This window comes from Rhipicephalus microplus, chromosome 6, assembly GCF_043290135.1.
Source record: "Rhipicephalus microplus isolate Deutch F79 chromosome 6, USDA_Rmic, whole genome shotgun sequence".
Classification (NCBI taxonomy): domain Eukaryota; kingdom Metazoa; phylum Arthropoda; class Arachnida; order Ixodida; family Ixodidae; genus Rhipicephalus; species Rhipicephalus microplus.
In genome coordinates this window covers 117,381,106-117,525,284 of record NC_134705.1, presented here as the reverse complement: position 1 = coordinate 117,525,284, position 144,179 = coordinate 117,381,106, and the positions used below count along the sequence as shown (strand labels likewise).

General features: G+C 46.5%; 2 protein-coding genes across 2 annotated transcripts; one reads left to right on the top strand and one right to left on the bottom strand.

Moving 5' to 3' along the window:
* Positions 1-63,601: 63,601 nt before the first annotated feature.
* Positions 63,602-125,755, bottom strand: LOC142765447 (protein Skeletor, isoforms B/C-like). The gene is made up of 10 exons (XM_075866479.1): positions 125,626-125,755; positions 121,236-121,370; positions 117,707-117,779; positions 113,802-113,904; positions 99,131-99,299; positions 97,514-97,586; positions 94,160-94,425; positions 91,502-91,579; positions 88,039-88,090; positions 63,602-63,905 (listed from the first exon to the last, which is right to left on the bottom strand). Exons 1-9 carry the CDS (start codon positions 125,675-125,677, stop codon positions 88,062-88,064), a joined length of 978 nt encoding a protein of 325 aa, XP_075722594.1. The 5' UTR covers positions 125,678-125,755; the 3' UTR covers positions 63,602-63,905; positions 88,039-88,061.
* Positions 125,756-126,980: 1,225 nt separating this feature from the next.
* LOC142765997 (isocitrate dehydrogenase [NADP] cytoplasmic-like) lies at positions 126,981-136,857 on the top strand. The gene is made up of 3 exons (XM_075867807.1): positions 126,981-127,094; positions 134,252-134,556; positions 136,245-136,857. The coding sequence occupies exons 1-3, from the start codon at positions 126,981-126,983 to the stop codon at positions 136,855-136,857; spliced, it is 1,032 nt and encodes a 343-aa protein (XP_075723922.1).
* The last annotated feature ends 7,322 nt before the right edge of the window (positions 136,858-144,179 follow it).

Genomic DNA, 144,179 nt, shown 5'->3' with positions numbered 1-144,179 from the left:
GAAAGTCCCACCCGAGGATAACGTCATGCGAGCACACCGAAAGGACGATGAACTCGACAACGTACACAGAGCCTTCGATGAATATGCGGGCCATACAGGTGCCGAGAGGTCGAACTGGTTGTTTGCTAGGCGTACGAAGCGATAGTCCAGAGAGTGGCGTGGTCACTTTGCGTAGGAAGTGGCAGAGCTGCGCGGCCATAACAGAAGCGGCAGCACCTGTGTCGACGAGGGAAAAGGTAAAAATACCATCGACAGATATGGCGACGACGTTAGCAGGTGAAGTGTGAGGGCTTGTGCGTTTCGACGACAGCGCAGATCTTGCCCCTGGAACTGTGGCGTTCAGTTTTCCCGGTTGGAAGAAGCGGGTCGGGGACGCATTGGGGAGAGTGATGGCCTGCGGGGAGACGAGGAGCGGGGACAGTGAGTCGGAGATGGGGGCTGGGTTGGCTGAGACTTGGGAACATTAGTGTAGCCATACTGCGGTAAGGGATAGGGAGCAGGTAGGTGCATTGGCTGTGGGTCATACGGGAACGGCCGAGTAGCGTCGTGGAGTGGTTGGAAGCGACGGCGACAATATAGTGCCGCGCATCCTGGAGTACCGCAGGCGAAGCAAATCAACCAATTGTTAGAAGTTCGCCAGGAATTACTGACTCGCGGTGCGGGCCAATGTTTTGAAAGAGGGGTGGAGTGGGGAGAAGTGAAGACTTGGGCAGGAAATGCTGCTGGCGGGGTCTGCTGCGTACCTCCTGGGCATACGTAATAGGCATGGCTACGGGCTGCATAGCAGGCGCATGCTGAGCAGGCATGGCCACAGGATGCTGGTGGGCAGTGACGGGAACAACCTGAGCTACCTCTTCGGCAACAACGTCGTGGAGTGGTGAGGGCAGACGAGAGGATGGCGGCTGCTGCATGAAGGGAATCAACGACTGTTGCCGAGCTACTTCTTCACACACAAAGTCTTTTATCTCTTTCAGAGTTGGTGAGTGATCGGGAACAGAAGTAAGACTGGAGAGCGTGTCGGCGTGTGAGGAAAATGGCCGAGTCAGGGCGCGCTGCTTCCTCAACTCGTCGAAATTTGGACACAAAGTGACAAGTTGCGCAACGGTGGCAGGTTTACGGGCCAGGAGCATCTGAAATGCGCCATCATTTATCCAGTTGAGGATGCGCTGAATCTTCTCCGACTCGGGCAAGGTGGTGTTCACATGGTTGCAAAGACCAATAATGTCTTCAATGTAGCTGGTGAACGATTCCGTTGGCTTCTGTGCGCGAGTCCGCAAGTGTTGTTCGATTCTGGACTTGCGGACAGCGGGTCGGCCGCCAAAAACGTCAGCAAACGACGTTTTGAAGATGGACCACGTCGTAATGTCGTTTTTGTGGTTATACCACATTTCGGCCACGTCAACGAGGTAAAAGATGACGTTAGTCAACTTGTCCACGTCATCCCACTTGTTTTTTGCACTCAGCGGCTTGTAGTTATGGAGCCAGTCTTCCGCGTCGGTCTCATCAGCTCCGCTGAAGACCTTCGGCTCTCGCAAGCGGAGGACGCTGGGGTTGCTGGAGGATGGAGTGGAAGAGCCAAGTTGTGCGTTGTTGGTAGCCATGATGGGAGGTCGCGTTCGCTGCGCAGATCCAGGTTTAGGCGATGGCGAATGGCAGCACCCAAGTTCAATTGGCGGGGAATGTCAGCACCCTCCACCAATTGAAAAGGGGTTTATTGGCGTGGTTTGCGACCGTGGCCCTAAAATGGAAACACGATCGGTACAGAGCAACGGTCAAGCATATGCCGGTGACAATCAGCACGAGGCGAGCGAGAGAAGCCCAGGACCCAGTACCCAAGCGGGCGCGCTTTTGCTTGCTAACGATGCGTTTTCTTCTTCACAATATATATATATATATATATATATATATATATATATATATATATATATATATATATATATATATATATATATATAGAAAGAGAGAGAGAGAGAGACTCTATTACGCTTCAAGCCACCTTACCTTGACAATCCCAAAAGATTTTGAACGCCTTTTATTTAGACAAATAAGCTTCTACTTCTGTAAATGATTTTGAAGGGAAGTACCAGAGTACAAACACATAACTTCTGAGGTGGTAGTTAAATGTTAATGACTTCATTGTTATGTGGTGGTGACGCCTATAGCGAATTACTCATTGAGAGAATGCCCTACAGAAAAAAATGGTTTATAGATATGTGGGGCTTAACATCCCGAAACCACCATATTCGTATGAGAGACGCCGTAGTGGGGAGCTCCGGAAGTTTGGACCACCTGGGGTTCTTTAGCGGGCACCCAAATCTGAGCGCACAGGCCTACAGCCCTTCAGACAAGGCCCCGCGCAAGAAAATGCAGTGAGATGATAGGGGAGTTTTCGAAACAGCAAGTTTTTTAGGGCGCTTAAATCTCCTATATAATCTTGTTGGGACCTTAGACATGACTTATTGATTTTTAATGGCGGTCCTTGTGTGGCCAGCAGACACTCTGTAGTAACAATTATAAGTGATGCATTAACTTCAGTGTAACTTGAGCAGCTTTTGTTTGACAATAGCATTTGCTTCAGGTCCAAGTCGTTTTAGACAATCGACGTAGACGTTCTCTAATAGTAGCTGGGAACACCAGATAGGCTGCTCTCCAACGGGGTGCACCGGCGGAAATACACTGCGATTGACTGTCAATGCGTGGGCTTATGTGTTTAAGGGGCATTATTCTGAGACAAGCATTAGAGACCTACTAGGGTTAGGTCTCCCCACAGCTCCTTCAGAAAAAAAAGTCACAAATTAGCCGCAAAGGCGAATCAATAAACGCGATAGCAACGAATTGGAAGGTCACGCGCTGAATGGAAAGCAAATCGAAAGGTGCCCCGTGTTTCTCCCACACAAAATATGCACGAAACGTACTAACAGGTACAAATGCACGCGAATAAGCGTCTCAGTTTTTACTTCGATGTGTCTGAAAAGCGAGCGCCTTTCGCAAACGGAGAGTGTAATGATTGCAGTGATTTTTAATTGTGCTCTCAGTAAGTACAACAGAATCGTTCCAGTTATGGCCCGAGGCCAGCCAAGACGCATGACTCTTCCCTCCTTCCCACTGCGAGAGAAGGGCGTGCGAGGGAGCGTCGCCTCCCTCCTCTGAGCGGGACTAAGTAAGCGTGGAGGATTAGAACGCACGCCGACGCGCGATGTGGTGACGTACGCTCATTGCGCCACCTTGCTGGTAATACTGAAAACACAATTACCCCAGATATGCCCGTCAGCGGCGGTAAGTGGTAGATATAAATAGCTTGCCGTTTGAACGGTGGGGAACGCGCTTCTCAGTGGCGCAGTAGTTAAAGCCTTTCACTCTCGATTCAGAGGACCCAAGTTCAACTCCATGCGCTGAAGTCTTTGTTTCGTACATTTTCTTTCTTGCAATTCCAATATATAGATACGTATAAATTTATGTTGAGTGACGGTGGCGCCAACGCTTACGCTGGCGATTAAATCCCGCCGAGAGGGTCCATATAATTGCTATCGCAATTAAAAAAAACGCCAATGCTACAGTCGCAGTCACGTTCCGAATGTACACTGACGAATGAGGCGAGTGGTGCTTATATTATTAAGTGGAACTACAATGGTGTGATCGCATAGGCCTTCCAATGAACGTGCATACACAGCATGTTGCAGGCCCGATCTGGCTAGCTAGCTGCTCTCGCTGAAACTACCCAGCCACCTAACTCTAGCATATTGTACCGAGGTATCACAAGTGTTGTTTCAACTTAGAGCGGTGCTTCTTTGTTCTAAGGAGACTGAGCACGCACACGTATGTATGCGCATGAGGGAACCGCGTAGAGGAAGGCGCCCACCTATGTGTCGAGAGGTTGTGTTCCTATTCTTGAAGAGCGTCGTAGACAGTCTACGCAGTCAGTCTAGAAGACAGCACCGAGCCCACGTTGTCCGAGATATAAAACACGTCTAGACAGATTCTACGCAATAAGGCGCCACCTAGCGTTGAAAAGAGAAAGCTAAATTGTGAGTTAAAGTCTAAGAAAAAATAACTGTACTCGCATTGAGTGTCTGGAGAAGCGTTTGTTTGTGTGCAGACGGCCATTCCGGCGAGATCCGAGCTATCCGCTACAACCCGAGTAATTTGCTCAGCCACCATCGCAGAGGAAGGAAAGGTAGGAGAGGCCCTGACGTCACTCGTTGTGAAGCCGCGGTGGAGCCGGAAGTCAGCCATATTGACTGGGCAAATTCTCCTCTCTTGTTTACATTCGATATGTAAAGCAGAAGGCACGGCTCTCTTTCCGGCTCGGAAAGCCCGTGAGCTGCGCAGAGCGCGTGTCGTGACGATTCGAAACTAATGAAACGGGGCTCAACACTCTGGGCCAGTGCAACGCCTTCGGCGAAATCATTTCGTCACAGTATTAACAGCGAGTAACAGCTCACCAAAAACGAAGCAAGTACAAGAGAAAACTGCACTAGATGCATCGACAACGGCGAGTGTTTTCACGTAATTAATTCAGAAACTCTACAGACAACATGATCAGTCGTGCGCCTTCTACTGTTGCAATCCGCCACGTGCCGACGCAGCGTCCGGCCACTGTGTCCGTGTTCCGCGTGAAACTCACCGGCGTCAGCCATCTGCGACCGTGGTGACTTTGAGCACAGTGCAAGTGACACTTGAACGCGGTTGCTGTTACGTGTAGATTACATGCAATGCTTGGGGAGAGTATACGAAGCGGAAGGGAAAAGGTGTTTTAATACGCACATGCAAGTTGTTACTGTACACACACAACATGAAACTACATATGTGCACATGGTACTCATTGCGTCTTGCTGGGCTCAACAGCGTCGTCTGTTGTCACAAGCAGGAGCACTGCCCAACCGTCGCTGACCTGCAAGGCATTGGTCGTCTTTCCGCTTCGTCATGGTGCCCAACGCAATTTCGCTGAACACTAATTGCTTCATCCGCGTCATCCGCCACACGACATATGAATATGCACTCGTTCTACGAACTGTTAAAACCCCGTGATGGACAAGAGGATTTGTAAACGTTGCTAAGTGTACAGTAACTCCCAGGAGAACACTGCGTAAACAATAACGTGGCGCAGTGCACGGATATTGTCCGCCACGGCTCAGCACGAGACCTGGGGAGGCACACAAGCCACCGCCAGCCACGGCCGCTTACTGCTAGACCAGCTCCAATCGTCACCCCCGGAAGCTTTTCAGGCCTGCGCGTCACGTGACGTGACGTCGACGACGTCACATCGCGCCGGCCGGCCGGCCGCCCTTCGCTGGGTGGCTGCGCCAGCCGCGAGCGCCCTTCACGCCTACCGACTCGGGCGAGGTTCCTTGACACCATGTCCGCACGATTTATCAAGGTATCCATTGATTGTATGGTTTAACGCGCCGACGCAACGCAGGCGATGAAGCGCGCCGTAGGGGAGAGCTCAGGATCAAGTTTTACTACCTGGGAATCTTTATTGTGTGCCGAAATCTCGTACACACGGGCGTTTTTGCTTTTCGCCTCCATCAGAAATGCGGCCGCCGCAGCCGGGTATCGAAACTGCGCCCTAGTGCTCAGCAGCGCTACGCCTTAGCCACTGAGCCACCGTTGCGGGGGAACTTATCAAGGTATCAAGAAATAATGAATATCGTGAATGGAATAATGCGTATTTATTTATCACAGACAGACGCCGTCTGTACAAATATCACAGTGCACATTGTTCTCGGTCCAGGCAGACGACAGGCAACACAAGATGTTGCCCTTAATGCTGAAAATATGCCAAAAGTACAAAACACAATATCTTGCCACATAAAACTCAGAAAACAAAACAGATTGTAACAGCAAAAGCATCCCCGAGCTTTGGAACAGAAAAAGCACACTTTCATTTAAATTGTAGGTTAGAGGAAAACATACCATTCGTTTATCATAGTAGCAGTAGCAACACAAGGTATCAGGTTCAAACACTTGCCAAAAAATACAATACAAAAGAACACTGGTGACTAAATTGTGGTCCACAGCATGATAAATGACATAAAGAAAAGTAATTGTACTGCCACAGGTAGGTGCATGTCCTAGGGAAAAAATCAAACAAAAATCTAAGAAAAAAACAAATCACAGTGCACAACATGTCTGTACACAGAGTGCACAAGGAAAGTGTACACAGCTTAGGTACCAAAACGGACTGTACAACTGCTACAGTGGGCACCGAGGCAGTTCGAGTTGCCCTAAGACTTAGGTGCCAAGCGTCAGGTGAGCCCTGGATAAAAAGTTATAACATATCCACGGAGTGAATGATGAGAGGGGCGAATCGTCTTTCTGTCTGTCTGTCTGTCTGTCTGTTTGTCTGTCTGGCTGTCTGTCCATTCTTTCATCCGTCCGCCCGTCTTTCTTTCTATCCATCCGCCTGTCCATCCATCCGTCCGTCTGTCTGTCTGTCTGTCTGTCTGTCTGTCTGTCTGTCTGTCTGTCTGTCTGTCTGTCTCTCTGTCTGTCTGTCTGTCTGTCTGTCTGTCTGTTTGTCTGTCTGTCTGTCGAAAGAACTCGAACGATGCGCGCGCCATCTTGTGAATACTTCGTGCACAAGAAATGGCTACGGCAGACAAGCCTTACGCCTTATGAAGCTTCACCCCGAAAAAATGCTTCTTCCTTTTATAGTGTTGCAACGGTTTTCTACACAGGCGTAGCTCTGCTGATCGCTGGTGTCCGTGGTACCAGGACCGGGCTCAGCTTTTATTTTTCTGTTTGTGTATCAGCTTACTGCGAAATTTCATATAACATTTTGTTGAAAATTATCACAATCTACCATTTTTTTCATACAGACACCGCCTTCGACTGAAAAACCTCCTCCACCTCCTCCTTCGAACTCAAGCAAATCAACTACAACTGAAAAGACCACACCATCTAAGATTGCATCAACTAAGACTGGATCAACTAAGACCGGATCAACTAAGACTAGAAAAACTACGACCACGAGTAAGTAGTGCTCACTCTTAACAAGCAGATAAACGGCTAAGATAAAAAATAAAGGCTAAAGGAGGTCAATAAAAATAGGGCAGAGCATATTCAGCAACTATTATCAAATAACTAATGGTAGTTTGTCTCTATCTCTCAAGATGAAGATATGTGACAACCGAGTGTTGCCCCTACTTACCTGCGTTGCAGAAACCTTGTGGATTACAACGTCGTTTGTACTCAAATTGAGGACAACGTAGCGAGCAATGGCATGAGAAATGATAGGTCTAACTTGAAAAGAGAAGTGGAGTGCGGAGTCAGCCAAAGTTCAAATGAGAGTTATGCACACCTCAGTTTAAATTAAGCAGAAGAAATAGACGTGGGCCGAGCACGCAGCATGTAAGAAAGGCAGCAGCTGCTCTTTAAAGAGGACATGAAGTCCTCCTCGAGCCTGTTGAAGTAACAAATTCGTTGGAAGGCAGGCATGGCTATGAACTGCTTAGCCAAATATTGCAGTCATCAGCGCTGCGTAAAGGTTACAAGCGGAGCGTAAAGTTGCTGTTTTGTCAGTCAAGCAACTCGCAAGCAGAAGCGGCCTGCGTCGGCGTTTTCGAGGTTAGAGAGGGGGGAGCATTGGAGCGGAGAGAAGGGTTAGAAGACGCGCATGCACTGCGAAGGTGGTCACGCTGCACACGAGATTCAGCTCGGCGCTAAGGTGCTTGGCATCTAAATCCGTCACTAATATCGGCGTTGTGATATTTCAAAGCCTTGTGTGACTTTCAGCGCAGCTCTGACATGTCTGTCTAAATGCTGCTATAATTTCTCCTAACTCTCTGACTGCTCTGACCTATCTATTGTCTAAACTGCTCTGACCTTCATTTTGCCACCTTATGGACCACTTTTCATTTTAAATAATAGTGTTTAGTAAAAGTGATCAGAAAAATTCGCCATTATAGCCACAGAATCACCATATACACGGAATTGTCCTTGCGTTAGTTCCGTCATATTCATTCCTTTCCCAACAATATTTCTTTTGCTCCATCTTCAGCGAAAGGCTTATTCTTGTATTATTGAAATCAGAGTGAATTGTCGATTGTTTACGCGCATGCAGCGACGACTCCTCCTCCACCACTGATGTGCTCGGTCAGCGAAACGGCCACTCATCAGACCATGTACCCGGGTGACGGCATTTGCGACATCCTCATGTACACCGACGTGCGACTCCTGAATCAGACGTTTGAAGAGCCGATCGTGCCCGCCTCTTATCAACTGTTTCTCGAGCTCTCTGCTAAGACATATAAGAAAACGACGTGTGGCATATCACTAGACGTACGGTAAGTGCGGCGACTGGCGCTAGCGAAAACCGAAAACTGGAGGCCGCGAGGAGTGTTTGTTCAAAACCTTTAGGTAGAGGCAATGCTTTGTCGTTTATTTATTCATTTTTTTTCATTCCAGTGAAGGTTGTTATGAGTGAACAAATACAGTAGATTTCAGAACGTAGTTGTCCGCCACCACCAGTGTTCTTAACCATCAACACGCGAAATAAAAAAAAAATGGCCGGTGATCTCCGCGCTTCGCTGCAAAAGTCCTCCATATAGACAAATTCCACGGGACTTACGTCACGAAAATTGCTGGCGCTGTCTTGGTAGACAAAAGGTGCTCAGCCTACCACAGTTTCTGCTGGGTTTGCAATAGTGTATACAGTGTTCTCAGTCATAAAACGAGAAAAAAATTGTCAGCATATCCACGGAGTGAATGATGAAGAGTGGGGCGAAGCATTCGTCCGTTCATTTGTTCTTGCTTCCATCCATCCATGCGTCCGTCTGTGTGACCGTCCATGCGTCCATCCGCCCGTCGGTGCGTGCCTCTGTTCGTACGTACATCCCTGTGGTTGTCCATGCATCCGCCCCTGCGCCCGTTCATGCGTCCATCCATGCATCTGTCTGTGTGTCTGTTTGCCCATCTATTTAACACTCCATGTACCAGCATCTCGCATCTTTTCATCATATATTCCCCATATAGAAGCACCGCCATCCAGAGGACATGCCAAGGACTAAACGAGAGGTGGCACACGCACACTTTCTTACGGCTTGCACTTCGGGTCTACTCCCCACCTTTAACCACCTCGAGTTCATGGTATATACTAGTTAATTGTATTCAAGGCTTTACGGCTCAACGCTCGCTAAACCTTTCTAAAACTAAGGAGGTTACACCCAGCGAGTATAACGTAGCAACCCTTTCTTGTCAGATAGTGTTCAATGTACATGCCCATGGCTGCTAATGGGGATCGCAGCGTGCGCGTTAAATAAACGCCGCATGCTCCTGTCTCTCATTCCCCATTAGGAGCTTTTGGCATGTACATTGAGCACTATTTTCATTGTTCAACAACGCACAGAAGAAATTTCTCAACGGCACCACCTTGGAGGTCAAAATGTTATACTTGTAACACACTACAACGGCTACGAGAGACGAACGGGAGCTTCGCCCCTAAAATGGTATGCCGACAAACTGCATCGCGGTTGGATGTGAGTCGCGTCTCACAACTTAGTTTTGTTTGTTGGCGCACATCTCAGCCCTCACAGCTTATGGCTTTCACAACGCTTATGGAGTCTCACATCGTCGTTTTGTTGGCGCACATCGCAGCCCTCAGCGCTTATAGCGGAAGTTACGTGTGGACGTCGCTATAATTTTAGCCATAATGTTGACATCAGCCTGCCTGTGTTTACAAACATGGAATGGGTCTATACGATAATCTTTTGTCTGGAGGCACTGCGTGGAATATGGACACCACAGGATAAGTAATCGAGTTACAAGATGTTATATTGCGCGTTACAAAAGCAATATACGAACCAGGCGCCGCACAATATTTATTGCGCAACCTGAGAGAGACTGAGGGCTTTCCACTCTTGCACCGATAAAACCAGCACTTACCGCCATTTATGTAGAGGAAGTATGCTGAAATATAACTTGTAGCTCATTACAAGGGAGTTTTCGAATAGTACCCCAAAAGTTTAGAGCCCCAATGCTCTTCGATTATGCACGCTGTGCGTCAAGCAGGAACGAAGAGTTTTCGAGCGGGGTCTGCGGCGCTTAGGATATTCACCCATTTCTTGGTCACATCACTTCAGTAAGTACTGTCTCGTTTGTCTGGAGCAAATCTTGTAGGGCAGGCTTTGGGGTTCCCGCAAAATTCGAAGAACAGCTTCCCCAAACCAAACCCCAGCGAGGTTTGGATTTCACGCATGCGCAGAAGCCTTGGCTCTATTTTTATGAAGTCCGTATTCAAATACTCTCTATTGACGAGAGTTATTTGCCTTGCAAATGGCAGGTAGTGACTTGTTGGCAAGACTCGTGCACGTGCCATCGCCCGACCAAGTCATCTCTGGATTGGTAGAGCGAAAGGGTTAAAAGGACGAAGACATGCTCTCCATGCAGTAGATCAGTTGCTATACAGGTGCGCCTTAATGACTTCCGAAGAGGCGGGTTCAATTAACGGCTACTCTGGCCGAATTTCGCTAAAGGCGGAATCAGCTGACGCCCCGGCGCCTAGCTTTAAGAACGCGTTTATGAACGCAAGGCAGCCATAATAAATCTCGTGTTTGCTAGGTCATGTCAAAAAATAATGCTGCGTTGATTGCGCGACTGTAAAAAAAATAAACAATTGAGAAATGAAAGATTGTAGGTTCAACGATCATATCAGCTTTAGTAAACGTATTCACAGTGAAAAGTAATAGCCTAAATTCGCGATAACGAAATCTTTTGAATGTATGAATGAATGAACTTTAATAGGTCCCTTAAAGCGCAATTTAGCACGTTGCGGGCCGTCGCCACGTGGGAATAGAAAGACCAAGTCTCCATGCTGTGTCGCGGGCCCATTTGAATGCCGATAATTTTCATTCGAGTTCAGAGCTGGTAATACCACCCTTCTATTTGCGGCTGATAATATCACCCTCCTATTTAGACGGCGTGATGACTTCACTGCGTAGCGGGGGGGCACCACCTGAGCAAGTGTTATAAATTATCTATACGATTGCAGAAGGAATATGTGTTAGTTGGCTGTATTTAGGGATGAATCTTGTGTAATAGCGCGGGGTTAGGGTACGCCCTGACTTGAAGAAGCCCGAGTGTCAGAGCTAGAGGTCTGCTTAGTTTTCTAACGATGAAAAAAATATGTTGTGAGTCTATTGTAGCACACTATCTCCTATGCTTACGCCCATGAATGCAAAATTACTGTGATGGCTCTATTGAATGACACCTTATAATGCTCATGAATGGTAACAAAAGGGTAAAATTAAAAACTTTGGTGCTGCAGCAAGTTTAGAAGGGCCGTCGGTGCTCCAAAGAAATCAAACAAAATGTTTTGAAACTACAAGAGGCCTAGTTTGTTAAAGATGAGAAGTTCTAGTGCGAGGCTAAAAACATGACAAAAGCACAACAACAAAAGGCCTCCCGCATTGCGCCTATACCTATATCCGATACGATATCCGCTGGTTACACCTATACGATATCCGCTGGTAATAAATATATATAAACGTTTTCATGGTAACAACGAGACATAGTTATCAGGTACCTCATAATAGAAAACTCCAGATCAGCTGTCCTTGGTCATGCCCTGACATCGCACAGCACCCACACGCCCTTAGCACTTCGCCTCCACTGAAATACGCCCACCGTGGTGCCCAACTAGGTGAAACTCAGATTTTAGTGCACGTTAAAAAAACTCCAGGTGGTCGAAATTTTCGGAGAACTCCACTATGGCGTCTCTCATAATCAAAAGGTGGCTTTGGGGACGTTAAATCACACATAACAATCATATTGTTGGGACTTACGCTATTTAGCAATCATGTATAATTGTATTCAAATTGGGTAGAAGTTTTAAAAATTCACTTGCAGGGAGCGTGCTTCGCAAGCAATGGTTTAAATTTTCTTGAACGTTCTTGCATGATGGTGTGCTCTTCGAACAGCGAACGCATGCATCCCGTTTGTTCTTCCAGGTACATAAACGAAACGACTGATAAAGGCATGACGAGTGCGCTACAGTTCGTTCAAACGAAAAAGATCAAGCATTTTGGCATTCTGAAGATCTATGGAACCGACGCTGACCTCCAAAGCTATGGCCCAGCTCTGTTGAAGAAGACAACGGCGGTACAGTGATGTTAAATTTCCGTAATATTGTGGATGTAGCTGTCGTCGCAAAGAACATTATTGCATTGATTCAATCTTTCAACAACGCTGAACGATTAAAAGCTTTTTTTTTTGTTCAACCGCCATAAAAATAAATGCTCCTCCAAAGCTTCCTAATGAAAAAAAAAGAGTAATGAAGCAAGTATTGTAATCTTCGTCGAACTAAGCTTAGCGGTAGAGATCAATATGTTTGACAAAGTTACAAGCAGTATTTACGAGTGAGAATGGTCAATCTCTCACAGTTGGACGGCAGCACGTGCTCAGATAATCTTATAAGTACAGACTTGCACTTTTATGCGAATTCACTGCTTAGGCGAAGAAAAGAAGCGCATGCATACGTGGGAGAACGCGGCAATGAATCCAGAGGAAAGGATATGATGTACTAGAAATAGCAGTATAGTTTAGTCAGTTTTCAGAATTAGTTCAAATGTAATGAAGTGCATGAATGTTCGTTATTCAAGCTATAGCTGAACAAGTAACTGTAGTCATAAAATGGCACAAGCTTCCCCATTGGAAGGGGGGGGGGGGGTGTTATGCAGCAATAAGGCTCTTCTCTAAACAATGATAGGATAGGTTAGCCTGAATAAAGGTATGTGATATGATTACCCCACCCCCTCGGACAGTTAATCGCTGGTGCCTCCCCGCTGCCCCACCTTATTGAATACGCCTACGGTTGTAGGAAACTTAGAACCTTGGACAAACTGATCTTAAAACAAATGAACATATGGTGGTCCTCGCTCTTTATTACCGTATATTGTGCTATAAGCTTAGCAGATGGCACTCCAAATATGACTTCAGACTTGTTGAACAACAAAAGAAGTTTGTAGAGAGGTCAATGAAAACTTGCGAAAAGCAAAATTTTAGGTATGACCCTCATCAAACAAGTTCGCGCATGAAGATATATATTATATATTGGTAGATTTTGCGTAATACAATGAGAAATACTTTGTTACGTGAGAAGTGCTTTTGATTTCATTTATGTACGATGTTCTTGATGCCTCATTCTATTATTCCGCCTCATGAATCCTCTTCTGCATTCTCGCTGTAGCTTGAAAAGGAATGAACTCTAGAAGAAATAAAAATTAGCATCAATTTTCTTTCTTTTGCAGAAATTAAGATCTGTCATTCCAGCTTCGGAATATGGGAAATCGTCACATATTATTTTTGGCTTCGGATACTACAGCTACGACTTCAAGGACTCTTACAACAATCTGAAGGCGACGGTGACAAAACTGACTTCGTGAGTACCCCATCGCTCTAGATATGGCATAAAGGCCGCGATATACTGTGGAGATATGATTTTCCCAATGCTATTTACCGCGTTTTCACCGGAGGTTCGCAGAGGCGTAGAATGAGGAGAGTCGGGTATACGAGATAATGAAGAGTACCTTAGTTACGCGCGCGTCGCCGATGACATTGCATTGCTGAGTAACTCTGGGGACAAATTTCGATTCATGATTACTGAATAAGACAAGTTGAGCAGAAAGATGGGTTCTAAAATTAATATGCAGGTAACGAAAGTAATATACAACAATCTCGTAAATGAACAGCGCTTCGGGAGAGATAGCAGTGTGCTTGAAGTTGTAAAAGACTGCGTCTAATTCGAACAGGTAGTAACCGTCGAGCCGAATGACGAGATCGAAGTAACTAGAAGAATAAGCGACTGCCATGAATTGCAAAAATCTAGGGTCCATGGCCAAAAGAAAAGCTACAAGCTACTAAAGCGCGTGAAGTCGTTCAGAAATAGCAATCAGAAATAGCTCAAAAGTACTAAACGAAAAAAAATGTATTATTGCCACTGTTAACCAGTATGTTTCAAAAATATTTTCGTGCTTCTCTAAAATATTTTTTGAAAATTCTTTCTGAAAACAGTTCAGTACTTAAGCGACAAGGTCACCTTAGACATTTAATTGAACTTTCATGTTTTGTGTGAACACTTAAACTTGCATGATTACTTGTGTTTTTACAAACTTTGTGAGGTGTGGACACATTTCTGTGTAGTGTGGACACGTTTTTGTGTGGTGTGGACGCTCAGTATTGAAAAGCGTGGACTATTTGGGTAAGCGTTGTGCTATGTACATATGTATAGCCTTGTGTTTGCAACAAAATGTGCGATGTCGACTTTGTGCAAGAGGAGTAGCTGGCGCCACTCATAGACACCAACCTCTCGGTACATACATTTTATAAAAAAAGAGGTGGCGCACATTCGAGAATGAACCTTTATTGACAAATAGTAGATTGCCATTATTCATCAAGAGGAGTGTATAAAAGACCACCGTCTTACCGGTACCTAGCTATGCAGCAAAAAACCTGTCGGAATACTGGAAAGAGGCATATATTTATATATAAAGCCGTGGCGCGGTCAAAACGTTAGTCAACAAGCGCTTTCCCGCTTCTTTGACGCTACGTACAGTATATATATATATATATATATATATATATATATATATATATATATATATATATTGCTACGTGGTATGCTATATTGCTATCTTTACTGGTAGCGTACACCACTAGCCAACCCCAAGATCGCGAGAGGCCCTGTGGGAATTTTCATCACGTCCCGATTACGAATGAATGATTGCAATGGTTGAACTGCGCAATATCACTAGCTTATGAAAAAAAACTACAGAGGGCGTTGGGGTGCAGTGTAAGCTTGAGTTCGCGAACACGAAACACCGTAGCCTGCTTATCCCAAAGTCTGTGACCTATAGTAAGATTAATTGAAACATCTTTTTTCGCCGATGTAGATACCGCCGCAGTTGATGTCTCATAAGGTTTTCTCACGTTGTCGCAGGGATGACGTGACCGTGGTAGTTATTATTACGTGCGTGTTGACGGTGCGCAGCCTGTCAACCTGCAAGGCAATGCCTGCAAGTGCCTGGGATCCAAAAAACAACATGATGTCATCGCTGGTAAGTGAGCCTCTGTCCTGGGCACTGTCTGTCCCCTTCCCCCCATAAGCATGAAATATTCCACTGAGAACAACATCGCCAATGAGGATTATATGCCTGTGAGAAGTTTTTCGATCATCAGAAAGCAACGGCGCACACATCAAAAGCATATAGAAAGGGAGGAACAGCTGCCGTAGCACTAAAAACGTCTCAAATATTTGCATTACTGTTTTTTTGCCATTGTGCGTGCAAAAAGAAGTAGTAATTTTTGTTTGCTTTCTAGCAGTGTTGGTGTAATTTAGCGCTGAGTCCTTTACAAGTGAAGAATTGAGAAGTTCCTGTTTTTATTGCGAAATACAAGTACACTATATCAAGTTTTTCTACTCGTGGAGTGTGTTAGCTGTAGTCAGAGTAGCACCGTGTTCATTGTTGACTTAAATAAAACAGTTGTGTGCTTCGGCTGTGTGTTTCTCCTTGTTGTATATGATGGCCTTTTGTGTGACAGCTATAGATGAAGGGTGTTCTGTTTCCACTAACGAAATTAACAACAAAAAAAACAGAATGAACTCTTTCACCCGTTGCTGATGCTTTCCTTATCATGTATTCTTGTGACACTCATCGATGTATCGAATACCCTATGCCCAATCAGCAGTACCTGAAAAATAGTTGTTTTTAGCGGTGTGTTCCATTTGTTTTCGTTAGCTGTAGCAGTAGATCTCTTAAATGTCATACGTGTATCCGTAATCAGTGCATGCAGCAGCAACCGTTGCTGAATGTCTACAAAAAGCATGGCTTTATAATCTTAAATGTTACTTAAGCGAGAAGCCACAGTCTCAAGTGCCGCTTCCACGCACCGACATGGAAGTATAATGCGGTGATATGTCGTTTAATTGTTGACATTTTAGGAACTGCAACTGTAGTGCGAATATACGAAGAATAAAATGATATTTCTGCTGCGTTCTTTCATAATTTCAATTAAAGAATTCTTGATTTTCAAATGTATTATAGCTGACATCTTTTGTAGTTCAAATAGTGCATTCAGTTCTTGTGTAAAGCTGTAAATCACTAAGAGCCAGTGCTAAAGTGCCTTGTATTGGAAGTTACAAAAATTGTGAAATGAATTTAGAAGATCAGTTTTCTGAAGGAGTTACGAAACTTCGCTTCTTAGGTAGCTTTTTGCCCATGGCACAGCGTGATGATTGAATGAATTTCAGTTTAAGCCACGGGCACGTACGGTATTTTTGCGATGACGCCCACATATTGTATTTCGGGAGGCATTTTTATGAAATCCTTTGTCACGCGTGATGTTCCTTTTAATGGTGTCTCGAAAATCACAATTAACCAATGATGACTTCAAGACGACCACCTGAAATAACCTCAGTTAGAATTATTTGACTTTCTACCATAACCACGTTTAGAATCAAGAAAAAGAGGGCTTTAAAAGCGGTCTCAGTTCGAATAACTGTATATGCTTCTGACGCAGAAACAGCATTCTTTCAAGCATGCCGCGACGTAAAAGCTTCGGCAAAGGACTTACAAATTGTGCACATTCTCTGTTACAGAAGAATACGATCCCCATGAAGACTTCATCGTTCGCTACCAACGCAAAAATAGTTGCTTTCGCATTCCAGATAGGCGTGTTGAATTACCATATGCCCGTGAGGTTTATCAAGCCCGAGAACGCGGCGTATCAACGTTGTACCCGTTTCGCCATAGGCAGCATGCCAGAGGTAAGGGTGTGCTACTTAGCATATGGTTTCTGTAAGTCACTGCTGCGGGTGAACCTGCACGAGAAAATTTGATTTGCGCACCGTAATGTGTATGTACAAAAGTGTAGCAAATGCAAGGCGCAGGAAAGCTTATCGTTTAAGTCTGGTATTTCGATACACTTGGGCTTCCACTGCAAGTTAGCAACCCCAACACAAATTGCTCATTCTTGTGCCCGCATAGCACAGTGCCTGCATCAAACTTTCGTCGTACTCTCGACAATGTTGATCGACATGTAGGGTTTAACGTCTCTAAATCACCTTATGATTATGAAAGACGCTGTAGTGGAGGGCTCCGGATATTTACACCCCCTGGGGTTTTTTAACCGGCACCCAAATCTGAGCACACGGGCCTACAGCAATTTCGCCTCCATCGAAAATGCAGCCTCCGCAGCCGGGATTCGAACCCGCGACCTGCGGGTCAGCAGCCGAGTACCTTAGCCACCAGACCACCACGGCGGGGTGACTCTTGACAATGTAAAAGTATACATGTGAGAAATATACGTGTATACATGAGAAGTATACATATAAAGTATACTTGTGTATACATGTATACAAGTATACATTAGAAGTATACATAAAAAGTATACATGTGTATACATGTGCCTGAACAGTTATGGCCTCGCACACACATGAATGTAAAACATTTACAGGTGGCACTGGCATATTTTTGGAAGTACAGATAACTTATTTTGTGTTCTTTATTTTACCGCAATCGTGAAAAGCCTTTTGTGGATAGTTGGCGTTAGTGTCGTCTTGCTTTCTTTTGATCTATCCATGTTGTTTCGCACTATATTTTTTCCTAAGCCTTCGTTACCAACTGAACTATCTGCTTGTAATTGTGCCCCGTGATTCGAAGCCTTCCTATGTTATCCATATTCATACCTTTGCCTTACTCGTTCTTACGTTCGAGTACTCATCCACTGGTGTTAACTTTTGTTTTTCACACTAGCACTAGGCGAAAGAACACTGACAAGCAACATTGGTAGGAAACTAAATGATGTACCTATAACGCTAATATAGTCTCACAGGACGATGTCAAACTTGTATTCCATGCAGTCACATCATCACATATAAATGCATCTGCGTAGACAACACTCGAGTGCTTCGTAAATGTGAATACCTGCGATGTACTCTAACATGACGAAGAAGCCCCGAAAATTACGGACGAGGCCTTCTGTAAGGTGGCTAATACTGGCAAGATGGAGCTGCTTTGAATATGTAATCGGACAGCTCTTTCAAAAAGGGTCCTAATGCTATGCTGGTACGTATACAGTGTCTAATATTGTGCTTGCGCATACACCAATGTTACGTGTGCACAATCACCGTAATATTAGGGTTCAGAACAACTGTCCTAAAGATCGATCAACAGAACTGCAAAGAGTGGCGCCTTACCGATTGCGTAACCTTTGCGATACCCTATCCAGAAAAAAGAAAGGAACAGATTAAAAAAATACTTTATATGTGGTGGCTACCTGCCTCACCGCAGTCCGCCCTTGTATGACAAGTTTTCGATCCTGAAGTGATACTGAAGTGGAACAATGAAGCATGTAGGCAAATAATCTTGTCTACATGATTCTGTGCGCGCCTTGTCGTAAGCAGCACTTATGTAACTAACACCAAAAAGCTACCAATGTCCCAATCCAGCAATTCTGCGTGTCATGGCTCTTGCGAATAAACTTTACAATTGCACTATTACCGTACTGTCGAAGTTGTTGTATAGAAAAAAAAGCAATGCTTAGGATGCTTTTGTTGATGACATATCGAAGATGGTTAAATTGGCACACTAGTACTTAACATTAGTACTTAAGCTTGGAAGATAGTCGGTATTTTTCTAACCATTCGAGTGCAGCGTCAGCACGTTCACCGTGGTGCTGCTACCACGCCAAGAAACAGTCATGTTTCGTGTTGAGATGAGTCCTTTCATCGATGCATCATCTCACAATTTTCATTTCAAAGGAGGGACATGGCTTCTGTACAAGCTGTGAGAGTGGATGATGAAGGCTAGAAAGATTACATCGGTGGTAGGTTGAACAAAACGTTAATGTCTTTTCGGTTTGTCCCATATAGCACTCATGCAAATACAGGGGGATGAAATGTTCCTAGGGCACTATCACATGTATTCTTATGAGAGCATGGCATGGGAGCATTTGACCCCCTTCCCCCCTCCCCCCTATGCATTGCCAATGCTGTCGCAAGTAATGCTCTCTTATAATTTAGAAAGCAAGTTATGAGGTGCGACTTCCTGTGGATCATCAAGTTTAGACTGGGCTATAGAGATTTTTTAATTGTACTCAAGAAGAAAATTTGGTGTTACTTTCTATAGAAGCTTCAACGTACGGGGCCTCAATCATCACCCGAGAGATGGGTAGCACACGGGTTTGTCTAACCTTCGTTCTTTGATCTTGGCGTTTCAGCTCGTGGCCTTCAGCCGCTATGTCTCAAAACAAAGTTCCGAAATAGGTCAGCAGTCTCTATTTATCACCTTCAAATATTTAGGCCCCGCCCCGGTGGTCTAGTGGCTAAGGTATTCGGCTGCTGACCCGCAGGTCGCGGGTTCAAATCCCGGTTGCGGCGGCTGCATTTCCGATGGAGGCGGAAATGTTGTAGGCCCGTGTGCTCAGATTTGGGTGCACGTTAAAGAACCCCAGGTGGTCTAAATTTCCGGAGCCCTCCACTACGGCGTCTCTCATAATCATATGGTGGTTTTGGGACGTTAAACCCCACAAATCAATCAATTAAATATTTAGGCCCATCATTTCAAATCGGTACTTGATGTTGACAAAGATTCACTGTTTTGTCCGAAAAAAATATGCCTAATACAACAAATAACGCTGCAAGTGTGTTACAAAACAAGAACACTGCATTTAGACAAATCCTTGCACCACCTTTCGTTCATGGTGGCCGAACGATTATAGTGCCAGAGTTCCAGTGAGTATTGCAGGAAACTGAATGGTCTAGACAGACGTAAAGACGGGGTTTGTTGTGAGCGTGACGACCTGCTTAGTGAATTGGAAGGGTTATTCAGGAGGCCGTTAGGATATTTGTGTAAGTGTGACGAGTCAGGCATTGTTATCGCATTGTTCATGAAGCATGCAATATCTGTTGCAGCAGTATTTAAGGGGCCTTTCGTTTTTTTCGCATAAATATAGATAACAATGCATGTGACAAAAAAATGCACCAATGGAAATATTGTTCAAGCATTGATGATGCAACTAAGTTTTTTGTTTTCAGCATGAAACTGTTTATCAGCATGAAAGCGTGGTGATTCATTTCGCTAATGAGCAGTTACGTGCTAGAATTTTTGCGCCGTTTCAGCACGTGACACCTCGTCGTTTTGGTAGTGCAACTTCGACATGCAGCAGCTTCGCAGGGTCTTACACTGCCAGTGCAGCAGCAGCGACTGACAAAACTGTTTAGGCGCCACATAAAGGCTACAACGTCTACAGGCGAATATCATGCAATACATGCATCAGCGGAATGAGAACCATGTAAGAAAAAATTGGAACGCCTAACTACGTTCAGGGTTCAATCTAGGAACTCTGTCTTTCGTGTTGGTGAATCACTTTGTGGTACACATAGGCACAGGCATAGCTTCCTTTGTAATCAGGTGAGGGCACCTGATGGCATTTTTGTTCTCAGATGATGACGTTTTAAGCTAGTTTATATGGATAATCCGGGTTTATCATGCACTTATGGATGCCATCTTTGCGCGCAATTTACAAACGATGCTAACTACTTCAGTTGCCAGAAATGTTTATTCATGAGCATGGTCACTAGTCATCGGGATGGCGATGCGCCACAATGCGTCAACCTTGGCACATCCGCGTTAACCGGTGAAATAGCTGCCGTAAAACTACAGGCACTGTGCAATCTAACTTATATCAATGAACAACAAAGCACCAACTAGCAGTGGGACGACATGGTTCCGTTTCGTCTTTTCCGACTTTTTCGTTTGAGGGACAACCATGTTCTTTTATTTTTCGCGTGGAGTTGATTTCTGTTTTGTCTTTTCCGACTTTTCTGTTTGAGGGACAACCATGTTCTTTTATTTTTCGCGTGGAGTTGATTTCTGTTTTATAGCAGCAGTTACTATATAAGATATAAACAAATAGGTAGATTTGACGTGCTATTACGTTCACTGCCATAAAGGTAGTCATACGAAGCATACCGTGCCCCTAACAAAAATTATTTGTGATAATCTGCGCAAATGAGCACCTCAGCTTTTGATTTACACGTCTTTTTCATCCGTTCTAGTCATGCGAAGGCAGTACCACGGAACTACAAAATGAGAAGGTAATGGCTGGCATTAATACAGCTATCAACAGAACTTTTTTCATTACCTTTGATTCGCTGGACACAATGAAGAAAAAGGTACGACTTCTTATTATTTCGATAATACTGCTTGCTTCGGTAACTTTAGTTTGGCTTGAGGTGGCATCCTCATAGGTTTCTCTGTTTTATAAATAAAGATGACTGCAGGTAAGGTATTTTCTAAAGTTACATTTGATTTCCTTGACCATGCGCGACAAGTGCATAGATTGGAAAGTATCAAAAATTCATCTGATCACCGATGCATAGAATCATCGTTTCGCTCTAAAGATGTTGGCTCGTTTCGCATAAATCATTTCAAAAAGACAACTAACAACAGAAAACAAACCTATAGAGGATGTTTTCAAGCTGCTACATGTCACAAAAGAAACGCGAATGCCCAGTGCCAGACATTGTTACAATATTATATAGAGTTATACACGGAAGGACTGTGGTTAGAGTATGAGGTGTGTCGTAGTGTGGCTCTCGTGAAATTTAGACCAGCTGGTGGTCTTCATTTGCACTGAAATTACGCTATACACGCGTCTCTAAGAGTGCTACACTTCATATTTACCACTGAAAGAAAATATTTTAAGCAAATACCTTCATCGAAAATTTTATATCTCAGCATGACTGTTCGCTCAAGCCCAATAATAAAATATACGCTAGTGCCACTGTAGGAATGAATAAATGGAAGCGATAGGAACAAATTGTATTGTTCATATATACAAAGCGAGAGATTACCTTTATAATAGTAATCGCGATATTTATGTTACCATTATATCAAGAGATACACGAGTTAAAATCAGAAAGACAACCATAAACCGCTAATACCCTTTTTATGGCTGTGAGATGTCACGTTGATTGTCACGATAAGTTAAACGTACTGAACTGGTTTGGCACAACAATAAACTTCCAACCCATAATATGTACCTGTGGTACTCTTGTGAAATAAATGTCCACACGCAAATGAAAGATAGAGAAGGTGATTTATTTCATGGTCAGGGATGAAAGCACAGTGGACAAATTTATTCTGCTTGTGTACAAGGTATGCCCTACCCCTCACAGCCATGTAAATAATCATGACGCACTGTTTTGTCCTAAACAGCACTTCAATATAATAAAACAAAGCCTACAAAGATGAAGTTGGCTCTCCCCATTGGTCTCGAAGAATGAGAATGTGTCTAAGTACATTGCCCAGTTGATGATTTTGAATCAGTGTCAAAGCACATTTTCTTATCTTAAAATCAGTGCCTCTAAGAACAAAAAGAGATGATGTTGGGTGTGATTGAACTAGCTACGTGATTCAGAGATTAAGACATCTACTCTATATCATTGTAAGTGTTCATATTTCTGAATTGCGATGCTCGGTAGTAATGAAGTCATCGTGTCTGACTGATTGCCGAGTCATTTGTTTTTCAAGCAATTTTTGAGCTCTTCATAATCTTCTTTTGCAGGCTCATTTAGTTATGAGTAGCAAGGACAGAAAACACAAATTCACTTGGTTTCTCTTCAATGTGCATTTGACGGACGTCACCAATGTTTGCTTCACACCAAAGCCAGGAGTAGGTCCCAGTACGGAGATGCAACGCTTGAAAAAATTTAGAGAGTTCTACTACGCAGAGAGCCAGAAGTACATATCTGGATGAACAAGCAATACGGTGGCCATCGATTATTTGCGTGAAACATGCAGCCCGAGTTGTTTGTTTTTTTTTCATGTGGCGGGGGTTCGCATGAATCTATTCTCATTCTCACAAAGAGAATCATACAATGGCGTTGTACGCGGGTCTCTGAGATAGTTTGGTTACGTTAATTAAAATAGTTGCCACACAGCCTAAGCAGCTGTTGAGTGCCCTGTCTGTGATAGCTGCAGACATATCTCATTTTTGTGGTTTAGAGGATATATATGTGTACGCCTCTTCGTGGTGCAGCACTGCTACACAGTATCGAAGGAGCATGTATTATTCGAAGGCATCTGGCAAAGTGTTATCTGTATGTGCATTTCATACACATGAAGCAATGTATCGGGCGTCTCAAATAAAAGATACTTATGCGTCAACATGACAGAACGATTAGGTTTAAGGGTGGGCCGTCTCCCCCTTTATAGTGAATACTGCAGTCATAGAGATAAAAATGCAAAAGATGTCATTTATGTTTCGGGAAGAGTCCTTTAGCGGCGAACGGCAATGGGCAGAGTTACACAGAAACGCTTTCTCCTTGTTGACGAAAACATGTGAGCGATCCTTCACGTACAACCGACATTGTGTTTCTTTCATATTTTGTTTTTAAAAAGAAAGTATACGTCTTTGCCACGGTACACCAAAACATAACTAACATATTTCAGTCACTGCGCTTCGTTAGAGTGCCTTCCTCCATGCAGCGAAGGCGAACGAGCGCAGCGAGGTACGTTAGCCACGAGCGCTATATGGCAGGTATCTTCGAAAACGAAGGAAGGCGTGCCCGCCTGTCTCGGAGGCGATAAGGTGTAGAACGCAAAGCAATGGGCAGGTGCCAGCACTATGTCGTCTTAGCGAAGCGTTGGAAACACTTGCCTTTTTGAGCTAGGTGTTGCACAGTGAGCGCAGCGTGATAAACGCTACGGTCTCTAGAATTGTTCATGTATGCCTTCTTTAGTATTAAGACACACATAAGAATATTGACTTGTTGTTATAGTGCCTCGCATATGCGCAATAATTGATTTTTAATTGACAATTGCACAAGTATGAACGCTTAAACTTGAGTGATATTTGTGGGTGCTGCAGATGGGGTTGGCCATTTGGGGTACCTTTACGGCGGTCAAACAGACAGAGAGACAGATAGACCGAAACTTTTGCGTTGAGGTGGTCCAAGAGAGACTATTGTTTTTAAAAACTCCACGGGGAATAAAATCTACAACTCCTCGGGCAGCGATGGTATGCGCGCGACGCTCTGCTAAGTAGGGTATCGCAACAGGTCAAGGGCATCCTACGAACGCGCCTTGTATCGCTCAGACATTCCCTCTCGCAAGGTTCTCTCTGGTAGCAGGGCGGGGTGGCACTGTCGTCTGTCTGTGAGCGATGATGAGAAGCATTGCGGCATACACCTAATGGGGTCAATAGAGACCATTCATGGACGACGCAGATAAAAGATGGCTTCCTAGAATGCACGCCGGCGAGCAATCATGTGATCGTTTAGTCATGGCGATAGCAGCAAAAAGCCCCCGACGCGCTCGCTTTGGGGGCTCACTTTCGGCGCAGATATGGTCTTTGCCTTTCGCTTCGTGTAAACTTGTTACGCATTGTTCTCGAAGTAGTGCAACTTTCACGTGCACCAACGGTGTTTCACCGCCATTTACTTTGAGTGCGATAGCGCAGACCAATCAAAATACTGAAGTAAGTGTTGCATAAAGGCAATGATGTCGGCGGGAGTATGGCGTACCTTGGTGGAGCGAAACAGGAGCCAGCAGGACGTTGAACGTCTGCCCGTGTTCACGGCTCAAGCTACGAATCTCTACCTCCCGTATTCCTGTGACGCATTGGGCTAGTGTGTGGATGAGCACAGGCGTAGATTACACAATTACTCGAGAGTGCTCACTATTACCCAACACATGTAATAAGATTGCTAAAACAAGTGATTGGTGAAGGTGAAAAAACCATAGGCACGACACCGATGCTTGTGAATTTTAAAACACGCCCACAAAAAAGAACGACGTTTTGGCTTCAACAAGGGAGCCTCTTCACGAGTAAAATGCGAACATGTGAGTGACCAGATAGCGTCATATAAGCTATATATAATATATCACGCAGGCAGTGCACATACACTGATGATGTAGACTGTCATCATTCCTCGTGTGCAGCACTGCATGCCAAGCAGCACAGAGACCGCTGGCTTATGCAGAGTTACATAGCGCGACGCGCGAATTTTTAAGGCATTCTCATGCTTTTATAAAAAAGAAGCAAATAATAACACGAAATTAGTTAGAATTACAAAGAAGGAAACAGGGCAGGGTGATTGGTGATTCCCTGCAAGTTTCGCAACGCTATAGATCCGCCGGCCAACAAACACCGTCCTAATCCAAACCCTAAATCATCGTTCTTGTTGAGAGTGCGTGCAGTCGTCTGTATTATGAATAACCCAAGATAAAAGTCATCGCGAGATCTTTTTCTCTAGAAAAAATATTTGTGTTCCCCCCGTCATTTAAGTATCTCCCTGAATCACGCTCAGAGATGACACCGGAATAGTCAATTGTCTGCTTCACGTCATCGTTGTGCTGCTTGAGAAACATTTAAAAGCAACCATTCCTGTCAATATTGCCGCGTGCATAGCTGCATTTAGCGACGACAACGAAGAACGCGGATTTGCTCGAGAGGCGCAGAGCAGCAGAGTGAAGAAGACGACAATCTTAGCGGCCTTCTATGAGAGCGTCTCTACAAGTCCTACTGTCCGTGTTTTTAAATAAACCCCCTGCCATTTATAACTCGGGACACTGGTGGAGGTGCTGGGTACTACCACCTCATGATCAGCACCCCTGTGAGAAACCCCGAGTCCAGCCCTACGAGACAGCCACGCGTGGAGACGCCTGTGCACCGCTCAAGCCGTCGCCTTCAAGGTCTTGAACCAGAATTTGGCCTTTTAAAGGGAGCAACACTTCCGACAACCACCCCTACTCAAGAAATGGCAAGGAGTCCTGCACATGTGACGGTCCAGAATATGCGCATTCCTGAACCATTTCATGGCCGGCCGAACGAAGATGCACAAGACTAGCTTGAGCAGTTCGAATGGGTAGCTAAATCTAACTACTGGAGTCTCGATGGAAAGCTCTTCCACGTATACTTCGCCCTTGAAGACGGCGCGAAGACATGGTTTATAAACCGGGAGGCAACATTGACGACATGGGAGGAGTTTTGTCGTCGGTTTCTTGACACCTTCGGTAACGCGGACCGACGCAAAAACGCACAACGCCTTCTTGAAGGACGCACCCAGCAGCTGCATGAAAGCGTCGTCATGTTTGCTGAGGATATGGTGCGCCTGTGCCACCGCGCGGACCCCAACATGCCCGAGGCTCGAAAGCTAACCCATCACATGAGGGGCGTCAAAGAGCAGCTATTTGTTGGTCTTGTGCGCAATCCGCCGACAACAGTGGACGAGTTCACCAAGAAGGCCACCGCAATAGAGCGTGCGCTACAGCAACGGTACCGACAGTCTGATCGCCCGGCCACCGGCGCAGCTGCAGGCGCCGCCGCACTTACCGCAAACGACGAGTTTGCTCTACGCCACCTGAGTAGACAGATCGTGCGTGAGGAGATCACGAAGGACAACGCAAAATACACATTGCAGTCACAGGCGCCCCCGCAGCAGGAGTCCACGGTAGCCTCCGTCGCTGAAATAGTTCGCCATGAACTTCGACAAGCGTTTGCCTCTCCTCAGCAATATTCCGCTCCACCGCACCGTCCAAACTCGTATACCTATGCAGATGCTGTGCGTCGTTCATTGGCTCCAGAAGTATCGTACCAGCCGAACGGATACAGCTATGCAGACGCTATTCGTCGACCCACGCCCATGCCAGCGCCGCAGTACCTCGAACCGTATCCTCTGGCAGCCTGGGCTCAGCAGGATTCTGTCAGGCGATCCTATATGTGGAAGACCGACATATGGCGCACTGCGGATCGTCGACCACTCTGCTACAACTGTGGAGAGCCAGGGCACATTTGCCGTTTTTGCCCACATCGCCGAGCTGAATACCGCGGTAGTGCACCTACAGCTACGCGCCGACAGTTCGACGAAAGCCGTGCCCCCATCGACGACGACCAGGCTGGCAGGCGGGAAGGCTCTTCTACCTTCCGGATGCGGTCAGCATCACCGGCTCGGTTTGGTTCACCAAGCCGCCGTAGTTTTGCTGACGCCGTCAGAGGTCGGTCTCTCAGCCCACGGCGGGGAAACTGAAAGCAGCGACCTCTGGGGGGAAGGTTGCAAGCCGTCGAATTGCCGAAAAACCCCCACTGCTGCCGAAACACGTGAGAGACGACAATGAAGACTTCGCCGAAAAAACTGTGACTGCCGACCTTGCTGTGACGATTGACGGCGTTGAAGTGACGGCCTTAGTCGATACGGGTGCAGACTTCTCCATAATGAGTGAACGATTGGCAGACGAACTCAAAAAGTCAGGATGGAATGGACGGGCCCTTCTATCCGAAGTGCTGGAGGCCAGATAATGACTCCCACGGGAAAATGTACAGCAAGACTCACTATTGAGAATGTGGCTTTTGTAGCCACATTTCTGATCCTACCGGAGTGCTGCAAACCTATGATTCTGGGAATGGACTTCTTAAGAGAGTACGGTGCTGTGGTCAACATACGCGACGGTGTGATCACATTCGCCGCTGACAAGTCTGTGACCACTGATCCAGACCAAGAACCCAGGGTGTTACGTGTGGTCGACGACGACGTCTGCGTGCCACCACTGTCATGTAGTCTTGTTTCCGTGTGTTGTGCCGTGCACTGTAATGAAGACGCCATAGTCGAACGCATCACTGACCTTTTTCACCAAGGCATCACCATCGCTCGCGGTATTGTCAGCTTAGTGGATGGGCGCGCAGACGTGCTTCTGACCAACTTCACGAATGAGCGCCGGCACATCGGTAAAGGCACGGCTGTGGCGTACCTCGAAGAGCTGGACTGCTCTCACGACTGCCTTCTAATGCAAGGGGAAGCCACAGCTCAATCACCTCCACGTACACCACCAGTTGATATCGGTCCGAGTCTAACACCGACTGAAAGATGCCGTCTTATGGAGCTGCTCGACCAGTTCAAGGACTGCTTCTCATCGACATCACGAGTGGGTCGAACGCCTCTGACTAAGCATCGTATAATTACGGAGGACACAGCAAGACCGATCCGACAGAACCCTTATCGCGTCGCTCAGAAAGAACGTGAGGTAATCCAGCAGCAAGTCAAGAAGATGCTAGAGGATGACGTTATCCAACCATCAAAAAGTCCTTGGGCATCGCCAGTGGTACTCGTGAAAAAGAAAGACGGCAGCTTGCGTTTTTGCATCGATTATCGTAAGCTGAACCATGTTACAAAAAAAGACGTTTATCCATTACCACGGATCGATGACTCTTTGGACAGGCTACGGCATGCACGCTACTTCTCGTCAATGGACCTTAAAAGTGGATACTGGCAAATAGAAGTAGATGAGCGCGACCGAGAAAAGACCGTCTTCGTGACGCCAGACGGGCTTTATGAATTCAAAGTCCTCCCTTTCAGTATATGCTCAGCCCCAGCCACGTTTCAGAGACTAATGGATACCATTCTGTCCAGCCTGAAATAGAAAACATGCCTTGTGTACCTCGACGACGTGATCGTTTTTTCGGCCACGTTTGAAGAGCATCTAAAGCGGCTACTGTCAGTCCTTCAAGCCATACGGTCCGCTGGACTCACACTCAAACCGGAAAAATGCCACTTCGGCTTCGAAGAACTCCAGTTCCTGGGCCACGTGATTAGTCGCGAAGGTGTGAAGCCTGACCCAGATAAAACAGCAGCCGTCGCAAAGTTCGCAAGGCCTGTTGATAAGAAAGCGGTCAGGCGTTTTCTGGGTCTCTGCGCCTACTACCGGCGATATATAGCAGGCTTTGCACACATCGCCTCTCCACTCACCCGCCTTACAAGGGAAGACATCGCATTTGTATGGGGTGAAGAGCAAGAAGCTTCATTCAACGAGCTGAGACAGCGTCTACAAACTCCACCTGTCCTCGCTCACTTCGACCAGAATGCACCAACAGCCATCCATACAGACGCCAGCAATGTGGGCCTAGGTGCTGTTCTTGTCCAATGCCAAGATGGTGTGGAGAGAGTGGTTGCCTACGCTAGCAGAATGTTGACACGCGCCGAGTCCAACTACTCAACAACGGAGAAGGAGTGTCTGGCCGTCGTTTGGGCAGTTGCGAAGTTCCGCCCGTACTTATATGGCCGCGCTTTCCAAGTAGTAAGCGACCATCACTCTATTTGTTGGTTGACCAACATGAAAGACCCATCTGGACGTTTAGCACGATGGAGCTTACGGCTCCAAGAGTACGACATGGCTGTAGTTTACAAGTCCGGAAGGCAATACTTGGACGCCGACTGTTTGTCAAGGTCACCGATTGAATCACCGGCTATAGAGGATGATGATTTACCAGGTTTTTTAGGAGTTGTTGATGCAGCTATCATTTCTCGGCAACAACAAGATGATCGGGAGCTCAACTCGCTTATAAAATTCTTGAACGGACGAGCCGCCAATGCACCAAGAGTGTTTTCGAAGAACTTATCGTCATTCTGTTTACGGGACGGAATTCTGTACAAAAAGAACTTTTCATCAACAGTTAGAAGCTCTGTGCTGGTAGTTCCTGGAGCTCTCCGCAGCGAAATTTTACAAGCCTGCCATGACGAAGCCACTGCGGGCCGCCTCGGTTTCACAAGAACACTGACACGCATCAAAGAAAAATATTACTGGCCAAGAATCACAGCAGAGGTTAAACATTACGTCCGAACATGCATTGACTGTCAGCGGCGCAAGGTACCACCTATCAAACCCGCTGGGCTATTACATCCTGTGCCCGTGCCAGAAACCCCATTTTCTCAAATCGGAATGGATCTGCTGGGCCCATTCCCAACATCGGACAGCGGCAACAAATGGGTTATAGTGGCGACGGACTACCTCACCCGATACGCGGAGACCAAGGCAATTTCGAGTGGCACTGCAGCTGAAGCGGCTCATTTCTTCATTGAGAACATTGTTCTGAGACATGGTGCTGCAGCTGTCGTCATAACAGACAAAGGTACCGCGTTTACAGCCGAGCTTTTGCGCACTGTGCTTACGCTCAGTGGCACAGCGCATAGGAAGACGACAGCTTACCACCCACAAACTAATGGGCTTACAGAAAGACTTAACAAAACAATCGCTGACATGCTTTGCATGTACGTCGACGTAGAACACAAGAATAGGGACCGAATATTGCCGTACATCACATTCGCGTATAATACGGCGCGCCAGGAAACAACAAAAATGACGCCGTTCGCACTAATTCATGGCAGAGAAGTTACGACAATGCTTGACGCCATGCTGCCTTACGATTGCAATGATTCAGAGACAGACGCCGCAGACTTCACTGAGCGTGTCGAAGAAGCAAGGCAGCTTGCCCGCGTCAGAATAGTGAACCAGCAGCAACTTGACGCCCAAAGGTACAACCTTCGCCATCGATTCGTCATTTATCAACCAGGAGATAGAGTCTGGGTTTGGTTTCCTGTACGACGACGAGGCCTCTCAGAGAAACTTCTACGCCGATACTTCGGACCCTACAAGGTTCTGCGTCGTCTTAGCGACGTGACGTACGAAGTCGTGCCCGACGCCTCCTCTTGTTCAAAACGTCGCCAGCATCTGCCTGAGACAGTGCACGTGGTCCGCATGAAACATTATCACTCTCAGGGATGTAAACACTCGATGGCGGCATCTTTACCTGTTGAGCGTCGGGACGACGCTCACTCTGGCGGGAGGGTAATGCCGCGTGCATAGCTGCATTTAGCGACGACAACGAAGAACGCGGATTTGCTCGAGAGGCGCAGCGCAGCAGAGTGAAGAAAACGACAATCTTAGCGGCCTTCTCTGAGAGCGTCTCTACAAGTCCTACTGTCCGTGTTTTTAAATAAACCCCCTGTCATTTATAACCCGCGACAATATACATGTTGTGAGAACCCTGGTGCGATAAAACGTACGCCACACCGGGGAACTTTGGGTAATTTGTCCTTCCCACTGACGAGTCACTGTCACTAATTCTGGCCTAGAACATGCATCACTTGGTCTTTGTAGGAATGTAAAACGTGGCTGATGGCTTAGCTAATAAAAGGATATAAGGTATTCTCGTGCACTTTCCACCAAAGGCAGCACAGGGCATGTGCAGATGTGCCATCCATTTGTCATTCGACAGCGTTCAAGAGAGATTTGGGAGAGCCACAGGTTTGCGATTCCGGCCGACTCAAGCTTACGTTGGTAGCCTATAGTCTTCTTGCCGTGGGCAGCCTTCCTGCGCGTGTCGTAGAAGTGCCTACGGCTTGTTACTTTCACCATGCATCATTCTAACCAGACGGGCCTCCGTAAAACTTTAAACTTCAACAGAAGCGATGGATCAAGCTTCTTCTATGAGGTGTTTGTTTCCAGCGGAATAATGCGAGATTCCACGGAAATGTCAGTTTAGCTCATATAGAGCAAAGCAACGAGAGTGATTGAAGCAATTTAGAACGTCATACGATGAACGGGAAGCAACTTGGTACTTGCGGAGCATCGCTCAAGTCAGAAGAAAGACACACACACACACACACACACACACACACACACACACACACACACACACACACACGCACGCACGCACGCACACACACACACCGCGCACGCACACACGCACACACACATACACGCGCGCACGCACACACACACGCACGTACGCACGCACACACACACGCGCACACGCACGCAAGCACACATGCACACACGCACCGACGCGCGCGCACACACACACACGGACACACACACACACGCACACACGCACGCACAAACACACACACACGCGCGCGCGCGCACACGCACGCAAGCACACACGCACGGACGCACGGACGCGCGCGCAAGCACACGCACGCACACATGCACACACACACGCATACACGCACGCACGCACGCACACACATACACACACACGCACACGCGCACGCACACACGCACCACACACACATACACACACACGCACACACACACACACGCACGCACACACGCACACACACACGCGCACACGCGCACATGCACGCAAGCACACGCGCACACGAAGAAAGAGAAGAGGCTTGACGCACACAGGCTCCACTGTTTTGCTGCAAAATGTCAGTTATTCTGTCTTCCGGCTCTCTGAATTTATTCAGGCGTTGCTTTCGAACACCTTGGGATTCCGTTCGACACGGACTCGAGGCTCTCTCAGTGGCCATTCGGCCGCAATTAGCAGTCGTACTATAGGCCGCCGGCTGCCGTTTCCAACATGGCTGGCTCCTACCCGCTCGGGTATGTCTGACCCACAGGCCGTTTCTGTACAGCCTCCAATGGCAGGCAGTCACCCTGGTCCGGGGGATTCGCCTCGATCGAATGGTTCGACATTTTCGCCGGAAGGGGACAGGGCGCTGCTCGATGTAGATTTGCAGAATGCGCCAGTTACTTCCGTTCCCGCAATCCCCGACGTTCCCGACATCCAGTTGCCTGCTGCAGCGGGTGAGGCGCAAAATGCAAGGCTGCCTGCCGAAAGTGGTCAAATGACGCAAGCTTCTTTTCACCGCGTGATCACACATCAGAAACAGATTCACGATATTTTATTCGATGCCTCATGTAAGGTACCTAATACCCATAGGTCCCAGATCATTGGTTTCCTCCGACAAATTGTACAGGAGTGTGCTGATATCCGAGCAATTGCAGAAAACCAGGGTGGGCGAATGGACGAACTTCGTCACCAGTTGGCCCTGTCGAGACATTCGGCTCCTCGGCCTGTCCAAACGGCCGTGTCTTATGCGGCGGCAGCCGCGCGGAGTACGGCGCGTCCTACCAAGGTCCCGCCCGTTTGGCCCGAGACTTGTTCTCACCCTGTACTGCCATCGCACTGGTCTGAAATCGCTGACCAACACACAACGCACACCACCAGGCAAGAGCATGAACATATTATGTTTCTAACCCCACTCATTCCGTCTACCAATCCTGCCAATGAGGTCACGAAGATTATTAAGTCAAACATTGACCCCATTAGAGAAAACATTGACGAACTGACTATCAGAAAGACACGTCATGGATTAACAATATTAACAAACGACCATAACGCTATTACTAGGTTAAAGAATGCACTTGAAAAGAAAGCAATCACAAGCATGTCATTGTCAGTCCGATTGCCCCAAAAACGAAAACCTCGCGTCAAACTCACTGGTGTAGACTCAAATATTCCAGCCCACAACATCATCTCACAGCTAAACATGCGCAATCCGAACCTACATTTAGACCCGACCACATGCCGAGTGGCGGTATTGTACAAGGAGCGATCGGGCAACTTCACACATGTGCTCGAAGTGGATACTTCCACCTGTCGCTCACTGCTTGCTCAGGAACGAGTTCTTCTTGGTTGGACAGCATGTAGCGTGAGTGAGGACTTTCATGTGCCATTGTGCACATATTGTGCAACGTACGGCCATACAAGGAAGTCCTGTCCTGTCGCCAACGAACCTTACAAAGTGGTGTGTACGAAGTGCACCGGTACACATCTTGGCGAAGCATGCACTTTTAGGATGAACGATCCAGGAATTGTTCGCAACGAATGCCAAAAGGTCGCAAGACCTAGTTTTCATCCAACTGGACACGAAATGTGTCCTATACTACGAGAACGTGTCGCTCGCATGAGGGCCAGAACAGACTGGATAATCTAGGAGGCGTGTACATCAAAGAAGGATGCAGCGGCCTCTATAACGTGCAGTGTTATTTACGTGGCGTTAGTGCCCGCATCCTTTTCGACTCATTTATAAGGACCACACGGAGGTCGCTGCTTTTGCCGCTATTCTTCTAATTATGGCATATTCATACACGAAATTACACCATATGGCACACACTTACAAGTAACTACACATCCCACAAAATTACACGATATTTCTTTCCTCAAGATATTTGCTAGTTGCGCGGGTCACACTGCAATACATGAAAAAAGGCTCCTTACAGCTTTTCGCAATTTTGTTTTAGGAAAGGCGTTGCGCTAGTTATTTAAAATTGATCAGAACTATCATGACTCACAGCAATGACTTAAAATTTTTACAGGCTAATCTAGACCATACACGTGATACCACAAAATTATTGATAGAACACATGACGCAACAACACTTCAATTTCACCTTCGTGTGTGACCCGCACATTCGCGCAGGCACTGTTCAAGGCATACCACACACCATAACAAAGTTCCACGCACCAAACGATCCTTGCGTCATGCTTCTAGTACACAACACTCATTTTGACTTCTTCCCATTACACGTAACAGATTTGGTTGTTGCAGTAAAGTGTGAAAGCCTTGACCAAACATTAATACTGATAGCTGTGTATGCACCGCCGCAAAGACCTATTGACCCAGTTCTGGGTGAGTTGCAATGTGTAGTTTCATTGAGTACAGATTGTACTGTCGTCATAGCCGGAGATTTCAATTCTAAGCATAGCATGTGGGGGCCAGCTATAGGGGATGTTCGAGGCTCTCAAGTAGTCCAATTCGTGACGGCGAATGACTTAGTCATATTGAACAACCCCAACTCCCCTCCAACTTTCACAACTCCGTATGCAGATTCATGGATAGATTTAACCATGGTTTCGCATGACCTCACTCTCGATGCTTACCACTGGAAGGTTCTCCAAATTTCTACCCTCTCGGACCACAACTACATTGAATTCTCGTTCCCGCAAGCACATACCAGCAGTGCTAAACGATTATTTAATCAAGGAAGAGCGAAAATTCTTAACAAGTTAAAGGACGACACTTGGTTCACAAAGATACTCGGCTGCAACATTGGGTCACCTGAAGCCCTAAACATGGTTATAGACAAGTTTTATGCCATATACTCCGCTTTAAGCCAACGTTACTCACGACGCATAACATCGCGTAGTAAATTAGGTAATGGTTGGTGGACACCAGAATTGACTATTGAACGTAAGCGTGTTCGGGCTATGCGACGACGATACCAGCGAACAGCTGACCCCCTCCTTTGAGACATGTATCGCAAATTGTGCGTTGATGCATTCTCAATCTACAAGGACAAAATCAGGAAAGCAAAATCATCGTTTGATAAAGACATTTGTGACTTTCTGACTAAGAAATGTTTGTATGGTGATGTTTTCAAAACCACATTTCAAAAACACCACCAAGTAACTTTTCTTCCTCCTCTACATTTACCTAACGGCACTCGCACAGCTTCTGTAATTGAGTCCGCCCGGCTACTACTTGATACATTGGTAGTAGTGGACAGCTGTTCTGAAGACAACATGCACCACACTATCATGCGTAACATTGCGGCTAGTCCTTACCCGTGGCATACTTCTGACCCTCCTTTTACAATATCTGAGATAGAGTGCGCGATGAAACAGGGTAATTCACACTCTGCTCCTGGACACGACGGATGAACCTACTCGTTCAATAAAGGATTCTTTGAATACCATCCTCAATTTTTCTATTTTATCTTCAACACCGCCTTAAGAATCGGACACTTCCCACAGGCTTGGAGAAGAGGGAAAGTAATATTCATACCAAAGCCAGGACGTCCGCTCAATTCGCCTAATGCATATAAACCAATAGTTATGAACTCTGTATTCAGTAAAGTATTAGATAGACTCTTAAATGCTCGTCTGTATTATTTCCTGCACAATAATAATCTTCACAATAATTAATATGATTTTACGCACAATAAAAGTGCTACTTTAGCACTATACACACTGCGAAGCGAATTGGCTGCATACAAGGCAGCCAAACTTCCTACCATACTCATATCTCTTGATTTTGTAGGAGCATTCGATAGTGTTTGGCATCCTGCAGTCTTGAGCTTTTTACGCAAGCACAGGTGTCCAGAAAACTTGTACTTTCTACTCAAATCCTTTTTATCGAACCGCACTGTAACTTTTTCAACCAACGTCGCAGAAGAGACAGTTCGTACAACAATAGGTAGCCCGCAAGGATCCCCTATCAGTCCGCTAATCTGGAACATAGTGATATACAGCTTACTCAATATTCCCGTGCCACCCGACGTACACATACAGGCGTACGCGGACGATACCATCATTGTTATCACAGATAAGTCAAGACTCCGATTACAAGCAAAGGCTGAGCATGTCCTGGCTTTGGTATCTGGTTGGGCACGAGAACAAAAAGTTACCGTAAGCGCCGAGAAGTCGTTCTTCGTGTTCTTTATTAACGGACACATGGGTACATCCAAACGCTGCCCATCTATTCGCATGGATGACATTTTTCTCAAACACAAGAAAGAAATTAGGATTCTAGGCGTATTATTTGACCCCTCTTTAAATTTTCATGCCCACATTGACTACATTAAAGGAAAGGCTGAAGTGTCTACGTCCCGGCTCCTCGAATTTGTTAAATCGCACCGTTCAATAAAAAGTACACTCATTAGATGACTCTACCGTCAAGTGATATTGCCCTCTCTCACGTATGCATCTCTGGTATGGTGGCCTATGTTCCCATCGAAATTCATTAGGGCGCGAGTTTTATCAGTTCAGCGAACCGTCTTAATTTCCTTAACAGGTGCATTTTACACCACACGTACGTCCTCCCTACAGATTCTCGCTAACGCACCTCCGTTACCACTAGAGTTGGACAGACAATCTGCAGAATTTTCCTTATTCATACTCCGGAACGTAACTTATTATGGTGTAAAAACATTCAAACCGGCTGACATACTATATCCATGCAGTCCGTGGGCTCATCACCCCAGTAAAAATTGTAAATTTACTTTCACTAAACTCTCATCATCACAAGAAGCGATTATTTTCAAAACAAAAGCCATTCACGTATACACTGACGGCTCATACACGTCCTACGCAGCGGGTGCGGCATATATTGCTTTGACAAAGGATGGAAAAATCATAACTGTTAGAAAATTTCAGATCCGCAACGCTTCAAGCGCATACGACACGGAATTAATAGCATTCCAAGAAGCCCTTCATTTTGTTTTTACAAACAATTTTAACACGCCAGCCCACATTTACACAGAGTGTCTATCGCTTCTAATGAAACTTTCAAGTCTCACTGATAACGATGAAAGAATCCAGAAGATTAAGCTGCTTCTTAACCATATAATCTCGTCAGGCAAAATTATAAAATTGTATCATGTACTTGGCCATATGGGTATTTGGGGAAATGAGCTAGCTGACGCTGCAGCTGCCTTAGGAGGGAAATCAGGCTTCGTGCGTTACGCCAAAATATCAATTCGGTCAGTACGAACTGAGTTTCATAAAATCTTGAATTCATATTGGCACACCCATTGGCAGACTGAGGGACCTGAGACAACGCTATTTCATTGGATCACAAGTCCGTACAAGATTCCTCAATGGTTCCCCCCTCCTAAAAACCTAACACACTTATTATCTGGTCACGGACATTTTCAGTATTATCTTCATCGGTTCAATATAACTGCATCGAACAGGTGTATGTGTGGTGCAACTTGCTTGAGCGAACAACACTACTTTAATGAATGCCAAACACGCAACACATTGTGACCCATTTACGTGTGCCCAAAAGTGATACAACACTACCTGCGCATTATTATGTGCTATTGACCAATAGAAAATCTCGCGCGTATCTACTTCAGTTAGTGACTGTCATGCGAAACTCTGTTTCTATGACATCCACATGACACGCATTAGCTACCAACACTTTATCGGGACGTCGCTTCATACTCTGAATCACCTCTCTATCACAACGTTTGCGTGAATGCTCTCGATTACAGTCGCAGTTATGCCAACAAAAGTGGGAGAAAACCTCGGCGACTGAAAACGATAGCATCACTGCTCCTTTTTCCCTAAGTACTCGAACCATAGCATTCGCAACGCTTGCGCAAGTACCTAATCCTGCCCCCCCCCCCTTTTTTTAAAGCTTGTTAGTATTGCGAATGGCGCCTTGTCTAAGTTCGCAGCGGCAAACAGGCTGCCCAAGGTTCCCTGCTGCATCGCTGGTTAGAACGACAGCCCGACGTGCCTGGCTACATGACTCTTGGTGAAGAAATGGGCTTCGACATCACAGAGGCCACTGCTACCATCCTCGTTAACGTTTACCCATCCTCAAGACCACTGGAACGCATCCCACTTCGTTGTTTGTTTTTGGACTTTCTGCATTCAACGACAATGCATTTAAAATAAACACACACACGCACGCACGCACACACACACACGCACGCACGTACGCACCACATACCACATACACACATACACACACACACACGCACACACACACACACACGCACGCACACACACAAGCACACACACACACGCACACGTGCACGCGCACACGCGCATACATGCACGCACACACACACGCACACACACACACACACGCACACACACACGCACGCACACACGCACACACGCACACACACACACACGCACCACACACCACACACCACACACCACACACACGCACACACACACGCGCGCGCGCACACGCCAGGACAGTGAATTACTTGCTGTCACAGCTCGACTCCCACACGAAGCTGTTCAAAGAAGGATGCTTCAACCTAGAGCATAGGTATACGAAGAACAGATAAAAAACCAACAACTGCTGCATTTGTAATTTCAACGTTTTTTATTGTCAGACTGCGAGCGTCTACGGCACCGAAACCTTCTTGTTGAGCACTGCGGATCGTGGTGTGACCCCTTTGCGATGCTGCTGTGCGTGGTGTTCGAAAAATGGCCAGGCATTCCACATCGCGAATGAGTAGAAAAAAGGACCACATTCAGAAATAAAGCTTCTTGGGAACTCACGATCTGCATACGGGTTCATTCCGCCCGGACACCGTGCACTGTCGAAGCGCAGGTGGAAAACATCTCGGCGCAAAGCTGTCTACACAGCGTACATATGGTTTAAAAATAAACCATCACCCGTCAATGCGCGTGTTTGTCCGCTCGTCCTTTCATTTGTCCGTCTTTCGTTCTAGTCGATGACTTCAACGCAGATGTAATGAAACCTTAGGACTCAGTTTTGCTATATCATAAGCATCCACTTCATGGACTTAAATTGCACGTATCAAAACCTGTTAAAAATAAATCAATGAGCGTTGCTTTAAAGGGCAGCCTTTGCACCACCTCGCTGCTGGTTATGACCACGTCGAAGCGCTTCCGAAATCTGCGTACCGGTAGCGCTAATTGATTGCCGCTAGCATTCAAAGAATGACTGGCGTGTGACATAGCTGTCTAGCGTGGCTTGCAGGCTTCAGAGTGAATGGGGAGAAGTCCGAAAGCTGGTGGCGCACTTAGAAAACTGTTATCTGGTTGGTTTAGGCTTTTTGGTTTAGCTATACATATCCGGAACATGATGGTGACGGCGATGGCGAAAACTTCTCTGAATGGTTCTATATGATTGCTATCGCACTCAAAACACTTAATGTCATCGCGGAAGCAGTCGAGTATTTGTATGTAACCTTGAAGTGGGGCATCTTGTGCTCTCTCTGCAGTGGCGGATGACAGTAATGCACAGAAAAAAGAACTGTCAGGAACTTTACATTTACAATAACGAAAGTGTCTGTCCAAGCCTTCTTCGAAGGAGCGAGTAGGGTACATATAAAATTTCTATTAGCGCCACTTGACATCTCAGTTTACGTCGCTTGAAGGCACACTATCTAATCAATATTGTTGCTGTATCAATTTATCTGTGTATGCACGTGTTCCTTACTCTCTATGCATCACTAATATTTTTATTGCATCAGCATTTATATGTCAACTTCAATAAAACCTCGTGCGTCGCGGTATTGGTCATAGGATACATAGCAAAAGAACTGTGTAAAAATATTCTGAGTGGTATTGGGTTTGAAAACATCAAATTTATGCCCGCATGCACCGGAGACGGGAGCTTTCAATATTGCTAATGTCCATGCTTGCCAAATCTTGAAGAATGTGAACTCTGTGAATGCTGGAAATGCTGTGTACTGTTTACAAGATAGAATAGCCAGCGCTGCAACAAAAATGACGTTTTATGAATATCACGGTCTACTTGAAAAGCAGTTCCCAGACCTAGCCTGGCTGTGTAGTAAAATACTTGATTGCCATGCAGAATGTGGGGTTTGATTGCTGCTGGAACCATGATATTTATTCTATGCGTTCGTCGGGTAGACTCTGCTAATGCTAGAATTTAGAGGCGAAGCTTCTTAGCACCGACCCATTTGGCGTCCATCATGCCCCACAAAACACATACCGAAACTGAACACCAGCAAGAGAAATGGAAACATGTGTAAACAACCAACCTTGTGTTTAATAAACTATATGACAGCACAATACACGATCACCAATGCCGTCCATCTGTCCGTCTATGCATGCGTTCACACGTCCATCCGTTCATCCATGCGTCCATCTGCCCATACTTTATACTAGTCGGCGACTTCAATGTACACATCATGGATCTTAAAACCTATAGGTTCGACCACTCGTCGTCGTAGTAGTTGCGAGACTTGGCGTGGCTCTATGGCAGAATACTTGGTTGCCACGCAGAACGCTGGGCTTCGATTCCTGCTAGGACCCTGGCATATTTTTCTTCACATTCGTTGGATCAACGCAGACGATGTCAGCTTTTTCTTAACGCTCACGCGCTAAAATTGCTCATATGTGTTACTAACTGTCACTCACCAGTGGCACATACTCGCCCGTGCTTATGTAGATATATAGACATTTAGATACATAGGCATACGCCGAACGTGCTTGCAGTACGCAAAGCAATGCTTCGTAGTTATTATGGCACAATCGAGTCACTTGCGATAGATAATCAATTTGTCTTCTGTAGCAGTCCCACTTACAATTCGAGTGTGTGCTCATTGGTATCACACTAGTTGTCATTAGCAATAAAATGGTCACTATTACGGCACCAATAAATCCTACCTATTCACGATCACAAGTAATGCGGTCGGTAGGATTATCTCATACATTCTTGTAACATTGCATCATGGACATGAAAGGAAGACTCAATAAAAATGCCATACATTTTATATGTGTTAACTGTGACACGACCAAGTCACTAGTGATAAGAAGTCACTTAGTTCTTTATATCGGTTCTAGTTACATTTTGAAGGTGTACAAGTCGAAATGAAACGAACTGCTAATAAGTGAAAACTGCTAGTGTCACCAATGCGAGGTGAATGCCTCCGACCTCTAACGAATTCCTTGTGATATTCTCAGATGATTAATCTCGCACAATTTTGTAACATTTTGTCCTGGGTATCAAATAAATGGTCATTAATATGGTGATAGAGGTTTTACGTAATATATAGTATGACTTAGACAGTTGGGTTAACGACTCGGATCCCCTTTTATGGTAGTCGTACATCTAATTCAAGTCTGTAATGTGTGTCATCAAACGGTGTCGTTAAAGGAGTACTGTGGTAGTGATTGCTTATCACCCTCACGCATTGGCGATCTCTACTACTATTTTAAGTGATGGTCTCGCTCATTCCTGCAACAGTAGTGGGAAATGTTCCTTTGGTTACAGGATTTTTAGAAGCATTGACTGTCAAAGCTAGGCTTTGTGGCACCTTCGGATTAAATTGTATGCTAGCCTTCACCACCTTCTTTACCAAATGGTGCAATATCGTCCGAAAGTAATAAAAAAAATCTAACAAAAAATTCAGGAACGTTTGCTTGCATGCTCTTAATCTGTTGCCCGGCACTTCCTTGAAGTGTTGTAAACGCACAATGACCCACAAATTTTGTGAAGTTAGAACATACCGTGGTTGGCCAAGTACAACTAATTTTCGTTGCAAGTTGAAAAACAAACAAACTAACAGTTCTACAAGAAACGTCTTCTTGCAACCTCCTTCACTTCGTTCTTGCAGTGGTATATTTGCGAGAGTGAGCAACAACGAAGGAGTGCATTAAACATCTTTTTTTATTGCCTAAAGGAGATGTTGGTGCACAATTAGGGCACCGGCTACTCCTTAGCTCTTGAGAGAAAGTTGAACACGTAACTTCAAGTGAAAACATAAAAATCCTAATTATTTAAGACTACGCATGAGTCTTTATTAGGCTGGAGGTACTCCGCTGAAACTTGGTTTTCTCTTCTTCTTCGAGAGGGCATTATGTTTTTTATGAAGGCCAGCCAATGCCAAATGGCACTTGTGAGAAGTAGTACACCATGAACTGGTAATTGAGAATGTCGCATATATATCTAGAATTTTTGTTTCCTGAAAAAAATCAAACTGCGGCGGTCAATTTATTGGATCTCCCTCCCCTTTTACTCTATTTTCTTTTCCCTCTATTTTGTGCCCTTCCCTAATTCCCAATATAGGGGAGCCAAAGGGATGTCTTTCTGGTTAGCCTCTTCACCTTCTCCCTTTCTGTCTACTTGTTTGCTCCCTTTTCTGTGATGATTTAATATTGTGGATAAATAAATTGAGGAGGCCTACGTTGTTGACATATTTTTTTTATCGCATGAAAAACTCGCTTGGACATTCAGGCATTTTAAGCTGTTCTTGGCTCTAATTTATAAGCGCTGAATGTCTGCCAGTGGAGGCAAGAACACTCAAATGGGCGTTAATGTCCTTGTGCTAACATGTAAATTGAGCATCAGACACCGTCCTGAACTGTTGTAAGTATCGTGAAGCAAATGTATTGCGCTACTCCTAACAGAGGTGCAACTTCTGGCTCAGTTTATTAATTCTTTCGTTGGGAAAGAAATGAATTATATGTGAGTGACCTTGAACAGTCCGTCACGGTGATCTGTGCCTATGGTGCACGGCTGCTGATCCAGCCTTCGTTCTGGGTCCGATCGCGGCCGAGGTGTTTGCATTAGGGTAGATGAGAAGTGGTAGAAACCTGTTTACTGAGGGATGTCAGCGAATATTAGAAAACACTAGTTGATCGAAACATTAAGAGCCCTCCCCATAAGCGTCTCTCATAATAGAATTTTGGTTTGTGACGTAAAACCACAGATGACATAGTAAATATTGCGACCTAAAAATATAGATCATGTTCCAGGAATGGTGTAGTTTAAAATCAGCGGGTAGTCGGAAGTATCGGCCTATGCCACACTAACGTCGGGAAAGCTCAATAATTTGAGATTTCATTCAATAAGATGTACTAAGTTTTGATAAGTCCCAAACGCGTACGCTGATTGTGGATGACATGAAGTAAGGCTTTAGCCATTACTTCCAGGGCTTTCTTTCTTGGTGCTGCTTGCATTGCTATTTGCTGCTTAAGTTATCCGATAAATGAGCCTTCCTTAATCAATAACGGTACGAATATTATTCAGGCTTTGACACGAACTTGGTCACTTCGTAATCGCGGGGAGAATCTTACATCCCGAGAAAGCTGAACTTTCAAAGAGTTCGCTTTAGGTTCTTCAGTGATTATAGCGTATGCGCACAGTACTGAATTTCGACATTTCTTGAATATACTTAGTCGAGCAGCACACACCGTAATTACAAGCAAGCCTGAGGAATTGCAAGCAGCTTGATTTCCATCCTCTATGCCCCAACGGCAAAATGTTTTTGAGAATGAAGGCAACCAACTCACATTAGATATTGTGACTTCCCATAACGGTTACAAAAAACACCTTTCGGCCTGCTTATATTTCGAGATGACATATCTTTTCTGATAATATTACACAGCGATGCCACGTGAAAATAGGTTTTGGAATAAATTCAACAGTCTTATTGTTTTACTCGTAATAGAGGGCATTGTTCTACCGCTTTACTTTCGGTCTGATTTCACTGACCGGCTTCAAGTTAGCCTTGTGTGTATGATATGGATTAATAACGAAAACACAAGAAATCACTCCAGAACGTGTCTTGAGATTATAGTAAAGAGAACGTAATTAAGTTTTGTTTCATTTTAAAGAAGAAGACTGAATAGAAAATATGTGTCTCTTTTTGATAGCTGTAAAGTAACCTGAGCCACATGTAGCGAAGCAATATATCTTGACAAGCAATGTGTTCGTCAGGGAAATGGTTCCGTTTTGAACATAGCTATTTCAAATTGTTCTGCCTGAAGCATTCCAGAATACATAAACGCTTGAGCAGGGTTTATATATACTACCAAGACTAGATGTAGATGTAGATTCTAGATGTAGAGTGGTTTTCATTGCTTAAATGCTTCGAAGCTTGTCTGCACTGCTCCGTTATTGCTGCATTAAAGGTGGGTGTACATTTTAATGTGAAATTTTATTCATCCAATAAAACGGGGTGATTTTGCATGTGCTCTTAATATAGCTGATAAGTACAAAGACAATATGAAGCCACTATATCTCCCGTTATCATCATTGTGTCACCTTTAGTGCCCTTTGATGAGTAAAAATATCTCTTGGATATGAATGGCTCATAGAACAACTCATTGCGCGTAGACGGTTACACATGGGCAGCACATTGTTTCATCTTTTGCCTGGTCTCTCAGCAGTCGTGGGGCACAGCTCCTTCATCATTATCAAGCACTTCGCCCGCCATAATTTTTTTCTGAATGCTTGCTCCCTTCACTCAATTTATTATGCACCGTCAGAAAAACTCCAAATCTGCAAGATAGTGTTTTTAAGCACTCATTATTTTGTTCCAAGAAAGAAAATGAAAGGATGTGATGTTTTGTGTGATTTTCAGTAAAAAATATGTTTACGAGTCTGTCTCTAACTACCTAATTAGTCTGCCAGAAGCCAGCTTTACTTCTTGCATGAAAATAATCGAAAATTTGGCGTGAATCATTTGCACAGTTACCTTTACGGTTGTATTCATACCGAGCGGACAAGAAATAAACTTTCCACGTCGGTCCTGGAATGCAGCACACCGAAGAATCGTCGAACATGGGTAGTGTCTCCAGCAAAGTGGTCTTATGCAGCACTACGGAGCGCAATGAAATTAATTGACCAATAGCTGTTCACTCAGAAAGCCTGCAGGAATGCTAAAGCCGAGTTTCAGGCCATTTGAAACAAACATGGGGCGTGTGACGCATCTTTGAAGTACATGTACACGATCCTGCACACGCTTAATGAAGGGGTTCAACTAGGAATGATCACTTTTGCGACCCCTGGTATCATATATGGGAACATAACTCTGCAGGTGCTAAGATCAGGTTATTAGGTACTGGTCTGTGAGGGATAAGGTTCGGGCAATCACGGCAACTTAAATAATCGTTGTCGAGACTGACGAAGACATTTGCAACTTAAGTTGTAAGGCTTTACTGCCACGAAAAAAAAAGAAAAAAAACGATAAAGAAGCTTGGCGTGTTACATGGCAACAGCGAAGAACTGCCTAAAGTACGAGCACGACACACGTTCTCGAAAGACAAGGTCTGACGCTTAGCGTAGTCCCCCACTGCACTACACAAGGTTTGAAACACTTCACCGTGTGACGTCGAAGGCAGATGAGTCGATGCGTTGCGTTGCGTCTTACGTCGACATCAGCGATGCCTCAGGCATGGTCGGAGCGGAGCGTGAGGCAGAGTCGATGTGTGGCAAGCACGTCCCGGACAGCCAGTAGTAGGCCCAGGTCTGGAAAACGCCCGGATCCGAGTACAACGGACCGGCGCCGGCTGCTGGATCACACGGTAGAAGGGAGCCAGGCTCGTGCGGACCACAGGCACAGGTAGGCTTCGGGACCACGACCCGACGAGCGCTTCAGCCTGCCACTGTTTCGTTCCGATCCTTCTTCTCGAACGCCCCGTCGTCGTCTTTTCTCTTCTCTCTCCCCATGGCTTGGCTTGACTTTCACGACACGATTCCGCCTTTTCCTTGTCTCATCGTCATCTTCGTCGGCGTACGGCACAGCACAAACTCACAAACATCGCGCACCAGATGAACCTACCGCGCATATCATGACAAAAGTCCCCCCTTTCAAAAGTTTTTTTTTCCTTTTTTTAAAAAAAAACTGTCCAAAGTGCGCGGGAGACAAGACCTACGACAAACAAATGTACAGAACTGTTGCACCAAGAGAATAGTCTGTATGTGAGAGTCCCTAGGCATATGGTACATTATTACATTAATGTGGTATAGCTAGCACCTACACCTGTAGCCTGCTCATATAATCAGCACCTACGTTCTCTGATCCTCTGATATGCTCAACGCGAAAGGTGTACTCTTGCAATGCGAGACTCCAGCGCAAGATCCGGCTGTTCAAATGCTTGGCTTGAGAGAGGTATCGTAGCGGTTGATGGTCAGTCTGAACGACGAAGGAGGTTCCATAAAGGAAGATATGAAATTTCGCGATCGCCGAAACTAACGCTAAACACTCTCTTTCAATTGCAGAGTATCTCTCTTCCCGGGGCACAAGTTGGCGGCTGGCATATGACACCGGGTGAAGAAGACCCTCGTGTTCCTGCATAAGCACAGCGCCTATACACCTATCAGATGCATCTGTACGTAATACGAAGGGTTTCTTTATGTCAACAGCCTTGACTACTGGCGTAGATGCTAGAGCTTGTTTGAGGGTTTCAAATGCCTCTTCTCTTTCGGTATTCCACGCTAACTTGTTCTTTTCCATCTTTCTTGTCATTCCAGTCAGTGGTTTCGCTTTCTGGGCATAGTGAGGTATGAGGTCTCGGTAATATCCCGCCAAGCCGAGAAAAGAGCGGAGTTGCTTCTTCGTCTCCGGTCTTGGGGCTTTAGCGATCTTCGCTATCGTGCTTTCTACTGGGCGGATTGTACCATCGCCGAGGTGATGCCCAAGGAAGATGACAGAAGTCATTCCGATCTCACATTTTTGAGGTTTGATCCGTAGGCCTGCTTCTCGGATCCTCTGAAACAACTGTTTCGATGTCACTAGATGCTCCTCCCACGTAGCTGTGGCAATTAGAACATCGTCTATGTAATGCACCGTGTTTGGAATGCCGTGCAGTAATGTTCTCATCAATCGTGTGAATATGGCCGAGGCTGTCTTAATCCCAAAAGGCATATAGAGAAAATGGTAGTGTCCAGATTGCGTTGAAAAAGCTGTTTTCGGACGAGAACTTTCCTCTAAGGGTACTTGCCAGTAGCCCTTTGTAAGATCTAACTTTGAGAAAACCGACTTCGTGCCGACTTCAGCAAACATAATGTCAGTTCTGGGTATGGGTCCAGAATCGGACACCAGAACCTCATTAATGTGACGGAAGTCAATGCACGCACGAAAGCTGTTGTCCGGTTTCTTAACCAGGACCAAGGGTGAGTTATACGGCGAATGGGATCGTTCAATAACTCCCAACTTCAGCATATCTTGAACCTCCTTCTCTACTATTTCCTTCATTGCAAACGGTAACGAATACTGTGACGTGCTGATTGGTTTTGTTGTAGTAAGCTCTAGCCGGCACCCTAGGAGGTTCGTCTTCCCAGGAACTTCGGAAAATATGTCTCGGAATTCCTCCAAAAGATTGCACATATCATCGCGTTGTGCTTCGTCTAAATTACTTCCGAGTGTGACCGACTCAATACCTTTCCCTTCATTTACTTTAAATGTAGGGAGGGGTGAATCCGACTCTCCTTCTTTGACTACAACGAACGATGAAGCTTGACTAGTGACTTCTGGTTGACGTTCTTCGTAGCGCTTGAGCATGTTTATGTGAAACATTTTCGTGGTGTGCCCAAGGTCCAACCAATAGTCGTGGTCATTCTTTTTTCCTGTAACCGGAAATGGCCCCTTCCAGTGCATAAGAAGCTTGTTTTCCCTGGTTGGGAGCAATATAAGAGCCCGATCACCAACTTTGAGCTGTCGGGTTTTGGAGGTTCGGTCATAATACTTCTTTTGCGAGTGTTGAGCTCGGGAGAGATTCTCTTGAGCCAGCTTCAAGGTGCGTTCAAGACGTTCTCTCAGATCAAGCACGTATCCGTAAGTAGTCTTGATATCTTCCTCTAGGTCTTCCCCTGTCCAGAGTTCCTTCAATATATCCAGGGGTCCTCGGACGTGCCGGCCGTAGATCAGTTCAAACGGCGAGAAGCCCATACTGGCCTGAGGTACTTCTCGATAGGCGAATAACAGAGGCGCAAGAAATCGGTCCCATGACTTCGGCTTCTCTTGGCACAACCTGCGCAACATCTGTTTCAAAGTGCCGTTGAACCTTTCGACCAAGCCATTGCATATCGGGTGGTAAGGCGTCGAGCTCAAATGTCGAATAGCAAGCAGAGCATTCACCTCTTCCATCAGGCCTGACGTGAAGCAAGATGCTTGATCACAGAGGATCTCCCGTGGAAATCCTATTCGAGAGAACATCTCCAGTAGTCCATCTGCTACTGTTGCCGAATCAATTGCGGGCAAAGCCACCGCGTCCGGGTACCGAGTGGCGAAATCCACAAGGGTAAGAATGTACCGATTACCCTTCTTTGAAATCGGCGTCAGAGGCCCAATGATATCAACGGCCACACGTTCGAATGGCGTGTCAATAAAAGGCATTCGTCCAAGAGGCGCCTTGCCTACCTTGCCTTTGGGATATGTCCTTTGGCATGCGTCGCATGATTTTACGAATCTTCGTACCTCCTCCTGTACACCGGGCCAATAAAACGACTCCAAAACTCGGTCCTTCGTCTTCTTGATACCCTGGTGACCAGATATCGGTGATTCATGTGCCAAGTGCAACACATGGACACGCAACGCCTTTGGAACCACCGCTTGTTGAACTGATTTACCCGGAGTCAAGTGGTAAACGCGGTACAAGATCCCTTTCTCGAACATAAATGAGTGGTATGTGGCTCCTTTACCGCGGATGAGGGTGTCGACTTTCGTCCTACAAACATCCAGCGACCGGTCTTCCTCTTGTTTTTGGCGAAATGACTCCTGTGTCACCTCTAAGTTTCCAAATTTAGCAGTCGTGAGCTTCCGGCGATGTCCTTTGCTTGAAACACCAACCATGACTGTGCTCTTCGTCCCGCATCCATCCTTGGATTTCTCTTCAGAATTCAATGCCTGATTAGTTTCCGACTTCAGGCTCGCTGACTCCTTCCACGTTGCGTCGGGGTCATTAGCGTCACGGGCGCCGGGAACATTTCCTACGATGACATCGTAAAGTGGTGACGTCATGCATTTGACTATCGCATTTCCGGTAAAATAGGGCGATAGAATCCGTACTTCTGCTTCCGGTACCTCGATGCAACTACCATCGGCCATTAAAATAGTGGCGGTAGTACCCGTCAGCACATCATCGAGAACGAGGGAACGTCGCACGACCAGGGTGTTGCTTCCAGTATCCCTCAAGACTGATACAGTATGTCCAAACACTTCTCCCTGTAACACCGGCAAGTTTCGTGTAGCTGTTGCGGTGCGCGTTCGGAGTGCACTAGCAACATATTCATCTTGTGATGAATCATCGGCACATCGGGGCGTCTCGGACTTCTGGTCAGTAGACACGATGCAAGATGTCATTTTCTTTGACCCGCCGTTGCTTGGGCATGCTCTTGCATCGCGGCCGGGCTTCCGACAGTGCCCACAGAAGACTCGTTGGGGTTTCGTGCGGCAATCAGATGCTCTGTGGCCGGGTCGATCACAGACGAAACATCTAAGAGGAGGCTGGGTATAAGTAAATCCTTGTTGCTCCTTGGGAATGTTGTTTGCAGACTTGGTACGAAATACCAACAAGTTTGTTTGCCGCTGGGCTTCCAAGAAGGTATCAGCTGCTTCTGCCATTTCTTTTACCGTCCTGCATTTCTTCTCCCTTAGAAAAAGTGCCAGGCGATCGTGGCAGTTATTCAGAAACTGCTCAGCTACAATGAGGTTGCGCACGGATGCAAAGTCCTCGTCCGTTTCCGACCTTTCCAGCCATCTATCGAAGTAACTCTGTAATCTCGTGGCGTACTGTTTACCAGTTTCGCCGTCTTCAGGCTTGCTTTGCCGAAACTTTTCGCGATAGCCTTCGGCTGTGAAACGAAACCTCTGGAGCAAGGCCACTTTCGTACTCTGGTAATCCATTGAGTCTTCTGGCGACAGACGACCGAAGACTTTCAATGCTTCCCCACTGAGGCCCACTTCTCCTCAGGCCACTCTTGACCAACTGCTACGCGTTCGAACCTCTTGAGATACGCATCGAGATCGTCACGCCCCTCGTCAAACACTGGGATCAGGTTGTGAGGATTGATCAAGCACGGGCGGCCTTGACTCCTCTCAGGTTCGCGGTCCCGCGCTGTTGGCTCTCGACTACCTTCAACCTCAGCTAGTCGAATTCGCAGTTGAAGAGTTCTCTCTTCTATCTCCAAACGTTCCTTCGCCGCCTGCCTTTCCGCGAAACGCTCTTCACGCGCTTGCACAGATTCCTCACGAGCCCGCTCTAACCGCGCGTCTACCCACGTCTTTAGCTCGGCTCCTTGAAGCCCCATGCGTTCCGCTAGCGTTACAAGCTCTTGCTCACTCATCTTCCCTATAGATTTCAACCCAGTGCAAACGGCTTCGTCCTCTCGCGGACGCCAATTGTGAGGGATAAGGTTCGGGCAATCACGGCAACTTAAATAATCGTTGTCGAGACTGACGAAGACATTTGCAACTTAAGTTGTAAGGCTTTACTGCCACGAAAAAAAAGAAAAAAAACGATAAAGAAGCTTGGCGTGTTACATGGCAACAGCGAAGAACTGCCTAAAGTACGAGCACGACACACGTTCTCAAAAGACAAGGTCTGACGCTTAGCGTAGTCCCCCACTGCACTACACAAGGTTTGAAACACTTCACCGTGTGACGTCGAAGGCAGATGAGTCGATGCGTTGCGTTGCGTCTTACGTCGACATCAGCGATGCCTCAGGCATGGTCGGAGCGGAGCGTGAGGCAGAGTCGATGTGTGGCAACCACGTCCCGGACAGCCAGTAGTAGGCCCAGGTCTGGAAAACGCCCGGATCCGAGTACAACGGACCGGCGCCGGCTGCTGGATCACACGGTAGAAGGGAGCCAGGCTCGTGCGGACCACAGGCACAGGTAGGCTTCGGGACCACGACCCGACGAGCGCTTCAGCCTGCCACTGTTTCGTTCCGATCCTTCTTCTCGAACGCCCCGTCGTCGTCTTTTCTCTTCTCTCTCCCCATGGCTTGGCTTGACTTTCACGACACGATTCCGCCTTTTCCTTGTCTCATCGTCATCTTCGTCGGCGTACGGCACAGCACAAACTCACAAACATCGCGCACCAGATGAACCTACCGCGCATATCATGACATGGTCCACAGCTTCTCCACATCCAAAAGCCTTGGCAGCACTTGTCTTGCGCTCTTGGTTGGTGTTACGTGTCTCTAGAAATATGTTAACGAGTCTGTCTCTAACTACCTAATTAGTCTGCCAGAAGCCAGCTTTACTTCTTGCATGAAAATAATTGAAAATTTGGCGTGAATCATTTGCACAGTTACCTTTACGGTTGTATTCATACCGAGCGGACAAGAAATAAACTTTCCACGTCGGTCCTAGAATGCAGCACACCGAAGAATCGTCGAACATGGGTAGTGTCTCCAGCAAAGTGGTCTTATGCAGCACTACGGAGCGCAATGAAATTAATTGACCAATAGCTGTTCACTCAGAAAGCCTGCAGGAATGCTAAAGCCGAGTTTCAGGCCATTTGAAACAAACATGGGGCGTGTGACGCATCTTTGAAGTACATGTACACGATCCTGCACACGCTTAATGAAGGGGTTCAACTAGGAATGATCACTTTTGCGGCCCCTGGTATCATATATGGGAACATAACTCTGCAGGTGCTAAGATCAGGTTATTAGGTACTGGTCCACAGCTTCTCCACATCCGAAAGCCAGATGGCAGCACTTGTCTTGCGCTCTTGGTTGGTGTTACGTGTCTCTAGAAATATGTTAACGAGTCTGTCTCTAACTACCTAATTAGTCTGCCAGAAGCCAGCTTTACTTCTTGCATGAAAATAATTGAAAATTTGGCGTGAATCATTTGCACAGTTACCTTTACGGTTGTATTCATACCGAGCGGACAAGAAATAAACTTTCCACGTCGGTCCTAGAATGCAGCACACCGAAGAATCGTCGAACATGGGTAGTGTCTCCAGCAAAGTGGTCTTATGCAGCACTACGGAGCGCAATGAAATTATTTGACCAATAGCTGTTCACTCAGAAAGCCTGCAGGAATGCTAAAGCCGAGTTTCAGGCCATTTGAAACAAACATGGGGCGTGTGACGCATCTTTGAAGTACATGTACACGATCCTGCACACGCTTAATGAAGGGGTTCAACTAGGAATGATCACTTTTGCGGCCCCTGGTATCATATATGGGAACATAACTCTGCAGGTGCTAAGATCAGGTTATTAGGTACTGGTCCACAGCTTCTCCACATCCGAAAGCCAGATGGCAGCACTTGTCTTGCGCTCTTGGTTGGTGTTACGTGTCTCTAGAAATATGTTAACGAGTCTGTCTCTAACTACCTAATTAGTCTGCCAGAAGCCAGCTTTACTTCTTGCATGAAAATAATTGAAAATTTGGCGTGAATCATTTGCACAGTTACCTTTACGGTTGTATTCATACCAAGCGGACAAGAAATAAACTTTCCACGTCGGTCCTAGAATGCAGCACACCGAAGAATCGTCGAACATGGGTAGTGTCTCCAGCAAAGTGGTCTTATGCAGCACTACGGAGCGCAATGAAATTAATTGACCAATAGCTGTTCACTCAGAAAGCCTGCAGGAATGCTAAAGCCGAGTTTCAGGCCATTTGAAACAAACATGGAGCGTGTGACGCATCTATGAAGTACATGTACACGATCCTGCACACGCTTAATGAAGGGGTTCAACTAGGAATGATCACTTTTGCGACCCCTGGTATCATATTGCCACATTGAATATGCAGCACGAAGAGAACAACGAAGAACACGCGCAGCGAGTGAAGAAGACGAGGTTCTCTTCTGATCAGTTTACCAGTATTCTAATACAATTAAAGTGAGTTCCCTGGATTCGACTGCTGCTGTTTCTGCATTGTGACACTGGTGGAGGTGCTGGGTACATGTTCGGGACGCCTGACAACAGCCCCGCATCTGGTCAAGAAAGACTTCCGCGCATCGACACCCCCGTTCACCGCAGCAGCCGGCGCCTGTTAGGCCTCAGCCCGGAGTTTGGTCCATTGCCGGAAAGCGTGACTGTGCCAGAAAGCATGACGACGCCTGGAAGCACTGGCCCCAACATGTCCAGCCCAAGCCGAACACAGGTGACTGTTTTGAACCCTCGACTTCCGGTTGACTTCCACGGAAACGCATATGAGGATGCACATGACTGGCTCGAGGAATTCGAGCACACAGCGAATGTTAACGGTTGGAACACCACACAGAAATTGGGCTACGTTTATTTTCCGCTTCAAGACGGAGCCCGAACGTGGTTCACGAATCGCGTGTGGTCGTCTTGGGACGAGTTCCGGCAGAAGTTTCTCGACACGTTCGCGAGCACTGAAAGACGAGAAATTGCACAGCGTCTCCTCGAGTCACGGATTCAGAAACCAAATGAATCCGTTACGATGTTTGTTGAGGACATGGCGCGGCTATTTCGTCGAGCGGATCCTAATATGCCCGAAGCCAAAAAGGTTAGCCACCTCATGCGGGGCGTTAAGGAGCAGCTGTTCGCTGGCCTCGTACGAAACCCGCCTACAAGTGTGGATGAATTCTCCAAGGAGGCGACATCTATCGAACGCGCACTGCATCAACGTTATCGCCAGTATGACCGCCCAACCCACAGTGCACCGATCAGCGTGGCAGCCTCTACCACAGCAACAACACCCGACGAAGATTCTTTGCGCCAACTAATACGAGAAATCGTACAAGAAGAGGTCAAGAAACTCGTCGCCAAACCGAATGACTGCGCGATCGCCTCAGTAACGGAAGTTGTACGCCAGGAGATCAGGCAAGCGCTCTCACTTCCTGAGCCGAACACGAGCACTCCCAGGGCAAGCTATGCAGACGTAGTCCGCCGACAGCCAGCGAACGTGCCGACACCACATCAGTACCACCATCAACATCCGCCGACAGCGCCTTGGTACTACAGAGAAACTTCGGTGCCGAGGCGGCCACCACTTCGCAAAACTGACATCTGGCGTACCCCTGATCATAGGCCCCTGTGCTTTCACTGTGGGGAAGCAGGCCACATCGTTCGGTATTGCCCGTATCGCGCAGCAGGGTACCAAGGGTTTCCGTCTACGGTTCCTCGGCGCCATTTCAACGAAACATCTGACGTCGACACGAGTGTCATGACCCCGCGGGATGTTCCTCCTGGGTTTCGGTCACGCTCACCCTCTCCTGGGCGTTATTCTCCATCCTCTAGACGGAGCACCACTGACATGCCAAGAGGGAGATCTCCTAGTCCACGCCGGGGAAACTAAAAGCAGCGACCTCAGGGGGGAAGGTTGCGAATCGTCGAAGTGCTGAAAATCCCCCATTACTGTCGAGCGAAGAGAGACACATTTTCAATGAATCGACGAAAGATGGGGTTGTTACTGCCGAAGTTGCAATTACGATTGACGGACATGACGTCATGGCATTGGTCGACACTGGCGCGGACTTTTCAATAATGAGTGAGAGTCTGGCAGACACGCTCAGGAAGGTTAGAATGGAATGGACAGGGCCGCAGATTAAAGGAGCTGGAGGGCAGCTACTCACACCTACCGGAAAGTGCACCGCAAGAATGAAGATAGGGGATGCATCCTTCGTCGCAACTTTTGTTATCCTTTCTGAGTGTTGCAAACAGGCAATCTTGGGGATGGATTTCTTGCGTGAATATGGTGCGATCATCAATATTCCGGACGGTGTACTGACCTTTTCAGCGGATCGAAGCGCAGTGCTACACCGAAAATCCCTACGAGTCATTGACGATGTGACCGTACCTCCGTTATCGTGCCGCCTTGTTTCAGTCACGTGCAGCGAGCAGAATACTGGAGAAGGAATCGCTGAACAAGTATTGACGCTCCTACTCTCTCGCGGTGTTGCAATTGCCAGAAGTATCGTCAACGTTGTGTGCGGTGAAGCAGAGGTTCTGTTGACGAATTTTACCAACGAGCGACGACACATTACACAAGGCACTACAGTTGCCTACTTCGACGAGATCACTGAAATCCGCGAGTGTTGTGTAGTACAACAGGACGAGCCGCAAGCCACGTCAGCCCCACCACCTATTGACGTAAGCTCGGATTTGTCACCAGCGCAGAGACAGCGTCTAGTAGATCTTCTTCACCAGTTCAAAGACTGTTTTTCATCGACCTCGAGGGTCAGTCAAACGCCACTGACGAAGCATCGGATAATAACGGAGGAGACGGCAAGGCCAATACGACAGAACCCATACCGCGTAGCACCGAAAGAGCGTACAGCAATCCAGGAACAAGTGAAGAAAATGCTCGATGATGACGTCATCCAGCCGTCAAGAAGTCCTTGGGCATCGCCGGTGGTGCTGGTTAAAAAGAAAGACGGAAGCTTGCGATTTTGTGTCGACTACCGCAAGCTGAACCGTGTGACAAAGAAAGACGTGTACCCATTACCGCGCATCGATGATTCACTCGACAGGCTGAGGTATGCACGCTACTTTTCTTCAATGGACCTCAAAAGTGGGTATTGGCAAATTGAGGTCGACGAGCGAGATAGAGAAAAAACGGCTTTTGTAACGCCTGACGGGCTTTATGAATTTAAAGTCTTGCCATTCGGATTGTGCTCAGCCCCCGCAACATTTCAGAGACTGATGGATACCGTTCTGTCAGGCCTTAAGTGGCAGACATGTCTGGTCTATCTGGACGACGTCATTGTTTTTTCAAAAACATTTGAGGAACACCTGACCAGGCTGCTATCGGTATTCAGGGCAATAAGGTCTGCCGGCCTGACACTGAAACCCGAGAAGTGTCATTTCGGTTTCAAGGAGCTTCAATTTTTAGGCCATGTGGTGAGCCATGAAGGTGTTCGACCTGATCCCGATAAGATTGCGGCCGTCAGAAAATTTCCGGTACCAAAAGACAAGAAAGCAGTCAGGCGTTTCCTTGGCCTATGCGCATACTACCGAAGGTTTATTGCCAATTTCTCCCACATAGCCTCGCCGTTAACACGACTCACAAGAGAAGACGTTTCGTTCACATGGGGTGACGATCAACAGGTGGCATTTGACGATCTCCGACAACGCCTGCAGACTCCGCCTGTGCTTGCTCACTTTGATGAGGATGCTCCTACCGTGGTCCATACAGATGCCAGCAACGTGGGTTTAGGCGCTGTACTCGTCCAGTGGCAAGACTCAGCCGAGCGTGTGATCGCATATGCTAGTAGGACGCTTTCCCGCGCCGAGTCCAACTACTCCACAACGGAAAAAGAGTGTCTTGCTGTCGTATGGGCGGTTATGAAATTTCGCCCGTACCTCTATGGTCGTTCCTTCCACGTAGTCAGTGACCATCATTCCCTCTGCTGGCTCACCAACTTGAAAGACCCGTCTGGTCGGCTCGCACGGTGGAGCTTACGCCTCCAAGAGTTTGATATGACGGTCGTGTATAAGTCCGGACGGCAGCACGGCGACGCCGATTGCTTATCAAGGTCACCGATAAAGCGCGACGATGACACAGAAGATGACAGCATGGCGTTTGTAGGAGTCGTTGACACCACTACGATTTCGTGCAAGCAGAAAGAAGACAGTGAGTTGCTTCCTCTTATTGAATTTTTGAATGGCCGGACAACAACCGTCCCTAGAAGATTTGCAAGGAGCCTGCCGTCATTCTGCTTACGTAGTGGTGTTCTCTATAAGAAGAACTTTTCTCCCAGAGGAAGCACCCACCTACTTGTCGTTCCGACGTCACTTCGTGAGGAGATACTTTGTGCTTGCCACGATGAGCCAACGTCTGGTCATCTCGGATACACACGCACATTGGCCAGAATCCAACAGAAATACTACTGGCCAAGACTTCCAGCTATTGTGAAGCATTACGTGCGCACGTGCCTCGATTGCCAACGACGAAAATCGCCACCGTTAAAACCAGCTGGGCTATTACAACCAATTCAAGTGCCCACGGTACCTTTTGCCCAAATTGGAATGGATTTCCTTGGACCATATCCGACTTCCCATGCTGGCAACAAGTGGGTAATAGTCGCCACTGATTATCTTACGCGCTACGCCGAAACAAAGGCTTTGTCAAGTGGCACCGCCGTTGAAACCGCACGATTCTTCGTAGAAAATATCGTCCTGAGGCACGGTGCTCCAACAATCATAATAACGGATCGAGGTGCCGCTTTCACGGCCGCGCTCCTGAAGACAGTGCTTGAGCTCAGTGAAACCGCCCATCGGAAAACCACTTCCTATCATCCACAAACCATCGGCTGAACAGAACGCCTCAACAAGACTATTGCCGACATGTTGAGTATGTACGTTGACGTGGATCACAAGAACTGGGACGACATTCTACCGTACATCACGTTCGCCTATAATACAGCGCAGCAAGAAACTACACGAAGAACGCCGTTCAGTCTCCTTCATGGCCGTGAAGTGACGACGATGCTTGACGCCATGTTACTGCACGACTGCAATGACATCGATTTGGACGCTGCATCTTTTATCCAACGAGCAGAAGAAGCGAGGCAGCTTGCGCGCGTCCGAATCACCCAGCAGCAAAATTATGACGCCCAACGTTATAATCTGCGACACCGACATGTCGTCTATCGGGCCGGAGACAAAGTCTGGGTATGGAGTCCTATCCGCCGCCGGGGACTGTCTGAAAAATTGCTGAAGAAGTATTTTGGCCCCTACACAGTTTTACAACGCCTGAGCGACGTTAATTACGTGGTCGTTCCTGACAACCCCTCGACAACTCGCCAGCAAAAACCAGAAATCGTGCACGTTGTGCGAATGAAGCCCTACTTTTCGGACTGATTTACATCATACATCTACTACACCGTCTTTTGTAGAAGAGCATCGGGACGCTGCTCTCTGGAGGGGGGCAAATGCCACATTGAATATGCAGCACGAAGAGAACAACGAAGAACACGCGCAGCGAGTGAAGAAGACGAGGTTCTCTTCTGATCAGTTTACCAGTATTCTAATACAATTAAAGTGAGTTCCCTGGATTCGACTGCTGCTGTTTCTGCATTGTGACAATATATGGGAACATTACTCTGCAGGTGCTAAGATCAGGTTATTAGGTACTGGTCCACAGCTTCTCCACATCCGAAAGCCAGATGGCAGCACTTGTCTTGCGCTCTTGGTTGGTGTTACGTGTTTCTAGAGCTTAGAGAAGCTATGCATCCATCAAGGCACACAGAGCGAATACTGAGCGGCTGGTCAATCGGTTTCTAGCCTTAGAAATGATTTACAAGTCAGAGAAGCTATTGGAGCGTTGATAAAGGGCAATGTTTTTGCATGTTTGAACAAGAAGAAACTCACCACTACGTCTGTTCATGCACTGATAACAACTTCTGAACTTGTTCGAGTTTCCGCCAAACCCACTGTACAGGAACACTTGACATTGGTCCTGTGTAGCATTATATGACCATGCAAAAATGCCCCCAATCCCTTTTCCTTTTTCGACAGCCAAGCTACAGACTGGTTTCTCTGGAACACTACCTGCGCAAAAAAAATTGTAGTGTGCAATACGAAATCTTAAGCAACATTTTTCTTAGCCCTCCATTTAGCAAGATGACATGGCATTTTATCTCACCAAAGCGCACAAAACATTACCCTCTGTCATTTTTGCGTTATATGTGATTGTTCACGCGTCACTCTTTTTTCCTGTCCTAAATGATTTATGCCACTGGCAGTTATGATGAACGACAACAAAACCAACGTGCAATAATAGTTCGAATGAACTCATCAATGCTTGCGTTGTGTAATATCGGTTGATATTGGCATGATGCCAATTTAAGAAAAAGTTTTTTTTTTGTAAAAACAAAGTATAATATCGACGTACATATTCTCGGGCATATTTATGAGTAGCAATTATTTTCACGTTACGCGCACTTGATTACACGCTAAATATCATTATTGACAAATATGTGACTAAAAAATTGCATATTGTAATTTGCAGCATTACTACTATTGTTTATTCTTCGACAGAAAACGTGCGATACTCTCCTAATACGTCAGTTTGATAACTGCAGATCTGCTTTGCTTTCTTCCTTGTATTTAAACGCTGTCAGGTTTTTTTTTATTTTTCTATTCGTTTCTGGTTTTGTACATGCTGTGTAATAATTTTTTTTATTGAAATTAACTGGAAAGTTTTGGTAATTGATAACTTTTTATTATACTGACAGTTTGCTTAGAAATGTTGTAAATCTGAATATATTCTAATATTTCTCACCCAACATAGTAGGAGGCCTAAGTATAGAAAGCGAGTGCTAATGTGAATGATGGTCCTATTACGAATATACCTGACACGGATACTTTTTGATGCTTTTCTACATTCACCTAAACGCCGTGCTTTCCCAGATAGCTGGATAGAAACGCTCCAATATAGGGAAGGCATTCACTTACGTAAGCACCAGCGTTGGCACTGTCCTTCCGAAGAAAACCTGTTTAGGCTGCCGTTGCTTCCGCCAAAGGTAAAATCCTTGCATTTACGGTTCTCAGAATCAAAATACCATGAAGTAAATGAACCTCTCCCACATGTGTTCCCTGGAGCTTTCGGCTTCAAGCAGTAACTGGGGGTTTTTTTACTTGCCCCTATCGAATGAGCTAGAAGAATGAAACGATTGACATACTTAGAGAACCTAAATACTGCAGGAGAAGCAAGTAGGAACTTGAAGCTCTAGACTAAACGCAATCTCTGTGGTGGTGAAGGCCACGAACAGAGTTTACATCATAAGCATGTGTAAAAACACGAACAGGAAACAGATTATTTGAAATACTTCTTACTTGTATCTATGTTTTAAACTTTTGGTACTTGTATTTTAATACGTAGTGCTACGCAGAACCAAAAATGTTTTTTCTCAACTTGTACATTCCGCATGTAGATCATAAGTGGCTCAGAAACTCATATTGAAATAAAAAAAAGCTTGCTCCTGGTTTTTGAGATGGCATTGCTGTGAGTCCTTCCTTGTTGGAAGTTTCCAGTTTCATCTTCGTTATCATGGTTTCTTGAACCTGCAATTCAATCTTAAATACTGTGCGCTTTAAATGTGCATACATCCATTAGTCTCTGTAATGTAACCCCCCGTACTCCCAGGCGCAGTAATGCAAGGCAACATCCGCATTTCAGTAGGACTATAAGTATGCTGATGCCGAAGATAGAGCTCGACGTCGTGGAGCTCGTCATTTAATTACCTCATCCGTGGCTGTCTGTGTCGAAGTGTCGCGTACAGGTTCCCAGTTTAAGCAGCTTGCAACAGCCTCCAAAAAGTGAGTTATTGAACTTATGCCGTATACCTGTTCAGTTAATATTGCAAATGGGTATTGCTGAAGTAGGTGGTAAATACATGTATTAAAGTACTCGTGCTTAAAATATTTCTTGGCCTCACTGTATTACTAACGTAAACTATACTGTATTTTGTTTGAGTTACGCTTACTTTGATACAGAACATTTGTATGTCGAGCTTGATGATGTTGAGTAAGTCTTCATTTCGTCCAAAGAAGGTGCAGCACAGACCTCACGCCACCCGGATAGTGCCACGCAGGCGGCGTCAAGCCGAGCTTGGAAGGCCAATCATGTGAACTCTGGGTGTTGGGCATTGTTTAATTTTGAGGACGTCGCGCCAAATCTTCTTCAAAATGGCAACTTCACATTGAAAACAAGCAAACCAAAATACAAGTACAATGTTTTATATAGATTAATGGATCCACAAGGTATTTTTGTACATGACATGGTGTTCTCATATACTCCAATATTGTCACGACGTCAAAACAGAGGTCTTGCCGTAGAGATTGAGACACCGGAAGCAGGTCGGTCTTTTCAATAGAACGCACAAGTCAGTTTTTTTTTTCGTTAATTTCATAGTCCTTCATGGCACATGCACAACTGCCATCGTCTTTCTTGTTCAAGCACGTGACATTTGCCTCCCTCCGAAAGAGGCATCGTCCCGATGCGTAACTTAGGCACCCTACCAGGCGTATGAAGTGGTCGTGCCAACACGGCAACCGGGAGCTAATTAACTCAATAAATACGGTTTCATACGCACGACGTGCACGACTTCGGGTAAATGCTTTTGGCGCTTAGAACTACAGTCAGTGCCGGGAACAACTTCGCAGTATACGTCGTTCAAGCGTCGCGTGACGCTGTATAGGCCAAGGTACCGTCTTAGTTATTTTTCAGAGAGTCCACGTCGACGTATCGCAATCCATACCCAGGCCTTGTCGCCTGGTGTGTAGCTAATGAACTTGTGTCGGGGGTCATATTATTGTGCATCTTGATTCTCTTGATCACAGATGCGCACGCACGTGAGCTGCGTGGCTTCCTCGGCGTGTTGAGTGAATTCTTAGGCGTCTACATGGATGTCGTCACACACATGCCAGCGTTGCCGTGACTTCACGACCACAGATCATACTGAAAGGTGTCATTCCAGTGGTTTCTTGTCGAGCGGTATTATAGGCAAAAGCCACGTACGGCAATATCTGATCCCAGTTTTTTATGTTCCGTGTCAACGTACATGCTGATCATGTCTGTGAGGGTCCTATTGAAAGGCTCTGTCAGTCCGTGTCTGCGGACAATATGCAGTTGTTCTCCAGTGAGCTGTACCGCTGAGTCTGAGAACCGACTCCAAAAGCTCTGCGGTTAAGGCAGATCCTCTGTCTGTGATCACTGCTGTCGGAGCGCCATGCCAAAAAACGATGTTTTCGATGAAGAACTGAGTGGCTTCTACTGCTGTGCCGCGCTGCATAGCTTTAGTCTCCGCATAATGGGAGAGGTAATCGGTGGCTACGATATTCTTCTGTTCCCTATTGTGGAAGTTGGAAAGGGACCAAGGAAATCCATTCCAATCTGGGTGAACGGCTTCGTTGGTGCTTATACTTGATGATATAGACCAGCTGGCTTGCTGGGAGGCGCTTTGCGTCTTTGGCAGTCGGTGCAAGTTCGCACATGATGGTTAACAGCAGCAGGTAACTTTGGCCAGTAGTACTTGTATCGTAGTCGGCACAATGTTCGGGTGTAGCCTAGATGACCAGAAGTTGCTTTATCATGGTACGCTTCCTTATTTCTTTTCGAAGAGAGGCAGACACGACCAGCAAGTGCGGTTGCCAGTTGGTGAGATTTTTTTTCTAATTGAGAACATCGTTTCGCAACCAAAAAGATGGCAGTCTTCTAGCAAATAACCGTGGCACGTCTTTACGTCGTCCTTTTAAATATTCAATGAGTTGTAACAGCTCGAGGTCACTGCGCTGCTCTTGTGCAATAGTGGCCGTGTTGACAACTCTCAAGAATGCCGCGATGTTTTCATCATAATGAGCGATATTCTCCACTGGCGACCTTGAGAGACAGTCAGCATCGGTGTGCCTCTTCCCAGATTTAGGGAGGATGGTCATGTCCAATTCTTGAAGCCTTAGGCTCCAGTGCGCGAAACGGCCAGATGTATCTTTAATGTTGGTGAGTCAGCACAATGAGTGATGGTCGATAACAACCTTGAAGGAGCGGCAATACAAATATGAACGAAATTTGATGACCGCCCACACCGCGGTGAGACACTCCTTCTCGGTAGTCGAGTAGTTCTCCTTCGTGCGAGAGAGAGTTCTGCTGGCGTAGGCAATTACTCTTTCACAGCCCTCTTGCCACTGCACCAAAATGGCACCCAGACCTACATTGCTGGCGTCAGTGTGAAGTGCTCTAGGGGCTTCCTGGTCGAAGTGCGCAAGGACTGGAGGTGTTTGCAGGCCTTGTCGTAGTTCATTGAATGCCATTTGCTCTTGTTCACCTCAAAAGAATGGGACGTCCTCACGGGTGAGAATTGTCAATGGCGCCGCAATTGAGGAAAAGTGGAGGTGCTGGAGCCTACAACCTGATGCAGGGCAGTCTTGCTTGGGCCCGTTCACCTAGTCCAGAGACTCAGCCCCTCGTCACGACTCCGGTGCACCGATTCAGTAGGCGCCTACTAGGTCTAAGTCCGGAGTCCGCACCTTTTCCTCCTCTTTCCAGCGTGGCAGCTCCTACGACATCCACGGCTATCCTTCCATCGCAGACCACTCTTTCCTCGCATGTGACTCTTGAACATCTTCGCGTTCCTGAAGTTTTCCGTGGGGAAGAGTTTGAGGATGTCGAGGACTGGCTCGAACAGTTCGAACGGGTCGCTGTTTCCAACCACTGGAGCAAACAGCACAAACTTGGTCGTGCATATTTCGCACTGGAAAATAGCACTCGCACGTGGTACGAGAACCGCGGGGCTACATTCCAATAATGGGAAGATTTCCGTCGAAAGCTCTTCGCTACATTTTTGAACTCGGACCGACGGGACCGCACAGAGCAACTGGTTGAGGCCCACGTGCAAAACCCAACGAAACAGCCACCATGTACCCAGAGCGTATGATCCGTCTGTTTTGACGAGCTGACCCTGACGTGCCCGAGGCAAAGAAGGTGCGTCACCTAATGCAGGGTGTTAAGGAACCAGTGTTTGTGGGCATCGGACGAAATCCACCTACAACAGTATATGTATTCATAAGAGAGGCGACTGTCATCGAGTGCGCACTGCAACAACATTGCCGACATTTTGACCGCCTGTCGAACCACACGGCAGTAAGTGCTGCAGCTCAGAACACTGCCGTATGTGAAAGTTCCCTGCGACAAATGATTAGGAAAATACTGCGTGAAGATCTTCGGGCCCTCTGCGTTCCCCCTACCCAGCACCTCCACCAGTGTCACGACGTCAAACAGAGGTCTTGCCGCAGAGATTGAGACACCAGAAGCAGGGCCGTCTTTTTATTAGAACGCACAAGCGAGTTCTTCTTTTTCGTCTATTTCATATTCCTTCATGGCACATGTACAACTGCCAACGTCTTTCTTGAGCAAGCACGTGACAATATATTGCCCTGATTGCGTGTGCCATATTCATAGCAAGCGTTCCTGTGAAGATCTTTCATGAAAGTGGTGATGACTCACTTGTATGTATTACATGCAAAGTATTACGCGCATAGCGACAAAATTCAACATCCTAAGTGTGCTTCAGGTTGGCAAGCTATAGATTCCGCAATTCACTTGAAATCATTTTACTTCTGCGAAATTTTCCTGCACTGATGTACGTGGTGCATAGACTCTGTAAATAGAAAAACGTGAAGAAACAGCGATGTTATAACAAATTATTTTAAAATTTCTCATCCATTCATTAGTTTCATGGGCACAGCATCTAGTCAAGCGACTCACCATAATTGTGGCAGACTCTACCAAAATACAGAAAAAGTACAGGTGTACTCTTCATGCTTAAGACTGTGCTCTTCAAATCTGTGGATGTCAAGCTTCAAGATATCATTTAGAGATGTGGCCTTCAGGCAGCAGCAGCCAGAAGAGCAAGGCACAAATTTTTTCAAGTTTCTTTTGTTTGGGAATATACCTGAAATAAATAATGTGTTTTAAATGCACCTAATACAATCTTATGCTTATAAAAACACTATCATACAGTATGGTCATGCTTACACCAATGTACGCCTTCTTTATGCATTGATTCTCTCGGAAGCTAAATCTGACAAATGATTGTTGCAGCATATACTAATGTACAATATCTCAGAGGGTGAGATCACTGTCCAACACAATTGAAAAGCAATACTATCAACGGTTTGCTTTACAAGAAAATATTGTTACAGAACGAATAGATACCTATGGCGTATTCATTACACATGTTCGGCAAGTACATTTTGTGGACGCTTGTCCCACTTCATGTTACCCTTTGAATCTCGTCAGAAGTGAGAGGCACATGAATATTCCGCAGCACTGCCAGTTTTTTTATTTGAGTCATTTTTTGTTTCTGGAATATGCCTACACACTTCATGTTATTATAAATTTGCCTCAAGTAAAAAAAGAAGCCACCAGGTAAAGAAAGGGCATAATTCACTATAAAAGGGGTTGTTTATTGTGCCTAATTCTCTGTATCTGTACGTAATGCTTTCTTTTACACGTAAGTCTCACTCACATTAGTTTGTAGAACACTATTGCGTGTTGTAGTTAGAACTGTATGCTAACAAAGGCACACGAATGTCTAGGAACGTGCCAGCACATTATAACATTGTTGCCGCTATGACAATTGCCTGAGTATTATTTTAAAATTCAATTTCAACGAGAAAGCATTCCTGTAGTAAGTATAGCTTTGCTGAAATATGTGTGCTTAGTCACTCTTGTCAGACGTTCCACTCTTCCGGTCTTTTTCTAATTGATATGTGGGGTTTAACGTCCCAAAACCACCATATGATTATGAGAGACGCCGTAGTGGAGGGCTCCGGAAATTTCGACCACCTGGGGTTCTTTAACGTGCACCCAAATCTGAGCACACGGGCCTACATCATTTCCGGCTCCATCGGAAATGCAGCCACCACAGCCGGGATTCGAACCCGTGACCTGCGGGTTAGCAGCCGAGTACCTTAGCCACTAGACCACCATGGCGGAGCCCGGTCTTTTTCTCAAAGTTTTCATATATATTGTTACAGGCATAGCGTTGCCATAGTGTCGAGATATTTTCCTTTGTGCCGAATGACAACGTGCTTGCTTTTTGTGCCACTTTGCAGTGTTGTACGCAAGCAAGTATTGATTGCATTACCTAGAGCAGCATGACCACTGCCGTGGAATGCTGTAGCTTCATGGATGCACTCGCATCTACATGGTACAACTGAATGTTCTATATTTGTTTCAGAGCGAAGCTCTTAAGCTTTCATTTCTGCATTGAGCAGTGTCACCGTTGGTGTTGTCGCCGTCGATGTAACCGATAGAGCGAACGAGGACGAAAAAGAGAGAACACCAAGTCCGTAGATTTCATAGGCCAATAGCCTCTAACTTCACTTTCTTTCTTCCTCTATAAAGCACGCCCATCTCTCAGTCGGGGCCCCTACTCATGCACAGACGGTACTTGCACTGCATCTGGCTTTGCTTGTCTTAAATGTGCTGTCCGCATTTCACTTGATTCGGGGTGCCTGAACTGCACTTTGTGGTGTTTGTAGTGCTTAGACGCTGAAAGTTTCTCAGGCAGTATGTAACGATTGTTACATTTCTACAACCACGGAGAGCGAGAACCTCAAACCATAGTGGAGTTGCTCCTACACCAAGTAGCGCTCAGAGTTTGACTTAAGGACGATCGTGATCTTCGGTGTGTTTTTTTTTTCATATGTAAAACACCTAGTCAGGTATTGGCGTCAGAAGTGAACAAGTGCGATGGGTGCATGGGTCCCTGATGGCTCTGAAGACTACGATATACCCGCGGAGCATACGGAACGCCACACTTCTTCTTTCTTCTCAATTAGGACAGCGTGTTTTGGGAAAGACAGCTCCCACGCAAAATACACAAATCGTATGTCATAGGCACTGCTCCGAAATCCACCGAATAAGGACTGAGATTCCGGTTTACCATGCATGGAAACAGAAATGCCATCCCTTAAGACTCGAGGGCGAAAGGCGTCTTCTTCCTATTTTGTCTGGATCATTTGTCATTAAAATCATTTGAAGTTGTCATTTCAATTTGTCATTTGAATTTGCCAGACAAATGATCCATGTCTGGATCAATTTGTCTGGACTGTAGTTAGGCAAAGGTTTTACTGATCTTCGTTTATGCGCCAAACAAGGGCGGTGGCTGACAACTGCTTCGACCTCTCTTGTTTTTTAACGCTTTTAACACCCGTCTTGATCTGACGTATCAGATCTTCGCAAACAAAAGTGATAACGGGCTTCGGGAAGCCGGCTACCTGAAGGCGACACACCTGTTCGTAGAAGCATTGTTCCGCACGGTGCCTACAGGACTTCAAGATAGAGGCCCCGAGGCTAGACGTGGTGATGCCCTTCTTCACTAATGTTGAATGTCCAGACTTGTAGTTCGGCCAAGGTTTCACTGATCTTGGGTTATGCGCCAAACAAGGGCGGTGGCTGACAATTGCTTTGACCTCTCTTGCTTTTAACACGTTTAACACCCTTCTTGATCTGACGTATCAGACCTTGGCAAACAAAAGTGATAACAGGCGTCGGGAAGCCGGCTACCTGAAGGCGACACACCTGTTCGTAGAAGCTTTGTTCCACCCGGTGCCTGCACGACTTCAGGATCGCAGCCCCAAGGCTTGACGTGGTGATGCCCTTTTCACTAATTTTGATTGACCGGACTTGTAATTAGGCAAAGGTTTTACTGATCCTGGGTTGTGTGTCAAACAAGGGCGGTGGCTGACAATTGCTTTGACCTCTCTTGTTTTTTAACACTTGTAACACCCTTCTTCATCGGACGTATCAGACCTTCGCAAACAAAAGTGATAACGGGCGTCGGGAAGCCGGCTACCTGAAGGCGACACACCTGTTCGTAGAAGCTTTGTTCCGCCCGGTGCCTGCACGACTTCAGGATCGCAGCCCCGAGGCTAGACGTGGTCATGCCCTTTTCACTAATTTTGAATGACTGGACTTGTAGTTAGGCAAAGGTTTTACTGATCTTGGGATATGCGGTAAACAAGGGCGGTGGCTGACAATTGCTTTGACCTCTCTTGTTTTTAACACTTTTAACACCCTTCTTGATCTGACGTATCAGACCTTCGCAAACAAAAGTGATAACGGGCATCGGGAAGCCGGCTACCTGAAGGCGACACACCTGTTCGTAGAAGCTTTGTTCCGCCCGGTGCCTACACGACTTCAGGATCGCAGCCCCGTGGCTAGACGTGGTGATGCCCTTCTTCAATAATTTTGAATGACCGGACTTGTAGTTAGGCAAAGGTTTTACTGATCTTGGGTTATGCGCCAAACAAGGGCGGTGGCTGACAATTGCTTTGACCTCTCTTGTTTTTTAACACTTTTAACACCCTTCTTGATCTGACGTATCAGAACTTCGCAAACAAAAGTGATAACGGGCGTGGGGAAGCCGGGTACCTGAAGGCGACACGCCTGTTCGTAGAAGCTTTGTTCCGCCCGGTGCCTTCACGACTTCAGGATCGCAGCCCCGAGGCTAGATGTGGTGATGCCCTTTTCACTAATTTTGAATGACCGGACTTGTAGTTAGGCAAAGGTTTTACTGATCTTGGGTGATGCGCCAAACAAGGGCGGTGGCTGACAATTGCTTTGACCTCTCTTGTTTTTTAACACTTTTAAGACCCTTCTTGATCTGACGTATCAGACCTTCACAAACAAAAGTGATAACAGGCGTCGGGAAGCCGGCTACCTGAAGGCGACACACCTGTTCGTCGAAGCTTTGTTCCGCCCGGTGCCTGCACGACTTCAGGATCGCAGCCCCGAGGCTAGACGTGGTAATGCCCTTTTCACACATATATATATATATATATATATATATATATATATATATATATATATATATATATATATATATATATATATATATATATATATATTTATATATATATATATATATATATATATATATATATATATATATGACGTATGAACTGATTGATTGATTGATTTGTGGGGTTTAGCGTCCCAAAAGCACCATTTGATTATGAGAGACGCCGTAGTGGAGGTCTCCAGAACTTTCGACCACCTGGGGTTCTTTAACGTGCACCCAAATCTGAGTACACGAGCCTACAACATTTCCGCCTCTATCGGAAATGCAGCCGCCGCAGCCGGGAATCGAACCCGCGACCTGCGGGTCAGCAGCCGAGTACCTTAGCCACTAGACCACCATGGCGGGGCGTTTGCTAGAGGAGCCTATTGCCTCGCGAATTCCCCACTGCAAAAAGTAGATGGTTGGCAAAAAGATGGTTCGTAGAAGCCGAGGAGGAAGAAGTGCTTTTAAAATAAACATGGCGTATGAGCCAGGCCACGTCTCCAACTCATCATAGCGTCACACGAGTCGACAGAATGGAAACCTGCCTGCCCCTTCATCAGTTAGTCCTCATCGACGCAGTTCCCCAGAAGACGCCCTGACCGGACATTGACTACCGAATCATCGCCTAGGAGGACAACGACCAGCACCATGACAGAACCATCGGCTGACCTCGACATCCCCAAGTACACCTGATCAGCGGACTACGGACCCGTAGAGGACTGGTTCAACCTGTTCGAACTCCACGCTACCGCTGCATCCTGGTCGGAACGGGAGATGGTTACGAACCTCAGCGACTACGTCACTGGTAAGGCATTCAAATTTTACCTATTTCACATATTCCAGAACGACGAATCATGGCAAAAATCAAAGAGGAGATGATTACCTGTTTTAATGACTATGACCCAAGACATACTCATTGCCAACCATCTAGAGACAACTGCACACTATCCTCAATTTCCTAAGCAGTCCTCAAGCATTCGAAAGTCCAGCGCGAATCGACAAGTGCGTCAAGACGAAGTGGCACATGCGTTTGCTTACAGAAGACCATTCGTATATTGGGAAAAACCCAACCGTCAAGCGCAGCTCCCTTGTGCACGAAAGTCGGCATTTCCAAAGTCGTGGCACCAACATACGACACGAGACGTCGCTCACCCTACTGATGCCTTGCATGCTTCGTCTCGCATACATGGTCCACCACCTGGTTTTCTACGACGCAGCTCTTCAGAGGCTCCTAACGGTCACTGTTCATGTCATAAGGACGCCTTGTTCATGGTAGACCAGCTGACACATAGGGAAAATACCAAACAACACCAAGATGATTCAAAGAGTGAAAATCAGTCTCCGCGCATTGGAGCAGCTTACTCCCCATCTCGCAGACTTGGCCCGCATCCTGGTTTTACATCACTTCGCTGTTTCATCGCTCACAACGCTCATCTCACGCCTCTCACTCGCCCACTAAGGTTGGCATAGAGCTGCGGAACTCCGAATATACTCAGCCAAGCCTAGGACCAACAATCCTCATTCATGCATCAGAACAGCTTACCTCCCAAGGTGCGGACACAGAGAAACAGCCCCAAGTAAAATCTGACCAAACCAATCCTCTCGCAGTGTCGCCGTCGAGTTCCCAGCCACCTGAGAGCACAATCGACACAGGAGGCTCGGAAGGATCAACTTTCAAGCACTTACCTGTGCCAGGAACGTCCATTAAGAATGTCGTTGCAAGAGCCTCAGCAGATTTTTCTGTCAATTCTGGCACACTATCTCCACTGCCTGACAAGAATCGTGACACCCTAACCACTATCGACTATTTACTGATGAAATCATCATGCAAAGAAAAGCAGACAAATGTTCCTGAAAGATGCCCATCTGACCAACTTTCACAAAAAGACGAGCAATTTCAGCAAAGGCAACTTCACAAACTCCAGGAACTACAACGGACACACCAACAAGGACGACGACGCAAAGCAAGTGTATTAAAACAAATTCGTGATGTGAGCATCTTCGCATAAGGGATCGGCGCCAGAAACGCATTTGGCACAAAATATCAAGACTGCGCCTAACATTACAGCTCCGAAAGCTCAGGAAACACCGAACAAGACAAGAAGTCACCAGTTCCACCACGCAACGATTCAGACACCATCCCGTTAGTTTACGACAACGAGCACGCACGCAGCAAAGACAGCGACGCCGAAGACCGATCAACTGCAACGCTTTCAAACAGCGCCCACTCTTCGCAATAATGCCAGCTATTTCATCAGTCTCCACGTCCAAAGCATTCTTGTGTTATCCAGGACGCAACCATCAGACTCGCCCGCCAGATCTCTTATTGATATCACCAAACTGCCACACTCTCCCTTCAAGTCTTAGCCACGAAGAAGACAACACGTGCTTATCAAAAAATGTGAGTCTACCTCCTTATTTTGACATTGGTGACTTCCAAGCCACTCCTTGTTTACTTTTTCTTGTTTGTAAGTTGTAACTCATGCTTTCTTTCGGGGGGAGGGGGAATCATGTGACGTATGAAGGTAGCGATGGTTGGTAGAAGCCGAGGAGGAAGAAGTGCTTTTAGAATAGACATGGCGTATGAGCGTATGTGTGTTTGACGCTATTAATCATAGCGTCAAACACACACACACACACACACACACACATATATATATACATATATATATATATATATATATATATATATATATATATATATATATATATATATATATATATATATATATATATATAGGGAAACTAAGTACACGCCTCTAAAAAAATGTTTACGGGTGACGTTTCGATCGGAGACCGATCTTCATCAGACATTGATGAAGATTAGTCTTCGATCAAAACGTCACCAATAAACAGTTTTTTAGAGGCTGTCACACAGGTCTCGTTAATTAGAGAGGCGATCGCCGGGCTAATTCCAAGGGCCGAAGTATCGGCCCCCCGAACCACACCACGAAAGCCTGGACAATTTAGAAGTGGTCCTTTTTGGCGCGCCAGCGGACGCCGGCTGTGGCCCAAAGAACAAGTCAGAGAGAGAGTTGATAAACAAAACACAATTATATTCTCAATAATGGCAGATCAAAAAAACAATACACAAGTATGCACGCTCCACAACAGTTGCATAATATGTCACCAATCAAACAACGTACTACACAGTACAATCAGCCACACTCGAAACAACGGACACAGACAACAATACGCACTACAATGCAGTCGCATGCATTGAACAACCAAGACACTTAGACTAAAGAGATAGAAAACCTATTCAGTCCAAAGTTCTTGGAACAAAAGTCTAGATGATACTCTTCCGAGAATCACCCACTCAAAGGCCAGCGTTGTTGTCGTTCCGCTGCCCCTGAAGTTTTGTCTTCCAGGAAACCTCGCCGAAGTTTCTCTTCCAGGAAACCTCGCGTCTTCAAAGGGCCAATCTCCAAGCTTCAAACTTCTTCGCCGGAACCACGTCGGCTTCATACACGCAGCTGTTGCCACGCTTCTTCGCTCGGGTAAACTCACGCTCTTGCCTGTAGCTCGAGCCTTCACCCCTCAGGTGGAAATCCTCTTCTTCTTCTGCTTTGTCGCTACGGACAAAACCTTCGCCGACTACACGGCGGAATCCCTACACGCTCTGGCGCTAACTTCCGTCTTCTCCTGCCTTGTCCCTACGGACAAAACCTTCGCCGTATACACGGCGGGATACCCAACGCGCTCTTTCGCTAACTTCCGTCTTCTCCTGATCTCTCGTCTCAGCTGCTCGGTTAAATACCTTCCGCGCGACATTCCAGAAAGTTCTCGTCATTTCGTCGGCGTGATACGCAGTGAAGGATGGGGAGAGGCCCGAGACTGTACGGGGGCCATCCCCGACAGATGACTCAACCCGGCATACACGCCCCCTTCCTTCTGAAAATTTCTAGGGCTTGCTAGGCCGCCGATGTGGGGTGAGGAGGTTCGTCGGCGAAGCCACGCTTCCGAGGGGAGAGCGCGCGCCCGGGGAGCCGTGGATGTTTGTTTTCTTTTTTTCTTTTGACCTCCCGGCGTCTCTCCCGCGCGTTATTGCAAGAATTTGGCGGCGCGCCCATTTTTAGCGCTCGTTCTGTGACACTGCCCCCCACTTTCAGAATATTATCTCATAATATTCAAAACCACACAAACGAGCGCGAACAGTCACCACACACTCTGAAAGACTAACACAAACCGTCGCTCATGACACTTCACATTCGGAATAGATCCTCAATACAACTGTACATTGTAATTCAATTCCACGTCACATGAAATATAGCCACAGGTACACGACTACAACACTTCATCACACATTCCAAACAATAAAAATGTATAAAGTTCTCTCATTACAACAATTACTATACTCCCATCATTACTATACATCACATCACCGAAACAAACATTTTGACTCACTCAGCATACAGTTGCGACACAGGACAACAAGAACATTAACACAACATATGGCACTCAGCCCTGCCAAATACAATCCGATTCTACCTCAGCACCTATCCTGTGTATTTCGAGCGGCGCTTGCGCCCTTTCTTTCGGTGCTCGCTCGATCTCTTCCAATTGTTTCTGCTCGTTTTGTTCCGGCGAGCCCCTTCCAACGACGGTATCTGAGGCGGCGTCTCAGCCATCGTTGTCACTTCCGACACTGCTAACGGGTCATGACGTTCGACGGGTCCTGTCTGTTTATTTACCAGCTTGTTCATGTCTCTACATTTGGCCCGGCTGGCCGACTCCGTCACCTTTACACTGCCGGTCGGTTGAGGTCGTGCCGACGTAAGTCCAGCTGCCCGGCCCGTGAACTCATTCAAAAAAATCATCTTCTTATTCGCTGTCTCTTGCGCCGCGGCTTCACCTTGGGCTCTAGTGAGATCCACCCCGGGCTGCTCCTCCACTGTATTTCGCGGTCGCTGGGTTGGCGAGGGCTCTATCTTAGGGTCTTCTCCCAAACATTCCGGATCATTCGGTCCTCGCGCCCCGTCGATGTTTCCGATGACAAGGTCGTAAAGGGGGGTCGTCATACATAGAGCGGTAACCTCCCCGCTGAAGTACGGGGTTTCCACCTCAATCTCTGCTTCGGGAAGCATCCGAACCGTACGGTCAATTAGGCAAACCGGTTTCAGTTTGCCGGTTAACTCACTTTCCCGTACCAAATTTCTCCGCACGATAACCGTGGAGCTACCGGTGTCTCTTAGAACCGTAATCTTCTTGCCTGCAACCTTTCCAGGCAGCGTTGGCATTCCCTTCGTAACACCGGTTGGCTGTTTTGACATTACAGCACCCACAATAGGAATTTTCTTCCCATTCTTCAACTCTACGAATCCATCGGTGACGGCATTATTATCAGATTTCGGTGCCGCTTGCACACGGGAAACCTGGTGAGTTTGACTCGCTCCGTTTTGACATGCGTCTGCTTAGTGCCCAGTCTGACCACACTTAAAACATTTTACTGCCGTAGGGCTCGTAAAGATCGTTCGACAGTTTTTCGCGCGATGACCCACTCGGTCGCACAGAAAACATCGCGGAATGCTCTATGGGGCACGCTTCTTTTCTTCGGGAGCCAATTTCTTCGAATCATCGGGACAATCCTTCTTGACCTTGGCCAAATTAGTTCCACCTTGCGCTTCCAAGAATTGATCAGCCAATTCAAGCATTCCTTCAAGTGACTCAGCCTTCCTCTCTTTCAAGTACAGCGACAGGCTTGGGCGGCAACTAGTAAGAAATTGTTCTCTAATTAGGAGCTCTCTAAGTTCATCCTACTCCTGCGCTGTCCCTGAAAGTTCAATCCATCTGTCGAAATAATGGCAAAGTCGGGCGGCATACTGCGTAGCCGTCTCACCATCAGCTGGCTTTCCTGTCCGAAATCTGTCCCGGAAACCTTCTACAGTAAACCTAAATCGCTTCAGCAAAGCAGCTTTCACCCTTGCATAGTTGGCTGCATCGGTCGGCGTCAGCCTACCGTACACACTGAGCGCTTCACCACTCAAGCAAGTACTCAAAGCAGTTGCCCATTGCTGTTCCGGCCAATTCTGGCTCCTCGCAATTGTCTCAAATCTGTGGAGGTACGCGTCTAGGTCATCCTTCCTTTCATCAAACGCTACGAGCAGCTTGCTTGGGTTCAAGCGGAAGCCGTGATCTTCCCGTTCGCTGCTTTCAACTCTAGCTTGGACGGGAGTTTCACTTCGCTGTTGCAAACGGAGCCGCTCGAGTTTCATCTCGTGCTGCCGCTGGCGTTCCCTTTCAGCCATCTCCGCTTCTCTTTCTTCTTTCAGCTGTCGCTCCCTCACTTCTCTTTCTTCCTTCAGCTGTCTCTCCCTCGCTTCTCTTTCTTCTCTCGCTGTTTCGGCTGCCAACTTCTCTCTCTCCAGCTCCAACTTCAATTGCTGCTCTCTTTCTTCTTTCGCCCTTTCAGCAGCAAGCTTTTCTCTCTCTAACTCCAACTTCAATTGTTGCTCTCTTTCTTCCTTCGCCCTTTCAGCGGCCAGCCTTCCTCTCTCCAACTCAGCTGCTATTTCTTCCTTGGCCCTCTCAGCTGCCAACCTCTCTCGTTTCAACTCGGCTGCTTTTTCTTTCTTGGCTCTCTCTTTTTCTTCTTTTTCTTTCTGGGTGACCCATTTCCGTAGTTCGGCGCCAGAAAGACCCATCTTCTCACCAAAAGCGACCAACTTTTCGAGATTCATTGTGTCTCGCAAATAAAACCTTGCCGCGTGCAAAAAGTATCTGCCCTAAATCAGTCTATCAAAACACTCTCCTGCACTCGTTAACGAGAACACTGAGCAACACACAAAATCGTTCCGATAGCACTATCATCAACTCGAGGCTCTTTCTCACTACTTTGGACACACTGTGCACCAAAAGGTCCTGTAGCGGACGCCAGATTAATTGTCACACAGGTCTCGTTAATTAGAGAGGCGATCGGCGGGCTAATTCCAAGGGCCGAAGTATCGGCCCCCCGAACCGCACCCTGAAAGCGTGGACAATTTAGAAGTGGTCCTTTTTGGCGCGCCAGCGGACGCCTGCTGTGGCCCAAAGAACAAGTCAGAGCCGAGAGTTGATAAACAAAGCACAATTATATTCTCAATAATGGCAGATCAAAAAACAATACACAAGTATGCACGTTCCACAACAGTTGCATAATATGTCACCAATCAAACAACGTACTACACAGTACAATCAGCCACACTCGAAACAACGGACACAGACAACAATACGCACTACAATGCAGTCGCATGCATTGAACAACCAAGACACTTAAAGACTAAAGAGATAGAAAACCTATTCAGTCCAAAGTTCTTGGAACAAAAGTCTAGATGATACTCTTCCGAGAATAACTCAAAGTCCAGCGTTGTTGTCGTTCCGCTGCCCCTCAAGTTTTGTCTTCCAGGAAACCTCGCGTCTTCAAATGGCCACTCTCCAAGCTTCAAACTTCTTCGCCGGAACCACGTCGGCTTCACACACGCAGCTGTTGCCACGCGTCTTCGCTCGATAGCGGTAAACTCACGCTCTTGCCTGTAGCTCGAGCCTTCACCCCTCAGGTGGAAATCCTCTTCTTCTCCTGCTTTGTCGCTACGGACAAAACCTTCACCGACTTCACGGCGGAATCCCTACGCGCTCTGGCGATAACTTGCGTCTTCTCCTGCCTTGTCCCTACGGACAAAACCTTTGCCGACTACACGGCGGGATACCCAACGCGCTCTGGCGCTAACTTCCGTCTTCTCCTGATCTCTCGTCTCAGCTGCTCGGTTAAATACCTTCCGCGCGACATTCAAGAAAGTTCTCGTCATTTCGTCGGCGCGATACGCAGCGAAGGCTGAGGAGAGGCGCGAGACTGTACGGGGGCCGTCCCCGACAGATGACTCAACCCGGCATACACGCCCCCTTCCTTCTGGAAATTTCTAGGGCTTGCTAGGCCACCGATGTGGGGTGAGGAGGTTCGTCAGCGAAGCTACGCTTTCGAGGGGAGAGCGCGCGCCCGGGGAGCATTGGATGTTTGTTTTCTTTTTTTTTTGACCTCCCGGCGTCTCTCCCGTGCGTTATCGCAAGAATTTGGCGGCGCGCCCATTTTTAGCGCTCGTTCTGTGACAGAGGCGTATACATATTTTCCCTTAATTCTACGGCAACCGAATCCAGACTCTTTATAACCTACTATATATATACATACATACATACATACATACATATATATATATATATATATATATATATATATATATATATATATATATATATATATATATATATATATATATATATATAATGTGTGTGTGTGTGTATTCTGACGAAGGCCGTGCCCAGGCCGAAACGTTAGTAAAGACAATTTCTTTTTCAAATGTGCTATCTGCAAGTTCATTCAATATAGAAAATACCCGGACTTGTCGTGCCTTCTCTTCATTATATATATATATATATATAATAAGGAAAAGAAGTGTATACCTAAGGGCTCGTTTTGCCGTGTTTTAACACAATATGAGATCTAACAGACAGTAATGCCAAGGAATGTACAGGGGAAGTTATTAAAACCAATGAAATGTAAATAATAAGAAAGAAAAGTTGATGAATAATAACCAGCCGTGAGTAGGAACCAGCAGGTACAGGAACCAGCCGTGAGCTGCTCACGGCTAATTATTTTTTCATCCACTTTTCTGTCTTCCTATTTACATTCCATTGTTTCTAATAACTTCCCCTGTACATTCCTTGCCATTACTGTTTGTTAGATCTCATATATATATATATATATATATATATATATATATATCTATATATATATATATATATATATATATATATATATATATATATATATATATAGCTTACCTACAACTAGTGGTCGCCAGACACGCGGTGCCTCCGCGCATGAGCGGACTAGTGAAGGCAGTAAGGATGAATCTATACCCAGCGGACCAGTCCTTGAATCCTGCCACGTTCCATTTCCCAAGTTTTTGTTATCGTCCGAAAACACCGCACGATTCTCAGCGCAAACCGCACCTGCAGTTTTCTAGAAGGTTCCGGACTGTAGTAGATCATTTTGAGAAGATCACGCCCACTGTGTGAACGATACAGATTGTTCTGGAAGCTACGCCACCACCAGCGATAACGCTAGAACATTCGACGGCAAGAGTATAAATGCCGACGCGCTTCGCCGCTTGTCAGTTGCTGATCGAAGGCCGACGCTCCGTTCGCCGCTATCAGTCCGAGACTGCTATCTGTGCGAGACTGCTGCTGTAATTGGACTTTCAGTTTACCGGGCACAGGTTCGCCCAAATAAACTGTTAAATCCTAACACGAAGTCTCCTGTCTTCGGCCACGTCACGACCCCGTGACATCTGGTGGAGGTGCTGCTTCGTTCATGTACCGGACGCCCCCGTCAAGCCGTGAACCCAGCCCACGTCGCGGAGAAGACACCGACACCAACCAGGAGCAGCGAACAAGCCGCCGACAGCAAGGGCTACCACCGGAGTACGGGCTTCTACCAGACAAGGCGCGGAAGACGAAGGCCATGACCGCGACTGCAGCGACAATGACAACCGCAGCGTCCCAGCCCACGATGGTCATGCATCAACCCAGGGAACCACCAATTTTCCATGGGTCATCGTTCGAAGACCCGGAGTCCTGGCTGGAGACATACGACCGTGTGGCCGCCCTCAACCACTGGGACCATGACGAAAAGCTGCGTCGTGTGTTCTTCTATTTGGAAGACACCGCAAGGACTTGGCTTGAAAATCGGGAGTCCACGCTCCGAACGTGGGATGATTTCTGCGGCGCATTCCTTCAAACGTTCGCGAGCGTCGCTCGCAAAGAGAGGGCCGCTGCTTTATTAGAGACTCGGGTTCAGCTACCAAATGAAAATGTCGCCATTTTCACAGAAGAAATGACCCGACTATTCCGTCACGCTGATCCAGACATGCCTGAGGAGAAAAAAGTTCGTTTCCTCATGCGAGGGGTCAAACAGGAGCTCTTCGCGGGACTGGTGAGAAACCCACCGATAACCGTCCAAGAATTTGTAGCAGAAGCGACCACTATCGAAAAGACCCTGGACATGCGCACCAGACAGTATAATCGTCGCCTGACTGCAGACTGCGCTGCTGCTCAAGCCAGTAACTCTGGAGACCTGCGTGAAACGATCCGAGCGATCGTGCGGGAAGAGCTGCGCAAGCTGTTGCCTTCGGCCCAGCCTCAAGTGGATTCAATTGCTGACATTGTGCGAGAAGAAGTTCGGCAATCGCTTCAAATTCCCCACGCACCGCTGCCCGAGCCGGAGGCTATGAGCTACGCCGCTGCACTGCGCCACAACGCTCCTTCCCGTCCACGCCAAAACGCCGCCCCATCGCTCTTCCGTCGACAGACGCCACCGCCGCCACCGACGTCATACCGTTCGCCAGCGGCCCAGCGCAGTGCACCGAGGAAGACTGACGTCTGGCGCACCCCTGACCATCGCCCGCTCTGCTACCACTGCGGCGAGGCCGGACACACATACCGCCGTTGCCAGTACCGACAGATGGGACTGCGTGGCTTCGCCGTCAATGCACCGCGTCCACAGCCAGGAGAACGACCACGTGACATCGCCGACTACCTGACAGGAACTCGGTGGACACCACGAAGCCCTTCGCGTTCGCCGTCACCCAGCCGCCGCACGTCACCGCACCACCGGCAGTACTCTGGCCCAACGCGGGGCCGGTCTTCTAGCCCGTATCCGGGAAACTAAGGGCAGCAACCGGTGGAGGTGCGGTTGCTGTGCGACGAACTACCGAATATCCTCCGATGACGACGACGCCGCGACGGAGCTTTCCGAACACAACGCCAGCCAGGCAAAGCCCTGACGGCGAAAGCTCATTTACCGAAGGTGGCCTGACGACGCAGCATGGAAGCAGCGGAACAAGCCGACGCAGCCGTGACCCGACGCCACGCCCTAACTGTAATGCGAGACGGCGAACTAGCGACCTCGACGTTCTTATCGACGGCCACAGTGTGACTGCTCTCGTCGACACTGGAGCCGACTATTCTGTCATCAGTGGGTCGTTCGCCGCGAAGTTAAAGAAAGTTAGGACAGCTTGGAAAGGCCCTGAAATCTGCACAGCCGGAGGTCATCTCGTAACGCCTGCAGGAATCTGCACAGCGAGAGTCACCATTAACGGCCGTATTTATCCTACAGACTTCGTAGTCCTACAGCGTTGCTCGAGAGATGTCATCCTTGGCATGGACTTCTTATGCCTACATGGTGCTGTCATCAACCTAAAAACAAAGTCGATAACGTTATCCACAGAAGAAGCACTACCGCCGCGCACACCGTCAGGACACCATGCCTTGAATATGCTGGAAGAACAAGTCACCATTCCGCCTCGCTCAAGCGTCATTATTTCAGTCGGCACTCCTAAATCACCTGACTTGGAAGGCGTCGTTGAAGGCAGTCAGCATCTGTTGGTCACCCGAAATATTTGCGTCGCAAGAGGAATTGCAGAGCTGCGGGGAGGCAAAGCAACAATTTTGCTCACGAATTTCAGCAATGAGTACAAACATGTGAACAAAGGAACAACGGTCGCATACATCGAAGAAATTGTCGAAGCCACCAGTGCTTTCGCCCTCGCCGATTCTGCGGAACCTGCCCAGAGGAACCAAGCCCCTCCCATAGCTTTCGACGTCAATCCCAGACTTCCGAACGATAAGCAAGAACAGCTCAAGGCCCTGCTCCTGCAATACGAAGATTGCTTTTCGTCGTCATCGAAAATTCGGCAGACCCCAATCACGAAACATCGCATCATAACCGAAGAAAATGCCAGACCACTCCGTCAGAGTCCGTACAGGGTTTCGACGCGAGAACGTGAGGCCATGAAGAGACAAGTTGATGAAATGCTGCGGGATGACATTATCCAGCCGTCCAAGAGTCCATGGGCATCCCCCGTGGTGTTAGTGAAGAAAAAGATTGGGACCCTACGTTTTTGCGTCGATTATCGCCGCCTGAATAAAATCACAAGAAATGACGTGTATCCCCTCCCACGAATAGACGACGCACTTGATCGGCTCCATAACGCCAAGTACTTATCGTCAATGGACCTTAAGACTGGCTATTGGCAAATCGAAGTCGACGAAAGAGACCGAGAGAAGACGGCGTTCATAACACCGGACGGCCTCTTCGAGTTTAAGGTGATGCCCTTCGGCCTTTGCTCAGCGCCTGCAACGTTTCAACGCGTTATGGATACAGTACTGGCAGGATTGAAGTGGCAGACTTGCCTTGTGTACTTGGACGACGTCGTCGTGTTTTCCTCGAGTTTCGACGAGCATCTTCGGCGCCTTGAAGCTGTACTTCAAGCCATCAACACTTCCGGACTCACACTGAAGCCAGAAAAGTGCAGATTTGCGTATGAGGAGCTCTTGTTTCTGGGGCACGTTATCAGCAAGTCTGGAGTTCGTCCCGATCCACGGAAAACAGCCGCCATCGCCGACTTGCCGCCGCCCACTGACAAGAAAGCCGTGCGCCGATTTCTGGGCCTGTGTGCCTATTATAGGCGGTTCGTGAAAAACTTCGCCCGCATCGCCGATCCTCTCACTAACCTTACTAAGGCCGACTCGGAGTTCAAGTGGGAAACGCCACAAGAACACGCTTTCCAGGAGCTTAAACATCGCCTTCAGACGCCTCCGTTACTTGCCCATTTCGACGAATTCGCCGAGACAGAAATACATACTGACGCAAGCAGCGTAGGTCTTGGCGCCGTTCTTGTGCAGAGGGCTGACGGACTTGAAAGGGTTATTAGTTACGCCAGCCGATCGCTATCCAAAGCAGAAGCAAATTATTCCACAACAGAAAAGGAGTGCCTCGCCATCATCTGGGCTACGTCGAAATTTCGCCCCTACCTCTACGGCAGGCCCTTCAAAGTTGTGAGCGACCACCACGCATTGTGTTGGCTAGCCACCTTGAAGGACCCCTCAGGTCGCCTCGCACGATGGAGCCTGAGACTTCAAGAATATGACATTACTGTCATTTACAAGTCCGGCAAAAAACACTCCGACGCCGACTGTCTCTCTCGTGCGCCTGTCGACCAACCGCTACCCGACGACCCGGATGACGACTACTTCTTAGGAACGATAACTACCGACGACTTCGCTGAACGACAGAGGGCCGACCCGGAACTTAAGGCCCTAATAGAATACCTCGAAGGCAGGACCGCCGAAGTCCCGAAGATATTCAAGCGCGCACTTGCGTCGTTCTTTCTACGAAACGGTCTTCTACAAAAGAAAAACTTTTCACCGCTTCGAGCTAAGTACCTTCTTGTGGTGCCTTCAGCTCTGCGACCAGAACTCCTGCAGGCCCTTCACGACGATCCGACGGCAGGGCACCTCGGTGTTTCTCGCACGCTCGCAAGGATACAAGAAAGGTACTACTGGCCACGTCTTACCACCGACGTCACTCGTTATGTGAGAACATGCCGGGACTGTCAGCGACGCAAGACACCGCCGACAAGGCCAGCGGGACTTCTGCAGCCAATTGATCCACCTTGCCGACCTTTCCAGCAGATTGGTATGGACCTACTGGGGCCGTTCCCGACGTCGGCTTTCGGAAACAAGTGGATCGTGGTAGCTACCGACTACCTCACCCGCTACGCCGAGACAAAAGCCCTGCCAAAAGGCAGTGCATCCGAAGTAGCTAAATTCTTCGTCGAAAATATCGTCCTACGTCATGGCGCCCCAGAGGTCCTTATCACCGACAGAGGAACGGCATTCACTGCCGACTTAACTCAAGCAATCTTGGCATACAGCCAAACAAACCACCGCCGGACGACAGCGTACCACCCACAGACCAACGGCCTCACCGAGCGGCTTAACAAGACGATCGCCGACATGCTGTCAATGTACGTCGATGTCGAACACAAGACGTGGGACGCCATTCTTCCGTATGTGACCTTCGCATACAACACGGCGGTGCAGGAGACGACGCAGATATCGCCATACAAATTGGTCTACGGAAGGAGCCCGGCAACGACGCTCGATGCCATGTTACCCAACGTCACCGACGAAGAAAACCTCGATGTGACCGAGTACCTTCAACGCGCCGAAGAAGCCCGACAACTTGCGCGTCTCCGTATCAAGAATCAACAGACGACCGACAGCCACCATTACAACCTTCGACGACGCTTCGTGGAATACCAGCCCGGTGAACGTGTTTGGGTGTGGACGCCGATACGCCGACGTGGACTAAGTGAAAAGCTTCTGCGACGGTATTTCGGACCGTACAGGGTGGTTCGACGTCTCGGCCCACTTGATTACGAGGTTGTCCCCGACGGCATCACGAACTCTCAACGACGCCGATCGCGACCTGAAGTCGTCCATGTCGCGCGCCTCAAGCCGTTTCATGCGCGTTAACAAACTGAAACAGTGTTTTTTTTTGTAATATTGTTGTATCGTAATTTATTCATTGTACTTTCTTGCATTATTATTGTACTTTCATCTTTAGTTAAAGCATCGGGACGATGCCTTTTTTCAGAGGGGGGCAATGCCACGTTCCATTTTCCAAGTTTTTGTTATCGTCCGAAAACACCGCACGATTCTCAGCGCAAACCGCGCCTGCAGTTTTCTAGAAGGTTCCGGACTGTAGTAGATCATTTCGATAAGATCACGCCCACTGTGTGAACGATACAGATTGTTCTGGAAGCTACGCCACCACCAGCGATAACGCTAGAACATTCGACGGCAAGAGTATAAATGCCGACGCGCTTCGCCGCTTGTCAGTTGCTGATCGAAGGCCGACGCTCCGTTCGCCGCTATCAGTCCGAGACTGCTATCTGTGCGAGACTGCTGCTGTAATTGGACTTTCAGTTTACCGGGCACAGGTTCGCCCAAATAAACTGTTAAATCCTAACACGAAGTCTCCTGTCTTCGGCCACGTCACGACCCCGTGACAATCCTGTCGAACTAATTGCCCCTCGGAGAACGGCTCGTCGGCTTGCCAACTACCGGACGTCCATCGTTCACCTTCACAATCTACTACGAAGTCAACCTCAGACGATCACGTTCAGGCGATTCTAGGGTTGTCGAAATCGCCCGTGACGTGCAACAATCACTTGCCTCGAGTATCGGACAACCAGCTACCCTCTAGCCAGCCCAACGACACGATTCCTGCAGTAGTACAGTCGACGACGGACAATGCCCTTTCGAACCCGCCATGTCTACAACAGCCGATGCCTACTACGTCCAAAACTGTCAGTGTTTCGACTTCTGGTGCCCCTACTGCTCAAGCCTCCCGCTACGTACTGCGAACTCATCGCACCGATTGCTCTCTAAAAAGCAAGGCCCAGTGACTACCATCTAAACGTCCTGGTAAAGATTCTTCCGACTACTATGTATCTAAAATATTCTTAAATATTCGCAAAGTGATAGAAAAGCGGATACGGTGCGAATTGCATATTTCTACGTTAAAAACTTATTTAGAAGCTAGCATTTTACCTAGAGGCCTCCGCATTGTCATAAAACCCGCCACAGCTAGCATGTCTGTTTCTTAGGTTGTCGCGTGGAACGAGGTGCTCTCGAGAGCTACTTTTGATTTGGTGCGCATTGTCATTCGGCATTACGAAACATCACTCAAAGCCATTCGTAACCAAGAAAGCCAATTACTTTCCCATCATAAACTCGCCATCCATGAATGCGCGCTGCTGGCAGCATACCAGCGAAAAAAATCAGATGAATTATATGCAGCTAAAATAAAGAAGCTTGTCAGGGACAAAGTTATTACGCCTTATACTCCCCCGATAAGGTATACCGCTAAAATTTCTTCGAAATCGATTAACTACAGACCTCTAGGTGACCCCCTATCATCAGGTAACGTAATCGACCTGTCTTCGTATGGACTTTCCGCTGATGAAATTTCGCTATTGTCACGAGGACTCAATTTTTGCCCAGTGACAGGAGGTTTTAGTGAATTCAAGCTGATGAAAGATTTGCCAGAAATTTAGGACTGAGAGAATACTTCCTTGACAAAAGCCCTGCTAATGCCCCTACCTCTTTTTTGCCATCTTACAAACATTGGACCCCACCAACCCAACGAGATAAGTGCCTAGACCTCTATATCTCTGCCGTTCAACGCGATGTGCTAGATATTTACCGTAAACAGGTTCCGTTTAAGAGAAACCTTTCAATCAACGAAACCACAGCAATGCAGCAACTGAAAGGTCGTGGTGGTATCATAATTGAACGAGCTGATAAAGGCGGAGTTGTGGTACTACTAAACAAACACGATTATCACAGCGAAGCTTCCAGACAGCTTTCCAACAGCACTTTTTACAGGCGGCTAGAAGAAGACCCCACTGAGCAGCTCAAATCTATCCTTATACGCATGCTAACTAACCTCAATGAAAAGCCAAAAATTCCCAATTCGGCTCTGCATACCCCCGTTCCACTAAGTCCAGTCGCGGGTCGCTTTTACCTCCTGCCAAAAATACATAAGTCAGGAAACCCTGGTCGACCCATCGTTTCCGGCATTGGTACAGTTACGGAAGTGGTCTCCCAATTTGTAGATACAGTAATTAACCAAATTCCGTCTTCTTTTGCATCGTACATCAAAGACCCAACCACTTCTTGTCCGACATCGTTGACCTCTCTGTCCCCCCTGATTCACTCCTGCTTACCCTTGACGTAGCGTCCCTATATACGAACATTCCCCATGCAGATAGAATACGAGCAGTACTTCACTCATACGAGTCTGTCTGTGACGAAATAATATACAGCTCGACTTTGATGTCTTGATATCTAACAACTTTGAATTTGATGGCACTCATTACCTCCAAGTTAATGGCACCTCAATGGGCACACACATAGGCCCTAATTATGCCAATATTTTCATGGGCATACTCGAAAACGAATTTCTGACAAGCCGTTCACTTAAATTATTGTATTACAAAAGGTACATTGACGATATAATGATGATTTGGCAGCACGGTGAACCTAATCTGTTATCATTCATTCATGATTTTAACAACGCTCATCCGTCCATTTCATTCTCTCATACCTACTCAGGACAAGCTATCAACATTCTTGACGTAACAGTGACAATGTGTGACGGCAAGCTTGCCACTAAAGTTTACAGAAAACCAACTGATACTCAACAGTACCTTCATTTTAATAGCAACCATGTCAAGCGCTCTAAAACCAGCATACCCTATAGCCAGGCCCTTCGTTTAAAAAGAATATGCTCCCAAGAAACTGATTTTAATTCCAATTGTGCGCAGCTTCCGAATGCTTTATCAAAACAGAAATACCCTTCCAAGATTATAGATGACGCCATAAAAAGGGCAAGTAACCAGGACCGCAAAACGCTTTTAAGCACCAACAATAAACAGCCGGTCTTCTCCTGCACTAACCTTGTTCTAACATTTTCCGCGCCTGTGCAACACGTAAATGCCATTTTAAGAAAGCACCATAACATACTTCTAAAAAGCGAACTACTTAAATCAATTTTCCCAGAACCACCGCGTGTGACGTACAGAAGAGCGCAAAATCTGCGTGACCTACTCATGTCGTCAAAAAGCGTACGCAGTAAACCTACTGGTTATGGAGGCGGAAATGTTGTAGGCCCGTGTGCTCAGATTTGGGTGCACGTTAAAGAACCCCAGGTGGTCGAAATTTCCGGAGCCCTCCACTACGGCGTCTCTCATAATCATATGGTGGTTTTGGGACGTTAAACCTCACATATCAATCAAAACCTACTGGTTGCCGTCCTTGCAACAAACCTCGTTGCAAAGTCTGCCAGCATATGACCACTACACTTATCGCAAACAGCACCGCATCTAACTTCAGCGTGAAAATAAATGGTGACTATAACTGCGACACGCGTAATGTAGTTTACCTCCTGGAATGCTTGATCTGTGGAATGCAGTACGTAGGCGAAACCGAAACACCCTTCCGATATCGGTTTAACAATCACAAAGCTCATATCTCTTCACTTCCTCACCTTCCAATATTAAAGCATGCTAACGCAATTGGCCACTCATTTGACCACATTAGAGCCACGATTCTGGAGTTTGGCTTCCGAACGCATCATGACAGGGAAGTGCGCGAATAATTTCTCATCTTTAAGTTCAATACAATCGCAGGCGGTTTGAATGAGAGTACGGGAAAACTTAGCGTCTTGCATCACTGACCGTTGTAGATGTTATTGCTTGTACCAGCTGTAATCCTTGTGCACGTGTCGTGACTTGTTAATTGATTGCTTATAAGTAGGATGTGATACGGGGGCCCCCATATAGATTTCATGTCTGATTGTTGTACTTGTTTTTATGATGTTTGCACTCACGTGATCATTGCAAGCGAAACGTATGCGCTTATATGCTGTTGCACCACTGTTACATCTGTTATTCTGACAAGGGCCGGTCCCACGGCCGAAACGTAAAGAAACTGTTCTGTTTTTCGACGTGTGTCTTCTTTTTATGCATATATATATATATATATATATATATATATATATATATATATATATATATATATACACGCACAAGTAGCCTTATTATGGTCATCTACTGTGGCCGCGCCGCAGACAGAAAACTTGGTTACTTAGCAAGCACATGTTTACTACAATTAATACTTCTCCTAAAAATGCTAGCAATAATTGCTTCGTAAAACATTGAAATATGTTGCTATCGCATCCATTACAATAGCCCTTTTGGCGAAAATGTGACTTTTTTATACTGTCCGAAGCAGACATCATCAACTGCATATATCAGCAAGTTGTGGGGATGGCACGCTTACACAAAGTTCCCCCAGAAAGGAAGATAGGAAATGCGTTATGTTTCTGTAATGTCATGGATGATTCGAGTTTCGCTCTTCTTAATGACAAAAGTGTTGTTAGGTCAGGACAGCAATCTTGACGGGTATAGAATGGCTACCAAAAAGCCTTTTAAAATCCTTTCCTTTACGCACGTTTTTTTACAATAGCTGCATTATCCTTTAGGCCGTCATTGACACATCTCTCGATTTGGCCAGCGCGTACACTTTTCCACACTTATGAACCCTTTCCGCGCAATCAGCAATACGGTTTTGGTGCTGGGAATATCTCAGCACCAAAAAAGGCCGTCTAAACTCTGCAGAACGACGGAACCGGGGAAAGGACGCAATAGGTATGTGGCACAAGGCCCTTTGTTGATTGCGCGAAAAGGGTCTTGTTGAGTGTGGAAAAGTATACGTTGGTCAAATCGAGAAATACATTAACGACGGGCTAAGGGAGCATGCAGCTGATTCAAAAAGCATGCGTAAAGGAAGGAATTTTTAATGTTTTCTTAACAGCCATTTTAAAATCTGTCAGAGTTGCTCTCTCGATCTAACGAACACTACCGTCATTAAAAAGACCAAAAAGCAAATCACGCTTGATGTCACAGAAGCGGAACGCATTCCCTATCCGGGGAGGGCTGTACAAGCACGGTTTCTCGACAGCCTACCGATACAGAGACGGCGTATATATGTACGCATGTACGGTGAATGTCGTCTGTTTTGGGCAGTATAAGTATACGTGCAGTTTTTCAATAAAAGTTGTTGAAAGTTCAGCGCTCGTCGTTGTCCCTTGTGTTCTTTCTGTTAAGTATGTTTTGAGCTGCAGTGTGCCAGAAGTGAGCGTGCTTGAGCTCACTTGGTTTTTAAAACGGCTATATTTGTCACCGGTAAAGCGCACTTTCTCAACTTTGCATAGAAATCACGAGTCAAGGAGAAAGAATGGAAGAAACCTTTGATTTCTGAATGCTACAAGAAATCCTTACTATTATTCTCAGGCACTGCGCCATGCTCCCGACCGGGTTGCAGAAATTAGGTGTCTTTTCTTATCTTCTAACCCCTACCACAACCACTACTATTCATACTGAGTCTTAATACATCACGCAGTCTTAAGCTATTGGAGCTGACCAGTCTGAACGTATTAGAGGCTGATAAAAAAATAAACTTAAGTCATGTGCTGTTACCGCCGTACACTCACCCCGTGAAAATAGGCAGCCGTCCTCAAGAGCTCTTGACATGCTGGCCCCCTTCTGTTGAACAAAAAAAGAACGCAGAAACTTAGGGTTCTTCAAATGGCGTCCTGATCAAAAGGAAGCTCTAAGGCAACCTTATCAGAAACCTGGGTAAAACGGCAAAGTGTTTTACATAGACACATGAATATTACAAATAACAAGGGCGTGTTTGAAGTCTGTAAAAGACTACAAAACAAATTCTGAGACTATTTGCCAGAATCATGTCTTGTAATGGTGCAAGTAGTACTGAGAGGTGGGGACTCCGGGTTACTTTAAATCAGTAAAAGAAGAAGTAAGAAGCACCTAAAACAAACTAACGTGTAACATTTCTCCTATTTGAAGATACAGTCGTGACTCGTGAGTAATATAAGAAGGAACAAGAAATTCGTTTTTAAAAAGACAAAAATAGCAAAGGACAATTTGTGTCAGAGCGAAAACTCAATGTATGACAACGCATAAACCAGCAATATTATCAACAGCAGTGCATTACTTACCAATAAATTAAGCTAAGTGTATGACATGACGTGCGGCACAAGTGGAGCATTTGCGAAATGATTTCGATGATGTGAGAGCGTCGGACAACAATTATTCACTAGTAATCAAACAAGCTCGAATAAAAAAAAGAACTTTCCGTGGATCAAGAGCAGTAATAAAATGCCGCTTGTCCGTTTCTGTTATTGACGGCGTTACTATGTGTAATGGCGCGAATAGTTCAAAAATAGGTTAAAGTGGTAAGGCTTGGTATATGCTGCGATCTACAGGGGCCCAGTGGAACCAAGCTAGCAGTACCATGGCCTCCGAGATTGCGGAAAATCGTTCAATGATCATCGTTTCTACTGTGGCTTGTGCTACTTTCGCTCTGCTGCTACTAGTGTCGGCGGCCACGTAGTGAAGATGGGTAACATTGGGCACGTAAACAGTGACCTATTAGAGACCGCTTTCACATGGGTGATTTGAGATGCGCTAACGCGATGCGGACAATAAAACTTTGACATTACTTTAAATAAGCACTTCTTTGGCACAAAACTAGCACGACGAGGTTTATAGCCACTACTTGAACAATCAACGCCGGTCTTTAGCGTCCCTTTAAAGGGAGACATAGGTCCCCAAAAAACATCAATTGAGACAAAACAGCTTACGGTTAGATTTCAAAGAGAAACTTTTCAAGCACGGGGTGCCCGCCGAATATACAATTACTTGTTATGTAACAATATAAATGCAACGTATTGTGCTACAAAATATACATTTCTATTGCCATGATCATTTTGGCGCATTCCAGCTGCATTTACTGTTTGTGACCTGTAAAAGGTAATTTCAGCAACGCCTCTCATAGTGCTCAAGACTACGCATCTGTGTACATGGCGTTTTTTGCGTTTTGGCCACTGCCGTAGGTTCATGTATCCTGATGCTCAGAGTCAAACTACCGTTTCGAACTTAAAAGTGCAACCATGTAGCACTGAGCTATGTACCATGGCGGTGGGTCCTGCGGGGCGTTGCTTACCAATAGCACATTTCGGCTGCGTGTCCCACCTGCATCTGTATAGTTTAGCGGTGCTGTCAAGCTACATCGCAGTTTTGCTTTAAGTTACAGTCGAACCCACCTAATCAATACTCAAGTGCCACGAAAATTTTATTGTTATAACCGATCAGTGTTATAAAAGGGTTGCACGATATAAATCACAGCATATCTACGGAGTTAACGATGATGAGTGGGGCGAAGTGTCCGTCCGTCCATCCGTCCGCATGTCCATGTGTTCGTCCGTCCGTGCATGCGCCCATGCGTCTAATCGCGTTAGAGAATGGAGACGGCGCGCGGGTAACACCGACGAGACACGAGCCAAGGAAGCCGAGCACAAGCGTCTTCAATGCGCCCACCGTTCTGCTTCGTCCACGCCCCACCAATGATCCGCCACATATGACGACAACCCAAGAGACAGAGAGGTACTCATTTTCAGCATACCCAGGCATAGCCAGCGCAGCAGCCAATCGGAGAGTAGCGGTACAGCGCCATTTAAAATGTCCCCACTCAACTGCAATTTGTATCTACTTCTATGAGACAGCGCCATCTAATAAACTGTTCAGGAGGTATTGGCTTGTTTTCTTTCTGGTCTCTTCTTTTCTCAGTTAAACGTGACGCATGACAAGGTCAGACTAAGAGGATGGCAGACTGTTGTGACAAAAGCATAAAGGGGATGACAGGCTGTTTTGACAAAACCATAACTATCGCTTGGGATATACATTGACTGTCCTTTTCGTTGCGTCTGCCATGGCACTACACACGAATAGCGGGGCGTTTGCTTGCGTTTACCTTGCCCCGCCGCGGTGGTCTAGTGGTTAAGGTACTCGGCTGCTGACCCGCAGGTCGTGGGTTCGATTCCCGGCTGCGGCGGCTGCATTTCCTATGGAGGCGGAAGTGTTGTAGGCCCGTGTACTAAGATTTGGGTGCACGTTAAAGAACCCCAGGTGGTCAAATTTTCCGGAGCCCTTCACTACGGCGTCTCCCATAATCAAATGGTGGTTTTGAGACGTTAAACCCCACAAATCAATCAATCAATCAGTCAGCTTGCGTTTACCATGGATAAGGAGAGAAAAATTTCTGATTAGTGGCACAGAAGAGCGCAGATCCTCAACTCATCGAATCCCGAAGTAGTCGCCTGGCAATCAGCGGATGAGAAGAACGAACAGAAGAAGGCCAAACATGCTGTGGAGACAACGGAACAAAGAGAGGAACGTCTAACAAAGCGGCGTCGTCAGGAGGCCGTTTGACTGTCGATACGGTGAAACTTCGTGAAAGTGCTAGTCCGACTTGGTCCTTGGAGACGAACTTCACAAACAGTTCGTTTGAATATGTATGCGACGAATGGACAGCCTCTGCCACAAGAAAGACATGGCACCAGTAGTTAGTTCCTTGCGTGAAACGTTCAACTTAGCCGACGTCCCCTTAGCTCACGCTATGTATATCCTGGCGTAGGAAAACGAAGTCACTGCACCTGTACGTTTCATTACGCCGTTTCGTGCAACCGTTTAAGCGCTTAACGGTGGTAGAACATATAGCCAAGCATGTTATTTTGACGTGTGTGTATTTAGCCAGCCAAGATAGTTTGCAGCGCTTGGCGGCGACCACGCCTCAATGTTTCTGGAGCTTCCAGATTGTTCTTTAGGATGATTTACTTAAGATTGCACGCAGGTCGTGAATAGTCTAGTTTTTTTTTCTTTTTTTCGAGAGTCGATTGTCAAGTTTATAGACGGTGGACGCTAGACCTGTTTGCCGCTATCAACGTGCAGGGCATATAGTTAGCGTTATCATTTTTCGTGGGCGCACGATCACTCGAGTAAACAGTCATCTTGAATACGCCTATTACTGCCTTCGTCAGCGTCACGACCATGTGGCGATATTACGGTGCTAGCTACGACAGAGAATCAACTCACCGAAGCACTGTCGAGTGACCAGGGCTGTCATCACGGCGGCGATGGTGAGGGTAAGAAGTGACAGCACGGACAGTGAGCCTGCAAAAGTGACAAAACAAATTTATGGGCAGCGAAGGGGGTGGCACTGAACTGCGCTAGCAAGTGGATAGGTGTTGGTTAATATTATGATTCCTATTAGGCCCAAGTTCTGTTCAATGTAGGGAGCTGGTTGTTAGAAATTCAGACGCGCGTGGCCCCGCGGTTACAAAAGAAATACAAAAACAAAAAACAACCTATCTGCGTACTCTTCGAGAAAGCTGAAGTAGCGATTCAACTAGCTATTATTTTTATTTACTATAGTGAAACTAAATATTTAAGGACTTTCTGTTGATTATCTACTTATTATTTAAAATGTATTTAGAAGGCATAAAATAATATCTGCCGGATATAATTCAAAACTAGTATACCAAACTAGAATAAATGCCCTACTCAGTTCTCTAAAGTGAAAGAAGCTGCCTCAATGGAAAACGGGAACAGCGCGAATGCTTCGACAAAATCTCCCTTAACACGTGGCCTCACTTTCTGGAGTTTACCAGGTTGGCAGCGTACATAGAAAACATGCTAAACGTTAGTAGCCGTGAAAAAACAACCCGTGATTTTGTTGTACCAGGTGGTATCTCAAAGACCTACAAATTTCGCAATACGGTTTCCGAAATATAAGTCCACCGAGCTTGCATGCATTGCTCACGCAAAACAAAATAATTCTTTAAGTGTTCGAAAAAAAGTCACAATTGGGTTCTTGGTATCTTTTAGGAGTACGCAAAAGCATTTGACCTCATTAACTACAACTTACTAATTGAAAAAATGGAGCACTATGGTACTCGAGGAAAAAGCTTTGTTGCTTATTTCATCTCATCTGCAACATCTTACGCAGTTTGTCATGGTTAATGGTCACTAATATTCAATTAACCCAGTTAATATAGGTGTACCACAAGGGAGCATTCTCGGTCTTTTTTTCTTGGTTCTTTATATTGATGATGTTGTTCACATGATCGTACGGCAAAACATACACTATACGCTGATGATACTGGCCTCTTTTTCGCTGGCTCGAATGTTGCACGTCTTTCGGATCGGGCAAATGAAGCACTTCGTTTCATTCACTCGTGGGCTGCTAGCAATGATCTAAAACTAAACATCATTAAAACTAAGGCCATTTTGTTTCACTTGCGGAACCTTTCCTGTGCGATCCCCCGATTAGTGCTCAATATTTCTGAAATAGAAGTTGTGAATACAATCAAGACACTAGGCGTATTTTTCTCGAGTAACTTGTCTTGGGATGATCGCATCAATTATTTGCTCAAAAAGCTGTCAAAGGTAATTGGCTTTATGCGTCGACATTGCTTTACCTTCGTTCTTTCAATTAACAATATCTTATACAATGGTCTGTTTTCCTCCACTTTCAGCTATGGCGCACTGGTCTGTGGGACAATACACAAGAAAATATAAAAAAAACTTTTGTTACTACAAAAGCATGCAATACGCATAGTTATTAAAGCTCCTTACCTAAGTCACATACAGGACATGTTCGAAAAGCTTGAAAGTGAAAGCGTACAAAACATTTACAATTTCAGATTACTTCGGCAACGCAAGATGAAAAGAAAAAAAAATCCCCTTCTATAGACATTGGCGAAATTGACAAAAAATGACCCTGCATGTACACGCGCCATCCTGAGATAAGGAAAGTTCGAAAATGCCACATGACTTATGGAAAGCGAATGCTCAGGTACACATTACCGACACTACTAAACGAACTTGCCAGAGAAGGTAACGACGTAGCTTCAATGACTCTGAATCAGTTACGAGATATATATGTACAACTATGATTGTTTTCGAGTTCAAGGTATTACATATGCTTGTTGTCTTTATTTGAAATTTAGTGAATTTCCGATAGTTCTGACATGTAAAGAATAAATATTTTAATAATAAAAATTGCAATCTAGAAAAGTTCTTGCTGTCTTGATGTGTATAAGTCAACTACTAAGAATTGCAATCCAAAAAAGCTTTTACAATAATGTTTATATATGGTTTTTTCTTTATTGATGTGTAAACGTACTTTTTCGTGCTCCTTTCTTTGTTCTTTCTTTCTCTCTTCATATGTTGCATTTTATTTTCATTGTTGTATTCCCCACCACTGTATGCCATAGTCTGGTGCACGGATCTAGTCAAGCCTTCTCAGGCTTTCTGTCCATGCGACAAACATCTCTCAGACGATGAATAAACTGAATTGGTTTGAATTGAAGATCGGTGATTCAATTTGTAACCACTGACTTTCGAAAGGCCATGAGGCAGGTACGATATACTGAGGCCATATTCGCAAAACAATGCAAATTTGTAACAGCAAAGCTGCTTAAGCCAATCGTACCATGTGTGTGAGGCCTGTAAGAAAATTATCACCAATAACAGGTTTGCGTCACAAAAACGGACGAAACATCCCTCTCACAACCGGTTGACTAAAGATGAAGAAAGGAAACATTTAGCGCCGCAACAAATGACTGCGAAGCGACGGTGGCAAACTGAAGACTGCGGGTACGTACAGTGAAGGATTGTGCCCGGGCAAGAGAACGGTGGCCACGAGAAGGCCCCGAAGCAATGTAAGGTCTCGATAAGAGAGCATCTTACCTGCGTCGCCCTTGCCTCCGGTCTTTTTGTCGTCCGGATTTTGTGGACTCGGAGCTGGACCCGGAACTGGACCTGGGCCTGGAGGTGGAATAGCCGACTCGTGGACCGGCACAGCTAAGGCTTTCCTACTGTCGATGTCCAAGTCGGCGTGACTCGCCCTGGTGTCGACGCAGTAGACCGAGAACCACGTGAAGTCGTTCCAGTTTTTACCAGTGGGCAGCGAGAGCGTTACGTCTGTCTTGGCGATCTTGGGAAGCTTGTCTGTACTGCATGCGCGGATGGAATAATACAGTGCGCCGATTGCTAATCGGTAAACCCCGGTGAAAGCGGACGTTTCCGCGAGCATTTCCGAGCACAGCAACGCCATATAGGCACTTCGAACTTGAGCGCCCGTTTTTTTTAAGAACATGTTAGACGCATTCTCAAATAGTTGTAGGGCTTAGCGTGCCTGAACCGCGATATGGTCTTGACACAACTGTGTTTGACACAATGTCGACAAAAAGTAAAAGACAACGCACAGATATGCCCTATTAAAATGTAGGAGAGGACGGTGGCCACCGTATGCTAATTAATAGAGAATCGGACACGTTATTCCAAGGCTGCAGGTTTGTCACAGCCGGGCGGCAAGTTACCATTTCATTCTCTTTAATTTTACCATGCTTATACTGTAGTCACTACAAACATGGTCTCTGTACCTTCCGTGGCTTGATTTTTAGTTCTCATTACCAATGCCAGAAGCCGCACAGTTAAAAATGCACCGTACAACGGACGCACTAGAAGAACGTTGTATCCCTCTCAGTGCGTTTCGAATTCACCCTGTGGTGTTACCATTGATAATCTAAAAAACTGGTACTTCGCAAACACCTTCTCGCTCTATATATTGTTTGATTACGATGTACATTGCTTGTTCCCGCCATTTTGTACGGGGCCGTGATTCGAACCAAGCTTGCGTAGAGACTTTTCCTGACCCCGGCCCTTAGCATCCCAAAAAATGGAACACATGAAAGAAAAAAAAAGCTTCGAAGTGCATACCCTTCATGGTCTCAGTCAGTGTAGCAGCCTTGAGTAAAGTTACCCGCAAACGTTTTCAGTACAAGTAGGGCATATTCAAAATGTGCAGGACCATCTATCGACAAACCCGTAATGTCGATCCGCAATATTTTGTTGGGCGCGACAACAAAACCAGCCTCATATCGCATCCTTTCAGGTGCTAGTCGCTGTTAATTTAATCTTCGTTCTGCGATGACTTCCGATTTCTACTTGTGTTGTTCACGCAACGAGGAATCCCTGATAATGCCGGGAACAAGGCGTCACCGTCGAGCAGCCGTAGTATCCCCAATATCAATCAAATATATCAGTTACCCAAACAAAGGAAAATAAACTACTGACACCAGCTCGTTCTGTCACCAATATTGGCTTTGCACTTTAGTTCGCAAATGATAATCGGGCATGCGATAAACTGCTCTTCAACCTCACTGATTGATTTGTGGGGTTTAACGTCCCAAAACCACCATATGATTATGAGAGACGCCGTAGTGGAGGGCTACGGAAATTTAGACCACCTTGGGTTTTTTAACGTGCACCCAAATCTGAGCACACGGGCCTACAACATTTCCGCCTCCATCGGAAATGCAGCCGCCACAGCAGGGATTCGAACCCGCGACCTGCGGGTCAGCAGCCTAGTACCTTAGCCACTAGATCACCGCGGCGGGGCGTCAACCTCACTGAGGGAGCAGGATTGATCAACTTTAGCTTGCGGACGTTTCAGCTCAACGAAAACTAGAATTTACGTACACGAACTTACAAGCAGTGCAACGGAGGCTGGCGAACACAGCAGCAGGAAATGAGTGCTGGCAAAGGAGGCTCGATTTGCGCAAAAGTCCCTAAGGGATCTCTACGCAAGATTCGCCTGCTCGTCCCAAAACCATTATACGGTCATGAGATACGCCGAGGAGGGCTCCGGAAATTCCGACTATTCGGTGTTCTTTAACGTAAACTGACACCACACAGTTCACTAGCCTCCACCGTTTCGCCTCTATCGATATGCGACCGCCGTGGCCGGGATCGGGTCAGCATTTTCAGGTCAGAACTTTCGGGTCAGCAGCCACGCACCCTAGCCACTGACCTTCCGAGGCGGACAACGGGCGAGTTTGTAAACGCGCGCAGAACTCCGAAGTTTGGTTCTCGTCAATTTCTGGAAGCCCAGCGAGCTTCACTGAGCATTCAGTGCTAGATTACGGAAAAAAATGGCGCGTTTTCTTGACCTGAAAGCTCCGCAAACGAGTGCAGCTCAGCCTCTCCATGGGATCTCCTTCGGAAACGGTAGCAGATGATGCCCAGAAACAAAAATGGCGGACGTACTCGTGGGTTGCCGAAGCACCAAACATTATGAGTATACGCCATTGGTGTCACATATATCTTTCATTGCATCAGAGTATGTATAGAATCGAGTAGCGGCATCGTCAATGTGCTATATTTATTGATGTAATGTGTTTTGGAAGTTATGCGCCAAAAGCCTATGATGCATGCAATAGTTTCCTTATTTCTTCGGGTCGTTACAATCTCATTGTGAAATAGTGAAACAAATACACATACGCAGGCTAGAGAGACGCTACGAACGTTTCGTCTTTCTAGCAAGTGTCGTCGGCGTCTTTTGCGCTACTCCGCAATGCATCCTTATCAACCAGCTCGGCTCTGCTTAAATATTATAATCATTTTTATCTACAAGTTGGAGCTCGTGACTTAACTAAAGTTGGAGCTCGTGACCACTAAAAAAAAGAAAGATCTAAAGTCAAACACAAAACACGCACGATGACATTTAAGCCAAGACATTCGCAGGCTCTGAGCCCACCCGTACGTGGTATACTATCTCTCAATGGCACGAACGGCGTCCTGCCGTATCTAAATGGGAAGTAGGCCTGAAAAAAATGTGCCTTGCGAAGAAAACTATCAAAGAATGGCTCCTGGTTACACACAGTTTGGTACCGCTGGTGTTTTCTGGTAAAATGTTACTGTCGCACACTACAAAGCGTGCACTTCCTCAAAAAAAACTTGAAAACCACCCATTGGGTAAATGTGGGGCCCCAAAGTAAAATAATAAAGCACTTGTGGAAGAGGTGAGATATGTAGTACGACACTAACTTTACTAGAATCTTTCAGTGGATCTCTGGCACATATACAGGGCCGTCGTTTTTGGTAGCTAACTCGCTTCATCAGATATGATTTTTTTCCGCCGCATATTTCTCATTCAGTTAGAGCAGGTCACCACTGCTACCAATGAGAGATGGACCTACGTATTCATGCTCCATCCTCCCGAACTCTCGTGATTTAGAAGAAAAAGAAAGCTTTTCGTACTTTCCATTGTAGAGCAGTTTGGTCATCTGAGCCACTTCTGCGTACTTATTCGGCGCTGCCATGAAGAAGGCGGCTGCAGGAAAAGAAACAACAACGAAGTAAAACCAATTACATTGCGAGAAAATATGAACGTGTCAATACGCTCTGACAACTCAAACATTGTACATTTTGGTCAATGAAGTCGTGCACCCGGTTCTGTTAACATTATACGCATGAAGAAACCGGTACCTTATTTATTTATAATAGTGATATGATATATAAAAGTGATATATTAGAGACGCTGTAGTGAATGGATCCGAAAAATTTGGCATCTGGTGCTTTGTAACATGCACTGAGATCACACACTACAAGGGCCTCTGCTAGATGGCCTCCATCGAAAAGCGACCGCCACGGACTCTTTCTTTCCCGGCCTCCACCAGTACTGTGCGGAAGTGGCTGACACCTACCACATAACATACGGACGTGCCCGCTCAATATTTCTTCACCCCCGTAGCCCAATCCAACCAGTCAGGACTGGGAGGGGGCTCTGCTCGATTGCCAGGAACTTCCGGCCCAACAAGTCACGGTCCAGCGTGCCAGGACAGCGGTCATGACCAAGGGGATCCCTGACTAGTGACTCCACCTAGTACTGTGGAAGTTGACACACCAGAGCATGGTTTCCCTGGCCACCTCTCCGTTTTTAATAAATGTTTACCACCACCACCACCGCGATCGGGATCAAACCCGCTACCTTCGGATGAGCACCAGAGCACCCTATATATAGCCACTGATCCACAGAGGCAGACAATGACCGCTGCAAGTACCAAGGTGCTTGTTCTTTTTTCGCGCGATTTTTCAAGTTTATTCCTATCACATTCGTTGCTTCAAAGTTGCGGCGAAACTTACGTCATACTGTTGCGTAATAGTAAAAAGCGGCCGCAGTTGAACGCGCATATTACAAGTAGACATTGGTGCAGTTTACTTTTTATTCTTAGCTTGTCACCGACTATAGGCTTGTTCATTCTCCGAATCGCTTGTAGAATTTTGCAGCCAGTCTCTTGTCGAGTTTCTCAAACTTATTCACTGTTTCCCCAAAAATTATGCTTATTTAGGTAATCACCATGTTCAGCAATACAGCGTTTGTCGTTGACTATAGCGGCGCTTTTGTCGCTTCTAGTAGTTAAGTGCTGAAGTGAAAAAATACGTTGGGGCAATAAACAAAAAACCTGACTCAAACACTTGAAACATGTATTCAGCCAAATGGAGACGATGCTGAAAAGTAAATATGCGCTTACCTTCATAGATGCTCTTGCTTTCACTGCACAAAACAGGCGATTCTTTTTTTTTTCAAACTTTGTATTTGAGTGACAGTTTTTGCTATCAAAATATGCTTTAAACATATAAAATTGTTGAATTTTCTACTTCATTCGGGCTTATCTTGTGATGATTACTGACTTGTTAGTTCGGTGGCATCTGGAAGCCCTGCACAGAACGCTCGCTAGTGGCCTGGCCCTGGCATGAATGTATTGATCCCATCACGCATTACTCTCAGGAAGGTCGAGTGAAATGCGAGATGGGGTGGTGCACATGTAACGTAAGACGGCACTCTAGGGCAGCGCTGTGGTATACTGTACTCACAGCCTGCGCAGCCAGCGTCGTACTGGAACTGTTTGAGCAACATCGTCGCGCTGTCCTTGAGCGTAACGTCGTCAGCGCTGGTCTTTCCTAACATAGGTGACAGCTTGCCCAGGCTCTGTTCTTTCGGCAGCATGAAGTTGGGAGGCAACACCACGTGGCCGAAGTCAACCTGCATCACAGCGACAAACAAGATACCTAAATGGAAAAAAATGCATAAAATAAAATAGATATAAAAATAATTTCAATATGGTAAGGAATTCCGAGATTATGTAGAATCTGGCGGCCTGGCTTAGTCTTGGCTACTCGCTCAAATCGGGAGATTCCTTGCACCTTGATAAGCTCGTCAAACGTATTGTGTAAACCCAGTTGAAGGAAGACTCTGGTGCTGGTGCTTCGAGACAACATAGGGCTTGTTTGTAAATTATCCTGATTAGGCTATTGAGTTTTGACTTTTCTGCTGTGAACGATCGGTGATACGCGGTCGTATAGGTGATTTGACTTAGTACGAATGTTTGGATCAGACGGGTGATGCCAATCTATTTCATGCCTTTGTGTTTATTGGTAATGCGCCGAATGAGGCGCATCGTGTTCGACACTCTGGCGCCAATGTTGCGAACTGTCTCTCCGCTGGTACCTTTACTTTCTATGACGAGACCTAGCTCTCGGATTTTATCCACGGGTGGTATGACGTGGCCGTCGCTTGTAGTGAGTTTTATATCGGTGTGTGTCTGCGCTTGGGGATGTTGCTTGGGTGGTCGACCTGTGAGTGTAGGGTGATATAGCAGTAGCTCAGACCACGCCGCCCAGCAGGATAGCCCTGTTCCTTGTATATACCGTTCCACTGTGTCAATATCCTCCTGTAGTCTTTGTTCAATGGAACCATCACTGCCATCCACCAATACCAAGAAACAGTACCGCGCATAGCAAAACAGCACCACTCCTACCAAGAAACATGCGCCCTGAACACAACAAGGGCAGACGTGTCAGTGGAGCCAGAGCCATGTCAAGGTTTTTTTATTTGGGGGGGGGGGGGGGGGGCTCAATCATGACGCGGTCTTTGTGAATGCAGCACGCTACCAGAAACCTCACCGCTTCATGGCTGCTGTCGCAGACCACGCACAACAATGCAAAAGCCGCACGTCAATCATCACACCGAACGTAGAAACGGTGGAGGAATTGGTCATCACGATGGCCATAGCCCACAAGAACGCCTCATATGTAATCAGCGACTCACAGACGGCCATTCGAAACTACACCAGCGGCAGAATCTCTCCCGAGGCATTGCGGATCCTGAAAGGGGTAATGACATGGTCACCCAACAATTTGCGGTTTTTGGCGAAAAACGAAAGTAGAGTGTTGCATACGATTGTGCACGTGTAAAAACTAGACTATGAAAGATGGTTTCAGTAAAAAATGAGCTGTAGAGGTCTTCGGCCGTAAACTCTCCCACCGCTGGTGACTGCCATTTTGCCACGGCGTGCATGACGTCACAAACAGATGGGAGCAGTGCCGTCGTCCGCTACCAAACGGCACCTTCGGCCCGTGGTCAGTGTGTTGCGAGTGATGCTTGCCGCGTGGTCCGCACGTGGTACAAGTGTTGCGAAGTGGTACCGGTACCATCGCCATGTCGTTCAGCACCATCATCAGCTCCCATTTCGGGCAATGATTCATCGACCAACAGAAGCGGCGTCGACGTCGTGTACGCTGAGCGTTTTGGTTTTGACCCCATCGCCACCAGCTCGAGCGACGAAGAAAGCATCGAAGACGAGGCGAACCCAGATACCAACGACCTCGGTGTTGCGGCTAACGTTGCACACGGCCTTCCGCGATGGTAAGTAGCTTTATTTCGAGCGTGCCAGGTCGGCAAGTGAAGTTAACGATTAGGAGACGCTGCATTCGCGAGCACACGGTCGACACAGCGTCTGACCACAGGCTCGGCTTTTTCACTGGTATACCGAACTCGCCGAGAAGACGCTGGTCATCAATGTAGCTGTCTGCCGTGAAGTGCGCTGAGCACAAAACAGATGCGTTGCCTGCGCACCGGTCTTTCATGCGCACGTTTATCTTGTAAGCCTTGCGTTTGGCGGGCTCTTTAGAAAACTTGAAGAATGACACAGTACTCTCCTGTACGCTCACAGCGAAGCATGTGCGACGCGGTAGCATTGCTTCAACCGCTGCAAGTGATTTAGTTCCGGTGGTACGTTGAATAACGCTCAAACAACTCGACTGCAAGCGCAGCTGACCACGAAACACGATCGCCCTCCGTACTGGACACCATGCAGAAGCTCGCGGCGCAATCGGTTCGTTACGTCATGGCTAGCGAGCGTGCCTGTGTTGCCCGTGCACTAGGCCACTCGCTCGTTTATAAAAATATTCAATTAGAAATTACCGGCCCGACCGAATGCGCCGAAATTTCGCCAGCTTGTGTATGAACGTCTTAGGGTCAACCCACACAGCACAGATTATGACCAAAAATTGGGTGCCTTGACGCCTGCAATACAAGCAAAGTTCACGAGGCGGACTAATACGTGCAGATCTTTTGGTTCCCTGCCCACACACCACTAAGTAACCCGGAGGACAGCCCGAATCAAGTGGCGCACAACGTGGCTCGAGGTCTCACGTTCCGAGTCGCGTTAGTCGAGGTGGCCACCTAAACGGACTTTTATGTGCCGGTGTGGGAATGGGAAGATCGGCTCACTATACTTTGTGACATAACTCAACACTATCGACTGCAAAGGTACCCCCACTTCTACCTAAGCTAAATCAGACCCGGTCCGTTCAATGGCGGCAGCTACAAGCACACACATACACGAACACCGTAATCATTCATTACATATATCCCGACGTCTATAGATCCAATCTCTGCCACTACTGTACCACCAGAGCCCTCTCGACTGTATCCTATGTGAATTCCCAGAATTAATAAGAAATTCTGGTGTGGCGGCCTCCAATGAAGACCTTCGGGCGCGTTGGCGGACTGCGCTGCTCAGTTCAGGCCTGGACAAGCAACACTGGGCGATCCAGCAGGCCAAGGAAGCTGTCTGGAGACATGGTCTCTGCGTTAGCTCCTAGGCGGCAGCACCGTCCAGAAATCGGCCGGGTATCAATAAAGTTTACCTCTCTCTCTATAAACAATAATTTTGACGCGTACCATCTCAGCTTGTTTTGCAAGCGTCACAACATCACTGGCTTAAGCGTGTGCAGAGTTCTCTTCAGGAGTGCGGGAAAGAGAAGGTTTGTTGGAGCGCTTCACTCCATATAATTGTAGTCAATGTATGAGGCAAACAATGTGCTCACCCCTCTTACGTGACAAGGGGGGCTGCCGCTCCTCCTGTCCAACCTTCAATCAATGCGCACAACCTTTTTAAGTGTGAATACACTTTATAAGTGACCCCAAACCATCCACCACCGTCGGCGGCGTCCGCAGTCTTCTCTCTATCTTCAAAAGAAAGAGGACTTGGCGGGCCGCAGCGCGACGTTCTACCGAATAAGCCACGGACGCGACGCTGATATCGGTGTCAGTAACGCGCCTTTTATCTTTAACGCCGCTGCGCGCGTCCCCCCCCCCCCCCCCCCCCTTCGCTCACTCCTCCGCTCTCCTCGCTCCCTGCAGCTGCGCGCGCACCCCTCTCTTTCGCGCGCCCGCCTTCTGGTTAAGTGCGAATGCACGGGGTGATGCTATGAGGGGGAGTAAAGTTAATATCCGTTGGCATTCGCCAGTGAGTTAACGTAAACTCCCCCGTGTGATCAAATTGTGATTCCCAGGAACCATTGCACCATGAAGGCACCATAGTGTGATTAATAAATATAATAGTGCGAATTAATACATACCCCTTATAGCATCACCCCGTGCATTCGCACTTAACCATGTTCACCCTCGGGCAAATGCTTGGGAGTTTTTGTTTCCCCGGGTTACTTATAAATTGCGAAGGCTTACTTAGCGAACTTCGGCGACTTTGAGCGTATCTATCTATCTATCTATCTATCTATCTATCTATCTATCTATCTATCTATCTATCTATCTATCTATCTATCTATCTATCTATCTATCTATCTATCTATCTGTCTGTCTGTCTGTCTGTCTGTCTGTCTGTCTATCTATCTATCTATCTATCTATCTATTTATCTATCTATCTATCTATCTATCTATCTATCTATCTATCTATCTATCTATCTATCTATCTATCTATCTAGCCACATACGACTTTAGCTCTCCTCGCCGTTTGGATAATGTATCGATAACAAACCTGGTATAGCATAACAATACTATATGACGAGCATATTTGTCTAGTCATAACATGAAAATCATGACACGTATGTCATGAATGTCATGATAGACATTTCATGGTGTTGCTGCTCTTGCCGTGGTTTCATTCAGATGACATGTTGCAAAACTGGTATGGCATGACATGATTGCATGGCGAACACAAGCGACAGACCCTAACATGAAAATCATGACATGTGTGTCATCTAACATCATGACTATATGCCACGCTCATGATGCGCTCTCGGCCATTTCGCTAGCGTCACATACACAAAATTTGGTATTACGGGACGTGAATGGATGACGAAGGTATGAGACTGGTGCAAACATGATAAACCTGAGATTTGTGTCATGTAACAACATGACTGCATGCTACATTTATGATGCGCTGGCGGTCGTTTCGCTAGCTTCACGTATACCAAATTTGGTATTGGGTGACGCGAACGGACGGCATAGGTAAATGACACATCCAAACATGATAATCACGACATGCGTATCATGTCGTGGCAACAATTTGGCAACACGACTACATGCCACACTCATGATGCACTCGCGGCCATTTAGCTAGCTTCACATATGCCAAATTTGGTATTACGTGACGACAATGGATGACAAAGGTATGTTAGTGGAGCAAATATGATAATCGGGAAATGCGTGTCGTGTGAAAACATGAATACATGCCACAGTCCAGGCGCCAATATACGTCGACGTGACCCGGCGCACGTGCGCGCCGGCGTTACTTTCTTCGCGTCACGCTGGCGTTGCCACGCCAGGCACCGGTCCTGCCATATATGCGCAGACACGAGCTGCGTTGCTTTGACGCATGCGCGTTTCAGAGCGTGCGGCGTCCCTCCATCTCAAAAAGAGGCAGACGCAGTGCTGTCTAGGTAACGCATTGGCGCCAAATGCAGCATGTCGCATTTGGAGCCGGTTGCCATCGGGCCGCGCCCTCGGGCGCTGGTCACGCCTGTCGCGCTAGGCGTCAGACTATATAGTGCTCGCATTTTGCTAACGTAGCGTCGCTGTGACCGTTACGTTGGAGTATATTGAGCCCTTCATAATGCACTCAAGGCCGTTTCGCTAGCTCCACACATACCGAATTTGATGTTACGTGACGCCAATGGATGACGAAGGTATATGACTGGTGCAAACATTATAACCATGAGACGCGTGTCATGAAATAATATAGAACATACCACGCTCATAGCGTTCTCGCGACCGCTTCGCTAGCTCCACATATACTAAATTTGGCATCACGTGCGGAGTCCTGGCAGCCAGATCTCGGCCCACGCGTCGCGCTGCACCTGCCCGAACCCCAACGGACAACGACCCGGAACTAGCCCAGGCACTTATGGACATGGATGACCAAGACATCGAAACCCAAGTGAGCTCTGCGGTGGACGCCAACGAAGATTTCCTTTCACCTGACGAGGTGCTATAAGGGGAATCTACTAGCGACGCCGAGAACAAGGAAAAAGACTCTGCGGAGGAACGGGACGACGAAGCCAAGAATAGTCAGTGGCAAGTAGCAATGTCATTGCGACAGCGAAAACGCGCCAGGAAACAAGAACGCGCAGCGAGTGATGACAGCGTTGCTCGAGGCGAAACTGAGAGCAACAGCTCCGGCGCTAGAACGCTTGCAGAAGAGCGACGCGGAAGAGCATCTGATAGGGGCCGACGACGAACGCGTGCGGCGCCACTGCCCAAAAACGATATGAAGATTATCATGCGGCCTTGACCCGGGTTAGTTGTGAAGGAACTGAAAGCATACCCGGTTGCGCGAGCGATAGAACATGCGAGCGGTGACCCGGAGGCCTGTAACAGCCACAAACTTCTGCTTCACCTTCGCAACGGATCAAACATAATTATTGCAAGAACTCCGAACGAAGATGTAGCAGAAAAGATCTTGAAGATAAAGACACTGGAGCTCAATGGCACGAACTATCCCGTAAAAACCTACATATCCACTCCTGCTGGAGGATACCTGAAAGGAGTGGTACACGGATTAGAACGCGAAACGCCAGATGCTGAACTCCTGAGCCCTCTCCGAGTGTGCACTCAAGGAGTGACAATTGTTCAAGCCCGCATGCTCGGACAGTCACAAACTGCAGTGATCACGTTCGATGGACCAATACTGCCGCGCTTCGTGTATTATTATGGTGGCGAAATGCCGTGCGTGCCTTATCAACCCACACGGCAGTACTGTAAACTCTGCAAGAGCCAGGGACATAGGACGGATGTTTGTCCCACACCAATGACAAAGGTGTGCAGCAACGGTCACCTAAGAGACCCACCTGAGGACCACACTTGAGATCCGGAATGAGCCCTGTGCGGCGGGCGCCATCCCACGGCGGCATCAGAGTGCACCAAAAAACTCAAACGCGTCCCTCAAAAGGGCCGGACGCTGCTGTCGCACCAACACAGCACACCAAAAGCCGCTGGCATACTCAAGAGACGCTGGTTCAGCACGGACCGCGAGGACTCTGCACCGCCAGGCGGGGCCCGTTCCAGTTCCCGATCCAGATCTCGATCTACCTCCCGATCCAGGTCCGGCTCTCGAGACTGCTCCAACTCCAGGAATGGTGGCCACAAGCAGGCCCAAGCAAAGCAACAACAGCACAAGGGCAAGAAGGCACAGAAAAAGGAAGCGAAGAACCAAGTGAGCTGGGCAGCAAAATCCTCCATACACTCACACCAAACACCACAACTCACGCGCTTAGAACGTGAGTTAGAGATAACGCGAGTGAGAATAGGTGACCTAGAACGCGAAAATAGGGAACTAAAAAGCAACAAACGCAGCACCCGCAACAAAACTCTATACCCGCCCAGAGTGGCCAGAAACTGCAGACGCAACCGAATGCAGGAGGTGACTCAATGATTACGTTTTCGATGCTGAAAGAAACATTAAAGGAAGTTATACCGACAGTTATAGAGCAAGTAATGATAAATGTAGATAGAAAACTCGAGATTATGGACACGAAAATCCAGGCACAACACGTCGAACTCACAAAAGCCTTGCGAAAGCATGCCACAGGCATCAACATCAGAGAAAGAGCGGAAAAAATGTACAACAGGCCCGGATTGTTGGTCATGAACCAGGAGACGCATAATGGCTAATCATCAAACGCAGCGGTCAGAAAAGTGCGAAATATGGCAGGGGAACTGCCATGGTTTCCGGCGGAAAAGAGGGCAACTGTTGCAGCTGGTGGCGTCGCAACAAAAGCCACCTGCTGTCATAGCAGTCTAGGAAGCCGGAACACAATCAAAATTACGGGGCTAGGAAACTTATAGTACCGGGGATGCAGAATGGAAAGTTGCTACATTAGTCGATAACTCAATTACAGCAATATGTCATCAACCAATTAAAGAGGCGGATATCCCGCATATCATTACAGAAATAACCTACAAAGGGAGCCATGGAAAGAGCGCCTTCATACTTAATATCTATAGTCCCCCAAGACAAAAGAGAGCAACGTTTGACAAGCTCTTTCAAGAGACAGCAAAACTGGCGAAAGGGAATCCATTAATCATAGTTGGGGACTTTAATGCCAGGCATGCAAGCTGGGGATATAAAATGCAAGACACCAAAGGCAAGAATATCGCAAGACGAGTAGAGAAATTGGAAATGACTCTGTTAACTGACCCTGCAATACCAACGAGGATAGCCAACAGCGTATCCATGGACACAAGTCCGGACTTGACGATAGTACAAAACTGCCACAGCGTGGACTGGTACAACACCCTTGAAAACCTGGGCAGTGATCATTACATACTAAGCACCACAATCCACACAAGCCGAATCCGCAAACACATCGGCACAGCGAAAATTACAGACTCGCACGCATATAGAAAAGCGCTAAAAGCGCACGTGACCGCCATAGACGACTTGGACGAGTGGTGCAAAGTAATTCGAAATGAGAAGCAAATGTACACCGAAACCGTCGCCAAAACAGATGATACCCCTGAAGTAGACGCTCACCTTCTCCACCAGTGGGAAGCAAGAAGAAACCTCACTAATAGATGGAAAAGGCAAAAGCGAAATAAGAAACTCAAAGCGAAAATTGAAGAAATAACGCAGCAAGCCGAACCGTACGCTAATCAACTCGCGAAAGCCAACTGGGAACAATTTTGCGATTCACTGAATGGAACCCTAGGAACAGCAAAGACATGGCATATCCTAAGAGCCATGATTGACCCTCTGAAAACTAAACGTGAAGGACAAAAATCTCTAGAAATATTATTGCACGCATATCCAGGCACACGAGATGACCTCCTTCAAGACATCTATATTAAGTGTTTCGGCGCCCGAGCCTTCACAGCCTCTTACCAGGCTAAATACACTGGGCTCCCAAACTCGGAACTGAATGCACCTTTCACGCATGCCGAGGTCAGAGCGGCAATCGTCAGCATGAAACGCAACGCAGCGCTTGGGGCGGATCAAATCACCAATGCCATGATTCGCAACATGAATGACGAAGCCATAACAGCGCTTCTAAACTTCATTAAGAAACACTGGGTGAATGGCACTATACCTCAGCAATGAAAGCATGCTGTAATAATTATGATACCCAAACCAGGAAAGAAATTGGCAAAAGAAAACCTCAGGCCAATCTCTCTTACCTCGTGCTTAGGCAAAGTGTTTGAGAGATTAATAAATACCAGACTTCAACGGCACCTTGAACAAAATAACTTGTTGCCAAACACCATGTTTGGTTTCCGCTCAAACCTTTCGACACAGGACATCCTTCTGCTTTTAAAGGAAGAAGTACTAACAAATGTTTCAAAAGCAGAAAAAACAATGTCACGGCCATCGACATAATTAAAGGCGCTTTCGACAACGTAAGCCATAAGGCCATATTAGATGGGCTAGCAGCGACAAACTGCGGTCAAAGGACGTACAAATATGTACATAACTTCCTTACTAAAAGAACCGCTGTTATCAGGTTAGGAGAAGACGAATCCAATGTCTTCCACCCACCGAGCAAAGGCACACCACAAGGCGCTGTGATCTCGCCTACGCTTTTCAACATAGCCATGATTGGTCTAGCCAAAAAACTGGAAGGTATTCCCGACATCCGACACTCCTTCTATGCGGATGACATCACGATAGGGACAACCAAGGGTAGCTTGGCAGAAAAAGAAGAGAGGATTCAACTGGCAGCTAAAACCATCGAAGATTACACTAAAAAAAGGGGACTTCAGTTCTCAGCAGACAAATCGAAACCCATTCGGTTCTCTAAAAGTAAAAAACAAAGGACAGACCCGAGCATCCGCCTTGAGGTCAAGCTAGACGGCAATATTATTCAGAGAAAACAACCGTTAGAATCTTAGGGATGTGGTTACAGTCCAATCAGCGACGTCTCCACACACTGAATATGCTTAAACGAACAGCTTACCAATTGTTCGTATGATAGTTCGAATAACGAGCAATCGTACTGGACTGAAAGAACGAGACGTGCTTCGTTTGGTAAAGAGCTTAGTCATCAGCAGGCTAACATACTCGCTACCCTACCACAACATGAATAGAGAGGAGAAAGAAAAAGCAGACAAAATAATAAAGATGGCGTATAAAGCGGCTCTGCGACTACCACAAAGCACTTCAACTGCGAAGCTATTAGCGCTCGGACTTCACAATAAATTTGATGAGTTGGCTGAGGCACAAGTAACCACCCAGATTAACCGCCTGCTACAGACGCCAACCGGCAGAAAACTTTTTCAGAGGATCGGCCTCGGAAAACAAGTACAGGCACATGGAAGAGCTAAGGAATTGTCCGTGCTCAGTCAGAGCCTGGTACAAAATATGCCCCCTACCGAAGAACATGGACCCAGTTTTACATGCTGGAAGATGTAAAGCAAGAGCCGCTTACATAGATAAAGAGACAAAATATTTGAATACGACGAGATTTACTGACGCTGCATCATATCAGGCAAATGCAAAGAATATGGTGGCCGTGGTCACAGACCGAAAAGGAAACGTCACAAGTTGTGCCTCCATAGCCCAAGCCTCTATCACAAAAGTGGAGGAGATAGCGATCGCGCTGGCAATCAAGGAGGGCAGGGAGCGAAAAGCCCCAATGACAATGATAACAGATTGGAAGGCTGCATGTAGAAATTACGAAAAAGGTAGAATATGTATGAAGGCCTTCCAAATTCTAACCAAAGCTCATAAGGACTTCCCAAATGAATACACCCAAACCATTATCTGTGCGCCAGGGCACGAGGGCGTCACCGGGAACCAGTTTGCGGATGAGGCGGCTCGAGGCTTCACAAATTACCGAGCTTCCTTGCACACTGCAATAAAGGATCCAACGCCCCGAGACCCTAACTTTGGTAAATTCTTCAGTATTACAGGGACAATAGAAAAGTGTATCCAGCACCGCATAAGAAACTCACAGCAATGGAATCGGTGGCATTATGCAGAATCCAAAAAAACACATACACGAACTTACACAGGCTGCATGTATTCTACCCCACAGCATACAAAGATATATGTCCGTGGTGTGGGGCCACACCAACTATGTTTCACATCACGTGGGAGTGTACGCATCACAATGAAGAACACCACAACATGAACAACACAGAGGAACAATGGGAGGCGCAGCTGTCCAGCTCGGCCATTGTTGATGAGCGCTGGCTGGTCTAACGAGTAGAGATGATGGCTAGGGCCAGCGGAGCCCTGGAATAGGGGCCCGACCATTTGGAATGCTCAGTGTTATGCGCAAATAAAGTTTCCTCTCTCTCTCTCTCTCTCTCTCAGGCATCTCATGATTATCATTTTTTCACCAGTCACATACCTTCGTCATCCATTGACGTCACGTAATACGAAATTTGGCATATGTGAAGCTAGCGAAACGGCCGTGAGCACATCATGAGTGTGGCATGTAGTCATGTTGTTACATAACACGCGTGTCGTGATTATCATGTTTGGATGTGTCATTTACATATGTCGTCCATTCGCGTCACATAATACCCAGTTTGGTACATGTGAAGCTAGTGAAACGACCGCGAGCGTATCATGAGGGTAGCTTGTAGTCATGTTGTTACATGACACGGGTCTCATGTTTATCATGTTTGCACCAGTATCATACCTTCGTCCTCCATTCATTCCGGTATTACGAAAATTGGTATAACTGAAGCTAGCGGTACGGCCACCAATGAATCATGAGCGTGGCATGTAGTCATGTTGTTACATGACACGAATCTCATGATTATCATGTTTGCACCAGTCACATACCTTCTTCATTTATTCACGTACCATATTACCAAGTTTGGTATATGTAAATCTAGCGAAATGGCCGCGAGCGCAACATAAGCGTAGCATGTAGTCATGTAGTTACATTACATGCATGTCATAATTTTTATGTTAAGGTCTGTCGCTCGTGTTCACCATCCAATCATGTCATACCATGCCAGTTTTGCAACATGCCTTGTGAACGAAACCACTAAAGAGCCGCAGGACCATGAAATGTAAATTATGACATTCATGAGATACATGTCTTGATAGTCATGTTATGACAAGTCAAATATGTTCCTCATACAGTCATCTTATGCCATACCTAGTTTGGTATCGATACCATTATTGAAACGGCCAGGAGAGCTAAAAGTCGTATGTGGCTAGATAGATAGATAGATAGATAGATAGATAGATAGATAGATAGATAGATAGATAGATAGATAGATAGATACGCTCAAAGTACCCGAAGTTCGCTAAGAAATACTTCGCATTTAAAATTGCGTCTGGAGAGAGTGAACAAAACGTTTATTTGATGTTCTGCGCAAGAAAATAGGTGAATGGTATTCTGGAGGCGCTGCGTTAGAGTGCCTCGAGTGTGCAGCGAAGTCGTCACGTCACACGTGAGACATGAGCACCATCTGGCAGTTATCTTGGAAAACGAAACGCGCGCGCGGCGTGCGCGCCCATCTCGGAGGTGATAAGGTGCAGAACGCAAGTCGACGGGTTGGTGCCACCACCATGTCGTCTTAGCAAAGCGTTGGAAACACTTGCCTTTCGTGCAAGCGATGCGTGGTCAGTGCAGCATGATAAACGCTACGGTCCCTATAATTGCTTATATATGTCTTGTCCAGTGAAAGATATACGTAAAAAAATAACGGCATATTCACGGAGTGAATGATGATGAATGGGCGAAGCTCCGGAGGGATTCATCGGTAAACTGTGAATCTTCCGTGTAATTCGCCCAGTCGATCATCATGTAAAGACGTGAGAAACGCTGTGTCTGTATATACACAAATCCACTTTTATTTGTTCTTAGACGATGGATGGCTTGCGATGTCCATTGCCTCGCGCGCTCGCACATCGGGATTCTGTCTGCGAGCGCGCGCTGCTGCCGCCTTGCGCTCTCTCCGCTGTGCAGCCTTATCCATCCGGCGACTCCGATTGATTGATTGATTTGTGGGGTTTAACGTCCCAAAACCACCATATGATTATGAGAGACGCCGTAGTGGAGGGCTCCGGAAATTTCGACCACCTGGGGTTCTTTAACGTGCGCCCAAATCTGAGCACACGGGCCTACAACATTTCCGCCTCCATCGGAAATGCAGCCGCCGCAGCCGGGAATCGAACCCGCAACCTGCGGGTCAGCAGCCGAGTACCTTAGCCACTAGACCACCGCGGCGGGGCTCCGGCGACTCCGAGCGCGCGCCAACAGCGAATGGATTTTATTACAACGCTCCCCCTAGCGTATGTCGCCGCACTAAATGGAACGATTGCCTTCAACCAATGACACGCGCCATATGTGACATCATTCCTATTTTATAAGATCTCGCGTCTTTCATCAACTACAAGTACCGCTTTCTAGTTTATAACATCTTGCATCTTTTCATCATCAGCTACAAGTACCACCATCTAGTAAACACTACAAGTACTAAACGAGAGGTGGCTACATACAGGAGACGGTACCGCCATCTAGTGAACACTGCAAGAACTAAACTAGAGGTGGCTACATACAGGGGACGGTACCGCCATCTAGTGAACACTGCAAGAACTAAACTAGAGGTGGCTACATACAGGCTACAGGGGACGCACAGCCCACGCCCTAAGGCGCTTCGCCCCTAAAATATTGACGTGTTGCTATGGTGCCTCAGACATGCGCAATAATTGCTTTTTCAATCGAACAAGTATGAACTCTGAACCTTGAGCAATATTGGTGGGCGCTGCGGATGGGGTCAGTCGTTTAAGGTATTGGCTGGTCACTACGGGGTCATTTAGGGTGCCGTTAAGGTTGGAAAAACATACAAATGTACAGATAGAGAGACCAAATTTTAGGAACGAGACTCCTTATAGCGGCACCTGTTTGTCCCTCATAGCCGTTGTAGTGTGTAACAAGTATAACATTTTGACTTTCAAGGTGGTGCCGGTGAGAGATTTCTTCTGTGCGTTGTTGAACAATAAAAGATAGTGTTCAATGTACATGCCAATGGCTGCTAATGGGGAATGAGAGACAGGAGCATTCGGCTTTTAGTCAACGCGCACGCTGCGATCCCCATTAGCAGCCATTGGCATGTACATTGAGCACCATCGGACAAGAAAGGGTTGCTACATTATATTCGCTGCGTGTAACCTCCTTAGTTTTAGAAAGGTTTAGCGAGCGTTGGGCTGCAGTGCCATGAATACAGTGAACTAGTATATACCTTGAACTCGAGGTGGTTAAAGGTGGGAAGTAGACCCGAAGCGCAAGCCGTAAGAAAGTGTGCGTGTGCCACGTCTCGTTTAGTCCTTGGAATGTCCACTGGACGGCGGTGCTTCTATATGGGTAATATATGATGAAAAGATGCGAGATGGTGGTACTTTGAGTGTTGAATAGATGGACGAACAGACACACAGACAGATGCATGGATGGACGCATGAACGGACGCAGGGGCGGATGCATGGACGAACGCAGGGACAGACGCACGGACAGACGCACGCGTGGACGGCCAGATGGACGCATGGACGGTCATACAGAAGGACGCATGGACGGACGGAAGCAAGAACGAATGAACGGACGGATTCTTCGCCCCACTTTCCGTCATTCACTCCATGGATATGCTGCCATTTTTTTAGCGTCCAAGGTCCCCTAGAAAGACTATCGTCTTTAATAGTTGCGTCGTTGGCAGTCAACCCTATACGCGCCTCGCTCCGCAAAGTGTGTCGCCAAACGACTTGTCCACAGAACGTACGCAATAGAGATGTCTAACGATGAGCTTTTTATACACACCATATACTGTTAGCAGTTCCATGGCCTCCGAGAAGGCGGGCGCGCCGCGTCGCGCACCCGTCATTTCGGAAGCCATGGCAGTACTCATAGCGCGATGACTTCAGAGTGTTTGTGCTTACGTTCACTCCAGTTCGCGACTCATTTGCCCACAAAAAAGTGAACCACGGCACGACTCCGTATCTGCAGTGCTTACCTTTGCCACTGTGCAATAAATGCCGAAGGACTTGTACTCGGTGACCTTCTTGGTCAAAGTCAGGTGTACTGTTTCACCGGTGTATTTTTTCAGTTTTTCGGTCCTGTAAGAGTACACATTGCGAATGGTTACACTCAGTCACGTGGTTTGAACGGTGAAAGATGCAAGCAGCCGAATCGTAAAAGATTGAGTTTTGATTAATATGTGGGGTTTAACGTGCCAAAACCACCATATGATTATGAGAGACGCCAAAGCGGAGAGCTCCGGAACTTTCAACTACCTGGGGTTCTTTAACGTGCACCCAAACCTGAAAAAAATGAACTTTCGTTCAACGTTTACCCGACAAAACAATATTGATAAGTAATATTTGACGACACAGACGTAAGTTTGCTAATGGACTGGTATTTAGGCATCGCACTGATGACGTCAGTGTGGCATAATCATGTGGCTGTTGACCTGCGTCAGTGTGACAACGAGGCTGCTGTGACACATGTCAAAGGACATTTTAACACTAAAGTGTTTCATGTCTACCACGACTTCGCTGATGTATTTTTGTCCCAGCTACCACGTAGAGCCCGCATGTGATGCATGCAGTGACGCGAATGTGACATCAGAGTCATTATGTCCCACCATGTTGGTAACCCAACATAAAAGATTTCAGTGACGTCAGCATAAGTCCTCTACACTCGCTATAAACGCCTGCGGTCTCGTCAAAAATTCACTCTAGTGTAAGACGCACCATCTCTTATGCATATGTCATGGAGCGTTGTAGGTTTACTGCCAGAATCGAACTATAACAATAGAAAACACAGCAGAAATTCACGATACATTTGTGCACTGCTTGCGATGAACAATACTGTGTGTTTTCTCAAGTGAAACCAGGTTACAGCGAAAAAGAGAGATAACACACATGTGTCAGCGTACCAGCAACCACAGAGTTTCTCGCTATAGTAGCTAAAAGAAAATCTTGCGCCAGCATCTGCAAAGTTTCGGAGGGATTCCACGATGGCAATGATGGTATATTACGCCAGGATGCATGTGTTGAGAAATAAAGCTTCTCCAAAAAAGCTGTATGTATGCATGTCTGTATGTACACAAATACATACATACATGCATGCAGGCAGGCAGGCAGACAGACAGACAGACAGACAGACAGACATACATACATACATACATACATACATACATACATACATACATACATACATACATACATACATACATACATACATACATACATACATACATACATACATACATACATACATACATACATACATACATACATACATACATACATACATACATACATACATACATACATACATACATACATACATGCAGGCAGGCAGGCAGGCAGGCAGGCAGGTAGGCAGGCAGACAGACAGACCAACGGTTGTTTCGCCCCACTCTTCATCATTCACTCCGTGGATATGCCGTGTTTTTGTTTTTTGATAAGCCGAGCAGCGAGGAATCCGAGGTTGAATTCGACAGCTCGAATTTTATTTCGGAGAGCAGTAAAGGACGAGGATCGACCCAGGACCAGGCAGTACTCCTGGGTGAGCGCAGTTTCGCATTCGTTTTTTCTAGCGAGTAGCTAAACAGACTGGCTGCTTAATCACTTCGTTTTAAATTTATTTGACAGAGTTTCAACGAGCGTTTAGAGAATAGAATATTCATGAGCTTATTCGTCTTAATGACCCCATGGCAGCCCACAATGCTCCTCTATTCACGTGGGCCAGGGGCCAGAAAAAGTAGACAGGTGTAAGAATTAAGAGCTCTGTAATGGGCAGAAGTAAACCGAGCTGAAAACACTTTCTTTGCGGCAAATGTCAAGAGCGATGGTGTTTTACTGATGCGCGCAGAACTGTTTGTTTCAGCGACACAAACGCTTGGTGAATGACCACTGCATTTGCTTTGAAACACATACAAAAGGTGTTGCAGATATGTGTACCAAACTTTTCAAAACCAGAAATAAGGGGATTAGGCATGTTTTGTACACCTTTGAATTTTGTTTGTATTGTAGTGTCTTTTCTCAAATATTGATCTTTTTCCCAACTTTTTATTGTTGCCATGGCAGCAAGTATTCAATTAAAAATTTTCACTCTTAATAAGTACATTATTAATGTCCATTTCATTTTGATATACTACTTCGTTAGCTTTAGTTTACGAAACAGAAATATAGTGCTAGGACTTGGTTTATTAAAAAAAACAGAACAAAATTTGGGACAGCAATTCCCATGGCCTTTTTTTTGAGGTTATCTCGGAACAAAACCAGCTGGTCAAATTTCCCAGGATCTTCCGCTACGGCGTACCTCATATCGTGGTTCAGGGACCTTAAACCCTTCGAAATAAGAATGAATTCACACGCTCTGCTTAATTCTCCGATACTTCTAAACAGGGTTGTCAAACTCGCCGGCGGGCCGCATGCAGCAACGCAATTTAGCCCCGCAAGGGCCGGGCCAGGAAAGCAAGCAAAGATAAAAGTGGGAGGTGGGGAGTGGCAGAGGTTAGGTTGTCGTAATTGTCAGCTAACGTTACCTTTTGCAAGAAAATCTTTTTGTTTGTCATATCTGATATACAGCTAATTTCTGAAAATTTGGCGTACAGCATTGCAACGTGTGAATACCTACCGTAATGACCTGGACGCCGATTCTAAAATACAGTTTTTGTTTGAAGGGCATGTTTCAACACAATGTGGGGCCCCATTGCAACGATCTAGTGGCTAAGGTACTCGGCTGCTGACCCGCAGGTCGTGGGATGGAATTTCGGCTACAGCGGCTGCATATTGGATTGAGGCGAAAATGGTGTAGGCTCGTGAGCTCAGATTTGGCGCATGTTAAAGAACCCCATGTGGCCGAAAATCCGGAGCCCTCCACTACACTACCTCTCATAAGAGATGTTGTAGTGGTTCTGACACCGTAAACTCTATTCATTATTATTATTATTATTATTATTCATATTATTATTATTATTATTATTATTATTATTATTAATATTAAATCATGAAGGCAGCATGAAAATCCCCATGAAAACAAATATTAATTATTATCTAAAGTTTAACGTCCCAGAACCGTGATACGATTATGAAAGACGCCGTAGTGACGGGTTCCGGAAATCTTAGCCTGCTGCATCTAAATCTGTTTACACGGGCCTTACACATCTTTGTTTCCATCGAAAATGCAATCGCTGCAGCAGGGAATTGATCCCATGACCTTCAGGTTAGCAGTCGACGAAAGTAGCCTCTAGAGCACCACGGTGGAACCCTCTCAACCATACTTTCTAAAAAAAGAATTGAAAACCATACAGGACGAAGATGATAATGCACGGACCACAAGCCGCAAATGAAAAGCCCGCGGGGCTGGCGTTTCAGACCCTGCTCTAAAAATTTGAGAAGCAGGAGAGGAAGCAGGCGTGCATAGAAAGAAACCGTATGCTATAAAGAGGATGTGCCGAATGGTGTCCGCGGAGGACCACCGAATGTTGTGCTTACTTCAATCGACGAAGTCGAAGCAGAGCAAGGTTTAGCAGGAGGGTAACCTTTAGTGTCCGATAGTTTTCTCGATACGCGGTGATTTCATTCAAGCTCTGACGGGAATGATACACTGCAATTGTATCGATACATGTGTGCAAAATTCCCCTTCAGGGGGAGGGGGTGAAGGTTTGTCGTAGCCCATTCCTCATATTTAGTAAATGTGACACACTTTGTGCCCCCTTCCCTATCTTTCAGGTGAATCAAATTGGGGTGGGTCCACTGGCTACCCCTCGTGCGCACGCTTGCAGCCTAGAAGCTTGTATGCTTTCAAAAAACTATTTCTGGGACACCCAAAGAACGTCTTGAGGCAGAAAAAAAAACGCGAAAATGAATGCTTTTACGGGCCCAAACTATTCCGCCACATACGTACTTTCCATGTTCGTCGGGAATCAGGTCGCCCGAGTCGGTGAGTTTATCTGTCTTGTCGGCCATGAACCTTCCCCCTGCGTGCAAGTGATACAGCACAATGTGAATAGTCCGCGACGGAAGTCATCTGTAGCATACCACACGTGCTCAGCTTAGTGTCTTGTCAGCTGCAGGCTGAGCTCGGAACTTGCGTTACTCAATCCGTGAACAGTCCTTCATGGGACCACAGGAAGAGATAAACACCCGCCCATCGTGTGCTGTATTAGTCGTTTTCCGATTACCCTCCACCACCTCTCCCCACATGTCTAATACCTTTCTCAGATGTGTAGCCTAAACCACAGTTACGTGTGTAACCGCGGTTTGATTATGTGAAACCCTCGTTACACAGGCAGCCTAAACCACAGTTAACGTAACTGTGGCTGTGTTTAACCGCAGTTCCATTTCTGTTACACGGCACGCGAAACAGCGGTTATACCTCTATACACGGTTGTACGGGACCGAGCTTGGCAACCCAGGTTTGGTGGTTAACGTACGCGAACCACGGTTACACATAACCACGGACGCTAACTACAGTTTAGGCTGCCGTGTAACAAGGGCCCTTGTTGCACATAAAAGGCGAGGGCCAGCAATATGGATGTTCAATTAGGTGTCCCCTTTAACAGTGGACCATACTGTGCATTTAGCAAATATATGCATCTTCGGAGTGAATTGCGCTACGTGAGGTGGAAGTTCGGCGTTCAACTCGGCTCGTATGTGTAATTTCTTTACAAAGGCAGCCTAAAGGGCTGTTAACGTACCCGTGATTATGTGAAACCGCGGATCGCGTATGTTACATCGTGCGCAACTCCGTGTTTGCCAGCCAAGCGCGGTTGTAGGAAACTGAGTTTGGTAAACCCGACATGGCGGTTATAAGCGATGACATAGCCTTCTAGATTTCCCTTGCCTGCCGGATGAGCGTGAAACGCCGGTCATCTATGGCGGCGCTGCATACGTAGAGTAAGGGTCTTTGTATTTGGTCTTTGAGATCGGCTATTTTGGCGTTTGCTACTAATTTCAGAGGCTTTACAAGTGACCGCCAATAATCTGGCAGGCAAGGCTGATGAAATGGCGGCGTCCATAAATGACGGGTGGACGCCGGCGAGCGCGCGTGAAAAACGAACGAACTGAACGGCATGAATTACGAAACGCCTGACTAGGCTATGGGGAAGTCGTCTGCGTTATCTGCGAATCCCTATGTGGTGATAAGGTGTATGTGTAAATAAAAGCCGAGTTGAACACCGAATTGCCGCCTGACGTAGAGCAATTTACCCCAGAGATGCATATATTCGAATAAATGTACAGTATTGTCCACTATCAAGGGCACACTCGAAAGAGCACCAGCAAGATTGTGGACCCTCTAACAGCAAAGGGGATAAGGGAACAATTGTTCTGCACGTCACTGGTCTATCAAGAAGAGTCAGAACTGTCAACAACTAGTATACAACATATGCAAGTCAAACCTGCTATGCGTCTGTAAGATAGAAAAATCTAAACATCCGTGCATGCAGTTCCCTTTCAACGGTGCACCAGTCGTACTTATATAGAACATTTCGTAAAAAATAAGTGACATACTGGCGAACAACCGTTGATTCTCTGCTGATAAGTACGTCAGTGTGTTGCATGCAAGGTGGCGTTGGCCGCCTTGAACGCTGTGAAAACATCGGCGAACCTTTGTTGGTGGTAACTGCTGTTCAACGCGGTGAACCACGGTTGGTCGTAACCCCGGTTAACCTGCCTGTCTAACAAGGGTATAACTAGATGCATGAATGCGCACAATAACAGATATCCAAGGTAGTTTGCAGGTATAGCAATGTTATAAAGACAGGGCGTTCAAACAGCGACATGACAGAGAAATCAAGACACCGCATTATTTTTGACAGAAATGCAGTAGCATTTTTTTGCCACCCGCGATCCTACCCCTATAAAACGGGGGTGGAATCCTTCAGGACCCCAATAAAAGTTTTTCATCCATCCAACCCGTCGAAGCTCGCCACTTTGTCACAACCAGTGAGAATGCTACACAGTGGTGTCGCTGGTGTATCTTTGGGAGAAGCATAGCTACGCGATAGCGACACGTGCGCAAAAGTGTGAGATGGCCCGCCTCCTCTGCCGCGCGGCTACCCAAAGGAGATGTGCGGTCTGAAGTTGTGCGCGCAGTCGCCGGTACAAAAAACTCGATCGCTTTTCCGCTTTGCCAGTACGCGTTTAGTGTTAACGAGCCTATGATATCTGCTTCAGTCGAAACCACCGGCAGCTCGAGCAAGCGTTCACTCACGTATGGAACACGTGATGCACACTGTGATGTCGTTGGTCTCAACTTTATACCGAACATGATGGCTGGGGAGCCACCGACGGCAAAATGCACATCGAGCGCCCATGTTTGTTTATTTAAAAACTACCTGCGTTGCATGGATATATTGTCATGGGTATGAAGCTATGCACCACGACACAGGCGCTGAGATGACATTCAGTGGAGCAACACGAAAACGCTGTTCTTGGTTAGACTCTCGAGTTGCCCTGTTGGCCTGCAACCCTGTGCGGTCTGTATAGTGTTTGCTAGATTAGCTCTAACAGAACAAGTTCTCCCCGTAAAAATATTACCGCAGGGTAGACGGTTTGAGCACCAAGTGTTAATCTTTTACAGCAGCAGTAATGAAACACCACAAGCTTAACCCCAACATAACCAAGGGGAAAGAGGCAATAGGTTAGCCTTCTTAATGTAACAGACAGTTCAGACGAAGCTACAGGACTGACTGCTATCGCAATAAAACCAAATTAACGGGCTTACATTTAAACCAAAGCGCGAAACCACAGTTAATATGCGAGACCCAGCAGCGGTGATTTTATATGTGGTATCTTCCGGTGGTAGTAGTTTGCTACGTCGCAAGATTGCGTGGTTCTTTATCTTTCTTGGGATACTTTAACGCTAAACTCTTGATCTGTTGGCCAACACCAGCGGCAAGGAAACACATGAGGTCAACCCCAACGTAACTGTTGGAGTCTTTTAAACTTATGAGCCATCTGAGCCATCTTATCATGGTCTGTTGCCTTCTTTTACACTTGTGAACATTTTCATTCAACAGGAAAATATTAAGCATATTTGAGATGCCGCATAAAGACGTAAGACTTATGCACTGCATCTAAAATGCATAGACGCGTAATTTCAGATACGGAAGTTCCAATTACGCTGCGCTGACAATCGGCGACGCAATGAACGAAAAAGGCAGGCGTTTCCTGCGCTTCTCAAAAGAATTCAGGTGCTTTCACGAAAAGACCTGCTGCTGCCAGTTACCAGTGGCTACGCGCTCTAAATAAACTTTAGCTTCTTCACCGTATTGCCAGATGGCGCCATGTCTCATGCAGCACCCCCAGACAGAAATCTTTCGATGTCCTTTGCAACGCAACACCAAGATACGTGGCAATTTTTTTTCGACGGGCCTCTTGATGGGAGGCGTGCCCACATTTTCGCCCAGTACAAAGGAGCGGGTGCCTACCTGGTCCTGTACCGTCGTATGTCAGGTCCGATATAACGATGCTCATCTCAGTGGCGGCGAACACATTGCCCGAGACACCGTGCTTAAACGTCGTAATTGCGCCGATGGACGGGCCGTAGTAGACTGCCGTAATGCCTGCGAATATAAGGTAAAAGATAAAACCCACAACCAAATAGAACAGGCTTCACCAATTGTTCTCACAAAACGAGATGGCTAACGTGAAATGTGCTTTAGGTAAAAGCAGGAGAACTCGCAGCAGTGTAACAACTGAAAATGCAAAGAAATATAATACAAACTGCACATTATTATTATTAATAATATTATCAGGGCTAAAACGTTCGAAAACCACGAATATGAGACAATAACTTTAATTATTAGAGTTTTACATCCTAAAACACCCATATGATAATGAGAGACGCTGTAGTGGAGGTGTCCGAAAATTTCGATCGCCCGGCGTTCTTTTGATGTGCGCCTAACTGTAAGCACACGGGCCTCAAGCATTTAGTTCGCCATCCAAACTGTGGCCACCGCCACCTAGAGTCGATCCCGCTACCTGCGGCTCAGCAGCCGACCATCGTAACCACTGGACCACAATGGCGGGTCATGATTCAAAGGTGAGACTGCCGTGAAGCAGGCCAATTTCTTGGCTGTAAGATTAACCTGACCAATCGTAGACGGTACAAATGCAGCTGTTCTAATGAGGGTATATAGCGGATAAGGTTGTGTAAAATACTGTTAATACTACTAACCAAGCAATGGTGAAACTAGCTAGGTTCTGGAGCGCATTACAATCGTTACGCTGCTTGGCTGCCGACTCATGTTGCGGCTTAAATGCCGGCCTAGTCGATTGAATTTCCATGGTAGCGAACTGCTACATACCCGTGAAGTGTGCGATGTCACTGCGCTTCAAAAAATACATGTATATCCATGAAGTAAATCATGATGAGTGGGTGAAGCTCCGGTGGAAATTTGATAAACCGTGAATAATCCGTACATTTTGCCTCTCAGTCATCATACAAGGACGTGACACAGAAACACGAACCTGCTTGTCTCCGAGTTTCTGTCTTACTTTGACATCGCGGGCTCTAAGCTCCGGGTCCGCGTCTCTTTGCGCCTGTTTCGCTTCGGCTGCGCGGGCCTTGGCCGCCTCTGGATCGGTGGTGGCTTGGGCCTGCTGCCGGGGCTAAAGTCTTGCTCCGGCCTTACGGGCCCTCAGCTTCGGGTCTGCTTCTCGACGAGCCCGTGTACCTTCCGTTTCGCGAGCTCTCACTGCAGAGTCTTGACGGTGAGCCCGCGCTGCAACCGCTTTGGCGAGCCCTCTACTTCACCACCACCTCGTCTTTCATTGGTGTTCATAACGAAAGCAAGTGCCAACAGTGCGGCGCCTTGAGCGGAGGCATGCCTTCTAGTCAGTGCTTTTGAAATCACCGGAGAGAGCACGGTTGCGCCTTTAGCGGGAGCAATGAGAACTATAGCGGCTACGGCGTTAACGGGAGACATGTCCCCACCGAAAATCCTTGTCCCTAAAACACCAGTTGGTCAAAAGCGCCTGAGCTCTGCACCATGACGTGCCTTATAAAATATCATATCGCAGTTCTGGTACGTAAAACACCGTGTATTGTCATTAATTTATATGTGGAAGTGAGCACTGCAAGATCAGAGCAATTCTTACTCTCGCCGGAGTTCTTTTACTCCGAGGGGGAGTAGTGCAGAGTTAGCCATAGAAAATACTATTTTCTTGAAGGCAGAGTAAAAAATAGTTCGAAATTTCTGCTACTCAGCTGAAGCTCCTAATGCCTAGAACTACCGCGCCGACGTAGCATGAACCAGTCGTAATCTTCGTATTAGGCAGATTGAGTCAAGACACGCTTAGAATCTGGCTGGCGACGCACAGCGATATATTATTGTCTCGTAATTTTAAGCCTTTGAGCGTAATCTCCACAGATCACGCTTAAGTACCAGTTAATAAAAACTTTTTCAGTGTTAAGTAAACAAAGTTCTGGAAATTGTCTACTTTTGGTATCTGAAACAACAAAAGAGGCAGCGTTGAAGCATAGAATAGCGACAACATCTAGCGCCTCGTCTGAACATGGAGTTTGGGACTCGACGTAACCGCCATTGCAGTATACTCTAAAAACATTAGTTGAATTTAAAGAAAGAGGAAATTCGTGAAAAAAAAGCGTATGTCCACAGGATTCGAACCTATCACTTCCCTAATCTCCGTCACCTACTCTACACTACTGCACGCTGCTGTTCTTTTTAATTTCTTACACTACGCCACGCTGCAAGAAGCGCCCTCTTTGAAAAACAGAGCAAACCATTCGGTTTCATTTTTCTGGGTCGCATACTGAAGACAGATGTGATCTTCCTGTCGAAATTGATTCCGTATCTGCATAAGGCATACCTCAGCGCTGCCGACCACGAAAGACTCCGAATGACGAGTCTCACGGAAGCGGCGATATATGCCAGTACAGTGGTCGTGTGAGTTTATTGATGGTATAGCTTAGCAAGATGTTTTCTTGAGCAAGTTTATTTATGACCCGCGAAGAAAAACTAGCAGTTCCATCTAAGAATACAATTCATGAGAGAAACTCCTTTGAAATGGGACGCAAACCACTATGCGACTGATATCCCTGCTGGCTTTCATGAAGCTCCCAGGGTAGCGTGGGGAGCGGGTGCGGAGAGCGCTGACTGCGCTCGGTGGCGGGTACGATTGAGCGAGTGTGTGTGTGGCGTGCTATGCGCAGCGCGAGCGCGCACCTGTAACTTTGATCGGCACGCTTGCCCGGCGATGATGGGGTGTGGACCTAAGGAATTTCCCTCTTGAAAATTATTGTAGCGGGAAGCAACACGCGGAGGGAGTGACGGTACTGGCGCTAACTTCCGAGTGTCTTTATTGAAGAAACTTACGTACAGCCAGTCAGCACGTTTAACACGAATGCTTCGCCACGTGTCCTGCAGCAGTTTGATCGAATCTGACACCACGTACGTTCGGGTTCTCTTGCCAAGATGCTAACCATGCATGCCGACATACTATCCAAGCCTACCGAGGTATTGTCTCGGTAAAAGTGCCCAGCACTTCGAGGCTAGTATCAATCAAACTAGCCCTGGCCACGCATCAAAGTGTTCGTGTTAAAGGTGCCGACGGCCGTACATGTGTACACAGCACAGAAGCAGCAAGGATCGTGACCTTCATGATGATGTCAAGAAGTAAGAAAGAGTTAGCAAGAAATCATGTCTATATACGTTGCGTCGAAAGACCGCGATGCGGTTTAGGTGGTTGAACGCATATTTAATGAATTACAAATTAGGAACTGCTGAAGAAATGAAAAACGAATGAAAAAAAATCAACGAAGATGTTTGCAAATTTTAAGGTGATCACAATGGTTTTACTTGAACAGAAAGGGAATGAAAAGTATTGTTTTTTTTATCTAAGCGGCACATCAGTATAGATGGCAGGCAAAGTATGCTGCGCATAAGCAAACAACAACAACAACAAAAAACATTTTTCTTCTCTTAAGCAGTAGTAGCTGTACCTATGAAGCCAAAATTTCAACCAGAAAACGGCAACAACATTCAAAGGTGAGTAAAAAAATGCAACAAAAAGAACAGCAAATAGGAGCCGCCAATAACAGTTAAAGCTGAGTGGCAGAAGCAGACAAAGCAAAAACATAGGCGGCTCTCACCTCTGTGTCGACTGTCTCAGCTTTTGTCTCACTTTTTCCTTTGTCCTTGTTTTAGTGGATTTTTTTTCGTGTTCAGGTAGGTACCTCGATGATGAATAACGTTCCGAAACACTATTCGCGAGATTGTTTGCTTAGGGTCATCCTATTTGGGAGGGTCCATCATTCTCAAAATCCTCTGACTGCAATCGCTTCCCGGGCCCTTGCGACCAGTGCTCGTTGGTCTTCTATATAGTTACCGTGTGATGACCTCTCATGTTTCGGCTAGAAGGTTTGTACGCACGTTCGTTGCGGGCTTGGCATGGGCGTGCACCCGCGGGGGGGGGGGGGCGGAGGGAGAAAGAGGGGGGTGCATTGTGAGCACCATACACCGTAATAGTAGGGAGGGGGATGCTGCGACTCGGAAGGAGGGAGGTGGTGCAAGGTGCAAAGTTCGCTCCATACATTGACAGAATAGGGACGGGGGGGGGGGGGGGGGGCATGCAACGAACCCTTGCCCCCTCCCCCATATTTTTGTTTTGCCATTTTAGTGGTGCCGCGGGCCCTCGAGTATTAACTGTGCCAGATTGTGTCTGGCACGGCTGGTTGCCCTTAACCTGTTTCTCACGCAGCTGCGGAGTATTTTGGCGTACGACTTGATGCTATCCCCATTACAGTTAACTGCGATCCACGGGAGAAAGCGTGAACGTAACATTGAAAAATGCCACCTTGCATGTCGATGAACGCCAGTAGAAGCGCGGAAACCAGGTGACGAACCATGCTTCAGCGCAGCGTCGATGTCGAGGAGTTGGATGCACGAAAGCTGAAGAATATCCGATGAACGCTTTTAACAACGTTCCAAAGCCTCCGAGTGAGCGTTTCTCTTTCTCTTCTTCTGTGTTACGAGTGCACGCGCACAAATCAGAGCACGGCCTTTCTCAGTGCATGAGAAACGGTGATGATGACGATGATGACGAGTCTGAGAGAGCCTCACCTGTGCACCGCTATCATGGAGGAACGAATATTTCTTGCTCCATGACGGCGGTCAATCGGCAACGCCACCACAAGGAAAGGCACTGGGAAGGGCTTCTTAACTCATGTGGTAGCTCTTGGCCAGTCCCACATTGCCAGTGTGTGCCACTGTTTCAAGGATTCATACTCTGATGTACTACAACTGTCTCTGTGCGAGCTCCACACGCATTAGTGGCCCTGTTATGTATAGGTCACAGCGTAAAAAAACTATAGACCATCTTCCCGAAGCTGCTTCGCAACCCTTATGGGGTGCGAAGGAGCAGTGGTGCGCTCGGCGTTGACACGGCTGAAGTTCTTTAATGTGCGGAGGGAGCCCTTAAGGGGGGCGTCGTCTGCTGTCGTGTTGCCGTCGTCGGTTGGCGCAACGCTTAATGTGTAGCATAGTGGCTTGTGCTCACGCCAAGGAGAAGTATCTGTCCTCTCGTACTTTGAGTGCCTTGGTGATGATCACTTAGTGTAACAAAGAGAAAAATGACTTAAAGATGAAAAAAAATGAAGAAAGCCGTCATAAAATAGAAAGAGAAAGAAAACGAAATGGATAAAAAATAGACAGAATGAGATAGAAAAAGAGATAAAGAGAGATGAATAAATGAATATAAATAATAATAGCGAAAATAAGCAGAAAACCGAATTAAGAGCAACAAAGAAGGTTGCCCAGCTCCGTAATTTCTTCAAGCTTGGCACCCCTACAGATAGACGCCGCTTTAATTTTCTTTCCTTGTGGCTTTATTACTTCTTGATTTCACATGTGTTTGTGCGTCTTCATTAATGTTATAGTTATGACGGAATAGATGGCTATAATTTAACCGACCCTTCCATGTTCTTCCGCTACAACTAAATAAAAAACAGCTATGGAAACAGAAAAAAACAAAGGGGAGAAAGCGCGCGCGCGCGTCGCGTTCTATGTGCGAGTTCATCAGTATCATCATCAACATCTGCGCGTGGCTCGAAGCTCGCGAAGCAGGAGCTGCTGGTCTTCTTCGAAAAGCACATCTTGGTTCACCGCTACGATCGTGTCTTACCAGCGAGTTCGTTCCACTGTGCCAAGGCCATGGGTCGTCTCCAGTGCAGCTCCATCGTGGAGCCGCTGGGCGACGAGACGTCGAGCAGCATCTGGGAGCAGGCCCGTGAGAAGCTTAAGCCTTTCGTCGAGACGGAACTGAAGGTATGTGGGCGCGTGCTTTGCAAGGGATTGCCAGCGGCGGCTTGCACAGTTTCGCACGTTTTTTGCAGACGGCTCTACTAACGAAGAGCTAAAAGAGTTAGGGCAGGGTCTTGTGATGTCATTGAAGCTTCAGTTTCATTATTTTCATTTCACCCGAGAGGAGGTGTTGTGTATGCGTCTCCGTCCTGTATGTGTGTCTGTTTGCTTGAGAATAAAGGGGAAATTTGAGACTGTTTGTAGTCCTTCGATGCAGTTAGAGACTGTTACGCCTGCGAGTTCACACCGAATGTCAATGCTTCTGCAAAAGGCAATCTGTGTCAAGGCCAGCAATCGAGCCCGCCTGACGCGATCAACTCAACGACGTCATGAAGCGGTGGTGCCGGTCTGTCACGCAACGCACCGCGAGCTCCCTCAGCTCGCGAGCCCGTTGAAGCTATCGGCGCTTTCCAGCCTGGCGAATCTTACGCAATGTGTGGGAATATCACTCTTCCTTCACTCTAAGCCAAAACGGAGCAACAGGGGTATAGGGGTTGCTCCTTTCAGGGAGCATTGCATTGCCACTCCCATTACTCTCCTAAAAGGAGTAACTGCAGGGGGAGGAACCGTTGCTCTCCTTTCAGTTCCTCCTTCGGGGGATGAACAGTTACTCCCTCCAGTTCCTCCCTGCAGACCAACAGTTACTCCCACCAGTTGCTCCCTGCCGACCAACCATTACTCCCACCAGTTGCTCTTCTAAGAGCAACAGTTACTCTTTACCGTTCCTCCCACGTGTTCGCAGTTACTCTCTGAAAACCAACTGCACATGCTTCCAGTTACTCCTTGGGGAAATGAGTATTTATCTCGAGTATGCTTGTCACACGCTTAACACATGGCGAGAGCTCCTTGGAAGAGCACTGCTTGGGTGCTTCTAACACAAAAAGTGGACAATATTGAAAGGAAAATAAATGCTTTATTGTTCTTCTTATGAGGCGACGTGTGACCACACGTAAAAGTAGACTTCGCCACACCACAGCCAGCACTAAACAAACACCATAATACATCAAAGGTTTTCTGCGTCATCCGTGGAAAAACAATCTTGAATTTCTAGCATAGGGCAGTCTGTGTCATCATTGGTGAGAGAAGGGCAACTTCTCCAATTCTGAAGAACTCAAGTTTCGCAGCTGGTGTTTCCATCAGGCTAGCGCAGCAGAACGTCACCGCAGGCATATGTGAAGCATCTCATTGCTGCAAGAAAAAAAATAGAAGTGTGAGGTTAAACATGCCAGAATCAATTCATTACAATGAGTCACACACACTGCAGCAGCGCTTACATTCTAGGGTGTCTACTGCAAAACGAAATGTGAAAAAAAGGACGGTTCGGCCAAACGTTACTTGGCAAGCCATATAAATGCTGATGTGGTAGACGCTCTTCACATGATGTCTCAGACAGCAATATTCTGGAAGAAAATGTGCAGCACCTCAACAGGGCATATTTGTAGTAGTTAAAGATACCCTTAGGTTCAGTTAACTTGTTTGCTATACACAGCCAAGTGACATTTCTATGAGCCCATTCACCAATGGGCATTCTAAATGAGGCCATGTGTGTGGCAAATAACACGTACTGTTCGCTCATGTTAAAATACTTATTTAGCTCGTGCACATAGTTGCTCTCGATTCTACTGTTCTATCATACGCTGCTGCGTCTTGAATTGTGCAATACCTGTAGGCACAAGCCAAGCATGCAAAGCCTGCTTGAAAGCAACCATTTGCAGAGGCTACATGATAATCTTCAGTATATTTCTTTGTACCTGACGCAAACGGCTGGACAAAACTATAGACAAATAAATGTAGACCATGCTACCTTCAAAAAATGCTTGAAATTTAGAAAACTAGGGTGCATTTGTTCACTCGGTTGACGAGTCACAGCCACGAGATATGTAAACGAAGCAATATATCTTAAGGCATGCACAGATATTCTGATTCTTTGTTTGACAGTGTCACAGATAGCTTGCCAATACATATATATTTGAGAACAACAAGATGTGAAGCTTTTATTAGTTCAACGTCTTGTTGGTTCACAGCCAAACAGGTTACTGCTTGTTAGACAAATTGGAATAAGCACACCATGGTTTCCAAAAAAAAAAGCATTATTAGAAGTTGGCTCCCGGTGTGAATGTCTGCCTATTTATTTTGTACTGCCTTATACATGTGCCACAAAGACATTTGTTGAGGATGTGCTACCAGTCAAGCCAAGATCTCATACTTGGTCAATGTGATGGAAATACAAACATTAGAAACACTGCCACCTCTAGTAAGAGCATAACACTTCAGTATCTTGGACTAGCAAAGAGGTGCACAAGAAAGTTAAGCCCACTCTTGCGGAACTTTGAACGCGAATATTTCAGAGTGGGGGAGGTCAACATGCTGTGGCACTTTTAAACCCACGAAACATCTGCAGAAAACAGGGTAAAGGCAAGTCAAGAAACGCTGTTATGAAGGCCTGCGCATGGACAGCTATGTGAATCTAGGCCCAAGTGTTATGCCTTGTGCAAGCCAAAATCCATGTAAATAGGGAAAGCATACTTTTAGGAGTACCAGCGTAAACAAATCTTGGCAGTTGGCTTTTTAGTACAAACAGCAATCCCTGCAATGAAAACATAAACATTTTATCTTAACGGTAATAGTGTGAGCACACACACGGGCCAGCGGAGCCATGTCGAATTGTCAGTGCCAGGGTAACCATGTGGCATAATGAACTATTCTCCGGCCAACACATGCACAGTTTGCCCCTAAAAAGCGATGCTTTCATATACGTAGTACAAAAAGTCTGCACTTACCAAAATTCACTTGCTTTCTGTACTTTAGCATCGTTGGGAGCATCTTTATCTGCAGTATAAATATTTGTGTCATATCCCTGAAAAAAAGTAAAAGACATGCATCAAATATTGTTTCATTTGGTAGCAGTGAAGTCAGGTTAAGAACAGCCAAGTGGGAATAAGCCTAATTATGTGCATGCGGCAAACTCCAAACGGCGTTATTGAGGTTGTCGAAATTTTCGTCGATTGGTATTAACGTCGATATGTGACTTCAACGGCATGCCAAGTTTTCACAGCGCATAAAGATTTCATGATGCAGAATAATGACAGCGCTAACGAGAACATACAGCATTTATGATTGTCTTTTACAATATTCAGTTTTGCTAAGGTTTTGCATCACTAAAGAAATCTGAAAGATTTGGGTCATTCCTCCTCCAATTGTTCTGTCAATATGTAAACTGCTCGCTTGATGGTGCGCTTATAAAATAGTACGTTCAGCGCAGAGGTGAAGCAAGTGACGCAGTGATGTGGGCAGATTTTTTTTTTTAGGCGTGCGGGGAGGGGGGGGGGGGGGGTCCGCTTATCTGAATAGGCCGGGCAAGCGAATATGGTCGTCAATTTGGGCTCCCTACGCCCGGCCTAAAAAAATTCTGTGCGCAACCGCCTGGATATGCCAGTGAAGTGATGTGACAATGATTTGTTCACTTACTGATTTACATACACTTTACATCTCTAAAAAATGCGGCCCAAGGCCCCAACACTCAGCCGTTAACATTACATAAAGCCAATGGTAGAAAAGTGCCAGTATGAATGCAGCTACAACCCCGCCCCAATGTTTTTTCAAGCGAGGTAGTGTTGCGGAAATGAACTTTTAACTGTAAAAGTACACTGGCACTGCAGTGGTGACAGGGGAAGCAAGAGGGTATGCAGGCGGTAATAGAGGTAATTTAGTCCGATACGGCTAGCAATGGATACGGTGAATAAGAGCAAATCATTTCTCTTTCAATAACGCAACCACTCAACAATGTATTGTAAGAGCATTAAATGTTGCTGGAAATGCCACTCACCTGCACGCTGATGCATGCACAGTCCTTTGTCTGACGAGCGAACAGGCTTGCAGATAGCTGAAGACGTGTTTACGATGTGTTTGTCCACCCAGCAGCAAAATCCACAACTACTTCGCTCTCCATAAAGATAAATATACACTAACCTTCATCACGAATAAGTAGAAACGCAAATCTGCGACACACACACACGATCAAAACATTGCTCACAAGCTCGCACGTCCATGTGCTCGCCAACCACAGACCTTATGAAAATGAGTAAGTAGTGCGAACGCGAACCTAGTTGCGCCGAAAAAAAAAAAAAAACGTCGAGCAGAGGCAGCACAGGCGTCAGCGCAATAATTTCAGTGTGTTCTCCTAATACAATTATAAAAAAAACTGAGCTACACTAAAACTCATAAATAAATATAAAAAGTTGAGTGTAATTTTTATTTAGTGCTAGTCAACATAAACACTCAATAAAAATTACTTTGTAACCTACATCGTTTGCTACACTAGCGCCGCACTTGTCGTGCGGGCGTAGATGGCGCAGATTTGTCATTCTGCCCTCAAACTACACGGTGAAACGTGCTACTAAGTGTATGGCTGATGAGAAGCGCGTCTGGGTTCGCTTTTTTTTTCTCCGATATATCTGGGCGGGGGGGGGGGGGGGGGGCTCCTTATGCACGTGTTTCGGTGCTTGATCGACTTTGACGCCCTTACTTCGCGGACGAACGGCGTGTCTAGATTTTTTTATCGTTGTTTTGCACGTGTTTCGGCGTTCGGTCCACTTTGACGTGCCAACTCTCCATTCTGCTGCTGCGTGTGTTAGGTATTTGCCGTACTGTATTCTCACGCCTTCTGTGTTCAGCCAGCACTGCTATCTTATTATCTACGGATGCTAAAATAAATCACTGTTTTGGTTTGGTGAAGTTTGACACACAGAACAAACAATAATCTGGCTTATGAATATCAATGCGGGCGGCATGCATATTTGTGTGCGGTGCCCTGCCGGGGAGTAACCGTTGCGTGACGAGAGCATTTACAGCGGTTCCTCCTTCCGTTGCTCCCATACAAACTTAAGATGAATACAGTGCCTCCCCCATTCTCGAACAAGTCGGCCATCTTGTTCCGCTTGGTCTTTTCGGAGAGTAACAGTCGGTCTGAAGGAGTAAAAACAGCCGTTGCTCCCATTTTGGCCATTTTTGGCTTAGAGTGTTGGCTGCAACCGCGCGCAGCAATCGGCGCCTTCGTGTCTGGCGAGTCTTACGCAATGCGTGGCAATATCCCTCGTCCTTGGTGCCACCACGTGTAGCGGCGGGCCCCATTAGAGGATTCCGACATCACGGCAGCGGCGCTTCTGGTTGGACATTTGGTTACTCAAAGGATTCACCCGGTGCCTATAAAAAAAGCCCTTCGGCGCGTCGCCAGCAGTAGACCTATGTGTCAAAGAAGAGAGCGCGGCTCTTCGAGTCTCTAAGCTGTCGGCCCCAGTGCTGAATTCGTGACACCTCTATTTTTTTGCTGAACATAAACCTTGCCTTAACTCACCGTCGTCTCGCCCGTTCGCCTATCAGCTTTGCGCAGAAGCAGTCGCGAGCTGAGTAACACGCGCTACCAAATGGCTGGTGGCCGTGTCGGCGGAGTTCGGAGCAGTGGCGCCTTCGGGACCGTGTTGGCGTCTCGTCTTCGTAACTGGAGACAAGGAGACGAGACAAGCATGATCCTATTAATTGGAGCGCCTGCCTGCAACGTTTTTTTATGTGTGTCTTAGTTGGACACTGCAAAGTTCAACACAGATTAGCTTTCCGTTATGTTCAAGATTGTCCGAGAAGTAAGTGCTTACTAAGCACGCTCGAGTTTTAAAAAAATGTTACGCAATTGCACACGAAGAAACAACGCATTTTTGGCGCCATCGCTGCATAATTAAGAAGAAACTTCACTAACGAGGCAGGAAAGAGTGACACATAGACGTAAAGGGGCCCTGCAACAATTTGGAACATCATCAGAAAATGCTGCCGAACGGTAGCAGAGGCTCAATATAGCGCAGCACACGGCCTGGAATTCATGATAAATTATCAAAGTCAGCTAAGAAATTCGCTTCTGTCGAAAAAGGACGATACAAGCTAAAACCTTTATTGTCTTAGCCATTGCATCAGCCATTGCTTGATTTGAGCTTCCCACGCTCTGTCGTTACTTGGGCCATCGTGGGAGGCCGTGACTTGTTCAAGCGAGCACGCGTGATTGCACTGAAAAATCACGTAGTCGAAAAAAAAACTATGAAAAAGTGCTGAATATTACGAGGCGTGCCTGACGTATTTTCTTTCTCCGTGCCGTCCCGCTTTGCTTAGCTTCCCGCACTTTCGTTGGGACGACAAAAGAGAGAATGCAATTGCAGCGTGCGACAAATCTTAGTGACTCCACTCGTACTGTACAGATACTAAAAATGTTTTCGGCGGTTATTTTGTGAGGCAATAAGCTCTTTCAATGAATTCATTGCAAGGCCACTTCAAAAAGTGTTGCAGGGTTTCTCTGCATAATCTAGTTGGTGAGCTAGGTTTGTGCTGATTCTTTCTTAGCAATTAATCTTCACTTCCAAGCTCTAAAAGGTCCTTGAGAAACCACTGGCCTATTTCGCTGCTGGCATCTCCTAAACTGTGTTCATCATACCCCCTTGTGAGCTGCAAAAACCTGGTAATGGACGAGCGCAGTGCGTGCAGAGTAGCCCGAATACTTTTATATGTGTCTTTGACAAGGCTATTGTAATTTTCACCCACTTACAAATCAACACTCAAGCCTGCATGGGCGAAAATTCATAAAAAAATTAAAAGGGGGGACAAATTTGCCGTGGCAGGTATTCTGTTCAGTATTATCTGTAACAGATTGAGTGCTAGTTGATTTCAGTAGTTTCACAGAGCTGAGAGGTATTGAACCCGGGTACACGCTACAAAGTATAAATGCGATGAAAAATGTTAAGTTCGCTATGGCCCACTGTGCAGCCATTCAGACACATCATGTTGGCAACCAGCATCTCCCCTCTCTTCTATCTGAGCACAAGAGGGGTTCAGTACTTCCCTGCCCCCCAGCTCTACGTCTTACGCCACCGCAAGCTTGCACTTATCGTTAGAGCTTTACGTAAGCTCCAGTGGTACCTAATTTAGAAATTGCCTCTCTGGTAGAGTACACTGTATCTCTCGTGCAAGCAAACATGTGGCATTAATCCTACTGTATTGTTAAAGTACACCATCATAATTGAAAAGCGGCTTGCGTGCAGCGTGGATAAAGCACGCGAACTATTTCACTCGTACATCCTGCGCAGGTACGCGACCTCTTCTTCTCCAACAAGAACGAGATGGATAACATAGCAAAGCTGCAGGCCCGCGATGCCTTGTGGCGCTTTAGCTGTGGCAACAAGCGCACCACCATTATAGCGATGCGCGACGTACTGGAGAAGTACCAGATGAAACGCATGTTGCAGTTTCTCAACTCGGTTATCCGCGACGCTCTGGGCGGCACCCTCTTCCGCAAGCCCATCATCAGCGCCAACGCGCAACCGCTGCTCAAGCAGTGGGGCAAGACCATCGTTGTCGCTTGCCGTGCGTTCGGGGACCAGCACCTGGACAGGTACAGTACCAATGCTTTCTTCAATCTTTTTAAATGCGAAGCATCTTTAGCGAACTTCGGCGACTTTGAGCTCTATCTATCTATCTATCTATCTATCTATCTATCTATCTATCTATCTATCTATCTATCTATCTATCTATCTATCTATCTATCTATCTATCTATCTATCTATCTATCTATCTATCTATCTATCTATCTATCTATCTATCTAGCTGTCTGTCTGTCTGTCTGTCTGTCTGTCTGTCTGTCTGTCTGTCTACCTATCTATCTATCTATCTATCTATCTATCTATCTATCTATCTATCTATCTATCTATCTATCTAGTGGCTGGCTGGCTAGCTAGCCAGCCACTTACGTTTGGGTGCTCTCGTGGTCACCCCCTTAACTTGGCGTGAACCAAAATTAGCCTGGGAGGGTAAGGTGGTTCGACAAATATGACGCGCTCGTCACAATCCCATCACATACGTCGTCAACACATACCACCTGACAGTGGCACATACCCATAGTCAGGTATGTGCCGCTGGTATGTGGGTATGTGACACAGGTGATTGACACTTAGTATCCACCCAGGAACGATGACAACACACATTGGAAATTTTAACGCACGAGCGTTAATACCCGACATTGGTAGCGTCGACCCATCGAATGCAAAGAATAATTGTCAGGGTCCCAGCTGGAATCGAACCCAAGCATTCTGCGTGGCATTGAGCATTTTACCACACAGCTACACCAGGTCTCGGAACGACTTTTCAAATAGTTACTAATCTTCGTGAAACGTCTTTAGTGGTTGCAGTGCTGCCTACCCAATTTTATAAACATTACATATGTACTCATTTGATACAGCCGCCACGTCAGGTTAATGCCAATCGTGATTAGTTGCCATGCCCTGAAGCTTGTTTATGTACAATATCCAGGGCCAGCATCCTCGCGAGCATCAGCGCTTCATATGAGCTTCTGGTGTTGCCAATACGCATGTTACAGTTGGCATCGTTGCGCAAGTGCAAACAACTGGTTATATAAACATCTGCAACTCTTCAACATATGTCTGTGCGTGCAACATTTGTACATATATTTAACGCCATTTCATGACGTGTTGCTCAATAAAAAAATCGCAACACGGTCACCTTCCCTCCGCATGCTTAGCATAACGTCGATTATCAGGCACGTGGGATCTGCCAAATTTTGTTTAGCACTAGCTCATTATTCGCTTCGTTATTGTGCATGCTGAAGTGGTAGTCAACTAAAGGGTATTGAAGTTTTTACATCGATCACACGTTTTGTAGCGCAACCTGGCCAACGAGATGCCACCTCTTGTCCTCTGTTGGTCATCTGGTGCTGAGATTTTGTTGCATAGAAGTGGCACAAGCTTGCTCTCTTCAAAGAACTGTGCTGGCCTGATACTCGAGATGGCATATTTTTGAAAGGTGGGTGGCAGGACAGGAACACGCCCGACGCTTTAGATGAATTAGTAGAACAACAGAGACGTTATCCGAAGGTTCTCTGTTTGGTTCCTACCGTCAGCAACTTCTCCGTTCATCCACTTCAATTAATTCACGTTTATGCTTTATTGTCTGTTAGTCTCATTGGGTGGTGTCTGGTAAAAAAAAGCCAGGCGGCCTTCATCAACTCTTCTTGCTTCAAGCAGACGTGTATGCAATGATTTGTGAAGAGTGAATATCTTTCTATAGGACTTACCAACAACTTATCCTGCTACCCAGGTCATTGCACACGAAACGCGTCTTCGTGTTGGTCTGCAAGACGTACTACGGCAAAATCCGGTCCTGGTTCGTGGCTCAGGGTTTAAGCTTGATCGACCTGATGATCAGCGGCCTCTTCTACCCCGACGATCCGACCATGTTCGCAAACGTCGCCAAACGCACCATTACGAAGCACTTCCGCTGCTACATGACCAGTCTGGAGATGCCCATGAACTCGATGGCGGCCATGTTCAGCTGGACGAAAGGGATGCTACGCAGTACCAAGCTGGATAACGACTCCAGGCTAGTCGACTTTGCCAGGATGCTAGAGAAGGCGGTTGCCCAGCTTTTCCTGTCCAGGTACATGTCGCAAGACATCGAAATGTGTTTCGAAGGATTGGGCACCGTGCGCAGGAGGGACTATTTGAACACACTTGAATCAATCGCCAACGTAGCCGTGCAAATGGCGTCAGTGTACAAGCAAGTCTTCATGGAAGAGGCAATCGCCATAATAGTCGCCTTCTCCCAGCACAGGGCTGCACAGCACGTGTGGCTAATCTGTCTGCGATTCGCCGTTTCTGTGGGAAATCACTTGATTTTTTAAGTCTCTTTCTCTCAGGTACTATGGCGTTGGACTTCGTTTTGAGTAGGATAATTTTTTTGTTTCGGTAGATGGAAGCCACGGCAAGCAAAACGCACTGAGCTATCTTATATTTGCTAAGTCGTTCGTTTCGTTAGACGGATGCAACGACAAGTAGCAAGCGCTGGTTGCTTTCCGTTGTTATAATCTAAGAAATAAAAGAAACATTACGATCGAAACGCCCGTCTCATTTTTAACGCGTTGAATAGCTCGTTGTGCGTTAGTTTTGAGCGAGAACTGTTTTCCGCAAACCAAATACAAAAGATGCAAACAAATTTAATAGTTTTTTGGTTTGATTGAAAATCGAACCATGTTTAAAAATCCCATAGCTAGCCACTTCACCTCCCCCGAAATGTGGCCACCGCCACTGGGATGTGACCACCGCCATCATCGGGTTAGCAGCTCAGTACCTTAGCCACTTATCCACCACAGCACATCAGTCAGATACTTATCCAATCACTCAGAGTATTCTCAAGTGAAAGCAATGGGTTCGTTAGTTCGAGCAGTTTTCTTGATAATACAAGTGAATATTTTATCCATCAATTCTGTACCGCAATGTCCTTACTATCCGCTCAACCCTTTCAGTACGTAGTTTTAATGGTCTCAGCTCTAGGCATTATTAACATCATCACCAGCTGGCCGATTCCGCGGAAGATGAAAAAAAAAAACGTCGTATACTTGATATCTCCTATTTTCCTCGTACGTTTTATACCATGCCCGTGTGATTTAACAGCTTGAAATTACAATTTTTTCTCAACTAACATTTTTTTTGAACCAAGAAAAAATTGAAAAGCATCGCCGGGTCACGACGGCCATTTTTTGAAAAGTGGGTTTTCGGGAATTCGCGATCATGCTAACAGTGACGCAAGCTATATATCAGAAATTGTTTGTGGTTAGCACAGATAGAAGTAATGAAGAAATAGCTTATATAATTTTATCAAGCTCTGGGTAACCTAGGTATTTCTAAATATTATCGAAAAACGCCATCTCTATAAAAGTCGCTCGTTTTTTGGGGGCCAGATTCTGTTTCTGTGAATGTTATAGCTTGTTCATACTTTCAGCATTGATAGCACCTCAAAAATAGTAATTATTCTCTTCATTTTAATTTGTCCAGTAGTTTTCAAAGGAGTGAATTTTCTCGCTCTAAACATGAAAACCGATATAAAAAACACACTCTCAATTTCGCTCAATGTTTTTTAAATTGTACTCGGTAAACTGTGTTATTATATTCTGAAAAAAAAATGTTGGCTCAATTTGATGAGAACAAACTTCTTTATTTTCAAACATTGCGTTTTCAGAGTGTGTTCACTCTTATGTTCACTTCCATATATTTTTTGGCAAAAAATACAATAACGCTGTTTTTCTTTTTCTGATTGTGCGAAATAACATTAGTGCGTTATTTACTGAGAGTATAAATGTTCTCCTCAAAAACGACATTTCGAATGAAATGCATACTAGTATACTTCTTAACGATTACGCAAAAATAAAAAAAAAGGAGGGCACAAGAATCGACACTGTCACGAGCAGCATTAACAACTCTTGTGTGGGTACTTTATATCCTTATATTTTCTTGCGCAAACTGGTTAAAATAAACTTTTTCAACTCTAAAAATATAAAAAATACGAGGAAACCAGGAGATATCAAGTATAGCACGTTTTCCGGTCTTTCGTGAAATCGACCAGCAGCATCGGCAACAGTAGCAGCCTGACTATACGCGCTGCATGTTCCTCCAATCAACCCCGTCCTGTACCTTCTGCGGCCGCGTCTTACGCGTAAACTTTCTTCTTAGTCTCCTCTGTCCTCCCTAATTTTCTGTCTCCCTGTCACGTGGTTGGCTTCTCTTAGAATCCAGTCTAATGCCATTTAGACAACTTCAGGCCTGATCACTGTGCCTGCCTCGTCCTCTGGCGTCACTCCGTTGTGACCGGCGTGCTTTCACTGCACAGACGTGCCTAGCTTGATCTCGTTGCTCGGTAGACAGATTGGCAAGTCAGACCCTTACGGCCTTCGCATAGGGGCGTTTTGCTGCCTGCCGCCGCAAGTTCGGGGTGGCGCTGCTAGACCACTGTTGCTCCGCCGCCTCCAAGCGCGTTCACGGGCGCAGTGTGCGCGCCACAGCGCTATGGCCATCATAACAGCGCTGAGTACGAGGAACAGAACCAATTGCGGCACCTGAATTCTTGAAGATGAACGTTTTATCCACACAATACAGCTTGGTCGTTGCATGTGATGAGGTTAAAATGGTATAGTCAACCTCTGAGAGCACCGCTTACCCAGTCGCAACCATTCCGACAGCTTTCCCGGATTTTCGCACACGCGTGTTGTCACAAGCAACAGTAATCCATTACAGCGCACAAAATTCAGAGAGAAAAAGCAATATTTATTTTGTCGTAAGGTGGACTAGAACTTCCCGTAGGTAGACGGCGATGACTCCGCTTTCCGTTTCGTCGGCTGTCGAGGAGCCGAGGTGGCCGAGGGGCCACGCGCTGCAGGTTCTTTACGCGGCCTCTTCGTAGCCGGGACCATATACGAAGGATACTGATCGAAGACCGTGGGCACGGCTCCTGGACGCAGTTTCCGGATACGATATCCGGGAACATAGTCATTTTTCGTGAAGTGTTTGCTGCACACTACAGTCGATGCGGACTTGTCATTGATGACGAGGTTTTCACGTGAAACATTTTTCCTCCACTTCGAACACAGTTCCTCATCGCTAGGAAATTGGTGGTACGACACACCCGGTGTCTTCCCTTGCTGTGACTTACACATCGGCACGCAACAATAAACCATGGCTACGCTAGTGCAGTTAGCGTGCCTGAGCGTGTCTGATGCATTGTTTACCCGAGGTCATCGAACGCAGTCAAGAAAAGTCGCAGTCGGCGACGCGGGGAGCCGGCGGAGCTTACTGTGAAGTGATGCTGCCCTCTACGCGTCAGAAAAAAATATATGCGCGGCGCCGGTATTGAGAAGGCCGTAAAGAGCGTGCGGAAGGAGTGTCGAGTCCGGCCGTAACCAGACGAACGTTTCCGCGGCGGGCTGGTGTGCTTCTTGGTGACGTGAGAAGACCATCTTTTTCTGTGTCCACACTCCGTAATCTGCGGCATGAATATGTGATGTGTTCTGTGCACTGGATATTCGCAATATGTACGGCTGCAAGTCTGAACGGTTGGGCGATGCTGCGTGGCGAATTGTCGTGGCAAAGGGATCGAAGTCGCGAGTGTTCTCGTTTCCTAAGGGCAATCGAAGAACGAAATGGGAGTGTGTCGTTCGTCGAAGTCACGTCGACATTCGTTTTCTTGGCGACCTGAAGGTACGTGTGCCCGTACTACATATTACTGATTGGTTCCGATTGCCCCATCTTCACCATGTTCCGTTCTTGCTCTAAAATAAAGGTGTCATGTGTGCTTCTGACTTGTTGGCATAAGCCCTGGCATTAAAATATTAAACGCGCATGGCAGTACGCTCTCAGAACAGGCGTGTTTACTTCAGGGTGGGCAAACATTTTGCTATTGGCGATCAGCGCCACGGACCTGTGCTACTTTCATTAACGTGGTTGATAAATATGGAAGTGCATCGGTTTTGTGCATACTTAGTGCATCGGTTTTGTGCATATAGTATTTTCTTTCCGGTATTCATACCACTTTATTGCGGTCAGCACCTTAGCATAATTTGTTTCCTTGAAATTTAGATGAGTGTCTACACTTACAGTAAAACGCTTTCTTAATTGGTTTTCAGTTATGATTTCTACCAAAAATATACCGACGCAAAAATCGGCAGTGAAGTAGAAGCGCCCAAAGGGGACTACTTGATTTATTATAGACCAAGTACTAATACATTTCTCAGGACCTAAATTATATGACCAACTACGCACCACTGTGAGAGTACCCAGAGCAAAAGAGGAAACACTGCTTCTTGTGTCAATCACAACTTCGTTTTTGTGAAACACTTTGTTTTTGTGTTTCTGTTGCAATGGTCATGACTCTGATAATGTGCTGAATACCATACTTGTGGCAGCAGCACAAACTCTCCTCAATAACTACGGGTCTATGAAGACAGATGTTCAAGAGAGTACAAATTAAACTGCAGAAGCTTTCCAAATGAGTAAGAACAGATTCTCTGCATGCTCTACATAGTGTGTTTGTTTGCGAGTGTGTGAATAAATAATGATTAAAATTCCCCTTATTTATTTTGTCGATTTGTTGGTTCGTCGAATTTTGCTTTTATAGATCGACCGCACGTCCGATAGCGTACAATCTTTGACCTTTTCGGGGAAAAAATGACTCACACGTGAATTTCTAAATGGTTTGAAGCGCAATAATTAACTTAAACCAGCAACCTTTTTGATATAAAAGGCAGGATAAAGCTGTTAAACTAGTAAAACGCGCCGCGAAGGCTAAATTTTTTTACCGGGAGACGATGGTGGCAGTGGATTCACAGCCTCCCGTACGCGCACTCGTTCGGGCAAAACGAGTGACGTCACAGTGGGAGCGAGCAGGCCTGATAATGTTCTAGGTGGCGTTGGTCCAGACACGCAACATTGCAATGAAAGTAAGACAAAAAAGTACTGATTGATTGATATGTGTGGTTTAACGTCCCAAAACCACCATATGATTATGAGAGACGCCGTAGTGGAGGGCTCCGAAAATTTCGACCACCAGGGGTTCTTTAACGTGCACCCAAATCTGAGCACACGGGCCTACAACATTCCCGCCTCCATCGGAAATGCAGCCGCCGCAGACAAGAAAGTACTACATCGCAAACAATAGAATTCGTGGCCAAGCACATAATTTTTTTCGTCATGAGCTTCATAAACTGCGGGCATAAGAACTCGCCGAAATTTGGTAGCTTCACCCAAACGTTTCACTAGAAGACGTTCCCGCGAGTAGAAAAGAGAAATGCGTAGTAGAAGAAGGCGTAATGGGGAAATAAATGGCATAGCAGGCCAGTTGTCTGAATTTTTTTTTTTGTCTAAACGGGTGTGGGGCACCTGCTGACGGCCTTGTCTGTTTGAGACATGTTCAGTATTTATTCTCGGTTTAACAGTCCTCTATATCAAAAAAAAGGGGGGGGGGGAGATACATGGGTTTTTAGTGACACCGTGGCTAGGGGCCTCCTGAGTAGTACGATGGCCCGGTGGTAAAACAGTGATCTTTAAAGCATTGGAAAGTCTGGTGAGCATTTCTACACTTTATGTTATCTTGCGGGTAAGTGCATGATGTTTTCGCAATAAACACCGTAGAGATGCTGCGCAGTACGTGATTTTATTACGACATTTGAGGACACGAAAGCATGGTCAAGCCCAAAGCTACAGTAAAGGAAGGCTTTACACTTGTATAGTGACGCACAGAGCATTTATGCTAGGTCATACTTAAAGGGTAAAAAGAAACATAGAAGCATGATATAGCTCACAGCTACGGTAAAGAATACTTTATAACTTGTCTAGTAATAGCGCAGAACGTTAATAAAATATTATGCTATCACGTTAATAATAAAAACATATACACGATGACGCTTCCCACAATCACTGGGGAGATAAGGTTGAGGCAGGAAGTACAGATTGTCCCGCACCACGTACACCAGTCAAGTTTCACGATTTGTTGTTCCTGTAGTCCTTCCAACAAATATGGCTGAACATCGACGGCACTATCTTCAGAAGCCACGTCGGCTTATGTTGAGGAAGAATTTTCTAAAGTCCTTGAGGCACTCGAAAGGACTGGTGGGGTGGCACTTCTTGGAGAGATCAGTGAGATGGACGTTGAAAAGAAACCACGTGAAATTGGCCCTCCTCCTTCTGCTGTTCATGACAAACCCCGCCTGATAAAGAGGTGGAGGGAAAGAGAGAGAGAGTGATTACGGTAGGTTATATCAAGTGGAAATGTTCATGTACAAGCGCTTCAAAATTAGCCTCTATATGGACCCTTTTCATAATTTTCAAGTGTGCTTCTCTGCACTGCATATTGGAACAAGTATTGGCGGCAGCTTTCGTGCCTCAAGTGGAGACGTTGTCCTATCTAAACGCGCTAGGACTTGTCTAATGTAAGTGTTTATATAAAAGAAGGCGACTCAATATTGTCCATGACATCGCGTAAGTAACTAGTTTTGAACAGGCTATTTCCACCAAGTGACAAGCTGCCTTTAGTTCTTCAAACTGTGTGGTACAATAGCTAACCTTACAAATTTGAAAAGGGTCTATAACGATGACATGAATGAACGTTATACGGTTGAACGTGGAGGTATATAATGTGTAGGGGATCGCGATAAAGTTCTATATATAAGCAATGTGTTGCTGACGCTCCTGAGGGATCGCGATAAGGTTCTATATATAAGCAATGTGTTGCTGACGCTCCTGATAGCGTGGTCATCGGTGGCACACGTGTGTTCGTGGGAGATAGTGAATAAGTTGCCACCCTTGTACGGACCGGACAACAGGGTTGGCGATGAAATTTTCTACAATTTCACTGCGACAGATGGACTATACTTTGGGTTTCCAGCCGCATCGACGTCGCCAACACCTCCCGTGGTCTATTTAAGCACACGGCGCATCGATTTGCCTTTCAGTGGGCACGGAAACAGTGCGCTTTGCATGGCTTCTAACCACCGGTTTTTCATCATGCAGGTGTGTACAAAGTTTTATCTATACGCTGAAAAATCGGACGACCCGTTTTGCTACTGTTTCCGTGCCCAAAAGTGCTGTACGAAGTTGTATGCGACTGTTTTTCTATGCTTTTTTTGTTTCCACGATCTGGAGATGTTGAAACTAACCCGGGACCTAACACACGCTCTGAAAACCTACTTGATATTGATTCGTTACCAGAAAATCCCGCCGAGCAGATGAAAGCAATGTTTAAACTAGTCAAAGATATACACAGCCGTTCACTACAAAGTCTGAAAGCGCAAACCTAACTAGCTGGTGACGTTAAAGCAATAAAAAACGGGCAAAAACATAGAAACAAGAATAACCAGCATACAAAAAAGACTAGACGAACTCGAAGAAAAATGGAAGGACTTTGATCAACTTGGCAAAAATTTATCAGAAATACACGCGTCGATATGTGGTATAACGCCCCGAAGTAATAACTATCAAACACGCTTTGATGAGATTGAGGACAGATCTAGGCGTGACAACCTAATCTTTCATGGTATAGCTGACGCTAAGGAAACCTGGAATGAAACTGAAGCTAATCTATCAGCAGCGATAAATGAAGTACTTGAATCTTTCTGCACAGAGTCAATTGATCGCGCACACCGACTTGGCCTGTTTGCACCTGCCAAATGCCGCCCCATAA

What these genes read in the sequence shown, in the direction of transcription:
- LOC142765447 (XM_075866479.1), bottom strand. Translation starts at nt 125,677, where the DNA reads ATGGTTCGTCACCTGGTTTCCGCGCTTCTACTGGCGTTCATCGACATG. An exon ending in AAACTGCTCTACAATGGAAA is followed by an intron (nt 94,426 to 97,513) that starts GTACGAAAAGCT and finishes CCGCGCATGCAG; the next exon opens with TACAGACAAGCTTCCCAAGA. An exon ending in GGTCACTCGACAGTGCTTCG is followed by an intron (nt 88,091 to 91,501) that starts GTGAGTTGATTC and finishes TTTGTTCAACAG; the next exon opens with AAGGGGGCCAGCATGTCAAG.
- LOC142765997 (XM_075867807.1), top strand. Translation starts at nt 126,981, where the DNA reads ATGGGTCGTCTCCAGTGCAGCTCCATCGTGGAGCCGCTGGGCGACGAG. An exon ending in TCGTCGAGACGGAACTGAAG is followed by an intron (nt 127,095 to 134,251) that starts GTATGTGGGCGC and finishes CATCCTGCGCAG; the next exon opens with GTACGCGACCTCTTCTTCTC. An exon ending in GGGGACCAGCACCTGGACAG is followed by an intron (nt 134,557 to 136,244) that starts GTACAGTACCAA and finishes ATCTTTCTATAG; the next exon opens with GACTTACCAACAACTTATCC.